The 144,179-nt window shown below is 43.0% G+C and overlaps 2 pseudogenes across 2 annotated transcripts; both read left to right on the plus strand.

The window, feature by feature from the left end:
• The first annotated feature begins 20,274 nt into the window (after window positions 1-20,274).
• On the plus strand, window positions 20,275-73,925 carry LOC307104479 (securin-like; annotated as a pseudogene). Its single transcript has 4 exons — window positions 20,275-20,348; window positions 72,861-73,169; window positions 73,317-73,339; window positions 73,627-73,925. The product of its transcript is annotated as a securin-like (transcript).
• A 66,703-nt stretch (window positions 73,926-140,628) lies between these two features.
• On the plus strand, window positions 140,629-141,066 carry LOC307103965 (HIG1 domain family member 1A, mitochondrial-like; annotated as a pseudogene). Its single transcript has 2 exons — window positions 140,629-140,860; window positions 141,017-141,066. The product of its transcript is annotated as an HIG1 domain family member 1A, mitochondrial-like (transcript).
• The last annotated feature ends 3,113 nt before the right edge of the window (window positions 141,067-144,179 follow it).

Consider the following 144,179-nt stretch of genomic DNA (forward strand, 5'->3'; position numbering starts at 1 on the left):
TGTAAGGTTTGTATGTGTCTGGAGGGAGTGAACCTCTGCCTTGGGTCTAGTTTTGAAATTTTGTTGTCTTTCAACACACACACACACACACACACACACACACACACACACACACACACACACACACCAGTGCTGATGTACTTTAAAGTCTAAGAAAGAAGATGACGCAGCAGAAAGCGGCAGTAGCAGAGGAAAATTGAGAGTCACTCATGAGCTAGGTGACTTTGGTAAATCCGCTCAGCTCTTGGAGCCTCAGTTTCTGCATCTGTAAAACAGGGGTGCAGGTGATCAGGAGGTTAAAATGTCCAAGTTCTATAGCAGGGCTGGTCTTTGCGAATAAGGGCAGGAGCATGGTCATCGCCGCCACAGGACGGACTGGGAGCAGGTCCTTGCCCCCGCGCCCCGCTCTCACTCTGGGCACTATTGCACATGCGGAGGGAGAGCCAGGAAGCCCGCCGTCCGTCTGTCACTCAGCCACCACCTGTTCAGGCCGAGAAATTCAGGGAACCCCCTCTAGGGGGTCAGTTTCCTTAGGCATAACACGGGGGGAGTGGGGACTGGAGGCTGTTCTGGGTCCTTTGGGAGATAAACTTCTCTGAGTCTAGAAATACATTCAAGGGGCTAGGACACGGGATTCTGCTTTCTCGCCGTTGGGGATCAGAAGCCGAGATAATGACTTAGCACTTACCTCTCGGCCACTCTGCGGCCTTTCCCCTCCAGTCTTCTCCTCTCTTTATTTGACCTTTTGAGTTTGAACTGTCAGCAAGTTGATCAATGACACACTTTGTGTGGCTCCTTTAGTCAATATAAGGTCTAAAGAGCCACTTTTTCTTTTCCTGTAAACACGTACTTATGAACCCAAAGGCGATTGGTAGAAAGTATTGTGTTGTCTTTCAACACACACACACACACACACACACACGCGCACACACACAGACACACCAGCTGATGTACTTTAAAGTCTAAGAAAGAAGAAGAGTTTTAGTTTTCCTCATTTCAAACCTGCTGCTCAGGCCTTTCCCTTGGGCTACATGGGGCGCTGTGCCTTACCCTCCTTCCTGAAGAACATTAAAATTCCATCTCAAACTCTCTGCCTTTAATGGCACCCCAGCGGCCTGAGCAAGGCTTCAGCCCTGTGGCCTTTCCAGAGCTTTGTCCTGGGCGCCTGCAATGGCTGGGCTGCCTCTGCCTGGCTTTCTGGGGTGGGAAGGCAGCATTCTAAGTGCTGCTCAATTGTTTTAACAGGAGAGGGAGGGAGAGAGGAGAGAGAGAGAGAGAGAGAGAGAATGAGAGGGAGAGAGAGAGAGGAGACAGAGAGGGAGAGAGAGGGGGGGAGAGGGAGGGAGAGAGAGAGGGAGACAGAGAGGGGGAGAGAGAGAGGGGGGGGAGAGGGAGGGAGACAGAGAGGAAGAGAGGGAGGGAGAGAGAGAGAGAGAGAGAGAGAGAGAGAGAGAGAGAGAATGTGTGTGTGTTCTTCCAGTCACAGAAAGTGGAGAGGAAGTATAACTCACCTCACTTTTATCCTAAAGTGAAGATCATTTGCTCATGATTTCAGGAGCAGCAAATAGGCTTTGTTGTTGCCCCTCCCTTCTGTCCACGAGCCAGCTGTCATCTGATAGGACATTTCAGAGCGCCAGTGTGTAAATGGCTTTTGCTCTAACTCTGTCCCCTCCTCGTGGGATGCAGGAAAGCAAATTCATGTCGCTGGAGGGACAGGTGGCCCAATGCCCTTCCATCAGCCCGGGTTCCACTCAGTGACCTGAGGGCAGTCTGTCTGCTCCCAGGCCCCCAGCAGCCCAGCCGCCTGGATCTGTTCTCACCACCTGCTGCGATGCTGAAGGGGAACTGGTGCTTTTGACGTGAAGGTTTGGAAAATGCTATTTTCCCCAACACCAAAGAGTACTCCTGCGTATTCCTGCGCACTTACAGACAAATGTGCGGATGATTATTAAGGTAAATACAGTGAATCTGATCCAGCAAAAAAAATAAGGGCAGGGAAATAAAAGATGTGGAACTTTCCCACATAACAACCATTTTTAAAATCCGAAATCTGTTTGGAAAAAATATGCAAAAAGGCAAGAGTCAATTGCTTAACTTCAAGTCTCAGATTTGAGAGGAAAAGTCAATGGTAAGTTTTCCCAGCAACGGTCAATCACCCTCCTTAATAAAACTCTTAAATCCAGAATGCCCCCCCTGCTCCTGACTGCAGCATTTACAATAAGACCTTTTAGTACAATTATGAATGTGTAATACTGGAAAATAACTTACATTTGGCAAGCAAAACGGTAATACTGTACTCAAGAATTCTCTTATTAAAATGCACACGCGCTTGAGATTTATCGGTCTTTTGTCTTGTTGCGTTAAGTTCTTAAGCTGATTTTTGATATTACTCCTGTGGCATTTTAAAGCTTTTGTGCTTAAACTGCACATTCTTTTCCTCCAAGCACAGATGTTTCAAGATGAAGTAGGCAGAATTTCAAAGAGATAGGGTGGCTAAGTGATGAATGAATGTATTTACCGTGTAACAGAGAATAAAATGCGCCAACACTTTTCTCCTGAAATCAGATTTTTTTTTTCACTTCAATAATGTATTGTAATATGGCCTCCTCTTTGGGACAATGCATATATGGCAAACTGTGGCTTTCCTCTTACTTTTCTGGGTTATGGGTCAGAGTGACCATTTAGTATGAATGGGTCAGAAACCCTTGACCCTTCCTCTCTGGCCCTTTCCCATCCGTGGGCACCTGCATCACATTACTTCTCGGTCATTTCCACGGCTTCCCTGGAGCGCTTCCTCTCTCTCCTTTACGTTCAGTTCCTCCCCGTTAGCCTCCCATTCGGTAATGGCTCTGACATCTCGGTGCTATTTGTTTTCATCCCTTGGCCAGCCTGTGATAGTTCTGGAGGTAATCTGATGAACTGGTTTGAATAACTCAATTTGGAGAATAGCTAACAGGCAGGGGAAGCGATGGGTCTGAATAACGGAGGCCCCGCACTGTATAAAATATAGTGGAGGCGGAGGCAGGTGTCAGGGAATCTGGGCCCACTCCGGGCTGGGATTGTGGGGTCATAAGTGTGAGCACTCTTAGAACCTGAGGCAAGAATAGGAAATGAGAATCCATTCTGCCTGCTCTGGCAATCTTGGGGTGAGGGATGGGTCTTTGCTTATTGTTTCATTGTTATTGCCTTTGGAAAGAGGAAGGGGGTCATCTGTGCTTTGCGTGGTGCTACCAAATCAAGTTCCTACTGACCTGAGCCCCTGCTACAGGCTACAAAGGCGAGGGAGGTGCAGCTGGGGATATGGAAGAACATCAGCTACAGGCAGTTGGAAACCAGGGTGGCATTTCTAACCTAAGATGGCCTGTGAGCCATTGCCTGATGAGTGCTTTAGACCTTGAATAGATTCCCTGAGGTAGGTCGGTGTAAGCAAGGAGGGGCCCAGGGTGGGGGATCTAGGATGGGCTGATTCATATGTAAAGAGGAGAACTGAGACATTCTAGGGAAGAGGGTGGCAGCAGCAAAGTAGGAGGAGCCCCAGCCAGGAGTCTGGAGACCTGGTGTTTGGTCTCCACTTCCTGCCTGCTCTCCAGCTTCCTTGGGGGCATGGGGCAACTACACACCTTTGTGAATTTACTTTCCTCAACAGTAAGGGGAGCAGTTTGATGACTCATTCATTCAAGAAATACCTTTTGAGCACCTGCTGTGTATCGGACACCATGTAAGCACCATGTTTATAACTGTGAGCAGCAGGAAGAGGGTCATCTTCCGGGAGGAAATCAGGAAAAACCAGTCATCAAGCATTCACAATATTGGGGTTAAGTTCAATGACAGGGAAATGTAAGGACCATGGGAATACCAAGGAGCAGAAGCTTCCCAGAGGCGGGGGCATTTGAGCGGAGACCAGAAGCACAGTAGAGGTTGGCTAGTGAAGGGGAGGTGGGAGAAGGCTCTTCTGAACAGGGGGCGACACTGTTTGACTGGGACACAGTTCAAAGTGGTAGAATTACAGAGCTCAGACCCAGCTCGTTCTACCAGAACAGAAGTTCTATTCACTGGCTGCGTAACCTTGAACAACTTTCTTTGCCACACAAAACCTAGTTTTTCAATCTGTAAATGGGACAATAATGGCAGGTACCTCATTGGGATAGTGTGTAGATTAAATGAGATGATGTATGTCAAGCCCTTAGCATAGTGCCTGGAAGGTAGTAAGGGCTTGATAAATATTAATTGCTTAATTATCACTATCAATTTGTTTTCTGAGCCCCGGGGACCCTGTGAGTCATCAGACTTCAACACCACGACCAGTGCACACCCTCCCCAATCACCATGGCCTTCTCTAGGGAGCTGAAGGTCCCCATAATGCCAATTTTCTAAGAAAGTGCCTTGGGATTTGAATATAACACAAGAGGGGGTGGGGGGGAGGGGGGATGCACATCCATGTCAGAGTGACCCTTCCAACATCCAAAAGAGAAAAGCATAACTTTGCACAACATGCTAGAATATGGAACCAGCTCATAACACATAGATCTATTTGTTCTTGAACAGTAAAAGCATTGCCAATTTTTCATCAAGATGGAGAGTGAAAACAAAGACTAGCTAAGCACCACCTCCTAGAGAGACCTGCCTTAGCTTTTCTCCCCCTTTTCTGGGGGTTACTGCTTTAGGTTCATTTCCCCCCAAAACTTTCTCTCATATTACTGCACCTAGGCATTTCCTGTGTGGAATCCAGACAAAATATTGGTAGATGTAGCTCTATCCCTATGAATAATATGCCTCCCTATCTCTCTTATTTTGGCACAATGACCAATGGATAATAGGAGGAGTGGGAAGCCTTGGGAAAATAATGTACTTTCTGCTGTTTAAAATTACTTTGGTAATAAAATTTCATTTCTCCCTGGCACTAAGGACAGGGTTCTACTTCCACCCCCATCTTTTCCCCCAGTACGCATCTTACTCCCAGGAGGTTTGAAAGCTTAATCTAGATTTAAATGTGTCTCTCTACTTCTTCAGTTATAGCAGAAGTAACCTCTAAGATCCTCCTATCAGACAAAAGCAGCACTCTAAACATCTACTTCATTCTGTAGAGATGGCTTCCTATACATTTGCTGAAAATTTGGCACAGTTCTTCACCGAGTATGTTTATTTGAAGGAACTGCAAACCTGCTGTAAGTTTGGGCAGATTTGAGAATCTAATCATATTCAAAACCTAAGGACCCTCGAAGACATATCCAACTCGTTTCAGATTTCCCAGCCCTCCCTCCCTGCCGTACCCACCAGGCTCTGACCTTGAATAGTTCTCACTTTACTGCCGAGCCATGATTCAGCAGCCGCAGCTCCATGGAATGCTGCAAGAGCCAAAGGGATTTCCAATTGCTTGTGCTTTTCAACAGCGACTGGAAGCACGTTCGTTCAGAATGGTGCTCTATGCTTCATTAACGCAGATCTGAAGGGAGCGGGAATTGCAACAGGCTGATTTATCTGAGGCCATGTGCTTCAGCCCAGAACTTAGAAGTACGTGGGATTTCTTTAAACATGGAGTGCATGGTTTTAATACAGTCCCCACTTTCTCTCCCACCCACACCACTGCCTTCTAAATGACTTCGGTGAAGACAAATCTATTAATCCTTCAACAATGAGAAAAGAAAGCAATGGAAAACCTGGCAAAATGATTTGTGTATGAGTCAGTGCTTGGACCATTGCAAGGGAAAGTTATGCAGAAACGCGCGCACACACACACACACACACACACACACACACGTTCAACAATGGAGATCATTGATTGAGTTTTGCAAGGAAGTCTTTCGTCTGTATTTTCCTTTTCTGATGGATGTCAGAGTTATTGAAATAAATAAATAAGATTGAGCAAGGAATCATCACCACCGATGGTGGCATTAAAGCTCTTGTAACTGTGCGTGTAAGAATCAATTTAGAAGCTAATGGGAGGTGGTTCACTTGGAACCCATCCTAGTAGAAGCTGGGCAGGGGGAACAGGGCTGGGGGCTTCATCTGGCCTGAAACAACCGGGTGCCCCAACTCAGAACTGGAGTTCACGCCCCTTTGCTGTCTGGCTTTCCCTTGCTGTCTGGCTCTACAGCAGTGGTTCCCCACAGGTTGAGAACCGCTAGCAGGGTCGCCTAAGACCATCGGAAAACACAGATATTTACATTACGATTCATTAACAGTAGCAAAATTACAGATATGAAGTAGCAACGAAAATAATTTTATGGTTGGGGGTCACCACAACATGAGGAACTGTATTAAAGGGTCGCGGCATTAGAAAGGTTGAGAACCACTGCTCTAGGAGGTGGTGCTTAGCTAGTCTTTGTTTTCACTCTCCATCTTGATGAAAAATTGGCAATGCTTTTACTGTCCAAGAGCAAATAGATCGATGTGTTATGAGCTGGTTCCACATTCTAGCATGTCTTTTGGATATTGGAAGGGTCACTCTGACATGGATGTGTATCCCTCCTTCTCCCTCCCCCCTCTCCCCTCCCCCCGCCTTGTGTTATATTCAAATCCCAAGACACTTTGTGTCTGATTCTGTTCCAAGTGCCCCTAACAGCATCCCCTAACCATTAGCCTCATTGTGTGCCTCAGTGCTTGGGATAAACATTGAAATTACCTCTCAGGGTCTGACAGACCAGAGCTAGCGTACTCAATGGCTGTGTTATATTGTCATCGGAAGCCCCGGGCAGCTTCTCTGAAAGATGGACATGTACTTGGACACAGATCTCTTGCCCTCCAGAAGACTGTTGTTTTAAAACTTTTTATCTGGAATCCAACTTGGACTTTCTGATTCAGTGGGTCTGGGATAGAGCCCAGGAATTTGTACTTTTAACAAGTATCTCGGGTGATTCTTATCATCAGAGAAGCCTGGAAAACACAGCTTTATTGTATACTCTCTTTCCTGCCCCAATCACACAGACATGCTAAATAGCTGCCGCACAAGCATGCTGTCTTTGTAATGAAGCTGTGTGCTCCCATTCAGCAGTTTGAATATAATATGGCGATTTTGAGCCCATGTAACTTTTTTTAATTGGAGTTTTACCAGATCAATATTTCTATAGTAACAACTTTTTTTGTAAATGTATTTTTATTGATTTTAGAGAGGAAGGGAGAGGGAACATCAATGATGAGAGAGAATCATTGATTGGCTGCCTCCTGCACGCCCCACACTGGGGGTTGAGTCTGCAACCTGGGCATGTGCCCTGACTGGGAATCGAACCATGACCTCTTGGTTCATAGGTTGATGCCAAACCACTTAGCCACACCGATGGGGCTAGTGACAATTTTTATTCATCAGTTTTCCTTTAAAAACTTCTAATTGTTAAAAACTATGATTTCTACATGTTTGTTTTTTTTTAAATCTGGAATTTAGTTCAATTAAAAACCCTGACTCTTAGCTATTCAAAATGTATTTGAAGTTTTTGGGTTTTGACTTATTCTTTTCAATAAAAATATTTGGGGGAAGGGGGTAATGGAGAGCTGTTTCACGGGTATAGCGGGTCAGCGCTGTAAGATGAGAGGGATTGTGGAGATCGGCTGCACAGTGTGAGTATGCTTAACACCACTGAACCGTACACTCACAAATGGCGAAGATGGTCAATTTTGTTATGTGTATTTTGTCACAGTTAAAAAAAGTTTTGGGAAAGTGTACACAGTTTATTGTCCAATAGATGACAGAAAATAAATATGTATATCTCCTATGTGACCAGTGTTTTTTTCACTTTATTAGGTTATTTAGTCTTTAAACAGCCCTGTCCACATTACACAGATAAGGAAATAGAAGGTCATTGACCTCAAATGCCAGGGTCACTGAGTGGGAGAGCCCAGGGATCTGACCCCGCTCTGCCTACGGGATGTAAATGTGTGCCCTGCCAGACTTCCCTGGCTCTAGCCTCGGAGAAGCAGGAGTCATGCACAGAACACCCACGTCATGTACTTCTCCATCGACATGCCCACTCCGGGTCCCCCAGTCTTGTGAACTGGTAAGATTTAATGTGGGCAAATTTGGAAAATGTAATGCTTACCTTTAACAATTCTTCAGGTATTGGACTCTAGAGGACTCGCTGAGAATGACAGAAGCCCTGCTCTGGAATGAGGTGTATGCAGTTCACCAATCCTCTTAGCCGATGCTGTGTGCATAACTGACGACGACCAAAGCACGCTGGGGTCCGCTGTGGTGCAGGTGGCAGCTCCAGGCGCTGGGCGCCACTGCTGAACCCTGAGCCTGCAGTGGCTGAAGGCAATGTCTCCGTCGTGTCGCATCAGGACGTTCTCTCCACTGCCATGGCTCTGTTACTGCTACACCTCCTCCCTGGTCCCTGCTGGCTGGAGTGGGAGTGCTCTCACGCACAGCCCCGAGCTGGTCTACTCTTTGCAAGAGCTTCTCTGCATCTGAGTGCAGTGGCATCCAGTGTAGAATTTAATGTCCTGGTTTCATTGACTCTATTTCAGTTACCCTAGGGACTGCTTTCCCCGATTCACTCCTACTCAGCTCTGTGCGACCGCTAGAACTGCTCTTATGTATTTGCTGTAACATGAGTCTCTTTTTGCCTCCTTTCTCTTTGTGCTGCCGGGGTAAAAAGGGTAGTCTGCAACCTGACCCCACCCACTTCCAAACAAAGACAACAACTTTTAGGCTCAGGGCTTCCTGGAGAGTGTTCCACTGGACAGAAGATTTGACAAGTCTGTGTCTCACCATCGGACCTGACTTCCTGTTTCTATTCATTGAGGAACAATATTCTAACTAGTTTTCTTCTGTGATTTCATTGTATATAAATCACTTGACCTCTCTGGGTCCCACTTATTCATTCATTAAATGAAGGTCCCTTCTAGCCTGAGCATTCCAGGATTGCACTAATTTTCCTCCCTAGTCCCAAATTCATCAGCCCTGGGAGCGCCTCTCCTTACTTCAGAGCTCTGGGCAGCAATGACACAGACCCTCCCCTGGCCTCTTCCACCAGGGCCATGAGCCTCTGCCTTCTTAGGGCCACGATGACTGAGCCTTCTGGATGGAAGTGGGGGCTGGAGCCTTGTTTTAGGAATTGGCTCAGTGACCAAATCAGAGCTCAGGGTAGCCGGATGCACCTCAGAGTGACTGGTATCATAGGAGTGCCAATCATTCAAGCTGCTCTGATGTCCTTATTCAAGTCCTTTATCAAGGCCTTACTTGTAAAATGAGGGTATAATAACACCACAAAAACCTAAACTTGCCTGTGTATAATTTCTGTCTCTGCTGACAAACAGCACTTTTCTTAGACAACGTTTTCTTTGGTTCCAGTTGGCTTTTGAGGAGTAATCTCTTCGCCCACCCCACACACACAGTGTTAAGAAATGCTTTGTCAGCAAATCATATCTAATAAAGAGGGAATATGCAAATTGACCATCATGCTATCACAAAGATGGAGGCACCCATAGCCACAAGATGGCAGCGCCCAGTCCCCTCAGCCCCGCCGGAGTCCCCCAGTCCTTTCAGCCGTGCTGGCAGGGTGAGATGGGGGGTGGCAGGTGCGCAGTGTGACCAGACCCACCCTCAGCCCCGCAGCTGCCCAGGGCTGGCCTGAGGTGTAGGCAAGCCTCAGATGGCAGCTGCCCAGCCGATGTCTGAGGCACAGGCAAACCTTGGATGGTGGCTGCCCAGCTGCCCAGGGCCACCCAAGGCTCAGGTAACCAGGGCTGGCCGAGGCTTGCACTGCCAGCAGTGGCAGCAGCAGAGGTGTGATGGGGGTGTCATCTTCCCCTGATCGCCGGGTCACCTCCCGCCCCTGAGGGCTCCTGGATTGTGAGAGGGGGCAGGCTGGGCTGAGAGACTTCCCTCCCCCCCCCCATCCAGTGCACGAATTTTCATGCATCGGGCCTCTAGTTAAGTATAAAAAGGTATATAAAATGTTCTCTATCTCACATTAATGTTTCTCTCTCTCTTTCTTTTTCTCTCTCTCCTTCCCTCCCTCCCTTCCACTCTCTCCAAAAATTTCAATGGAAAATATATCCTTGGGTGAGGATTTACAAACAGCAAAAAAACAAAACAAAAAACTCATCTCTGAGGGCCTCTCTGTCACGTGTCAGGCTCCGGGTGAAGCTTAGCGTTAGAGCACTGTGCGGGGCGGGCCAGCCCTCTGACCTCACACAGGTTGCATTTGAGAGGGGGACAATAAACTGACTAATAAATGCAGTGAATAATTACAGATTGGGATAAATGCCAGGAAGCAAATGAATAACATGCTGTAACATTAATAGTCAAGCTAGGAACCCCTGAAATAATAATTTACTTACCCCTTTGGTTTTCTGATGCTCTACTTTGCTTCCCATTGTACCCTCCCCCAAACCAATAGTTCCCTAACTCAAGTTCCAGTAGCTAATTATCAGAAAACAACCAAGTAAATGTGTAAGAGAGCTGCTTTTGTGATTGTAGATAAACAGGCCTCCTCTCTAACCTATCCAAGTTAGTATCTTTCTTGCATTTTGGGATTCTTCCAAGTAGGTCATAATTTATTTTCTGAAAAATCACAGGGTCTTTTCATTTATATTTTTTAAATATGTGCAAGTTACAGTGCAAGACAATTAAAAGGGTGTTAACATTTGACATAGTTTCATTCAAATTTGTGATGTTAATTCTTTAACATAACAGAAGAGATGAGAAATAAAATCAACCAACATCTAAACTATGGACTATTAAGGAACTTAATGACATCACCATGGCAAAGACTATCTTGTTCAACTGCCCCCCACCCTGCTGTTCTTCATTCTGGCCTTGTTTTCCAGAGGTCCCATGATCCAGGCTTTCTTACTGATTGGTGGACACCACGCAAAGCATTTACCTTCTGTGCCTTCTTATCTCTAGTTTGCCTCATTTGTGTGAGTGCTGAGTCGTTTGGATGCGTCAAACCTTTGAAAATGCTGTTTCTATGGGTCCTGTTATTTTTCTCTGTCGTAGAATATGAGTTAGAATTGCTTGTGTATTTTAGGTCTATCTTCAATTTTTGTTGTTGCTGCAAAACAATTAAAAATAATGAGATCTGTGTGAATAAAATTCAACAATAAGGCTCCCCACAAAAGCCTGTGCCACGACCGTAAATTATAACTAAGGTTTAAAACAGCCATTCTGGTATGGAGGGGCTCTTCTCAAGTGGAAGAGAGGCAGGAGAGGTTTTCTATATTAATGAGCGGCTCTACTTTAACTCCGTTGGGAGGGACGCTGATGGCATAGGAGGCTGTTATATTGGGTTGCAACATCTGTCACTGGCTCACAGAGCTGTTAATCTTTCATTTCATATTCAGACTTATCAGTATTCATTAAAAACTTTCCATTTGTGCAAGTCCTTCTGGGAAAAAGTGCCCTATCTTGGAGTCTTAGATATTTTTTTTTCTTAAAAAAAAAAAAAAAAGGTTTAATTTTAAACACATTTTTCACCCAGCAGCAGCAGCAGCTGGCGGCGAGGGGTGGGGACTTGCCATCCATGCAGATGACCAAGCAGCCCGTCTCCAGGGGAAGTTTGGCGTTGCTAGGCGAGGGGTTCAAAATTTCAATTTCAATTCGCCAATTTCCATTTTGATTTCTCACCCACAAGAAAATGTAGAAGTGGGTGCACATGGCCTTCCATTAGCACCGCTGAGGAGGCTTGCGGATTTTTCTCGCGAAGCCCGAATGGAGTGCCTGCCTCGTGAGGGCAGCGTCTCAGCGCCTCGCCTGCTTGGGAAGCCAGGCACACGCGCAGTGTCTGAAGGTCTAAACAGAAAGATAGGATGTCCCGCCCCAGCAGAAATCGAGTGCTTTTCCCTGTGGGTAGCAGAAGACGAATACAGCAGGGATTTCTCCCACCAGCCCCACTTTGCAGCTCTGGGGTGTATTAAAAATGCAAGAAATGTGCTCTGGGAGCCAATGCTGCTCATTTCACATTTATAAAACGTGAATATTTCTAATGTTACCTGTGGAACAACTCCCATATGTTATCGTACTCGCCGAGTCAGAGAGGAATTAGTGTACCCTGAACGTTTTTTCAGGTAGGCAAGGATACTAGAAAAATCCATCAGCTTTAGTACAAATGGAGCCCCAAACAACCCATATAAAGAAAAAAAGCAAACAGTGGGTCTAAATGAAAGCTGTTTTCATTTGGATGGAATTTTACCAGGCCTGCTGCCTCCAGGGAATGAGAATATAAAGAATAAACTTCGGAAACCTCAAAATCCAAGCAGACCTGCAGTCATGCAGGACAAGGTGGACAGGGTAGCAAGGGGGTCTGGGAGGAAGAAGGTCTGCCCTTGGCTCCTGGGTGCCTTCTCTCAGCGCCTCTCCCCCAAGAGGGGAGCACTTGCCCAGGAACCAGAGTTTGTTTTAGTCTCCGATTATTTTATTATTTTTCTTTAATAAGTTTTGATTGATTTATTTGAGAGAGAGAGGAAGGGGGAGGGATAGAGGGACAGAAACATCTATGAGAGAGAAACATCATTGACCGGCTGCCTCCTGCACGTCCCCTCCTGGGGATGGAGCCTGCAACCCAGGCATGTGCTCCGACCAGATATCTAACCAGTGTCCTCTTGGTTCATGGTTGATGCTCAACCACTGAGCCACACCGGCCGGGTGTGAAGGCTGGATTCTTGGTCTCCTCTCAGAGAACAGGTTTGCCTGTCCGACCATAGACTTTAGGCCAGCGGATTTTTTCTAAGTGGGGGATGCAAGGCTGGGAGCCATATCCTGTCTCCTTCCCCCCCACCCCCCCGCACCATTCTCAGAAGTCTGGACCAGTGGCCCGAATCTAGTACCCCTAGCATGCCTTGTGTCAGCCTGTAAAGGGAAGAGCTTGGACCTCATCTAGGTTTAGTTGCAGCTTACAGCTGAATGTGGCCAGGTAACAAGAAGAAAACACAGTGAAGTAAAAAGATAAGAAGTTTGCTTGTGTCTTTGCATAGACTCCCAACTTCCTCTGCATGGCTTCACCAATACCTAAACCGCCCCATGTCACTGCCCCACGATCATGACTGTGTCTGTGTTGTGTATCGTGGCATCAGTCACCTTGTCTGGACTCTCAGCCTCTGGGAGCCCAAACACACGGTTGCAAATGCTGTAAGGTGTGAGGGTATCACAGCCCAGCAAATTCCCAAGCCCCAAATCCACATGACCAGGGCCAGAGTGCAGGAGCATGCTGTCTACGCACAGAAAAGTATCGGAGAATTTTTTCTTTTTAAACTTTCATTTTGAAATAATTGTAGTTTTTGAAAAAATACAAAAATGTACCCGAGTCACCAAATTTAGCATCTTACATAGTCACAATTATGTGAGGACATATGTACAATGATCAAAATCAGGAAATTAGCATTGATACAGTGCTATTATCTAATCTTCAGAAATTCAGATTTTTCCAGTTATCCCATTAATGTTCTTTTTTATGGCCCAGAATCCAACTAAGGATCTCACCTGGCATTTAATTTTCCTATCTCTTTAGCTTCGTTTAATCTGCAATGGTTCCTCATCTTTCTTTGTCTTTCACGAAGAGTACCTGCCACTTATTTTGTCAAATAGCCCTCAGTTTGGATTTGTCTGATGTTTACTGATGATCAGATTCAGGTTGTGCATTTTTGGTGTGTATCTCAAGACCTGGAGATTTGTTGAGATTAATCTGAGCAAAGATACTATGCCCATGTTAAAGAAATGACAGAATTGACAAATGCACCTTTCTTTTAGTATTTCTCTTTAATACGCTAAAATTTTGGGTCTGGGCCCTTTAAGATACGATATAGAGCAACATTGCTGTCACATCTGTCATCACTGTGGAGGAGTGGGGACACCCTGAAATATTGTTAGCGTAGTATCTGCTGTGCAGAAAACAGCCCACGGACCTGCACTCCGTGTCTCTACTTCATTTAAACATAGGATGCCAATAATAAATCAGAACATGGCATCAAAGGTCCATATTAAACGAGTTTCTGAATTATTCAATAATGAATATTCAACAACTTTATAGTTTTGGGATTTAGGCGAGACTATTACGTTTGTTATATATTCAAAACATTTATATCTTATCTTAAAACGACTTGATCTGTTTAATACTTAAAGAGTAATATTAAAATCTCTATTGGGATCTATTAAATTCTCATAAGCTTTCTAATAGTTTTGTTGTCTTATATTCATTTTTGCTATGCTAGTGCATGAAGTTTTATGGCTATTAAAGATTTTGTGTGATTTTATCTTTTGTTATTTTTAATATTACCTTGTCTAATGTTACATTTAGATCTTTCTATTCTTAATTTTACTTTGTGTGATAATCTTGCCATTCCATTGTATTTTTTTTAAATATAAATGTAGAGCTTAGGTGAATTTCTTGGGGCAACCAAGGGTTGTTAACTGCCTGGACTATTGTTAAACCTAGCCGATTGGCAATGTTATCAGTCTTTGATGATCCTTTCTCAACCCTAAATGGCACTGAGACCCTGGCACAAAGCAGAAATCATCTCCTTTTGCTGAAAACTGACTGTGTAGAATTACATGTGCAGCAAAAAGGGGGTTGACCAGGTTCAGCAATAGCATTTTCTCCCAAAGCTTAAGAGTGGTTCTTTATGGAGTTAGAGAGCTGATGAAGCACCTGTCCTTTGAGCCACTTCCCCTATGTGAATTGGTAACAGCTCTGAACAGCTCTGAACTGATCTACAGAGCCAGTGCCTGTTATTGGCCAGAAAGAAGCCAATAATGTATTACTCTTCATTCAGTGGGTCTTTGGGCTCCAAGACCATATTCTCTATTTTCTAGATTGTCTATTTTTGGTGATGAATGTTATCTTCACATCAACAGGGAATGAGCCAAGACCTAAACTTTGAGCAAGGAGGGTCCATCATGTGTGAAGGTTTTACGGAAATCAGACATAATGAATCAGGGGTTTCAAACACATTCCTTTAGAGTTGTTATGACTCTGCTCCTTCTCTCACTCTCCAGTGCCATCAGTAATTACATCCTGTAGAGTCCACCTTCAAAATTTAGTCAGAGTTCCACTGCTTCTTCATTACTTTTGTTCCAGCCCAAGCCACTGGTATTTCATGCCTAGATTATTGCAGGGACGTGAAACGGATCTCCCTGCTTTCACCAGTGCCTCTTCCCTTTTAAATGAAAGTGCCAGCATATTGCTTCTTTGCTCTAAATCCTCCAATGGCTTCTCCCTTTGCTCAGAGCAAAAGGCAATGCCCATACAATGGCCCCATAAGTGGAGTGAGCATACAATTTATTGTACAAACAGGGACAGTTTGAGAGTCAAAGGGAGAGTTATTACAAATTATGCAAGAATAATAGGCATAAACAGGGCTACCTCAGATGAAAGGTATGGTCACCCTACTTAGAAAGCCTTACATGATCTATGCCCCCCTGATACCTATCAGCTTTCGTCACCCACCAGAATCACCCTTACTCTCTGCTCTGCCCAAACAGGCCCCCTTGTTGTTCTTTGAACATGCTGAGTAAGCATGCTCTCATCTCAAGACTTTGGCACTTGCTCTTCCCTCGCATTAGAATGTTCTTCCCCAGATAAATGCAGGTCTTATCCTTTTCTTTCTGTTGGTCTCTGCTCAGATATCCCCACATTAGTGAGACCCTCCTTGACCATTCTGTAAATTACAGCAATTTCATTTCCATTCCCCACCTCATGTGCTCCTTATCCCCCACATCCTGCTGAATTTTTCTTCTACTTTATTTACCACTATCTGTCATGTTAGATATTTATCTTTTATAGTTTATGGTCTGTTTTCTCCCATAAGACTGTCAGCTCCATATGAGTAAGGACTTTGTTTTGCTCATGATTATATCTCCTGCCCCCAGAACAGCGCTTAGTGTGTAGGGAACACTAAATAAATATCTATTTGAAGAATAAGTTGAGTGGCTGAAGTGAAGAGACATGGGGAAATCATGCATTCCCTGTGGAATAGCATAAAATACTTATGTTTAATACCATCATACGAAGTAAGAAAAATTAGCAGCAGAATGTATGGCCATATTATCTTTGTAACATAAAATCATAAACACATATGTCAGCAAGCAGCAGCATCAACAGAAACAAAGCCCAGCAAACTACTGAATTAAGATCAACTGTTTCAAGGTTTTCATGTTCACATTTGCTTGAATCTTGTTAATTTATTGTCTTCCTTTCACTCTTGCAAGTACTAAAGATCTTACTAAAAAAATTCTTTTTATTTTTTAAGCTTGATGAATAAAATCTCCCTCCGTTGCTCTTATAGCTTCTTCTCTTCTCCTTTCTCCAAGGCTCTCACCTCTTTCCTTGCCCCTTCCACCTCTAGAGACATCTCAATTAGCTTAGATTTTCCAAAATCAAAACCAGTAAGCTTATGCTTTATCTTCTCAAAATCTTCTGGGACAAGGGAATACAATGGTTGGGCTACCATCTTCATTGGGAATGGCAGAATTCAGTATGCACGAAATACAAATTAATATCTGTGGGAGATTGTGTTATTGTTCCCAATTATTCACTTCCTCTCTCTCTATAAGAGAGTTAGACACCCACCCATTGCTATGTGACTTGCCAAGACCCCTTGTGAAAAATGTACATTCTCTGCTCCACTGATGTCAGGCTTGGCCTGAGACCTGCTTTGGCCAATGGAATCTGAGCAGACATGACATGATAACCCCATCTGAGCACAGTGTTTCCATTAGCTCCCATTACTTTTTTTTTTTTTTTTTGCCTCTGCCATGACATTAGTATGTTCCAAATAGATCCTGCTCCTTCATCCTTGATTCATGTGGAACAAACCCACAGCCAGCTTGCAGCTTGGTAGTCTGGAGCCAACCCACAGCTGGTGTGTAACATGAGTAAGAAATAGATCTTTGTTTTTGTAAACCACTGACATTTGTGGGCTAAGGTTGTTTGTAATCATAGTATAATTTAGCAAAATTTTACTAGCTAAATATCCAAATAATTATCCTTCCACATTGGAAAGGTTACTTTCCTTCTCTGAGACTCAATTTTATTACATGTAAGGTTAACTGGTTGAGCCACATGATATCTTATCTCCATTCCTAATCTTTTAGAATTCTAAATCAATATGACCAGCTTCCTTCCCCATCCTGGGTCCATAGGGTTCATCCATGACATCTGCCAACCTCCTGCTCTCTCCTCCACATTACAATCTTTATTCTAACATAAATGTCTATGACAAAATAGGGAGCCAACATAGTAGAGTAGAAAGAACTATGGTTTAGGGACACATGCAGATTCAGTTCTAATCCAATTGCCACCTCTTTGACCATTGATAAGAGGTAAATTTATCTAAACTCTTTGAGCTTTTCCCATCTTTAAAATGGGAATAATATTAGGATTGCAATGATAAAATAAGAAATGCATATAAAGTTTCTAATACGGGACTTGTCAGCTAGTAGATATTCAATAATATGTTAATTCCCTTCTTCCTTTTAAATGCCCTTAAGGGTTTCTTCACCCAAGAAAAGTTTCAACTTAATGAAAATCAATATCCTAATATAAAGAAAGAAATTCATTCCCAATATTAGCTGTAGATAGAGGAGGTGATGTTAGAAATCCCTGAATCCCATACATTAAACATATGGAGGGATATGACATCTATCTCTTCCACTTACTTTCCATGGCCAAGTTTATTGTAGCTAGGGTAGGGAGGTATAATCCTATCACAGGGATAAACACTGAATAGTTGGGACAATAATACATCTAGCACAGAGGTGTGGTCTTAAGGAAGTCTAGAGAACAAAGTAAGTTCCCTCACACTTCCCCCAGACACAACTCTGCTTCTTGAGAGGACTCTGTGCATGAGTTTACAAAGCTGAGGGTGGGGGTTGTCCTGATGAAGCAATAGCATTGTTTGGAGCTGAAAGGCTGACTTTGGGTATTTTTAGCCCCTCTATCTGTTTAGGGTTGAGGACAACCATACAGGAGTTGCTTTGCTGTTTGACAAGGTACCTGAAAAACCTGAAATTTCTCCATGTGATCTATGTCTACTTTGACATTTCAAAAGAAGTATTCTTTTTAAAAATGTAAATTCAAAAAAAATAATAAAATGTAAATCTTAATTCTTTGACATTTTTTATAGTTTAGAATATTAAGGTTGGTAAGAAGATCTTAACATTTTGGGGCTTAACTATTAAAAAAGAAAAGTGAGAATCTCTACAGCCCTGACAAACTTAGCCTCCCCTTTATAGATATCTGGAGATGAGGGAGCTCAATATCTCACTGCCCAAAGGACAAAACCAAGTTTTCAACTAATAGAATTCTAAGTTTGAGGAAGTCCTTTCTGATGTTTCATTAAAACTTGTTTCTGTATAGCTTCCATAAAGCAATCTACAAGGGGGACAATATAAATGTGCATCTTAGTCAGGGTTCTTGAATCAGAAACACTTCCTTGGAATCCAGTTAGTAATGACCTTCAATTACAACTCAAACATGGCCTCTAAGCTTATCAGAAAGTATCAAGTTCAAGTAAGAGTTTTGGTAAATGATATTTTCTCTATTTTCTTACACATCCTATGATATTGATCATCTTATAGTTTGGAGCTCTCAACCCCTGCATGGCTGATGCACTCCTTAATCCAGTTTGAGATTTGACCAATTATTTCCTGTGTTCTGGGTTACTATAGTGAATGTGTCCATTTAAAAAATCTTATAGTAATTGCTTTTAGAAACAGAATTTTAGACATTAATTGCCAAGCCAGTTTCCCTCATTCTACATTTATATGTTTGACTTTTATGAGCCTCAATATAGAATTTTACATTTAGCCTAGTTGACATTCATTTTGTAAGATTCAATAAACCAATTTAATTTGTCAAAAATATTTTGAATTTTTATTCAATTATGTCAGTATAGGATATTTTAAGCATTTGAATTGTCTCATTGGCAAAGACTTGGAAGTGGAAATTTGATCATTATATTAGGGAAATTTCTTTCTTTAAATTCCAGAGCTGTGCTATCTAAACAGCAGTAGTCACTAGCTTTGTATGGCTTTTGAACATTTAAAATGTAGCTAGTTCAAATTGAAATGCATTATAAGCATAAAATGCACACCAGATTTCAAAGTCTGAATATCAAAAAAATGTAAAATATCTCATTAACAATTTTTAAAAATATCCATTACAGGATCAAATGATGATATTTTTTGGGTAATGAAATATATTATTATTTTTTATTATTTCTCTTTACTTGCTAAAATGTGGCTAGTAGAAAATTTGAGGTTACATATGGCTCACATAATATTGATATTAGACAGTATTGCTCTAGAAGTTGAAGTGACCTCTAGCTTTCCTCTATTGTAATTGTATATTTAGAGCAAACTTGGGTTGAGCAGAAGGCAGTGGAAATTTTGTGACAGGGCCCGGTGTATTGGTATGTGAATGGAGGTGTGAGTGCGAGGTAGTATTGGGCAGCTAGAGAGCAGCATATGGATGTAGTATGGGTGTAGGAAGTTTGAAAAGGGGAAGAAGATAAGAGACAGTGTTTCGCAAGGCAAGGAGAGGACACCCAAATTGAACAGAAAATTTTTACAACTCCTGTGCAATATATTATCCCTGCTGATGTCTGCATTGAAAGAGTTTATTCTTATGTCTCACCTACTGCTTTCCTCCAAATTTGCCCAATCAGAAAGGTCTAGGTTTCTTCAGCCTAGCCTGGTACCTCCTTAACTAAGCTCAGAGGGAGAAAAGAGGATGTGGAGATTCGTGCCCTCTTGTATCTCCTCCTCTCCATCTAGGCAGGGCAGTCACTCACCATTTGTGTGCTCATTGTGTGGTGAGCACGCTGTCTCTCATACACACATGAAATGCAAAATAAAGCTAGATCAAATGTAGCTAACTACGAGCATCCACACCTCTGTGTTGAATTTTCAAAGTATGATGGCAACCAGGTAAGCATTCACACTAAATGTTCCACGTTTCCATTAACTGTTAATTCCCATGCAAAGAGGAGGTATTAGTCCCCTTCAAGATGGGAGCCATGAGTGTGGCAGAGGTTTCACACTGGCAGCCAGGAGGCTGAGCATGACCCTCTGACATATTTTGTTTGGCTTTCACAATGTTTTAAAAAATTGAGCCAACCTTGGAAAATCAGAACATCTCACATTAAACTCCAGAGTTTGAGTTTCTCTTGAAAACTGCTAAGATAACCCTGGGGCCATATTCCCACAGGGTAGTAATGGCCTGCAGTAGAGTAATAGCAGCCCCATCACCCCAGGCTTGTGATCACCCTGTCCAGGACCCCTGGGCATATGCACAGACATCACCAAATCCACATGTGGGAGTTGCCTAGCTGGCTCATGTAATCATGGGTATTCACTATGCCCAGATCTTCCTGATTGGAAAGCCAGGGGGAATATGCCATCAAGAAAGTGGCATGATGTAAGTTTTTTCATGATGGATTTATTGCCAGGGAGGTATAAAACTTAGGGGGAAGTGAGGTTCTAGAAGGGAGAAATTAGGGTTCTGGATGCTGCTCCTAACTGGATGTGATCCAAGAGGTGGAGCAAGAAGAGGAGGAAGACAAAGAGGAGAGATAGTTCTCACTCATTTTCTAAGTTTATCTATAATTCATATCTGCTGGCCACCCAGTAGAGCTAGGAACAAGAAAATGTAGTTAGCCATTAGCCAAAATCCGTGCAATTGTTGCAGCTTCCTTACAACAGTGGCCTTAACATTTAGAAGGATCTATTTTCCTTATTAATGAAAGAAAAAGACAGTGTAGCAATAGCCTGGGGTCTCTGTGGGTGAGAGCAGGTTGCACAATGGCTTGTGGCCTAGCCAGCTGAATGAAGGGACGCCCTGCTCTCTGGTGACAAAGGGCAGGCAGATCATGGCCGCCATGTGCCACTCATTCCAAGGTCCAAAGAGCAGGTCAGCACCATCCCCTGTGTTGGAAGAAGCTTGGCACACAGGACTGAGAAAAAGTCTTCCATTGTTTAAAACAGTTATCTCTGATGGATTTCTATAGACTTAGCTTTTATTTTAAAGTAACCGAATTTTTAAAATAGCAGAAAAGGGATGGCAACCCAAACACAACAGCAGCTTTTTTTTTTTTTAAAAGCAAATTGGATAAAAAGATACTGCTTAAGAAAGACCTGACTCTCCTTCACATTCCTGAGGTAGAATCTAGATAGCTCTTATAAACTTGAGTCTACTCTGCTTGCTGACTTTGGCTTAGTGTCCTTTTAGAGAAAGAAAAGACTTTTGAAAGTCCCTCAGCCCATGTTGTGTTTTCTCTGCTTTGCAATGTCTAATTCAGGAGGCCAATTTTAGCCACACTGGGCAGGTTCCCGAAGGAGGGTCAGGTCTCACATGTTCTGTAATGACCAGTTTATATTGAGGACCAAACTGGACCCTTTTAAATGACCGTGCCCCTCGCCGGGATCTAGTTTCCCACTGACAGTAGTCATAGTGTGAGCTGGTCATTAAGTCATATGTTTGTTTGAATACCCATTTGGAGTGGGGACAGGGCTGAAAGAAAGACCTGTTAGAAATGGAGAGATTGACGGAAACTTGACTTGTGTTTTATTATAAATGTGTTCAGTGACTTTCTCCTGAATCCCAAATCTGATAAATGCAATCTGAAACAAACCAGTGAAAAACAAACAAACAAAAACGGCAAGTTCATTTTATCGTTGCCTTTCCATTCTAGAAGTTTCTCTCCTCCATCTTCCTGGAGCTGAGTCCAGCCTACCAGGATGGCTCTCAATTCACATCTCTTACTGCAACCTTCAGTTCTGAAAGGATTCAATTTTTCTTTTAGGACACAACATGGGCATTTATATACCATCATCCTATGAGAGCCTTTGCATTGCTCTGTAAGTTTTACAGAGTTGTTTATCTTTGAACTTGTGTATGTATTGTCCGCTCAACTAAACTTTAAGCTCATTGAGATCAGTGGGTACATCTTGTACCTTTTTGTCTTAGTTAGCCATGGCTCTCTGAACTGTGCTGTCTGTGCACACATTAGATTATCAGAAACAATTTGCTGAAGGAATGGCACAGGGATTGATTTAAAGCATAGAGTTTGTACAAAATAGTGCCTATCTTTGCTCTTGTTTGGTAAAGTCAAGGGACTGGGAGGTTTATTCAAATAGCAACTCAGAATCAGAATCTTACGTGTCTAGAGCAAGTCTTCTAAACCCACAACCCAGTAGATGGTGTCCTCCATGACAGTACCATGGCCTATGTTTTTATTTTCCTGGTTCTATGTCCCCTTATCTATAAAACACACATACACCACACACACACACACACACACACACACACACACACACACACACACACCATATACCTCTCTGCTTTGATTGTATATTCTTCTTCATCTTCCTGAAAATATTAAACTTCATAAAAGGTAAACTCAGTGCCTAAGGTCAAACCTATTGATTGAGTGGTATGTCTCAGGAACTACAAATTTAGGGAGTAAATTATTAATGTCAAGATTCAGTTTTTAGTATTTTAATTAAACAGATACCTAGAATTCAAGAGCACTAAGCCTTCCTGCATTGTACACACTGCTTTACCTTTAATACTAACATAACATTTATAAGCATTGGGAAAGCCAAGAAAGGGCAGACCTCTTAGGAAGGGGAGTGGATTACACCATGCTCTCACAGCACCCCGGGCTGTCTGGGGCAGTCCGAACAATGGAGGCGATTGAAGAATCAAATGAGTAGGTGATCTTTTACATCTTTACAAGGCATCTCCTGGAATACCCCACCACTGGGATTTCAGTGGTCCTGAGACTTCCTTCCTCTGGCACAATCTTCCCATCATGATGGGCCATGATTCAAGATATTTATATTACACATGCCCAAGCAACTTTTTTTTTTCTAGTAAACTTGTTTTGAAAAGGACTAGGGCTCACCCCAATGACCAAAAAAAATATTTTTTCACTATTATGTCAAAGTGCCTGTTTGAGCTGAATTGTGTCCCCCACCAAAGTTTCTATGTTGAGGTCCTAACCCCCAGTACCCCAGAAGGTGACTCTATTTGGAGATAGGGTCTTCAAAGGAGCAATAAAGGTAAAATGAGGTCATGTGGGTGAGCCCTAGTCCAATATGACTGATGTCTTTATGAGAAGAGGAGATTAGGACACAGAGATGTCCAGAGGGAAGGAGATCACATGAAAATCTACTTTGATTGTATATCATCACTAGCCGGTTTGGCTCAGTGGATAGAGTGTCGGCCTGTGGACCAAAAGGTCCTAGGTTTAATTCTGGTCAAGGGCATGTACCTTGGTTACAGAATCCTCCCCAGCCTGCGCCCTGATCAGGGTTCGTGCAGGAGGCAACCAATCCATGTGTTTCTCATACATTGATATTTCTCTCTGTCTTTCCCTCGCTCTCCCACTCTAAAAATCAATGGAAAAATATCCTTGGGTGAGATTAAAAAACAAACAAATAAACAACAAAAAAGAAATGGGAAGAATACAGCCATCTACAACCCAACGAGAGGCTTCAGAATAAATAACCCTACTGATAACTTGATCTTGGACTTCTAGCCTCCAGACTGTGAGAAGACAAATTTCTGTTATAAGCCACTCAGTCTGTAGTACTTTGTCACGACAGCCCAAGCAAACTAATATAGTGCACTCTTATTTTTTCAACACATCTGAAAGAAATAGTAATAGTACAAAGTACCCATGAAAGGTTATTTCCAAAGCCATGAGGATAAATAGGAATTGCAACTCTGGTTTTCCAAAGTCTTCACACTTTCTTTTCTATCAATTCTACATTAAAAAAAAACAAACACCTGTTATTTTAAACAAAAAACTTGATTCCTGTGGAACAGCAGTTCCCAATCCCAGCCTCACATTACAATCAACTAGAGAGAGTGGAGGGAAATTACTGATGACCAGTCCGCCTCAAGAGTTTCTGAACGATTGGTCTGCGTTGGGCGCCACCACCCCAACTCAGGGGATTCGCCTGTGTAGCTAGGATGAGAAAGAGTGCTCTAAAAATCAGGTGACTAGAAAAGCCCTGAGAATAGAATGCTTACAAAAAGCATCATTCTATTTCTATCTTTTAAAGGCTCAGAGTTCATACATTGTTTTAAATTGCTCCATCAATACAAAATCTATTTCTTATTCCAAATATCTCTCCATTCTTCCAGTGCCCAAATCATCAGGGAGTTGTTATTGCACCATTCAGTGAGAACAGAGACTGTTTAGTAATTTCCTCACCATGGATCAATGCAAGTTACAAAATGGCAGCGAGAGTTTTCGGGAGCATTTAAAAGTCTTCAAGTCTCAGGAAGCGTCTATGCCTAGAAGAAAGTCCATTTGGACAGGGGTACTCTGCGTCACCCTAATTAGCAACAGAGCAACATGAGCCCCGTGGAGAACTGGCCCAATTTGGTGGGGCTAGATTGAAAGCCAGTTCTCTGGAACTTGGCAGCAAGTGGAAGCACTGTGGGTGCCAATTAGCTGGAGTTGCCTTCAACCCCTCGCTGCTTAGTGGCAGCTTTTTAATGTTTGTTGGTTTTTCATTAAAGATTGATCCAGCTCTGTGGATTTTTAATGTCCTTTTATTTGGTAAGTCAATCCCAGCCTGGCAGGGTCACATACACAAAATACGTAAAAAAAAAAAAAAAAAAAAAAGAAGGAAAAAAAGTCTTACCAGAAAGTGACTTCTAAAATTCAGCTCTGTCCTTCCAGAAGAGAAAGAAAAACAAACAAAAAAAGATGGTGGCAAAGCCCTGCTTCAAGGCTGTGAAGTATCTGGGGGGCCTGGAGTGGGGAGGGGCTGAGAGGAGTGAGAGGTAATCTTACGCAGTTTTTCCGAAAGGACAAAATTCTGAATGCTTTCTTTTCCTCACAATAGCTCTGAGGTTATTACTTTGGGTCTTTAAGAAAAGTAAGCAAGAAAGTAGCTATGCCCGCTGGAGACGGAAAAGAGGTTACAATAGTACATTGGAGCTTCATTTTGGTCTTCATTGCCAGAAGCCACTGCATTGGCCAAGTTCAACACATTTACAACTGGCCTCTTGAATATTCTGATTGGCTAGGCCAAGTAACTTGCCTAACCAATCAGATCGAGCCTCTCTGGGGCAACTCCAGATTAGCTGGAAACCTAACCTCACGACTGGCAAGATTCCCACAGGCAGTTCATCTTCTATCTAAAGAGGCATCCTGACTCTATTTTCTGGCAGGAGCTAGTAATACCACTGCTTGCTAACAGCTTCATTGATAACTTGCCCCAAGTGGGATTGTTCTTCCATCTGTGAGGGCCAAGTTGTTTCTGCTGTGGTGAACTGGGCTAACTGGAGCTGGTAATCTAAGGAATTATACTATATCTATCTATCTCTATCTATCTATCTATCTATCTATCTATCTATCTATCTATCTATCTATAAAAGCCTAAGTGACTATTTGACCGTTTGACCATTCACCGGTAGCTATGACTTGCAATGACCACCGGGAGGTAGATGCTCCGACCCATAGGTTAGGTTGCTTCTGGGGCCCTGTCAGCCCTAAATCTGGTTCACCTGCACCCTGGACCCAGCAAAGGGAGGAGGGAATATGTCTGAAGACCAACTATTGACATAACGTACCATTTGAGTGATGATTCTATCGATTCAATGGATGATGCCAAAAAGGAAAATTTTCCCATTGAATTTCTTAATAGTATTACCCCTTTGAGAATGCCATGTCATAAATTAAAATTGAAAGCAGGTGCAATCATCATGCTACTGAGAAATCTTAATAGTAAATGGGGTCTTTGTAATGGTACTAGATTATTATCAAAAGATTGCGACCTAACATAATCAAAGCTGAAGTGTTAACAGGATCTGCAGAAGGAGAGGTTGTTCTGATTTCAGTAATTGATTTGTCCCTGTCTGACACTGGCCACCCATTTAAATTAATTCAAAGACAGTTTCCCATAATGCCAGCATTTGGGATGACTATTAATAAATCACAAGGACAAACTCTAGATATAGTAGAAATATTCCTACCTGAACCCATTTTCAGACATGGTCAGTTATATGTTGCTTTCTCTCGAGTTCAAAGAGCGTGTGACATTAAAGTTGTAAATACTTCATCACAAGGGAAATTAGTCAAGCACTCTGAAAGTATTTTTACTCTTAATGTGGTATACAGGAAGATATTAGAATAGGTTTAATCAATTTATCAGTCATTGTTTGTATCAATGTTTTTATATCATGTTTTTGTTGTTATATCATGTCTTTGTTGTTGTTATATCATGTTGTTATTGTTTATTTATTAATAAATTTATATATTATTTTCATATACATTTTACTAATTTTCTTTCATCTCTGACACTTCTATTATAGAGAAAGGGCATATAGTGATATTAAAATATTTCTTCTAATTAATTCCCTTTCATTGTACACGAACCCATGCACCAGGGCCACTAGTCTATATATATAAAAGCCTAAGCAACCATTTGACCATTCTACTGGTAGCTATGATGCACACTGACCACCAGGGGGCAGACACTCAACGCATAGGCATGGAAACATGGGACAGACTGATAAATCTCAGAGGGAAGGGGGAAGGCAGAAAGAGATTAACCAAATATCTTACATGTATACTGGAGGCCCAGTGCATGAATTCGTGCACCAGTGGGGTCCCTCGGCCTGGCCTGCAGGGATCGGGCCAAAACCGGCTCTCTGAAATCCCCTGAGGGGTCCCAGATTACGAGAGGATGCAGGCCCGGCTGAGGGACCCCACTGGTGCATGAATCTGTGCACTGGGCCTCTAATATATATCTTATATAATAAAAGGGTAATATGCAAATAGACAGAATGGCAGAACAACCAAACAACCAATCAAAGTGTAATATGCTAATGATATGCTAAGCCTGCTCAACTGCTTGCTTTGATGTGCACTGACCACCAGGGGGCAGGCAGTCAACTGGTTGACCAGTTGCTATGATGTGCACTGACCACCGGGGGGCAGATGTTCCGACCAGTAGGTTACCTTGCTGCTGGGGTCCGGCTGACCAGGACTGAGCGAGATGGGCCGGACATGCCCTGGAGCCCTCACACGGTTGCTCCCCGGCTTGATCATGCACCGGTGGGGTCCCTCTGCCTGGCCTGAGCTCTCTCGCAATCCTGGACCCCTTGGGGGATGTCGGAGAGCTGGTTTCAGCCCGATCCCACAGGCCACTCCTCTTGGGAGGGTGCCAGATACAGGTCTCATGGCTGGTGAGTGCTGCCGTGGTAGCATGAGCCTCTCCCTGTTGGGACTGATTGGGTGAGAGCCCGTGGTAGGCACAGCGGGGCCAGGATGAGTGGGAGTGGCAGTGGAGCTGCAGGTGGCGTTGGACTGCGGGTTTTGGCCCAATCCCTGCAGGCCACCCAGAGGGACCTCACCTGTGCATGAATTCGTGCACCGGGCCTCTAGTGTACATACACACACACACACACACACACACACACACACACACTAGAGGCCCGGTGCACGGAATTCATGCATGGGGGGAGGGACAGCCCAGCCTGCACCCTATCCAATCCGGGACCCCTCGAGGGATGTATGACTGCCGGTTTAGGCCCCATCCCGCAATCCAGGACTGCTGGCTCCTAACTGCTCACCTGCCTGCCTGCCTGATCACCCCTAACCACTCTACCTGACAGCCTGATTGCCCCTAATTGCCTCTGCTTGCAGGCCTGATCACCCCCTAACTGCCCCCATGCCGGCCTTGTCACCCCCTAACTGTCCAGAAGGAAGTCAGACATCCAGAAGATGTCCAGTCTACCCGGTCTAATTAGCATATTACCCTTTTATTAGTATAGATATGTATCCTGTAAGTCATGACTCCCTGTATCTTGTACTATCCTGTCTGTCTCTCCAGTCTTTTGCCCTCTGTCCTCCCATCTCCTACGAATCCAGTAAGAGTTGCTGATTTTTCAGTCTGTTCAGCTTTTTAGTTGCTGTTAGGCTGGTGTGGCAGTTTCCAAGTGCCTTATACTTGGAACTGGAAACCAGAGTCTGCCCTCCATTTTTAAGACAGAAAATACACTTTTAAAAGTTTAATTTGAATGAATTAGAATCCCTGGGAGAATATGCCAACATTTCTTGAGATAGTTGGTGTTGCAAATCTAGGTTTGGAGATTTCAGGTTTGGAGACTTGGATGAGAAAAAAAGTGACCTTGAAAAGGGAAGAAATTCTAGAGTGTGGGAGAAGAAATATTGAGAAGTGAGGAGGGGGGGACAGAAAAAGTACACAAACTCCTCACAAAATAGGATCTCTACAGGAATATGAGTTTTTATTAAAATACAACTTTATTGAGCTATAATTGATATATAATATTGCATTAGTTTTAGGTGTACAACATAATGATTTGATATATGTATATATTGCAAAATGATCACCAACATAAGTCTAATTAATATCCATCACCACACATAGTTAAAAATTTTTTATGCTATGAGAACTTTTAAGATCTACTCTCCTAGCAACTTTCAAATATACAATACAGTGTTGTTAACTGCAGTCACCATGCTGCACATTGCATTGCCAGGAGCTATTTATCTTGTAATTGGAAGTTTGTGCCTTTTGACCCCTTTCACCCATTTCTCTGGTCCTCCACCCCACACTTCTGGCAACCACCAATCTCTTCTATTGGTGCATTTCCAAAAAGATTCCACTTACAAGTGATATCATATGGTATGTCTTTCTCTGCCTGACCTATTTCACTCAGCATGATGCCATCGAGTTCTACCCATGCTGTCACAAAAGGCAGATTTTCTTCTTCTTATGGCTGAATAATCCATTATACATATGCATATCACATCATGTTTGCCTATGTCTTCACTATTGTTAGCACTTCCCTTCACCCATAGCTGAACGCACGTTAATATTGCGACAGATAATCTAGAAGGGTAAGATGATAGTGGGAGATTCCTTTAATACAAACCCAATCTCCCGTGGATTTAGAATCTCAAATTAGACTTAAGATTAAGTAGGAAAAGTAGACTTCAAAAAATCAGTTTATGAAAAATGTTTAAATTTCTAGATGATAGAGGCATTCTTATTCTTTTCTTTTTTCTAAGCTCTGACCCCATGGTAGGAAAGTTATACTGTTTGTAAGAGTCCTACAGCCCCAAAGAGTCTCTCTTTCTTCTTTGCTGGGCATCTAGAAATCTTAAATTAATCCATGTTGTGCAATCTACAATCAAACAGGGAGATTTTTCAATGGAAATGATACAAATCTATCATTATTGGTTTATTACACTTGCTTTTCTTTTTAAAATATATGTTTATTGATTTCAGAGAGGAAGGGAGAGGTAGAGAGAGATAGAAACATCAATGATGAGAGAGAATCATTGATTGGCTGCCTCCTGCACGCCCCATTGAGCCTGCAACTTGGGTATATGCCCTGACTGGGAATTGAACCGTGACCTCCTGGTTCATAAGTCGACACAACCACTGAGCTACGTTGGCTGGGCACTTTTTTTCTTTTTAAATACAATACAATTCAATAGCTTCATTCATTCCTCTCCTAACCCACAGTCTCTCAAATAGACAGTTCCAAATCAGCCATTTAGCAAGTGTTTTCTCCTATTCTGTGATTTGCTTCTGTTACCTTTAAAATAGACTGCCCACTTGCTTGGAAGGCATGACTAAAGCTCAAACTCAGCTTGTCTGGCCTGTTCACAGGGGAAGTTTTGCCATAAAAGATGAATTGCAAAGAAATAGCTAAGTAGAACAAAAATAGTCAATGCAATTTTCCTTTGGTGCATTTTTGGGCTAATGATATTTAAATCAATAAGACTGAAAAATAAAAATAAATGTCAAACCAAATACCAAAGAATGAATAGCCTACTGCAAGATTGCTAGAATCATTAGCAGTTCCCTGGGCTCTGAGATTGCTCTGAGAACCATGTCAATACACTAGTCTCATGGTAAATCAAAACATCTAAAAAGCCAATACTTATTTTGTCAAAAGCACAAATGTAAATCTAACTCAGACTATGAACAAATTAACACATGTGCTCAAGCTGGGGTAGTTACCAATTATTGTTAAAATAATATTTCTATCAAGAACTTTTCTTCTAAAACTCAAAATCCTAGAGAATCCTAAAAGTTATGAAGGACTTAAGTTATTATCTAATGTATTTCTTTTATAGATTTGAAAGCTGTGGCTCACAAAAGTTAAGTGACTTGTTCATAGTCACATTGCTGGCCTGTGCCTCTTGACTAGCCCAATGACCTTTAAATGTTCATATCTTGACACCCTTATCTTAAGTATCATCCAATGATCTCTCCCCCATTCTGCTGCAAAAGACCATCTTCTGCTGATAGATCTTGGCCCTCAGGCACCACACCAAAGATTCCTTTGTCATTGGTCATTGGAAGTAGATCCAAATGGACACTTTAGGGCTAAACTTTTCCTGTGTGTAACTTCCAAATGGGGACTTGTATGTTGCAAAGACTGGTAACTGCATCTCTGGGGTGTTTAACCTGCCCTACTGAACTACACCAGACTAGAGCTGAGAAGTGGAAAATTTACTTTCTTTTCTTTTTTTTTTTAATATATTTTTATTGATTTCAGAGAGGAAGGAAGAGAGAGAGGTAGAAACATCAATAATGAGAGAGAATCATTAATTGGCTGCCTTCTGCACCTGCACGTCCCCTACTGGGGGGGATTGAGCTCGCAACCTGGGCATGTGCCCTTGGCCGGAATTGAACCTGGGACCTTTAAGTCCACAAGCCGACGCTCTATCCACTGAGCCAAACTGGCTAGGGCGAAAATTTACTTTCTTAAAGATCATGAAGGTAGGCTGGAATGTGTTTTGCTAAAACCAAACTCAGCTGTGTTCCCTCAAAATATTTTCACTGTACAGGAAAATCTTTATGGGATACTTTAGACGTTTTAAGATCTAGGAGAATAGTGACAGAAGAAGTAGAGAGAACTCACATAAAAGGAGTGTGAACCATGGAAGACACCTTTCTAGGGAAGCACCCCAGCCTATGAAGGGAAAGCATAGATGGCCCTGCCCCTGTGACCGTGTTTACACGTCATAGAATAGGGACACAGATTCTAACTTTCCCCTGATAAATCTGTAATCTGATCCACATTTTATCTAAGCACACACAACTGATCCTTTTCTGGCAAACTTGGGCCTGGCTGAGCTAATAATGAACACAATTAGTTGAAAGGTAGTAGGATTGGGGAAGATGGTGAAACCCAAGCCAGTTATGCGCTATGTGTACACCAAGATTTGTGTGGTGATTCTTAAAAAGAAAGTCTAGTTCGCATTTCTCTCAAGCTACGGGGTTATGTTTCCCAGACCCTTCCCGCCTTGTCTACCTAAAGAAGCATACGCTCTTAGTCCTGTCCAGTTGAAGCCCTGGCTGAAAGGAGAAGTCACTGGTCATTCTGGGAGACCCTTTGACCCATCCCTGATGTGACTGTGAAGGAAACTGTGAATGTGCCAAGTCTGTCCAGACGATGACACTACTGTTTATTAAGGGCTTACTGTGTGCCAGGTAGGCACCTTGCTAAACACAGTAACTCATGAAATTCTTAGAACCATCCTGCTTTCCAGTGGAGGAAGTGGAAACTCAGAGAACTGAAGTTTTCTGCAAGGCCCCTCAGTTGAGTGATAGCCAAAGCCTGGGCTCCTCCTCATGGTGGCTCTCAGCTCATCTCCACCACAAAGACCAGCTGCCCTCGTTCTAGTAGTCTTGCCCTCCAGGCTCCTCACTGCAGTGCTTCCTAGGCTTGCTCTACCCTGGTTTGGGTTCCCAACCTCTAAGAAGTTTCTGTGGCATGAGAGAAAGAGCCCAGACAGGTATGGGTTTAAAACCCAACTCACCACACATAGCTATGAAATCTTGGGCAAATTGCTTAGTCTGTAGGTCTCAATTTCCTCACCTATCCTATATAATAAAAGCCTAGCATCCGAACAGCAGAAACAACCAGAACAACCGTTCGACCAGTCACTATGATGCACATTGACCACCAGGGGGCAGACACTCAACACAGGAGCTGCCCCCTGGTGTCAGTGCACTCCCACAGTGGGAGCAGCCGTTCAGAGGGCGGGTCAACAGCCGCTCACTTGACTGGGATGAGCGGCATTACCACAGAGGGCTGATCCCCGTAGGCCACGCCCCCCACCAGTGCATGAATCCTGTGCACCAGGCCTCTAGTTAAATATATAGTTCTTTTGCATTGTGGACTCATTTTTTCCAAGGGTCAGATTCTGAAATGAGCAAGTAAACAAAAAACAAAGACAATTAGGTGTGTCCTTGACATTTCCTTAGGGAGGTGACACTTAGAGCCCCCTGTATGTGATAGGCACTTTTCTCCACTGGGGATGCAGAGGTGGTCAAGACAGGTGAGGTCCTGCTCTTTTGGGATTTAGTCATTTGGTTGAGGGTGAGAGTCATCACCTACCAGTGAGTAGTAATGCTGTTCAAAGTCTTAGACAGGGCTAGGGAATGATGAGGAGAGGCTCCTCCAAGGAGATGGCATTTCAGTGGGGATCTGAGCGACATTCTTTGGCCTCTAGGAGAAGATAAATGGAAAGAGCACCCAGGTAGAGAGAACAGCTAGGATAAAGCTCCTAAGGAGAAAATGAGCCAGAGCAAAGCAGGCTAAGGGGAGCGTGGTCTGGAAGTTCAGGACTATATATGTGGTTTCCTTCCAAGGATCTTTATAACACTGATATTCCTACTATCATCACACAGATGGAGTTTAGTCCCACTCACTATTTCTAATTTGTGAAATGGTAAGAAGCATGGACACTGGAGTGAGAGAGCCTGGGTTTAAATTCTGACCCTGCCATCTACTAGCTATGCATTTGGACATGTTACTTAAATCCGCTGTGTCTCAACTACCTCATCTTTAAAATGGGGACAATGATAGCCTCTATCCAGTAGGGTTGTTGTGAGGATAAAAGGATTTAATATATGTTAAGCCCTTGAACTAGTTCCTGGCACATATTAAGCCCATTAAATATCATTTCCTATAGGAAAAAGAAGAGAGAGAAACATGGGGTAACACATTGTAGTTTTGTAGCCCCTCAACTCCTTATGAGATCAAAGTGAACATAGGTGACTTTCATCGCATCATCTTGGCAGTCATTCTGGTAAAAGTACTCTCTGCAAAGCTGGGGACCCACTGGGTCATCTCTCTCCTAAATTAGAGGAAGAGGGAGGTGATACCTCAGTCATTTACACAGCATGTGGAAAATGTAAAAACAGCAGCACAATGTCCAAATCTGCCTCCTAAAAGCATTGCTAAGTAATTCACCATCCCTGAGACATAGGCAGATGGTGAGATCCCTTGAAATATCTGGAGGCTTTATAGAGTAATAACGCTAGAACAATGCTATTAGAAAAAATCCTGTGTTAGAAACATCTAATGCCTGATGACCTTTACTGCTATCCCCTTCAGCTTCTGCCGTTTCTATCTTAAAACTTTTGAAAATTATTTTTAAATGTAATAGGAAGAATTATCAATCCATTAAGGAAAACAAACCTATCCAATTAATGAGTGTTCATGGGAAGAGAGCTTGCTGCTGCAGGGCTAGATAAATGCCAACCCAAAGCTACGAAATCACCCCAGCAACATGGTCCAGTTCAATTATTTTGTCCTCACTCAGCCAAGTAATTGATATCTGATTATTTTGACTGGTGGATGTTGATGGAGAGGGAGTGATTTCTCCCTGGGCTGGACCAGCATCACAAGCAGCTTCTGGACTGTGGCTCAAGGAACAAAAGAATGTACAGCACAGGGAACATGGTCAATCATACTGTAATAACTATGGATGGTGCCAGGTGGGTACTGGAAATATCAGGGGGAACACTGTAAAGTATATCATTGTCTAAGCACTATGCTGCACATCTGGAACTAATATAAAATAATATTGAATGTAAACTGTAATTGAAAATTAAATTTAAAAAAAAGAAGAATGTACAGGGCAGGCTCAGCTAGTGACTGTGTCCCCAGACCAAGCCACCTGAGAAAACAGAGACAGGGTAGCCATCCATGAGTTCAGAGTAGAGACAGTCCCCAGCCACCTGTCAGTCTTCTTTCTGGGAGTTCGTACCCCAAATCAGCCCCTTGAACTTAGTAAAACTCTCCAGTTTAGATCCAGAATCTGCTTAAGCAACTTTCTGCTTGACAAAAATAAATTAGGTGGTGATTCCCTCCCATCCACCTTTAGCAGAAGTAGCTGTGACAGTGACAATGAACATTGCTTAAAAAGCCTATTTTTAAATGATTGATTGAGTGCTTCACTTCATGCTGTTTCATGACCTTGGTAGCTAAGTGGTTATTTAATGAGGGATTTGTAAGTGCTGTTACTTCACATTCAAGAAGCACAGGGGAAAGTACCCTTCAGATGCCCATCTCCAGAGTGAAGTGGAGATAAATGCTGAACAGTCATTTGGATAATTAGGGAGTCTAATTACTATCCAGGGACATGGGATTTCAGCACTAACCAGAACAAAGAAGCAGATTATGCAGCTAATTATCATCGCACACACAAATAAGTTCTGGTTGTTCATATCGGCTTCTGTTCAAGATTGTTATTAACTTAGACAATGCCATAGGACTTGTTGATAAAAGACATCCCATCTGCAAGAAAGCCTTCGTGGAAACAAAGCTCCAAGAGTCAAGCCAATATTGAGACTGAGAAAGATCAAAGAGACACCTCACCGTGTTCACTGTTTCCATGGAGCTTGGTTAGACAACTATTGGGCTCTGTCATGTTTGTTGACAATTCAGCAGACAGAGCTCTTAGACTCCTGCCAGGTCAGCAAACTATTTATCCCCAGGAAAATATAACATGATATATTGGTCAATAGAACATATACTGTTAGGATGAAAAACACACTCATGTTTTTTGTTTGTTTGTTTGTTTTGTTTTGTTTTTTAGAGTTGAAAGGTGATGACCTCTGGCCCAACCCAGAGAGGTTAAGAACCAGTGTGGCCCAGCTAACACAGAGAGGGGCAGGCTCAGAATATGAAAGCAAGTTTTCTGGACCTTGATTCAGTGCTTTTTATACTTCACTGATCTCCTTTTTAGGGAAGCCATTAGAGTTTGTGGAGTTAAAAAAATCAACAGAAATATCCATCTGGCTTTACACTTCAGATAGGATCTCTCAAGTGCAAAGGAGAAGGGCCTCCATTGCTAAGAGCCCATCTCTCCTAGGTTCTGGACAGAATTGCTACTTCAGAATGGGGATAAGAAACAGAGTGACAAGGAGGAGACACTGCATTCTTCTTGGTAGGGGATGAGATAGCAGGGATAAGTTCTCTTCATGAGGGAAACCCACAGAAAAGTGAACTCTGTGGGTGGGTTTGTTTAACTACAAAACATGTATTTACTACAGATACATAGAGTATTTAGTATGTGGAATGCATTGCATCTTTTTATGAAAAGGATTATAAAGGGGATGTGGGTGGATAGGGATGAAGATTAGAGATTAGAGGGTGTACTTAGTATAATAGTCACTTACCTTACAGTTCTATGTCAGATGCAACAGTGGGCTCAATGGGAATAGAGAGGGTATATGGCACCTGGTTTCAGGTATAAATAGGAGATAGGGTCACTTTCTTTATGTTTTCAATTGTATTACAAGTTATTGAAGAGGAGGAGGGGAATGTTATCTGCTGCTTAGAATTCTAAGCAATGTCTAGAAAAGTATTCTGTACAGAATGGGCACACAGCAAATATCTGATGAAAAATGAACTGAGGAATTGGTAAAAGAATTATTAGTAATATCTCACTTATTTGGATTCTTTAGGGAATTATGTTGGGTTGGATGAATTTTTCAATTAACTAAGGCTTCCTCTCATACATATGAGGTCCTCTTGTTTTAATCATTCTATATAAACATACTTTTGGTACATCATCATGTCCTTTTTTTTCTTACATATATTCTACTGAACATAATTTTACCATTTCTAGGAAGTAGCATTGGTTATTTTACTGTGTCCAACTGTGACTTTGGGGCTTTTGAAGGGTGAGCTGTTTGCTCCCCCCTACCATGGTGATTTTTTTACTCCGTGCTTCCTCTGTCTCCTTCCTTACCTTACCTGTCACCATGAGTGCAAGTCTACTGTGAGCCAGACGTGCTCTAGGGACCTGGAAACAACAGTGAACAAAACAGATGTGGTTCCTTCCCTTATGGGGCTTCCAGCCTAATCTGGAATTCAAACAAAACAAGCAAATCATTATACTCTGAGGTGAGTTCTAAGAAGATAACTGCTCTATTTTGTAGAGGACAGTATTCGAGGAGAGGTGGGGATTCCTGTAGAAGGCAGCACTATGAAGCCTTCGCTGCGGGGTGACAAGGAAGCCCCATCCTGAAAAAGGAGGAAAGCCAACTGTGGGGGGAACACCTTGCTCCTGTCATGGACCCCTCCCACCCCACTTCCCCTCACTCTCATTGCCAAAGTCTGCCAGCAAATATCAGAAACCCATATTTGTTAAATCATTAATCTCATGTTCAGAGAAAACAGAGATATTTCCCTTAAGGGGATTTCAGTCCTTTCTTAGGTTAACACATACCAGTTTTATGGCAGCTATTTTATTCACTCTTCATCTCACTTTGGAAAAACATACAAAGCACCGAGCACCAGGGGAATAAAAAATAAATAATATGTGTTCCCTCTCTTTTTTTTTTGTATTAGTCAAGGTTTCAGAAAACAGGCAGTGAGCAAATGGCTTAATCTGGATTAAACAGGGGATCAGAAAGAAAGCCAGGAAGAGTCCATCCAAGACAATGGCTTCCTCCTCGAAGGCTAGCTGGAGTGTGAAGCCCAGAACACCAAGCTCTATTTTTTTCCCCCATAGACTTTGGCCACTTTTCTCAGCATCTCAAAGCCTCTGCTTTTCTTCTCTATAAAAGGTACCTCATAAGTTGTTGTGAGAATACAAAATAATGCATTGTAAGTCATCTAGCATAATGACCTACATGAGATGGGCATTTAGTAAATGCAGGTTTTATTTTAGTTAGAGCAATGATTTACAGACTTTCTCTCATCTATTTGATGGCAGCAAAGAACCTCTGGGCCATTAACACTCCTATTATCACTTGACACTGCAAATACAGAGGACAAAAGGGAAGGATAGTGTCCTATGGATGAGACTCAGTTCACAGCCATGATCAGTTAAGTAGCTACTTCATACCTGGCACCCATATCCACCCATCTCCAATATGGGAAGCTCACATGGAGCAGAAAAGATTGGGGACCATATCTGAGACCCCATTTCTATATCTCTCTCTGGCTTTATTGAGATATAACTCACATATAACACTGTGTGAGTTTAAGTTGTATACAGTGTTGATCTGATACACATATATTGCAAAATGATTGCAACCATAGCATTAGCTAGCATCTCTATGACATAATTAGTTTCTTTTATATAGTGAGAACATTTAAGACCTATTCTCTTAGCAACTTTCAAGTATTTAAGACATAATTATTAATTATAATCACTATACTGTACATTAAACTTATTCATCTTATAACTGGAAGTTTGTATCCTTTGACCAACATCTTCCCACCCACCCCAGACCCCTCAGCTCCTGGTAACTACAATTATAATCTCTGTTTCTGTGAGTATGGCTTTTTTTTGCTCCCACATACACAGTATTTGTCTTTCCCTGTCTGACTTACTTTACTTAGCATAATGTTCTTTAGGTGCATCAATTAGTTGTCACAAATGGCAGGATTCCCTTCTTTCTTATGGCTGAATTATACATATATATATATATATATATATATATATATATATATATACACACACCACATCTTCCTTATGCACTCATCTGTTCACTAACACTTAGGTTGCTTCCATATCTTGGCTCTTGTGAATGAATATGGGAGTACAATGATCTCTTTGGGATCCTATTTTCATTCCTTTGGATATACACCCAGAAGTGGGATTGCTGGATCATATGGTAGTTTTATTTTTAATTTTAAAGGAATTTCCATACTGTTTTCCATAGTGGCTGCACCAATTTACATTCCCACCAACAGTGCATGAAGGCTCTGATAACCCATTTTCTTTTTAAAAAATATATTTTTATTGATTTCAGAGAGGAAGGGAGAGGGAGAGATAGAAACATCAATGATGAGAAAGAATCATTGATCGGCTGCCTCTTGCACCCCTCCTGCTGGGGATCAAGCCTGACACCCAGGCATGTGCCCTGACCGAGAATCGAACCATAACCTCCTGGTTCATAGGTCAATGTTCAACTACTGAGCCACACCAGCTGGGCTCATTTTCTTACGCTGTATTTCGACCTACAAACTTAGAGGAAAACTGGGCTTGTAAGAGTCATTTCAGCTGAGTGCTCTGCTGCTACCTACTCCCCATCAGTTTTTTCATAACTACTTGTTAGCCTCCAATCTGGGAGAAGGAGAGTAAAAAGCCTGCGATGTTCTTGCTTAGAATGATAATTGCTCATTAGAACCCTTTTCGTGATAATTAGACAATTCATTATGCTGAGCACTTCATTAGAAGCATGTAAAAATTCTGACAACTTAAATATGTTGCACCGAATATCAAAATGAAGCTGATTTAGAGCTTTACTGTTTCTTGAGGGCATTTTCTAATTAATACAAGTCTGAGAAGCCAGAAAAAGGGAGAATCTCCATATTTTCTTTTGGGGGGTCATTATTGAAGATGTGTTTGAAAAAAAGAAACCAAAACCTCATTTTGAAATAGGAAGCTTTCTTTAGAACACAAAGAAAAATAGCTCATAAACTTGAAATAGTCACAGTTAGGCCACATCCGTCCTTACACATACAAATAGCTCACAATTGTGTACAATTAAGACTAAACCAGATATTTTTATAGTGCTGGTAGGGACTTTTGGGTAAAGATAACAGATTGCACATTTTCATTTATCTCCCTTTTCTCTTGAAAGCCTACTAAAATGATAGGAATGGGAACTTAAAAGGAGTATAAACCCACAAGGATAATGAAAATGAAGGAGACAAGTGACACGATCCTGGAAGCTGGAAGGACAAGGCAACTGTCTCTGCAGACCCACGAAAGAAGAATCCCAAGCCGACAGAGCAAGAAGTCAGAAGTAAACTTATTGTTCCTCCATACCCCCAAACACTCAGGAATTGGTGGGTCCAGTAATTGGGGGTAAAGGTGGGACTCTAAAAGGATCAGCTAAGTCTCTGCCCAGGACACTGGCCAGTGGAAGGACTGTCCCTCATCCCCACTGATAACAAGTGTGGAGGTTTTTACCTCTGGAGAGGGTGAAGTAGAGGGTCTCTGGACTGAAAGACTCTAGAAATAGTTGATGGCAAGTATATGGTAATACAACAAGGGGATCAAATAAACATTTTTATAGCTAATGATGAGGCCCACCCTTTCTCCAAGTCTTCCGAGGCTAACAAAATCCTGGCAGCCAGGCCTAGGCCCAGAGCATGAGATTGGGAAATCCTCCTTTGAGGAATATGACAAGCACCTAAGGATAAATGACCTCAGGGAGTCCCCAGTAAAACAGCCAGTTAGGGTAGTGGTTCTCAACATCTGGTCTCCAACCTTCAGTATCCATATCACCTAGGAACTTGCTAAAAACACACATTCTTGCACTTGCTCCAGACAGACCTATAGCATCAGAATCACTGGGAGTGGGGCCCTGAGACCTGCGTGCCCCTCCCTCCAGTACACACTAGAATTGAGGACCTTTGATATTCAGCAAAACTCACCGTGGACACACATTTTCCCTTCCTTATAAATATGAGTAGACATCAAGGATGAGCAGATATCAGAAGAAAGAAAATAAAGTGAAAGAAAACTATCTTGGAGGGAAAAGAGACTATGCAGGGAAAAAAAATTAACTTGGAAAATAGCTAATATTAATACTCTGGGCAAGGTAAGAAAAATATTTCTTCCGTGAAACAAGAAGATGTTGCTCTTTTTTTTAAAAAAAGAAGGGGTTCTTCAGAAAACAATAAAAGTGAACTTCCGAAAATTAAAAAATAGCATAGAAGAAACGAAGAATTCAATTAAATCTAAAACAAAAAGATAAAAACATAGAAAATAGGGGAAGAGAGAGAGAGAGAGAGAGAGAGAGAGAGAGAGAGAGAGAGAGAGAGAGAGAGAGAAATCTGAGAATTAGTCTAGGACAGAGATTTTCAAGTGGTGTACCACAAGAGACAAACTGGTTTACCTTAAGAATTTTTAAAACATGCAATACCTATTTAGTTAGGGGCACTGACTTCTTTTCCCTTAGATTGTCAAGTAAAAAATTGACAACAGCCAACACAACAATAGCTAGCTGGTGTGACTAAATCAATATTACGTCTATGTTTTTTGTCAGATCGCAAAAAATAAATATATGTTTTGGTGTGCCACAGAATTTCAGGAATTTGTTTATGTGTGCCATGAGATGAGAAAGGTTGAAAGTCACTGGTCTAGAAGAGTGATTGAGGACTGCACATTCAGGAGAATGAACATCCAAGTAATCAGAGATCCAGACAAAGGCAGCAGAGAGGAGGAAATACTCAATGGCAGCTGAGCAATGTTTCCCAGTGCTGAAGACACACATTCCCAGACTCAAAGGGCCTGCCTGGCGCCCAGCCAATGGATGGGAATAGATTCATCTCAAGACAGGTCATTGTCAGATTTCAGAATGCAGAAATAAAGAGAGGACCCTGCAAATTTCTGGAAAGAAAAGCCAGGCACATACCAAGGATTGAAAACCAGAGTGGCTTCAGACTTCTGAGGAGCAACCATGGAACAGGCTTCAAGTGCCTTAAGGAAGATGATTTCCAAAGTAGAATTCTATACCCTGGTAGACAATCAACCAAATGTGGAGACACACAGCATAATCAAATGTCAGGGCAGCATAGAAGCATTTAAAAACAAGCAAGTTTTCAAGGTCTTGGGTTGAGAAGTTAAAACTTGTAATAAGAATTAGATAGTGGCCACTGTAGAAGCATCAACTTCTGGTTCAAAGTCACTCATCAGAGAAGTACATAAACCAAGGACTTTGCCATGATTTCTGCTTTGTTCCTCTGCACCTATTCTCGTCTCTCTTCCATCCACACTCCACCTGTGACCAGAGTTCTCTCTCCTGCAGACTTGTCTCCTTAGCCTGCTCCCTTGTCTTCAAGATTCTAAGCAAACCTTTGTTCTCAATGAGGTGTCATCTTGCCTGAGCTCTAGAATTTCTATCAGGAGAAGCTTGAGGGAGAAATCTGGTTGTGGGGAGGAAGGAGGCCAGCCCTGAGGTCTTGTCTTAAAGCTGCAATTGAAAATAAGCAATTTCTTAAGATCTTAGATTTCATATCACTTTAAATAATGAATTTCAAGATGATTTTACATATATATATATATATATATATATATATATATATATATATATATATGTGTGTGTGTGTGTGTGAGTGTGTGTGTGTGTGTGTATTTAAAAACTATTACCTGATCCTCTCAAATGTCTTTCATCATTTTCATTTGGGGCAGATCCAAGTACTGATGGAGATTGGGGCTGTGGGCCCAAGGCTCTCCCTTGGCCACCCTTGGCCCTGAGTCCTGGGATGATGGCCCTGCGTCCTGGACTGAAGGACTCTAGAGATAGTTGATGGCAAGTATATCGTAATACAACAAGGGGATCAAATAAACATTTTTATAGCTAATGATGACAGGAACATTCTTCCCAGTAGGTAACTTGGTGGCTGTTTGGATGTGCCTTCTTGATCCTAGGAATGTATCACCTCAGGTCTGACCAACCCCATGTCTCTCTCTGTGAGCCTCCCTCCCCCTTGGAAGCTGCTCCCATACGCTGCCCAGTGAGCTCCTTAGAGCCATCTTGCTGCAACATTGTTTTCCCAGAGAACTGCTCTTAAAGAGACTTATGCAAAGATCCCTGGATTTTCCAGGGCTGGTGTTCTGGGTAATAGCACAATGACACACTGCTTTCTTTCTCAGCTTCACTGGGCTGAGCATTAAAGCAGGACCCAGACCCACTGACTTTTTGGTGAACTTTCAGTACAGCATGGTGATTAAGAGCCTGGGCCTTGGGGTAAGACAACAATGGGTTTGAATCCTGGCTCTGCAAGCTACCTGGAGAATGGGATAATTAACCTATGTCAACTAGTGGTTCTAAGAATTAAATGAGAGAATGGATGGAGGAAATAAGAACATTAAATCCTCAGGCAATGATAGATCAATAATAAAATGAACCAGAACTCTCTAAGAGTTTCATTCTAGGAAAAGCACTGCTGGTATTGTCCCTCTCAACTAAGGTATTTAGGAAACAGGCAAAAATCCCTAAACTCCTTTATTATATTCTCCCCATGTCCTTTTCCTTCTCCCCATATTGGCCTGGGGACACATCTACTAATGAAGTTCAATTACAGCTCCAGCTCTAAATACCACATAGCCTGGAATATAAGAAAACTGCCACACTACATGGTTACAGAAAGTCTAAAAGACAAAATGAAGCACAATATAAAATTTCCTCTTCTTTTTCTAGAAGTGCGTCCCTAATTTGTCTCAAACTTTCACTAGTGGGTAGAGTGATAACAATGATAATAGGCTTTATTAGTCAAGCACTTGCTATGTGCCAGGTCTCTTCCAAGAGTTTTACTAAGATTATCTCATTTAACCCTCATAGGAATCCTTGTTATTCCCCTTTTGAAGATAAGAAAACAGGCTGAGGGATAACTAATTTGAAGACAGACAGCAGCTCAATGGATAGAAGAATATCCCAACAGTCTGGGTTCTTGAAAACATACTGGTTAGCCTTGTACAGTAGGGACTTGTATTGACTCCACCCTACTTGGCCTCCATAGCTTCTAGGAAAAGTGTGGGAAATGGTTAGTTTTCTTCCTAGTCTGATGTAGCTAGTAGGAAACTTTCTACATGCCCAGGGATGTTTCTCTATCCTCTGCCTGAACATATAAAGCTACTTAGCAGGAGTTTGGGAACTCTGAGGGGAGAGACTGTCAGGGCTCAGTAGAACTCTCTGCCTTATCCTTCTCATCTCCCTATGCTCCACACCCTTCAGAGGCAAGGACAGGGTCTCAGGTTCTTTTTTCCCCCAAAGGGGTTGCATAGCAAAAACAGTGATTCCAGCCCTGCCAACCTCATTTACTCACTTTCTTCTTTTCCATAAACCTTCAGTTCCCTCTTTGTAAGATCATTCTCAACAGGAAGAAGACTGGACTAGATGCAAAGTCTCAAACAACTCTGAAATTCTGTGGTTCTGTTGTTGTATGCCATATTGTTATATGAAAGATAAAAGTGTGCATCATCATAGGTTTTAAGGGAATCCAGAAATGGCATTTAATATTAGTGCTTTCCTGCAACCCCTTTTAGGCATTCACAGTTGGGGGCATATTTCCACTAGTCTGAGGAGAAATTGAAGGAGAAATGATCTTGAGCTGACCTTGTCCAGGCCCTTCTGTGATTGGCTGAGAGCTCCCCTTTGACCGCTGTCATCTAGCCCATCCCCCAAAGGTCTATGAAGAGCAGACAGAGGGGACATCCCGGTAGAGCCTGAACTTGGACATTAAAGCTGCCATGATCAACTTCCAACTCTGCTCCTGACTGCCAATGTCATCTAATCTCTCAGTTTTCTCATCTGCAAAGTGGAGGTAATGCCATCCACTTCATAGGGCTGTATTGGGAATTGAATGATCCACAAATGAGCCAGCACCACCCAAGGATGGATTGGTCACTTCTGTGGTGTGAGGACTCACCACCATAGTAGGGGAGCCTTAAGGGTGGGTCTGAGGACCACCTGGCTAGAACATAGCAGGGGACATTGAAGGACCATAATGGTCTGCGTGGGTGACTTCAAGTTTTCTGAGGCTCCAAATGTATAGCACAGGTCTCTAAGCAATCCTGTCAATTTCCCATTCTTGCTTCATGTTTTTCTGGTCTTACAGACTACCAATCAAGTAATTGAAAATCTATAAGTAAACATTAGAAGCAAGCCCAGAATCGATCAACTTGCAGGTTTCCCTCGGTGAGTTTTCAGTGTGTAATTTTATTCATGCTTCCCCCTGAGGAATGGCCTCTCCCCGGATCTCTAAGGAGGATAGCATTTGCAGAGCGAACATGCCAAACCTACAAAATTCATAAAATTTCCATGCAAGTAAGAAGGGGGAGGACAAATGGCTGCCAGGCCTGTGCATTTACTGAATCCATGCCAACCCCAGGCCACAGAGCCCTGTACACTTAGATGCTTCGGTTGGATTGCATGAGTATTGACATAGTCTTGGAAACTGAGACCCTTCAAAGGAGTGGAAAGAAAACATAAGTTTAGAGGAACATTCACATACAGGTTTCCCTTGGGTGCAGCTGCCTAACTGAATTAGCATCAAACCGTTGCCCTGGAATAGGGTCGTGAGAGTTGGTTTTCCTGCCTCACACAATGAGCACAGTCAATAAGGATGTTGCCTGGTTTTCATTTGGAAGAAATTTACATTTGATCCCACCCTCACCCCCAAAACTTCTACCCTTCTATCTGCTTGACTCTATCGTTCTGAGGCCCTATTTGCAAAAAAATACCTCCACTGGTCTTTCCCTTGGTGACTTGATTATAAAACTATTCTCTCACAACCTTTCTTCTATCCCTGGTAAAAAAAAAACAACACACCCACTCTTGAGTTCAGAGCGGTATCATTAGGAGTTTGGAAGGAAGAAGCTGAGTGAACTAATTCACATTAAAAAACAACAGCTGATAAGTCTCAACAGTTTTTTACAAATTCAAGTATCGCAGTTGTATATACAATTTCAGGGTTTTAACGTTAACCTCTTGAATAGCAGCATTTCATCCACTAAGGCCAAGAGCAAAAAAGTTTCATAGTGTGAGAGTTACCTCTCTTCCCTGTGCTCTTTAACCTGATAGTAAGGGAAATGTTCCATCTGGGAATAGCAGATGATACTGTTAATCCCGAAATATTCAGAGATCGACATTCAGAATAGATGATAATCACGAAAGCCTCTGTGGACACACAAGAGTGGACTGTAACCCACACAGCGTTCTTGAATTCCAAGTCCCTATCCTGGGGCTTCCTGCACTAGGGACTCTTAGGGATGAGGCTCCCACCCCTACTCATTCTGCATTCTCCTTTCCCCTGCTCTCAGTGCCAAGCAAGGAACTTCTTTTGTCCTTTGGGAGTTTGGGGGGAAGGAGCACCCCTTGATGTTGGAGTTTTGACATTTGAATAATAAATGTTAAAACTTATCAAAGGCCTACTATGTGTTGCCACTGTTCTAAATGCTTTTAATTCATTCATTCAACAAGAATTTATTGAGTGCTTCCTATGTGCCAACCACTACTAAGTCTAGTCATTCATTCATCCCATGCTTGACCTCTTCTGTGTCTAGTATTATTGTAAAAGCTTTTCATTCATGCATTTTATTCACGCATTCATGAACAACTATGTACTGTGAGCCTCCAGCATGCCAGGCACTAATCTAGGCTCTGTAGAGGTGAGCCAAACAGAGCCTCTGCCTTTATGGAGATGCACTCTATTGGGGACTTCCAGGCAATGCACAAATAAATAAACAAGAAAACATATAGTTTATCAGATAGTATCAAGTCCTGTGGAGAGAAGGAAAGCACAGTGCAAGCAGTAGGTATTGCTAGATTTAGGTGTCACTGATGGCATGGCATTTGAGCAGAAACCTGAAGAAAGTGAGTAAGCTAGCTGTGACAAAATCAATCAGAGGAAACAACAGCTCATAGAACCTGAGCTGTGAGCATGCTTGGCATACCTGAGAAAAAGCAATGGAGGGGAGAGAGGTGTGAACAAGAGAGAGGGTGATGGGAGAGGGTCAGAGGTAGCTGGGAGAGAAACCACGTAGGGTCTCCCAGGGCTCCGAGTTGGAGGAACACACTAGAGAGCTTTGACCATAGGAATGATATATTAAAAGCTTCCTCCAGCTGTAGAGTTAAAAATAGACTATAGGCCATCAAGTGAAAGTCTGAGGACCAATTAAATGTCTAGTGCAAAGATCCAGGCCAGAGGGGATGGTGGCTCTGGTCTGTGGTAATAACAGCAAAGGTGGTGAGAAGAGGTCAGTAGCTGGTTAGATTTTAATGGTAGAGCCACTGAATTTGCTGATGGATTGGATGTGGTATGTGAGAAGAAGAGAAAAGTTATAAATTATTCCAAGGATTTTGTCTTGAGCAACTAGAAGGATAGAGTGAACATTTATGGAGATGGGGAAATTGCCAGAGGAGCTATTTGGGGGAAGAGGTAGAATGGAGAGTTCTGTTTGAGATACACATTTCCCCCACTATCAGAAAATGCTCACTATAGAGCATTTCTGTGAAACCTTTGGAAGCCAAAATGCCCCAGCATATAGTAGGCACTTGAGTTTTTGTTGATTGAATGCCAATGTTGTGTGCTAAACCAATATACTGATGATACATTTAAATTTTAAAAAAGACTTTTTCTGCTGTATTAAGCTAGAATTAATAAGTTAAAATGTAACAGGAATAAATGTATAGCCATTTATTCAGTTTCCAAATAATGAACAAGGACAAGAGGGAAGATACTTGTTTTAACCGCAGTTCAAATGAGAAAAACTTGGGAGCTTTAGCTTACAATTCGATAAGAGCCAAAGGAAGCACATACTAAAGAGTTGGTACAAAATTAGACTGTTTTAATTTCAGTAGCTTTTAGATCGAGGCTGGGCATCATTATACTCTACTCTTAGGTGATTAAACCTCACCTGGAGTATTGGAGTTGATAATTAGGTGTCACATTTTAAGAGGGACATTAATATCCTAGACCGTGCTCAGAGGATAGAGGACATGAAGGGCTAGAAGTCTAAATGCCATGGTATATTATGACTTTAAAGAACTCAGAATGTTTAGCTAAAAGAATCAGTCAGAAGTGATACCAAGATTGATTAGATGATGCTTTGACATCATCAAAATTTTATGCATATGAAGCAATGTCATAATGTACTACCAAAGGATGTGAATATAGTCAAAGGTGGTATCCCAGGCATGGAAGTCCCTAACCCCATCACCAGAAAGGATTTAGGGTGTAAATTAGAATGCTCTGCATACCGTTGCTCTTCATAAACAAGGGGTTTAAGTGTATCCTTACCCAAAAATGAAGACCATGCATATGCTATTTTCCCAAATAATCATGGTCTGGTCAAATGTTAGTTAATTCCACCCATAGATCCATAGATTTATTTTTTTATTTTTTTGCTATTGCTCCAAATCATTAACAAAAATTTTGACTACAATAAAAGCAATAAATAGATAAGTAATTTCTTCTCGCTTGACAATGCTTTACAAATATCCACTCACAGAGCAACTTATTCTCTTTGGGTACAGCGTCTTTAATCATGTATGAATTTACCAAACCATATTTCACTCGATTACCATATTTTTCCATGTATAAGACACCCCCATGTATAAGATGCCCCCTCCCCCACTTTTCCAACCCAAAATTAAGAAATCAATATTTTAAACATAAAACAGAACACATTTTTATTTAGTAATTACCGCAGGTAATGTTTACATACCAGTACTATGATATTATGAGCATATCACTTTATTCAGCCTCTATTGCATCACTGCTCTCTTATTCATCACTATTAATTCCAGACATATCCATTTCTTCAACTTCTATTGTATCACTGCTGTCTTCTGAGTCACTGTCTATATATGTGAGATCATCCTCATAAACTGGTGGCATTTTCTGAGCTAACTTTGTTCGTGTTCTCATGGCCAACCCTTCTCTCCTCATGAAATTGAAGCACCATTTTGCCTTTCCTGTAAAATCAACAATGTTCTTTTCGCTTGCAAACATTCTTGCCTGACATTGAATAAGCTTGGTTGACACACATAAGCCACTCTGGCGCTGCTCTATAATCCAAGTCTTAAGCCTCTGCTCCAAGTTTGCCCATTTTGCTGGTTTTCCTGTTAAGGCCTTCTTCATTTTTGGCACCTTAAGGAGTCGTTTTTCCTGTTTTCTCCACTGTCTGATCATACACTCAGTGGGAGGAGGTCCAAATTGTCTCTCTGTAGCTCAATTTCCACGCTCTTTTGCATAGCTGACTACATTCAGTTTGAATTTTGCAGAGTAAGACAATTGCTTACCAGTATTTATCTTTTTATTTTTTGACATCTTTATGGGCTCAGAATGCTCAGGTCCCTGTTGCATCTGTGCACTCTCCACCTCCACCTCCACCTCCAATTAAGGCATCAGCTGAGGTCAGTAACAATAAGGCTCCTGATTGGAGGAAGCCTGTTTGACAAGGTATGGACAGCTCCCTCCTCAGCTGAATTCCTTGTATAAGATGCCCCTTGATTTTCATTCTAAAGATTTTAGGAAAAAATAGCGTCTTATACAAGGAAAAATACGGTAATGTATTTCTACATCTTTTAAAGGAACTTTATCAAATGCTTTACCCTACTTAGGAATTTCCCTTACACACTGGGTTACTAACACTATGAAAAAATAATGAGGTTATTAATATTGTACGACTTGCTTTTGTGAACCCTCAGATCCTTATTTTCTAAAAAACCTTACTGTTTAATATTCAATATTATAATTTTACCAGGAAACAACAATCCTCCAGTTTCCACATTTGGAGTGCACTTTTTGGTATTTGGGAGATCCTGTTCCCCATAATCTCAAAGAGTGTGACCAGGTTCTGGGACCCACCTCTAAGTTCTTTCCCGGCTTTGTGATGTCACATCTGGAATGCAGAGGGGAAAACCAATGCAGAAGAGGCAGCTTCGTGGGGGCAGACAGGTCCAGCTGGTGGTGGTTGCTAGGGGTAGAATTCTTGAACCTTGTCCAGGCTCAGCGAGAAGTTGTGCCACCATGCAGTGGCGATGTCTATCCTTGGCCAACGAGAAGAGTGGCTGTGTGGGAACTCAGAATTTCTGAACTAGAGCTAGGTGTTTTCTTACTCTTTCTTTACCATCCCGAGCTACATATGCCTTCTCTATTTTATCCCTTGCATTTTGAAGACTTTTTGCATTGTGATAAAATTGAAGGGAAATTAGATATGATTACTTCTATTGGTTATTAGTTGTGTCACTTTGGACAAATCGTTTAACCCTATTTTATAGAGTTCAATGTCCTCAGGTGTAAAATTTTTGCTTAGACTAAATTTACATAATTGTGACTATTTATACCATTTTAGTCCCCTTAATAGTTCTCTTCCTGTCTATGGATTTAAACAAAGGCACTTATTACTCTTTTTTTTTTTAAATTGTATTGCCATAGCTTGTTTTCCCCCAGTTTTTTTGAGATATAATTGACATATAACATTGTATTAATCAATATGTAACATAGTGATTTGACATATGTATATGTTGTGATATGATTGCTACAATAGGCTTAGTTAACATCAGTCACCTCACATAGACAACAAGAGTGGCGATGCGGAGAAAAGGGAACCCTTGTGCACTGATGGTGGGAATGTAAATTGGTGCTGCCACTATAGAAACCAGTATGGGGGATCCTCAAAAAAATAAAAATAGAAACACCACATGATCCAGCAACCCCACTTCTGGGTATATATTTAAACAAACAAAAGCACTCTCTGGCAGTATATGGGCACCCTCATGTTTACTGCAGCTTTGCTCACAATAGCCAAGACATAGACAACTAAGTGTCCATCCACAGATGAATGGCTACTCTTTTTTTTTTTTTTAATGTAAAGTCCCTTCCTTTAAAAATCCCTCCAGACTCACACTCACAATGCTGTACAGCCAACACTTGACTTCAGATCAGACTCTGGCCCCGCCTTGGCCCCTGGACTTGAAACCTGAGGTTGTCCTCTGGCTCCCGGACATCTTTGGCCCGGAACGTGGTGGGAGTTCCCTGCGCTTTCTGCCCACAGTCTGAAGCCAATCCCTGTTCACCCTGTCCTGTCACCCCACCCAGGCCGGACAACGAAACTTCCTAGAGCAGGAAGGTCACAGAGTGACATTCAACTGGCAATCACATGAGAGAAAGCTCTTTAAAAACCTGGAAACAGCTCTGTCATTGCAAAATATTCTCAATCCTAAAATGCAATCTATTTTAAGGCAGCATAAATTCAAAAAGAACGTTTTCAGGGGAAAAATATAATAAATATGCACTTGGATTTACAAGGTATTGGATTTCAGAAACATTAAAATGTTCTGGGTTTCTTTAGCATGTGTTAGATTTGGGGAAAAGCAGTGTTAGATGTGCGTGTTTCGCTGCCACCCGCCACTTAGTAACTGGTTAGTGAACAGGCTGGATCGGGTGGGGTGAAATCAAGAAATAGCTTTGTGTTTCTCCCACCACAGCCACCCACACATGCTGGGTGTCATCTTGGGCAGATCTGACAGCACTCTGGTCATTTTCAAGTGTTAGAAAGTCCAGCATAATCCAAATAAAAACTTCACTCTCTCATCCTACAGAAGGGTCTCCCTTCTCTCTCCCTCCCCCTCTCAACCCCCCCCCCCCCCGCCCCCGCCTCAGCCCAGGTCAGATGTGCTCCTTCTTCTACCCCTTCCCCCCTCCCCCACTCTCTCTGCTGTTCTGGTTTACCCAGGGCCAAGGCCAGGGCCAAGGGCAGGGAATGGGGCCTGGGTTCTGTGCTTTTCTCTGAGCTTTGTAATGCACACCCATTGCCGACATACACACATTGGAAAATTCTTATGGGATCCTTTGTAGGCTTATTATGTACACCTCCCACCACCATCGCTCCCCCAGTAATCCAACACACTCTCCCAGATGCATGTGAACTCTACACTATTCCCAAACAAGGGCCATGCACTCTTAGGTGGCCCTTCCTCTCGAGGTTTGCTAGGGGCTCCTTTCACCCAGGCAGGCAGCCCTCTAGGCTGTGGTCCTCTCCAAACTGGGGTTTGCAGGCCATTCCTACTCCTGCCATCTCCCCTCTCCCTGCCATCAGGGGGGGCTTCGGCCAGCCTCCTGCCTTCAGGCTACCTCAGGGGGCAGTCAAGCCCCCATCTCATGACCAGGAAACCCCAGGCCACCTTTCAAGCTCTCCTTCCTGTGCCCGTCCAGCCACAGCGATAGGAAGGCAGGCAGGCGAGAGAGTTTGGTAGATGAGCCAGGACCTGGCCAGCAGGTGAGGTGTCAGCTTCCCTTTCTAAAAATAACGCTAACCTCCCCCCTGCGGTTCTCGAGGGCCCTTCTCCACTTATCCGGCATGGCTGTGGAGAGGTGGGGAGGGGGGCGGGGGAGCCACGATGCTCTCTAGTCCTACACATTCTCTTCAAGGGAATCTTTGTTCCGTCCTAGGAGCCACACGCCTCTGCATATGCACAGGGGTTGCTGGGCACGCTTGGCTTCCTCTAAGTTCAAGGTGGATGTGGCCAGCCCCTTTATTCAAAATGTGAACGGTTCTTATCATCCATTATCCTTGGTTTGGAGGCGTTGGCAAAAATAGAACAGAGAAAGAGTCTCGTTCTACTTGTCACACTTGTTCCATTCAACAAGCTGGGAGTGTGTGCTATGTGCCAGTCACGGAGCTAAATGCTGGGATTACACAGGTGAGCAAAACCTAATCCACGGCCTCAGAGGGGCACAGCTCCTGGCAGAGCTCAACCTGGATGAACTAAAGGTCGGAGGAGACGGGTATGTGGAGGGCACAGGCTCAGAAGCCTGGATGCCTGGTTTGAATTCCCATTTAGCCACTTATTAGCTGTCTGACTTCGGACAAGTTGTCTTAACTCTCTGCACCTCCATTTCCCCACCTGTAGAATGGGATGACAGCAATAATATCTAGTTGTTGTGCTGATCAAACAAGTTCAAACACAAGTGCACAGAGCAGAGCCCAGCCTGGAGAGGCGTCTGTTTGCACTAAACACACGACCTGGTGCTGTCCTTGCTGTTTGACACACTTCAGCTCGGCCTGGCCTTTGCCTTTCCTTCGGGTCCAGGCTCCTGCTCTGCACGTGCCTCTGGACAAGGTCCTCTCCTTCCAGCGTATGATCATGTCATCCTACCGCTCACGCAACCAAGTCCGCCCTGCGATCACATTGCTTCCCTGAGAGACCTCCTTGTCTCTTCCACCAGAGCATTTGCATCATTCTGATGTGCAGAGTGCCTCACATCCATCTTCCCTTTCAGCGTCTCACGTGGGTACATGTGAAATGCACACACACCCCCATTTGAAGTCTCCTTTCTAAAAATATAAGGGACATGTCTAATTATATCCAGCGTTCCCTTCACAACACTTACAACAGGTTCAGGGCTGTAGACCTTGTGTTGCTTCACCCCCCTCCTAAGAAACAAATTCAGGAGTAAAATCAAATCAAAATTTAGCACAATTAGATTTCTAGAAGTTCTCCTATTAAAAATGACTTTTCAGTACTCTGCTACCTTTATGACAATTTCCTAAGTAGTAACTGTAATGGGATATTAGCATGACATGCCTCCTGTATTGAAATTTGGGTGAGGCCCTGGAGCTGAGAGCTACCCTAAAGGGGGTGCTAGATCATCTGTGTAGGGGTGGCCCAAAGCTTGTCCTGTCATCCACCCCAACAGTTGGAAAGAGGAGACAAGGAATTTCTTAGGAGGTTGAAGCAGCCAGCGGTAAGGATGCGGTTGAAGAGAGTTGGCAGTGGCTGGGCTTTCCCACCACTCCCGCCCTCACTCCAGCCCACCTGGCCTGGGAGGAGGGGAGTGGTGTCTCCCTAAGGCAAAGCGAGAGAGACTGCAGACCCACTCAGAGAGCTTCACCTGTGTGGCCAGAATTGCGTGGGTGCAGGCTGGCATCCACCTCCCATCTGAGAGAAAAGACTGTGGCTGGAGTGGCCCTGCCAGGGAGCAGAGGGAAGCCACGGGGCTTGAGAGGGGATGGGACCATGCCGTGGGTGTACCAGGGGCTGTGGGTAGGAGGGTGAGGCCAGCTGGAATGACTTTGACTTGTTTCAAAGAACTGGGGGTTGGAGGGCCCGTGATGTTAAGCGAGGTGCCAAGGGAAGACCCACAAAAGTGCGGCACAGGAGAAAGGATCCGCCTTCACCCACATTGCAGGGGTGACCCCTGACCCTTGAGGGAGCCCCCTGACTCCTTCCCTGCCTTCTACCTCCGTCCCACTCTGGGGGAGTCTGAACTGGGGGGAAGGAGTGAAAACAGTGATGAGCAGCCACGACTGCCGGCCTCACGACGGGCTCCTCGCCGTGTATCAGGCCCCATCTGGCGGGAAGAAAGGCGTTTAAATTGCATGACAAAGCTGAACTCTGGATTGAACTGGACATTTTTATTGCCTGAAAAATGAGGCTATTTGTTAATTCCATAAGAGCTGACAGATTTCTTACGCAAGAAGCATTTGACTTAACACAGAAAAAATGATGTGATAGCTTTCTGCCTCCCTCATCTGAGTCCAGATCGTGTAATGAAACAGTGACTCGCTAATAGGAAAGTGCATCCAATGTCCGCCGTGGAGCTGGCCTGCAGACACACGCAATGATCTGGTTGCAGTGTGGGGAGCACGCTTCTTGCACTTAGAGGTTCCTGTACAGGAGGAAGCCACCCCTGGAGTGAGGGCCTTTGAATCCTGTCTCCTCCTAGATCCACCGCATGCTTGGTCATTCACCATCAGGAGTAACAGAGCTGCAGGCCCGAGGTGAATTCCTCAGCCAATGGCTGAGCACGTGGAGACAACAGACCTGGCAAATATTTGGCAGAGACTGGACCCAGGAAGTGAGAGGGAAGCTTAGCTGTTTCAGGGGGAGTGGATCTCTACAGTGGGGGCCACGGAGGCAAGTAGGTGAGCAGGCGCTCAGGGGGCGGGGCTCCTGGGGTGGAGGTGGAGTCTGTGCAAGAAGGAGATCTGAAAACGGAGAGGGGCTCTGGTGTAGGGTTGAATGAAAATACAAGACACCCAGTTCTTTGTTGTGTCTGGTCACCCTCCTCTAGAAGGGCTGCTGGACCAGGGAATGCGGAACAGTATCTTGAGCCGTGTTGCTGGTAGTGTCATTCAACATTAAAGAGAATGAAGCCGCGTGGAAATAGATTGTTCTCTACGTGAATATGAGAGAAAGGAAACCTTACAAATACTAAGATGTATCAGTGATTATCCCCAGAAAACAAAGTTATGTGGAAGAAATACTGCGTGCTTTGGTGATGGAAAGGAACTAGAGGTGGCAAATTTACATTACCTGCTGTAAAGACTTATGGCTTAGATATAAATGACTCTGAGGGAAGTCATATAACAATGTAAAGCCTATTAAAAAGTAAGTGCATTCGGTCTTTAATTTAATTCTGAGTCAAATAACCAGGTTAAATTTATTCCTCGTGCGACACGTAATTTTAACATTTTATTATACACAGCTGACAATTCCATTTACATGGTAAGAGTCTGCTTGGCACAATTAATTTAATGATATTTATTATTTGTTATGTACTCCTACAAGGTGGAACATCTTGAAAAATGTGTTCAAGTTATTTCAAACCACTTTCAGAGCCTTGTTAGAGGCAAGAGCCAAGCTCGCATCAATGGGGCCTTTTGGAAAAGGGACAGACACAGAGCTGATCTGCATCAGGAGCATGGTTTTCATGTCAACAAGTTCATGAGCAAGAGAGGGGTCTTGCTGTCCTCTACAGGGCCCCCATCAAGGGCCCCTCCCAGCGTTAGCCACGCAAATGATGGCCAGACATGTTCTTAGAGCAAAAGAAAGCCGCCTCCACCTCCCCAATATTTAATGGTCTAAGAGCTGGGGATTGAGCACGAAGTGCCTCCGTTGCTCCCACCCTCCCCCACTCCACCCCCAGTCAGATGAGCTGCCAGCATCTTGAGAAATGATGCTGAACATCTTCAGTATAACAGGTAATGGGCATCGATGAATCAATCAAGAAACATTTCCGAATGCAAACACACATGCTGCTGGAGTTCAGGAGAGAGCTGACATGAATCTTGCAGACCTAAAGAACACAGATCCCAGGTGGGTAAAGGGGTTTACTCAAGACCAACGAGACAGAGAGATGTTCCTGGAACCTGGATTGGAAAAACTGGAAACAGTGCAAAAGGAATACAATAAACATTGTCTTCCATCCTTGTCCCCCCACAAAAGTTCCCTTCTAAGGGCCAACCACTGATACCAGTTTCTAGAGTATATCTTTCCAGAGATATTGCATGTGGAGACCAGCAAAAGTAGCTACATGTGTACTCCACAGATGCAGCATACGAGGCACTTACTGCACCTTGCTATTTCAAGGCATACTCCTTCTAAAACACCATCCTGCAAAAAAACACACAAAAAAACAACTTTAATAGATTCCAGTGTCTGCAGAACAAGGCCCAGCCTCTTCCAGGTGTAGAACACCCTAACTTCACAAATGAGCATCCTGCTTGGCAGTGCTCCCCTCCCCTACTCCCGCCTCCTGCTCACCCCACCCAGGCCTCCACCTCAGCAGGTCTCCAGACCCATGAGTCTCACTCCTGCTGATTTCTTGGTCTGAAGGCACTTGCTTCCCTCTTCTGCTTGTCAAAATCATCCTCATCTTCAAAGACTCGATTCCGCATGTCACTTCTTCTGTGAAGCCTTCTCCAAATTTCTCTGTCACGTTGACTGTTTGTCCTCTCTAAGGACCCTCCTTGGCAAGTTCAATATCCCTCTGTGGGTGGTTCATTTATTTTATGAGCACCCTTGAAATAGCACATGGGGTGTGGTAAGGACCAGTGAGACCACAAGAAACAACAGTCTCCGCCCTCAAAGAACTTTGGGTCCAGTAGGGGAAAGTAATGCATTCAACAGTCGTGGGTGATGAGTGCAAGGTGCTGTGACACCCAGAAAAGGGCCCTTTGTGCAGAGTGGGCGGGACCCACAGGGGAGGTTCCTAGAGGAGGCAGAACCTAAGCCACTGCCAGAAGGTCTAGAAGGATGAGCCATACCAGGAGTTATGGAGAATGGAGATGTCCCCAAGGAGCCAAGAGAAACGCATGTGCAAAGTTCAGAAGCACCAGAGCTCCATCAATAAGGCAGGAAGCGAGAGCTGTGAGGGCAGTCAGGTAACGAACATGAGACAAAGTCTTCTGTAAAGTGCCCGTCAAACAATAGGTGTAGGAGGGGAAAACCAATGAACGTGTACTTGTAAGTTTTGTAAATTTAAAATAACAGATAATCCTCATTCACTTATAAAAGTGTCACTATAAATTTTTTTAATTGAGTGTTTTACACTGAACTTTCAAGTTCTTATTAAAAGTGGCAAGGCAAGTTGTAAATTAGAAAAAGAAAACAACAGGTGTGGGAGTGAGTGATTCAACAAAGCTGGCAACCGGAGAGTCATAATCTTTGACTCCCAAGGTGCAGCGGCCTCTGAAGATTTACAGATAATGTGGGGGAGGCCAAGGAGTGGCACTCAACATGCTTGCCCTTGGTTGTGGATATTTACAAGAGGCTGCCAGGAAATTTTTGAAGGTTAGCACTTTAGCGAAGCCCTCTGTAAATCCAGGTTCTAATCAAGAATACTCAGAAGATAGGGATTAGCCTGTATTGAGGTCTTACTCTGCTTCCAATTTATCGTAAGTGCTTTACATGTTAGAATCTATTGATTCCCAACCACTTAAGGGGTGGGTATACTATTACTATGCCCATTTTATAGGGGAGGAAACTGAGGCACTGAGAGGGTAAGAGGCTTTCCTAGCACCACAGCACCTGCTCATTGTAAAGCCAGAGTTAGAATGTCAGCATCTCGTCAGAGCCCATATTCCTCACCCCTGGGACCACTGCCTCTTCCAGCTGCAGTGGGCAGGCATTTGGCAAACAGGCTCCCAGACCTGGGAACCCAAGGCTCACATTCCAGAGACAGAGTCCTGGAAATCGAGGACAGATGGACCGTAGGCGGAGTACAGGTGGCCTGGCCTTGGCACCCACCCCGAGGCAGCCACTGTCCGGAAAGAACCATTTGGGGAGTTTAATTAACAGCTCACTTGCAGGAGTGCCAGGAAAAGAGGAAGCCCATGAGTGAATGACTTGGGGGTGAAAACCAGAATTGAGGTGCCTTCGGTGCCATCTTTCAAGCTGCTGTGAATAGCAACAGGCAGAGCTGAACTTGCCGGTTCTTGACAGGAGAGCAGCCAAGATTAATTACACAGATGGATCACTTTGCTCAGAAAAAGTCGGTGGATGGTTTGATGCAGTGGCTTCTGCAACCATAAAATCTGGAGATGTATGGCTCTCTCTGCTGAAAGGGGCCCTGACGAGACTGACCTCACATATCAAGTGAAAATGATATCCGTGCATTTCACCAGGTGGGGGCAACTCCTCGTGATACTTGCAAATAGTGATTTGGTGCCCACGATGCTGGATTCAAAAGTCAAACTGGAAATGTTTTATTGAAAAAAAAAAGCCCAGGGAACTGAATGTTGGAGAAGCACTGGATTCTGACATGAAGAAGATTAGAATTCGGTGTTTGTGTCTTGAAAAGATCCCTGAATACATGAGCTTTAAGGAGGTGGGAGCTTGGGGTTCCAGTTATTGTATAGTCAAGATATGTCTTCAGAGTAAATGCATGTCCAGGCTGTCACCCCAGCTGAAAACTTGGTGACCTCTTCTTCCCAGGGAGGGGGAGAGCGAGGCCTGTTGGGGTTTGCGGGTCAAGCTGTTGTCCTCTGGCCAGCACCCCGACTGCCTCGTCAGGCCTCCTCACTGGTCCTATGTGTGGGCTGATTTTCTGCAAGGCTCACGGTGACTGTTTTAGGGAGGTTGCTGCAGGAGCTGGAAAAGCACCACTTTGAGTGTGAAGAAAGGTGTGGAAGTCACAGCTCTGCTACTGGCCAATGATATGATGTTGGGTGAGTCAACGTTTCTGTGCCTCAGTTTATTCATTGGTGAAATGGGATATTATCCCCCACAGAGATGTAGTGAGGATTGAGATGGTGATTTATGAGAGTGTATATACATTGTAGGAATGCTGGCTTCTCTAGTTAGCAGTGTCTGTGGCATAATTTACCTGATATCCTTTTACCCCTGGTCCTTCATGTACCCTTTTTGTTTTGTTTTACTATTTTTATTGCACCAAAATATACAAACATAACATTACCATTTTTAAGTGTATAATTCAGGGACATTAAATATATTCACAATGTGTACAACCATCACCACTACCTATTTCCAGAACTTTTCATCATCCCAAACTGAGATTCTGTGCCCATCCTGATATATAAAAACCCAGGGTCTGTAATATCCAAAATGACCAAAGGCTTGACCGAATGCCAGGCTGCATGTGCAGCAGGCTCTGGTGGGTGGGGACAGGCGAGAGGGCTGAATTGCTAACCTCTCGGGGTTAGAGAGAGATGGGTCTGATCAGCAGCTACTGTGGCTGCTAGTGAGGCCCGGTTCTCTCTCTCTCCGGGCCCGAGGCTGCGGATCAAACCCTGCATCTCTCTCTCTCTCAGGGCCTCACCAGCAGCTGTGCCTCTCTGTCTCTGAGAGAACAGCAGTTCAGCAGGCTCACCAGCAGCCTGGGGTGGCTATTGATCAGCCCCGTCTCTCTGATCAGGCCCGGAGATAGGCCCAGAGATGCTGACTGGCATAGAAACCGACCAATCAGAACCAAATTTGGGTGAAGTGCAAGGAGCCAATGGCTGCCTAGGAGGCGGAGGTTCTGATGCTGACTGGCATAGAAACCAACCAATCAGAACCTAATCTGAGTGAACTGCGAAGGCAGTTCTAAGGTGGGGGCTGAGGAGGGGTTTTAAGAGCAACAGCTGTTTGGTGTAAGGTATAAGAAAGCAGTTCAATTTTTTAATGACCAGTTTGGCAGTATAGTGCATATGGCTGGCTATCAGTCCAGATATAGGGATTATGTATTTTTGTCTGCCAAGAGCATCTCCTCCTGCTGAAAAAGGGTTTTCCCCCATTTAAGCAATCCTATCCTGTATAATCTATCTATACTAATAAAAGGGTAATATGCTAATTAGACTGGGTCAACCAGCCATCTTCCAGACGTCCGACTTCTTTCTGGACAAAGCCATGGTTGTAGGGGCCGAGGCAGAGGCTATTAGGAGTGATTAGGCCAGCAGAGGAGGGCAATTGGGGGTAAAATCAGGCCAGCAGGGGTGAGCAGTTGGGGGCAAGATCATGCTGTCAGGGGAGGGCAGTTAGGGATGATCAGTGAACTCAGGGGTGAGATCAGGCCAGCAGAGGAGGGCAGTTGGGGGAGAGATCGGACTGGGAGGGGAGGGCAATTGGGGGCAACCAGGCTGGCAGGGGAGGGCAGTTAGGGGCGATCAGGCAGGCAGGCAGAGAGGTTAGAGGTGATCAGGCAGGCAGGCAGAGGGTTTAGGGGCATTCAGGCAGGCAGGCAGGCAGGCAGGCAGGTGAGCGGTTAGGAGCCAGTGGTCCCAAATTGTGAGAAGGATATCCGATTGGAGAGGGTGCAGGCTGGGCTGAGGGAACCCCCTCCCCCATGAACCAATTTTGTGCACCAGGCCACTAGTGTATATATAAAAAAGCCTAAGTGACTGCTACAACCGAAAGACCAGAACGACTGGTTGACCAGTCGCTATGATGCACACTGACCACCAGGGGGCAGCCGCTCAATGCAGGAGCTTCCCCCTGGTGGTCAGTGTGCTCCCACAGCCAACCTCCTGCAGCCCCTCCCCCTGGGCCCTGATCAGGGGGTGGGGGATTGGCAGGCCAACCTCCCGAGGTTCCTCCCCCCTGCCAGCTGGTCCCCCGATAGGCCTTGATTGCAGGCCAGGCCGAGGGACCCCACCCATGCACGAATTCATGCACTGGGCCTCTAGTTATATAATAACTTCCCATAATCCCCTCCTCTCCACTCCTCTATTCTACTTTCTGTCTCTATGAATTTGCCTGTTCTAGATATTTCATGTAAGTGGAATCATATAACATTTGTTGTTTTATGTTTGGCTTATTTCACTTAGCGTAATATTTTTAAGGCTATGTTGTAGCATGTGTCAGAATTTCCTTCCGTTTAAGGCTGAATGATATTCCATTGTATGTGTATACCACATTTTGTTTATGTATTTATTCATTTGTTGGTTGTTGTTTCCGCCTTTGGACAATTGTGAACAATGCTGCTATGAACATGTGTGTACAAGTATCTGTTTGAGTTCCTGCTTCAATCCTTTTGGGTGTATACCTCACAGTGGAATTGCTGGGTCATATGGGAATTAACTTTTTGGAGGAACCACCAAACTGCTTTCCAGCTATGCCATTTCATATTCCCATCAGCAATGTATAATGGGTTCTAATTTCTCCACATCCTCGCCAACACTTATTTCCCATTTTTATACAATAACCATCCTATTAGGTGGAAGTGGTATTTTTTTCAATGGGTATCAGTTACATCTCCATGTGATGAGAAATCCCAGGGTAGGTAAGGTTGCCTGCCTTCCAGTGGAGGGACGTGGGCATATCAGGGAACATATCTGGTGCCCAGAATCCATTTTTGTTGTTGTTGTTGTTTGCAAGAGATTTTATCCAAAGCAAAATGGTTTTCCAGGGAGGAACTGGGAGAAGGACTTGGGATCACAGTCACTTGACAATTGTGCCCATTTGTTCATTTATTCATCCATTCATTCTTTCATTCATTTATGCTAGAAATATTTACTGAACGCCCATTTTGTAGAGAGCATGGAAGAACTGTGCTTAATGCCATGGCCATTAGATTTTAGAATCCACAAAAAAACAAAAATTGGAAGGGTTCTTAAGAATCATCAAACACCAACCCCATTCAGGAATGTTTCCTAAAACTAGACTGATAGCAATAGGGTACAGGTTTCCAAGTTGGTGATCCGCCAGGGACAATGCAGCCCAAACCATGAGGCAGCACTCTTCCAACTTGCAGGAGAATGGGTTTGAAACAAGGGCAGGCGTTTGTAAGAAGCTGTCTTTGTTCAGGTCACTGAACAGCATAGTCACTTGATCAGCCCGTGAGATTTGAAGGCAACAAAACAAGTGTCAAGAAAACCTGATTAGAGAAGCCCCGAGTACTCACACGGTCCTTACACTGTGATAACCTCCCATGGAAATGTCACATGCAGGCTGTGTGTGACGGCAGATACTGCTGACTTGAAATTTGAGATCCAGGCAGGAGTGTGAGCATTTGATTTCAATCTGAGAAAATTCCAGACGACTGAATTCAGAGGATTTGCGAACACCGTCGTATCCATACAATTGGATGTCATCAACAAACTCAGACTTATTTTCTAGCCCAAACTGGGTCATTCCAACTATATTAAAGGGCAGAGAGAAATAGATGGAAATGGTGGTTAGAATGCAATTCCGAGATAGTTTCCACGTACGTGTTTATTTTACCCTGGTTAATGCTCAAGCCTCAGGAGTCCAAAATCAAACTGGACTCGTGAACAGTATCGCTTCCTAAAGCCACATTCTCTTCCATATCCTGTATACCCTCCAAAGCCACACAAAGGAGCAAGACCCACCTCATGTACTTCCACCAGGGACAGAGCATGTTTTCTAAGATTGGGGTGAAGAGTTGCAGCAGGAGCTCCCCAATCTTCATGAACATCACCACAGTGTCTGACATGATGGCTAGAAAATAAGTTCAAATACTATTAAACTTTCTATAACTTGGGGCCCAATGAAACTTGTTTCCATTCTGTCTATATTCTTTTTTTAAAAACAGTTTTTTAAAACATATTTTATTGATTTTTCATAGAGAGGAAGGGTGAGGGATAGAGAGTTAGAAACATCGATGAGAGAGAAACATTGATCAGCCTCCTGCACACCTCCCACTGGGGATGTGCCTGCAACCAAGGTACATGCCCTTGACCAGAATCGAACCTGGGACTCTTCAGTCCACAGGCCGACGCTCTATCCACTGAGCCAAACCGGTTAGGGCTCTGTCTATATTCCTGGTGCTCTACTACATTTAATATTTAACTATTATTGTTATGTACATGGAAGTACTTCACAGAATTATTTAATGTCTTAAATATATGTAAAGTCTGTCCATGTAGGGACTGTTAGGTTCAGAAAGATCCTATTGGGACCTGCAAGCACCTTAGTTATGTCCAGGTTCCTGTGCAAATACAGCAAGATGCCAGGATCTTACAAGGAAGCAGAAGGCTGAAGACTAATGGTCACCCTGCAACCCAGGTAAGGAAAGAGGATTCATTTGGTGCTTGAGCCATTGACTCTGGGTCTTCATGGGAAACTGTTCCCAACTCTGACATCTTCTCTCCTTGCCCAGGGCTCAGCAACCTGGAGCTGCAATTCCACATTCTCACCCTGGGTCCTGCTGTTACCTCACCAACAAGTGAATATTTAACCCCATCCCATCAGCCTAGTCCTGTCTCAGATGAATCCCCCCTCAGTGGCTCAGCAAGGAGAACCTAACTCCTTCAGCATCTTTCAGAGCGATCTGTAATATCACAGGCACTTAAAGGAAGGAGCAAGGCATCAGTGAAGCTTAAAACGAAATTAAACACAATCCTGCCACAAAGCACCCAGCTCGCTGAGATCGCAGTCCAAAAACTAATACGGGACCCAGTGCAGTTGCTAAAGGAGGTGCTGGGAAGCAGAAGCTATGCAAACAACTACCCAAAAGGGATTGTGGAGGGAATTTTTTAAAAATTGTCACAGTTTTATTGTTATATAATTGACATAGAACATTGTATTTGCCTTAGGTGTACTAAACTGATTTATGTATATATTACAACAAAATGATCACCACCGTAAGTTTAGTTAACATCCATCACTTCATACAGTTACAGTTTCTTCTCTTGTGATGAGAACTTTTAAGAGCTACTCTCTTGGCAACTTTCAGGTAAACAGTACATACAGTATTGCTAACTATGACCACATCCCAGGACTTATTACTTATTTATCATATATATATATATATATATAAATTATATATATAGTTGATATATATAATTGAGATATATATATATGTGTGTGTGTGTGTATATATATATATATATATATATATATATATATATATATATAATTGATTTTTTACAGAGAAGAAGGGAGAGGGATAGAGTTAGAAACATTGATGAGAGAGAAACATAGATCAGCTGCCTCCTGCACACCTCCCACTGGGGATGTGGCTGCAACCAAGGTACATGCCCTTGACCAGAATCGAACCTGGGACCCTTCAGTCCCCAGGCCAATGCTCTATCCACTGAGCCAAACCTGTTAGGGCAAGGACTTATTTATCTTATAACTAGAAGTTTGCACCTTTGACCCCTTCATTCAATTTTTCTCCTCCCCACCCGCTGCCTTTTTGAGGGAACTTTTCAGGGGGTAGGAGATTGGACAAGGTGACCTTCCCACTGTGGGATTTAATAATCACAGAGCGGGTCCAGCCTGGTGCCCAGTGCCTGCCGAGGGCCAGGCCCTGTGGGGAGGGCCTGCCGAGCTCTGTCCATGCGGGTATTTCAGAGGCGAAGGGTCAGCACAGCCCTGAGGCTGCAGATCCACAACCACGCTCACTAGGCAGCTTATTTGTTAGAGAGATCTCCAACTGTTGACTGTCTGCATCTTTCTCTCTACAAATTCTGAATTCAGGTGGAGAAACTGGGTGTTATATATGAGCCCCGCAATTCCCAAGCTTTAGCATTTAGAGGAAATCCTTTACCCTCCTTTATTCTAACCACTCCCAATCCAACACAAGTACACACACACACACACACACACACACACACACATACACACACACACACACACATTCCCCCTCGTGTTTTAAAGTGTCCAACCTCTGCTTGCTTCCTCTCGAGGTCCCAGGCACCTTTTAACACATCAAGCTGGATTATCTGGCCTGAAAGGGCTCCTGGCTGCCTTCCACTGAGGGGAGACGTATCATTGATGAGGTGCCAGGGATCCTGTCCTGGCTCAGATAATGTGGGGGTGTCTCTCCTGCCATGTGGACAGATAGACGTCACGGAGCCCATCCTCTGTGGAAGACCCCAGGGCTCTCAGAAGCCACCTGCTCTTTGTCAGGTCTGTCCTCACTTCCATTCAGGATTCCTCAACCTTGACACCAGGAGCCTGGCTCTGCCCAGTGGGATTGGCTGGTCATTTATAACACAGAACCATTTTCTAGCACAAAACTGCCACTGAGGAAACAAGACTGTCTCCAAAGCCAGGTCAATGTCAGGTCAGATAAGCACAGCCTGGAATTTCCAAGTATGTGCAGTGGCTGGTCCCGCAATCTCATCTCTTTCGTGTGCAAGGCTGGGCGCACTGATGATTCCCTGACAGGTGCCAGAAGCCGGGCCCTGCTGCAGATAGGAGGGAATGCTGAGTATGTCCACGTGATGGTGGAGGAGGAGAATTCACTCCCGTGAACACGTGGTTCCTGATCCCAGTGACTGCTCTCATTCAGCTGCCAGAGCCCAGGGGGGGGCCAGAAAGGGGCCCCAACTTAGCTCTTCAAGTTCTCCAACACCGAGAATTGCTGAAGGTCTTCCCAATATACTTATTGGCGTTTACATGGAAACTCAGTTAAGGGGTCACCCAGGGTTACCAGGTGCACTTGTGCAGGGTGTGGATGATAACACCCCAGGGCTGTGCAGTGCCCAACCATTGACACGCGTGGCTGACTGCATGTCCCCACAGAGTGGCCTTATGGGGCTCTTTTGCCACAGGCTGGGTTTGGTCACCAGTTTCAGAGGTTTGGCCATCTCATTTGTGAAGAGACTAGAGACCTGTCAGGAAAATCAGTGTGAGCCAAAGTGGTTGAGGAAGGTTTTTGGAGGAAGGGGATTTGAGATGCATAGAAAACATGGTGATCTGCAGAGAATCAAAGAAGTATTTAATATGCACCTTTTTATCCAGTGCCTCCAAATGTTCTCAATGTGCTGGATTTAATGGTGGAGGCTGGAGAAATATGAAATACATTCTCTAGTCTTAAATGGCTTAGAGTCTGGTTGGTGAAGTAGAACATACAGGAAGAGAAAGTGATCAATACTAGCCAATATCCAATTAGGGGCTAAATTATGTCCCATTATCTTTCAGTACCATAGACTCTCAGAGGACGGGAGATCAGTAATGGGTAGAATGGTCAGGAAAGGCTTCCTGCAGGAGGTGGGACTTGAGGTGTCCCTTGGAGGATGCAGGGGTCAGATGGAGGTTATACCATCAGTAAATGTGTAAACGGGGAGAGGACATGGTGTGTTCAGGGGTTGGGAAAAGTGGAGCACACACAGATGCTGGCCAGCCTCAGTAGCATCTTCATATTTGGGAGTTGGTATAAGCTAGGTCCCTCGAAGCTACCCAAAGACTTTGGAATTAAGGTTGCTACTCTGTGAGTTAAACTGTAAAACTTATTCACAAGATCTGCAAACTCATCTAAGAGAGGCGGCCTCCAGCCGTGCAGGACTCAGTAATACCAGGGGCTTGGAAATGTTGTTTCTTCACCTAAAGATACTGCCTTTGGGGAAGGGATAGTCGGCCACAGAGCTAGGAGCACCATGGGGGGAGTGTCTCCTATGCCTATCTCAGCATTGTCCTGGGAGAATGTGCCCCAACCCAGGTTGCCCACTCTGAGGGGCTGGTGTAGGTCTCATTTGAATCACAGAATCCTATGTGAGCATGGCTAAGGTGGGTTGTTCTCCTGCCTTCTTGACCACCCATTATTGTCTGAGCCATGCATTTTGTCACTCAGTTCTGTCCCATCTGAATGTACACTGTCTGAAACTCTGAGAGTTCTGTCTGCACACCTGCAGCCAGGGTCTGGGTGATGCTAGATCCAGGCTGGGGTGGCACCTGGCAAGACAAGGTCTCAGCCATTGTTTGTGGTTGCATTGAAGGTCACCTTTCCCACCAATGGAAAGTCACCCTCCCAACCTTGCCATTGTTGTCTATCGAGAGGCAGGCTTTCGCATAAGGTAGACCTGGGCATGTATTCTGGAGCTGTCACTTATGAGGTGTCCCTGTAGGCAACACCTCCCCTAAGCTTTCTAGGCCTCCATTTCCTCATCTATAAATTAGGGGGTGTTAGACCTTCCACCATACAGAGCTATTGTGAGTCTTAAGTGCCATCATCCATTGAAAATGCAAAGCACATAGAATAGGAGTTATAAGCAGGGTTTTGGAATCAGACCATGTGACCTTGACCAGTTTAATTCTCTAAACTGCAGTTTGCTTTTCTGAATAATAGAGATAATCATGTGAACCTCATGAGATCCTTGTGGGGATTATGCCAGATGATATTAGGTGCTTATATGTTATTATTAACATTAGTAGTGTGTTAATAGTAGTAATTTTAAAATATTGTTATCACAGTAACTAGTGCATGGAGAGTACTCAGTGACTGTCACCTTCCACAAGGCCATGGCTTAAGGCCCTCTTCTTTCTCTCCTAGGTATCAGGCTAGGTCCTCTGTACCTTTGTCCACATCTACCATCTACAAAACTCAAAGCAGGGTTTGCAGCCTCGTCAAATCAACCAACTGAAGATGGAAAATATTTGGGGGGAAATGTTACATTGTTGCTGACGTGTACTATATAGTTAGGCCCAGGATGGCTGCATTTGTACTGAACTTGTACAGACTTTTTTGGTCATTATTTCCTAAACAATACAGTATAACAGCTCCTTACATAGCATTTACATTCTATTAAATATTATAAGTAATCTGGAGATGATTTAAAGTATAGGGAAAGATGTACATGGTGATATGCAAATACTACAGCAGTTTGTATAAGGGACTTGAGCATCTGTGGATTTCGGTATCCACTGGAGGTTCGGAACCCACCCGCCAGATACCGAGGGAGGACTGTCCTATCTACCAAGGCAGCCAGAGGCCTCAGCATCTCCAGTTGCATCCCTTTCTCTCAGCCCCACCACAAGGGTCATCCTGACCTCTAATTCCCTAATCCTGCCGAAGACCTGTGGTACATTCTTACTCTCGGGTGGCATTTAACAACTTGCAACACACAAGAAAATCTGCAAGACTCTCCCATTAGCAGATATTTTGACAACAGTTCTTTTCCCAAAGGACAGCGCAGAGGACACCTACGTTAGCGGAAGTAGCTCTCCAGGAGAAAAATCACTCTACACCGCACAACCTATCAGACGATCAGCGTTTCCAGGAACTTGACTTAGCCTGTTCAATCCTGCGGCCACCGACTGTTTCACGTGCAGGCTGTCAGCCCCCTCGTTTGTGCGGATGGTCCAGGTAACTCCTCAGAGGACGGCGATCTCCCACCCACCCTTTGTGAACTGATGCTCGAATGCTCTCCGACCTCTCAGGCCTTTATCATGTGCAGCCATCACTGGAATCTGCAAAGTAAGGCTCTGTGCTCGGAGCCCCCGCCAAGCTGAGATCTGTAGTACATTTAACTTCTGAAATTCTCCCTTAGGTTCCCGCCACCTACGGTATATCATTCAGTTACTCTCTTTCCCTTTTAGGTAGTGATTTTAATGCAACTAAACAGGTGCCATAATTTACTCCTCCCAGGGGGCTGCCTTTCTGTGATGATGAGAGCCACTGTATTCCCACTTCATCATGTTAGCTGGGATGTGGGGCAGCCCCCAGGTGAAAGGAGAAGGTAGACATATGCAGCGTTGCTCTTGTTCCTTTTGCCTGTAGCTCATTCTTGCCCGTTTAGATTTCAGGAAATCAAGACTGTTTAATGGCGTCAAGGGCACAGCGGGAAAACTGGAGAGAGGCTATACTGACTTAGGGGGCAAAAACAAGTCCAGATGGAACAAGGGATGATTTTAGAAGCTTCCCCTTCGTTAGACAAAATGTGCTACAGACCCAGGAGAAAGACCAATGGCGAAAAATAGCACAAAGATAGCAAAGCCACGATCTGCTGATAAAGGAAAGGAGGGATAAAGAGAATATTAAAACCCTGATAAGTCTAAAATGAATTTGCATTTGTCTATGAAATAGTCATGCCCAGAAGCACATCCCTCGGTCCCCAGAGTCACAGAGTAACATTTGTTGCTTCAAGAGCCTCCCTGCCGACTGGGAGCACGTCACTGACCGAGGATCAGGCTTGGTAGAGCTGTGGAGGAGACGGATGCAAGAGGTCTGCATTTTAACAGACACCCCAGGAGGTTCCGAGGCAGGTGGTTTGTAGACCACACTTGGAGAAACTCTGAAGTAGATGACTCCGGGATTTTTCAGCTGTGAATAATATACACACTATCCCCAAACCTTCAATTCTTTGTATATCTTAGACTTCATAGCCTCCGTGGACACATGCAGGGAGAGACTGCACCATCTGTTTCTCCCCTACATATATGGATTCCACATGTGCCTCATTTACAATAGAACAACTGAATATATACGTTTTCAGTAAAATCAAATAAATACAGAGTATGGATCTGAGTATTTTCTTTCCTTCCTTGGCCCAGAAGAAGAACGTAATTTATCAAGGATGACCTGAATCACAAACACAGCTCCACATCTTGAGAACTAAACACAGAAGTGTCCGTGTGTTTGATTTCAGGTTCCATTTCAAACAAACTTGGGGATCTTGTCCTTGCTGTTCTGAAGGCTTCTCTGTTCTCTCAGCCTCAAACCTGAGTTTGACCTCCAAAGTCTGATGTCTTGGGGAGGCCTCTGAAACCCGGCCATCATTATTGCTGAGCTCTGCCCTGCCCTGCCTACGTGGAAATTAACTTTTTTCTTCTGTTAATCTTTCCCCTTCAGGGATGGCAAGTAAATTTCAACTCATGAGCCGATGGTGAGCATTTGGCAGAGGCTGACTGAAGGAGTGGGTAGAGCAGGATTCTGAGGCTCTGTAGGGACTCCAAATAAAGAAGGGTGATCTGGGTCCTTATGGGGAGGATGGCACCACTTTTGTACCATGTATTTGCCAGTCTAGCCTGGGCTTTCTCTTTCAAAGAACTACTCTTTTGTATACATAATGTAGAACTGGAAGAGAACTTGTTCTTTTTTTCTCTTGTTCTTTTTTAGATCCCACATGTAAGGTAATACCATGCAATGTTTTATTTTGCTGTCCAGCTAATTTCACTTAGCATAATGCCCTCCAGCATCATTCATGCTATTGCAACTGGTGGGATTTTCTTTAAAATTTTAATATATATATATATATATATATATATATATATATATATATATATCACATTTTCTTTATCCACTCATGTATAGATGGATACTTAGGTATCCATTTTGGTGAATGATGTATAAATGGCATTCTCAAGGTTTTGGTAGCTTATCAGAGATGTCCTACTTTACCTGGATTCTTTCACCTTTTAATCAATGTATAGATTTGTCAAGTTTGCTGATATGAATAGTGCTTCAATGTACATGGGAGTGCAGATATCTCTTCAAGATAGTGATTTCATTTCCTTTGGATATATACCTAGAAGTTGGGTTGCTAGGTCATATGATAGTTCTATTTTTAATTTTTTGAGGAGCCTCTATACTGTTTTCCATAGTGGCTGTAGCAGTTTACATGCATATCAAGAGTGTATAAGGATTTCTTTCCTTCACATTTATCATCTCTTCTTTTTTTTTTTTATAGTAGCTATCCTAACAGGTATGAGGTGATATCTTATTGAGGTTTTGATTTACATTTCTTTGATAATTAGTGCTGTTGAGCACCTACCTTTTCATGCATATGTTGGACATTTGTATATCTTCTTTAGAAAAATGTATATTCAGGTCCTTTGCCCATTTTTAAATCAGATTATTATTATTATTATTACTAGAGGCCCAGTGCACAAAATTAGTGCACTGGTAGGGTCCCTAGGCCTGGCAGGCAATCAGGGCCTATCGGGGGCCTTCCAGCTGCTGGCTAGGGCCTCCCTTCCACGGCTGCCGGCTGCCTGCTGGGGCCTTCATTTGTTCCACGCTGCCACCTGGTGGTCATCCCACATAATAGCAAGCAACCGGTCTCCCGGTTGAACTCCCATGGGGAAAATTTGCATATTAGACATATATATATATATATATATATATATATATATATATATATATAGCTATTGAGTTATATGAGTTCCTTATATAGTTTAGATAATAGTCCCTTATCAAATATATGGTTGGCAATATATTTTCATTTTGTTACTTGTTTTCTTTGCTGTGCAGAAACTTTTTGGTTTGATATAGTCCCACTTGTTTATTTCTGCTTTTGTTGCCTATACTTTTGGTATCATATTAAAAAAATCATTGCCATGACCAATGTCAAAGAGCTTTTTCTTTATGTTTTCTCTAAGAGTTTTATTAGGAGTATTTTTCCAGGTCTTACATTTAAGTCTTTAATCCATTTCAAGTTAATTTTTGTGAATGATGTAAATGGTATTCTCCAGGCTTTGATAGCTTATCAGAGATGCCCTACTCTGTCTGGATTCTTTCACCTTCTAATCAATAGATTTGTCAGGTTTGCTGATTCTAAAGTTATATATACTTATAAATCAACATACAAAAAACACCTTTACCCCCATGTAGTGTATGCCTCGTCCTTCAATTGGGAGGGAACCCAATGGAAACTGTTTTTCCAAAGCTTGCTGTGCACTATTATAATTCATTGGCTTTATTTGGGGGTGGGTGGGGAGAAGAGAGAGCTTGAGTAAAATGAAAATAAATATTATGCACATCCAGCATTCAACTTCTTTGATTTCAGGCAGGCTGATTTAGTGGTCAGAATTCAGGTAATAGGAGTGGAGGGTGGCAAGAAAGACAGAAAGGAAGGGAAGATAGTTATAAGTGGGTGAAGCTGAGAGAAGCGATGAGTTATTGGATAGTAATACTGTTCTCATAACATTTCTGTTGCATTGTTTTATTGTAAAGAAGAATCAATAAAAAGATGATGCTCAAGGTTTTTAACTTAGTGAATTTCATCTAGGACCAAATACATCAGACAGCAGCCTGCCTTTTAAAAATGCGAACACTATGCTCAGATTTATTAATTTTCATGTTATGAATATTTAAATAAGGCTATCCCTCTGGAATCATTTTACATTGAGCTAATGCACTTACATTTTTAATGAAATGAGTAGTCAACCATTAAAAATAAAATATTGATGTGAATTGTTAGACTAATTGATTGGGGAAGAAAATTATTGTGTAAGCAATCAGAGATTTAAGAAAAATGAATAGAAATCGAACCACTCAATTATTGTTAGCCCTTGGCATTAAGGAAGACTCTGTCCAATCTATCTCTTTGCTTTATGAACAATCGTGTTGTTGTTTTTAAGTCTAAAGAAAATTATCATTGTAAATGAAGCCTCAGGTAGGAAATGTGAGTCAACAAGTAATGTGATCTTCAGCAGCAGTACTTAACTGTTTAGTTCTGTTAGTGTAGGTAGCTAGACATTAATAAAGGAAGGAAGCAAAGGGGACCAGACATTATTACCCATAATCAACTAGGGAACATAAGCCTGCTTACTTCCCTAGGAAGTTACAGCCTCACACTCCCCAGGGAACTGCCCATCAGTTCCCCTGCAGATCGCTGTGGGCAGGGATAGAATGATAAAGAGGGGGTAAGCACATGCGCAGTAAGAGCCATGATGGGGAGGGACCACAGAGGCCTATCAGTCTAGCCTGGGGGAAGAATGGATTCGTTAAGGAGGGACTCTTCAGAAGCCCAAGAAAGCTTGGGAAGTTGATTGGTTAGTATAAAAAAGTGCCTAGTCCTTACTAAGCCCCAGATAGTATAATCCCAGCTAACAAAGCCCTTTATCTCTCCCCCTCCCCATAACATGTGTTCTCCAGGTTCTTCCCATGTTCTCTTCATAGCAGCTATGTGGGGCTAGCAGCACCTGAAGTCCTGGCAGCCACAGGGACTCCAAATGTAGGGCCCCAGCCGAGGCACAGCTGGGAAAATAACCTAAGCTAGCTGGACAGTGAGAAAGGCTGGACTGGACTAACCTTGGAATGCCACAATGTCTGTACACTGGCCCTATTCCTGGGCCTGGTGAAGGCAAGATTGGACTTTTCCATGGTAGGACAGACAGAGATGGGATACTGGAAACCCAGGGGAACTCCTTTGATTTTGCATCTGGTGCCACAAATACATTTTATCACCAGACCTCATCCTCCCTTGTGGGTCTCCTGGAATGCTTTCCTTGCGACCCCACAAGAAACCCACTTCTACAGGCAACACTTCCTGCTACAAAATATGGGGGTGGGGAAGAGAGGTAATTTGCTTTGTAATTCAGGCTCCAGACCTGTCCCCCACCCCCTCCCTGGATTCAACATAAAATACAGTAACTCAAACTGAAGATGTCTCCCCTGAATTTCAAGATGCCTGAGCTCTTATCAAGATGTGAATAAATGTAATTTTAAGTCACTTTAAGATTAGTAGTTTAAAGACCTTTTGAAGTATTTTTTTAAATGGAAGAATTATTATATAAAGCAAACATTGGCATTCCTTCTAAGTATAATTTTCTGTGTTTGATTGTTTTAAAGTGAGGCATACCTTTCTTTGAGTTAAAGGTTTAGGCTTAACTACTGAAGACTGTTCAGTTTTCACATTCTTTTTAGCAGCTGAATCTATAAATGAAGAGCACAGATTCACTGCCACCCCACATTCAGTTAGGAGAGAGTTGATAAACAGAAAAGGCAAAAAGAGTTATAACTCATTCAAGAGAAGATTGAGTTCAGATTTCTTGCTGAAGACTTCTCACTTAGCTCTTTTATGAGGAAGGCACATATGGGCTCAACAAAACATGAGGCCCAGCATGGTAGGTGCCAGGGCCTCAAAAAACAACAACAAAAAATGGAGAAAGTGAATTGTTGGTATTCTGTAGACAAAAATGGAGATTAGAGGAGTGAGAGCATTAAGGGTATTGGAAAGAGGGTTAAAATGATGCACTAGGGAAGGGAAGCACAGGGAGTGGGGGATGTGGGAAGAGCCAGGTATAGGAGAAGCAAAAACAGTGGACCAAGTGAGGAAGCAAAGACCCAGAATTTGGCAATTAGTGTCATTTAGTGCAGTGCTTTTCACGCATATAAATCCCCTGGAGAGCTTGTTAAAATGCAGATTTTGAGTCAGTTCTGCATTTCTACCCAGCTCCCAGAAGATGCCCAGGCCTATCTTGGATGAGTTTGGCTGTTGATCCTAACCTGATCCAGATTGGCTACTCTGTTCTTTGTGGTAAGGAAAATGGAGAATCAGCCACCTGTGTGGCTCCTAAGGATGGGCTAACGCTGGGGTCCGGGCCCTCAGACAAAGCTTTAGATGGGAGATCACAGGTTTCCACACCACATGTTGGCAATGTTTGCTGCCCCAACTGCCTTACCTGAAGCTGCCAGAAAGGCTATGGAAGTTTCAACAGAGCCACAGGAAAGTCACTAAGCAAAGGCTAATGGACCTCTCAAACAAAAACAAACTTCTCTGTCAAAAGGATGACCAAGACGACCATCATCATACCTAATAAAATGGTAATATGCTAATTACCATCACTCCGCTATGCCCAACGATTGGGCCAGCGGGAGGCTGGGGGGGCGGGACTCCGAGTGGCCGATTGGCTGGTGGTAGGAGTGGGGGGCGGGGACTCGCGAGTCCCCGACCCCCGCTCCTCCTGCCAGCTTAAACGGCCGGTGCTGCTTAGGCCAGCGCTGCGGAAGACACTGGTGGCCGAACTCGGGGTGGCCGATTGCGTGGCTGCTGGCACCAGTTTTCCGCCAGCAGCAGTTTTCCTCTGTCCACCCGCCCGATCGGAGCGCCTCCCGATCGGAGTTCCTCTCGGGGTGGCCGATCGTGCTGGCGGGAGGCGCTCTGATGGGCGGGTGGCCAGAGGAAAACTGCTGCTGACGGATAACTGGTGCCGGCAGCCAGGTGAAGGAAAAGTCTATTGCACGAAACTTCGTGCAACGGGCTCCTAGTTAAAGCATAAAGCTCTGTCCCTGCTTTGGATAACACCTATCCAGAAATAGGAAAATTCTTTCCCTTCAATCCTCTAGATTTTGAGAGTGTTGGCCAACTGAAGAGCAGCAGGCTCCTCTCCTTGAATGGAGTGCCTCTCATGCTTCTCCGTAAGAAGAGGGAACTTGAAACACTATTACACCTGGCCCCTCTTCACCTCTAAAGACGCGCCCTCTTCACCGTGGGAGTCTAGTCAGTTGCCAGCTCCTTCAAGCATCCTGTCCATTTTGGTTGTTAAATTGCCACCAATTTGCTGTGACTTAGATATTTAAATTTCTTAACACTTTGTAGTTTGTGTGTGTGTATTAGTAGTTTGTATTAAGCAATTCTTTATTTAAAAAAAAAAAGCCAACGCTGCTGATCTAGGTTGCAGATTGAGTAGCAAGATTAGAAGATCCCATTGCATCTGTTGGAATGTGAAGAATGTCTGTGGTGAAGAATGAATTATTTATTAAGTGCCTGTTGTGTACCTAGCAATCTGCTAAGTACTCTGAAGAGTTTAAAAGAAGATGAGAACTGCCTTGTACAGGAGCTTAGAGTCTTATGGAGGAGATAAGACATGCAAACACAAACCCACTAGAGTAAAACAGAAGAGACTGTGTTTTAGAGTGCCTACCTGCCGGAAGGCTACAGGAAGACAGAGAGGTCTGTCTAGGCATGGTGGAGCTTAGGCAGGCAGAAAGGAGGGGGTAGGACATTAAATTGAAATGATAACAGAGGGGAAGAATGTGGAATGAAGGTGCAAGAACCTACAGAGACCTCTGTGGGGCCATAATATTCTATTGCAACCCCATACTGGGACAATCTTTGGGGTTGAAAAGGCTAAGTGTTGTGGCTGGATCTGAGTTCAAATGAAAAGGCAGGTGTGTCTCCTAGGCATGCAGCATATGACTGGCACAGTATTGGTCATGCAGTACTAGTAAGTGACTAACTCAATGAACCACAGAGCAGCTACTGTGCATATACTAACATGCCTTGCTGTAGGCATTCAGGTTCTAAAAATGAGGAAAAAAATGGATTCCCATTTTTAACAGTGGGAGAAAAGCATAAATAATGTTTGTGACTTGATAATCCACTTAAAATCTTCATGTCTTATTTGCTGCTGAATGAAACAAAAAAAAAAATTAAGGATAACATTTTCCTTCTCACTCTCCTTTTTGAGAACAACCATGTATCTTCAAACTCAGACTCTGTGGGTGTTCAAGGCCTTGAGAAGAAAACCTTGCCTAGCTTTGGGAAGATTTGACCCACTTCAGGTTATGCTGGTGTTGCCAGAAGAGGAGGATGTCCTGTACCCACAGGTCCTGAAGCTAAATCACATGGCAACACTGTGCAAAGTGGTGATTAACAGTGGTGTCTCAATAACTCACCCAGGGCCATGAGCAATCAGTGTGTCTGGAAAGAGGAGAAGGCTTCGCCCAGGAAGGATTGACATTTGGATGGACCTTGAAGGACGAGGAGAAGCTGCCAGGTGGCACAGGAGTAAGGACCTCTAGAAGGAGTTGCGGCTCCAACAGAGCCATGGTTAAATCCCCGTGTTAGGAAAATGATGTGCCATGGATTTTAGTTGAAACCTGGGGCACATGAGGGGCTGTGACAGGAGGGAAACATGGGAAGGTAAACTGAGGCCAAACTAAGAGAAATCTTGAACCTTAGGCAGAAGTTTTTAGATCCCATCCTTATTAGACAGAGGTATCCAATCATGACTTTCCCATCTTGCTTGGATAACATCTGATTGCAAACATATAACATTGGCAATTGGCTTTGGACTATGGTTAGACAAACATGACTACTCAACCTAAATTTTCATTAGAAATCCTTGTCCTCAATCAGCTGTTCCCTGAATTGTGTGGTGATGAAGGAGTACACGGAGGCAAGTAAACCACAGGTGATTTGTGATTTCATTACTAATATGCTGTGTAGTTTTTGGCAAGGGGAAACTTGCCTGAACCTCAGTTTCCCCTGCTGCACTAAGAGTAATGCTTATTTTGGCATCATAATCTTAGAGGTTCTTGCAATGATGGTCCCTGAGTGGTTCCTATGTGCCACTCACATGCATCATCTACCTGATCTTCCAACCACCTAATGAGGTGGGCTCTGTTATCAGCCCTTTTTAAAAAATGTATATATTTTATTGATTTTTTACAGAGAGGAAGGGAGAGGGATAGAGAGCTAGAAACATTGATGAGAGAGAAACATCGACCAGCTGCCTCCTACACACCCCCCACCAGGGATGTGCCCGCAACCAATGTACATGCCCCTGACCGGAATCGAACCTGGGACCTTTCAGTCCGCAGACTGACGCTCTATCCACTGAGCCAAACCGGTTTCGGCTATCAGCCCTTTTACAGTTGAAGAAATGAAGGCTCAAAGTATTTAGGTCATTGGCATAAGGATACACGTGGCTAATAATTAGGGAAGCTTAATCCCAAGTCTGTCTGATCCTAAACTCTTAATCTACACCCAATTCTGCAATATCTCACACCTCCAAGATGGTCATTTTTAACATCACCATTTTAAAGAAAACCTCAAACTCAAAATTGTTTCAAAGTACTTTTAGGACATTTTGCCTCTTAATCCGCACGCTGCTGGGAAGGAACACAGAATCACCTGATGCTGACTCTTAAGACTTTAGCATACACTTGGTTCACTCTTCCTCTTTACACAAGAAAAGAGGTAAGCAGCCAGGCTTTGGACCCCGAGTCACAGTAATAGCTGGTCCTAGTAATAGCTGGTCCTGTTACATTTCAATGTGTTTCAAGTGCAGTGTATTGGAGATCTGAGTTTTTGCACTCACTCATTTCTATTTCTTTACAGTCAAGAGCTATTTTCTGGTTTCCTTTATAATCGCACATTTCAGAGTGACATTTGAAAATACATATCCTGGGGGCTTGGAGAGGCAGGGTCAGGCAGATATCTTGAAGCTGATTGACAGTTGCCAACTACGATCTGGATTCTGATGTTTCCTGGGAGGAGGTTTGGGCATGTGTTGCTTCACAGAAAGTGCTAGAAAACAGTTTTCTCATTATTAAAATGAATATAATATTCTTTAAGAGAAAAAAATGTGATATTAAGTCATAAAATGCTCTTGAAAACTTAAGACCAAGATACTATCAAGAGTCTTAAAACTATATTCATACTCTTTAATTTAGTAACTCATTTCTACAAATGTATTTTAAGGGAAAAATCTGAAATTCACCAAGATATGTAGATGTGAATGTTCATCTCATCAATACTCATTCATTTTCTTTAAAAAAGAATAAAACAACCTAACTGGTCAACCTCAGAGCAATACCCACAACACAGAATATTATGAAGCCATTAAGTATTATTCATAAATGAATTCAATGACACGACTAAATGCTTATTATACAACCTTAAGTGGGAAAAAAGGATGGAGAAAACAATATGAATAGCATGACCTCAAAATGTAAAAAAAAAAGCATAGAAAGTGGAGAATGCACTAAAATGCTAATGGAGTTTCCCAATGGGAGGGGTAAAATTATAGGATTAAGAATGATTTTGTTTTTCTGTAAACTTATCATAGTTTTCCAAATTTTATACAAGAGAATGAGTTTCTTTTATAATTAAGGAAAAAAGAGGCACATAAAATCTTGTATAAATAGCAAAGATGATCTCTTTAAACACCTGCTTTATTTTCCATTTAGAGCTGTCATCCTACATTGACATAAAGCTGCATATTGACTCAGAATAGACAAGAGTAGTTTCAGCAACACTGAGAACTGGTGAAGAAGGCCCTTTCCAGGGTTGTGGCTCAGAAAAGGAGACCTGTCTTCTGAGAGACTGGATGGAAGAGAGGCAGGCCACAAGCGGGTATCTTGCCTAAAGATTGAAGTGATTTTCTCTGGAGAGATAAAAGATCTTCAGACAACTAGTCAACTCCCTCATCCCCCTGCCTCCCAGTTTTATTGAGACATACTTGATATAATCTGCGTTAAGTTTAAGGTGCACTGCATGTTGATTTGATACATTTACATATTATAAAAAGATTACCACCATTGCCTTGGCTAACATCCCATCAACCCCCTCTTGTTACCGATAAGAAAACTGAGCCCAAGGATACAGTGAATCACCAAGACTCCAGCTCTTGGTTGAGTTTGGTTCCACTGTCCCAGCTGCCTCCCTAGCTTTGAAATAAATGTCTGGGTGCTTTAAATAAGGCATCTGCGGTTTATTATTATAATGGAAACTGTGAGCTTTCACTGTTCCTCTGCGTAGCCCCAGCAACAATAATAGGATACCAAACACTGCCAGTCCCCATAGAAAGCACACCCCTGCTACTCTCGGCTGTCTTATTTCTGAAATGTTTAGATCCTGGTCCAGAAGTTGGCAGGCTGCCAGGATCTGTGGAGGTAATCTGCATTTCTGGAATTCTTGAAGGTGAAAGGGAGAACAGTATCCAATGGACATACCATTTTCAGAAACTTGGATCAGCTCCCTGGTATAGTGGGAATATTCTTAGCCCACTTTGCAGAAATTATGCAACTCTTTCTTGGCCATGGCAATAGACCAGTAGGAGGTGGCTGCACTTGAAAATGTAAGGAAAATTTGGAATGTCTAATGATAGCAAGGAGCAGAACAAACCTCTAGACACAATGCAGAGAATCTCATTAGGATGGAAATGTTGGGTGTGGCAATCAGTGGGAAAATGGGCTGGGGATGGAATCTAACTCGGGCAAAGGGAAACCTCCTCTGATTGGTACATCTAAGTACCCACTCTACTCTTTCTAGGGAAGTGGGTGCCTTAAGCTTTCAAAACTGGGCACACATCTGGGACTGGTGGGCTCACTATCTCAGATGCTTGCACTTTCAGCACCGAACCCTGCCCCGCCATGTCTTATTGCTTGATGTGCCTACTTCATTCTATTTCCTTTGGTACCTGAGATCCCAAAGAAACAGTGGCAATGCTGGAAGCAACATCATGTTGGTGCAGACAGAGCACAGGTGTGTCAACAGCAACCAAAAAGATGAACAATCAGGGACGGAGGAGGAGTCTTTTCCAAGGTTCGAATACAGAGCAACCTATTGGTGACAATGAGGTCACCAGTGTTTTCAGCTACCACAAGGAGAATTTGTAAGTTTTCTTTATGTTCTGTCTGAGGAACAGAAAAGAACAAGACAATGAGGACTGCAATAATTATACTGGAAAATACTTGCAATATAACTAACTGGGATTTGCAAGAATTCATTAAAGTAAGAAAAATTCATCCAGTATGTATTACATGGTACACGTAATATGGACTACATGCTAGAGGGTTCAACATTGTATAAAAAAAGATAAGGTGTCTGCCCGCAGGGGCTTTCACTCCAAGGAAAAACAGAGTATAAACAATCCTATATAATAAAAGGCTAATATGCAAATTGTCCCCTCAACCAGGAGTTTGACCAGGGGGCGGGGCCAGCCAGCCAACCACCTGCAAAGCCTCCCCCCAGCCAGCCCAGCCTGATCAGCCCCGATTGGGACGGGCCAGCTTGACCTCACCCTGGCACAAATTTGTGCACCGGGCCTCTAGTCTATATATATAAAAGCCTAAGCAACCATCCAACTGTGCAGCCGTCTGACCGATAGCTATGATGCACAATAACAACCAGGGGCAAACGCTCAATGCAGGAGCTGCCAAGCTGCGGTGACTTGGAAGCTGTGGTTCTCAGGTGACACACCTGGAACCAGAGAGGAGGGAACTCAATTTGGGGGTGCATCACCTGAGAACCACCCTCTCACAATCCAGGACCCCTCAGGGGATGTCAGAGAGCCGGTTTTGGCCCAATCCCTGCAGGCCAGGCCTAGGGACCCTACCGGTGCAAGAATCCGTGCACCAGGCCTCTAGTTATGTATAAGCCTTCTAGGTACCGCAGTGGGGAAGTACAAGATACTGTGAGATCATATAACAATATACACAAACTTAGGGTGCAGATCCAGATTAAATGAGATGGTCTGCATAAAGTGCTTAGTATGGTTCCTGGCACTTAGTAAGTGCTCAGTAAATTGTAGCTTTTATTTTTGTTACTATTCATGGCCTGAAAAACATGCTTCAAGGGGGCAACACCTTCTTCAGACATGTGAACTTGGAAAGGAAGTCTATGACCCACATGCCATTCATTCATTCATTCAGTTATATGTTCATTAATATACTTCTTTATAGCTTATATGTATAAGGTACTGTACTCACTGATAGAGATACACAAAGATAGATAAGAATCCCTACCCTGAAGGGGCTAGAATTTTAATAAGGAAGAATAATATAAACAAATAATTGCAAAATAGTACAATAAGATATACATTATTAGTCCAAAGACCAGCAAGTTCAATTCTGCCTTGCAGGGTCCAATAAGCCTACACTGAATAAGGGGGGGGGGGGGTGTGTGCAGGTGTTTTGAGTCTAGAAGGACAAGTGGCTATTCTCCAGAGGTCCTTTTTTTTTTTTTTTTCTGTTTATTCCTGGGATGTGGAGGGCTTGACAAGATGACTTATTTTTATGCTCCTATTTCCATATTTGATCTCTCAGTTCAATCACCTGAGGCATTGCCAAAAACACACACATAAACACACAAAAAAGTTGGAAAGAGTTCATTGCCCGGCTCTAGCTACAGAATTTTTTGGCTATGAGAACAAACTCCAAACAGGCTTATCTCTTAACCATAAAATGGTCCCTCTCCACAAGGACCGTGACTCAAAAGATAAAATGTGATGTGATCAAAATTTCAAAGAACACTCCAATTATCTGTGTATCCAAGGAGGTGAGAGATTTCTGGCTCCTGGTCCCTGGGATAGTCATGAAATGCTTGTGAGAGAATGAGGCCTGGTTTCCAGAGTGCCATTTTCCAAGCTGCCACCCTCGGGCAGAATCCTGCCCTCTCTGTCCCCTGACTGCTGGGCACAGAGCCTCAGCATCCTGGCAGCAGAATTTGTCTAAAATTTCTCACGTGGGGGTGAAGGAGAAAAGAATAAAAAGTTGAGGGACGTTCCAAAGGCCTCCTCAGAGAGGGGCTGCGATGGTTTTGTTCCTTTAAGCCTGTCTGTGACTGAGAGACTGAGGCTGTCTCCACTCTGTGGCCTTTTCTCTGCCAGGAACTTGGGCCAAGAAGCGAAGCCCAGACTCAGGGAGTTGACTGATGGCCCAGAGAAGTGTGGAGCCATCTGATGCCTTCACGTGGGTGCCTGCATGGCCTCCTCGTGTGCAGAATAGAGTACTTGGGTCTGCCAGGCCCACACCCTGGAGACTCCTCTCGTCTCTGACCCTGTGGGTCACCCACACAGCAGAAGGCAAAGTCAGTTCCTGCTGACGCTGGCTGGTGCAGCCATCAATTGGAGAAGAATCAAACTTGTCCCTTTTCTAATTCGTGTCCAAAGCAAGCAAGCAAACAAACACAGCTCTAGCAAAATAGGAAAAAAAAGAGTTTGTTCCTAAAAGGAAGAAGGGTGTGGAGGATAGCTACCCCTGGGTACGCCTCTCTAAGCTTCATTAATCTTGACAACCTGCCCATGCCTTCTCCATTCTACCCCAGAACCTGTACATTCAGAGAGAAGGCCTATTCACCAGGAAAAGGAGACTAATGGGCAATGTGGGGGTTTTAAATCACAAGAATATTTATGAGTGTAATGTGAATTTCATCAACCAATACATCTGATTTTTTCATTTGCCACACTCTAACCAGAGAAAGAAGAATCCAGAAGAGTCTGTTTCAAAAAGTTCCTCTCTGCAAAGGGACTCAGATGCTTAGGGACTGCAATGTCTCTACCGTAAGTTGGAAAGTCTCTACCGTAAGTTGGAAGCAGGAAAGGTAGAGAAGGAGGAACACTTCAGGGTTTAAAAAATCGAGGCTGCTTCTCAGAACGTGATGAGTATTCCCCTTTAGCTTCATGGCTCCTCCAAGGAGTGAAGACTCAGAGAGAAAAGTACAGGCAAAGTCCCCCTGGAAATTCCACACAGAGTGGAAAGGCTGGTGGATTCAGGAAGGATTTCCATCAAGATGTTAACAGTGGTTGTCTCCACGTAGCAGGAGTTTATGGAGTTTTCCTGTCCTTTTTATATTTTTCTTGACTGTTTGAACTTTTCTTCATAATAAATCTGAGCAATTTTATAACCAGGAAAGAAATAAAATACTCATATGACCCTGGTTTTCTCCTTCCAGAGACCTCAGTAAAATTAAAAAGGGAATAAAATCATAACAGTCAAGATAATTGAAGGAGACAGTGAAGGTGAGATTCCAACACGCTTTCTGAAGATGTAAAGAAAATCAAATCAGGGAAGCCATATTCCAGAGTGATGGGGAGGGGCAAAAGGGGAGGGGGGCACTGCAGAGGAGAAAATTCAAATCCTACATTCTCCTCACCCATCTCTGAGTTTGGAGCTTTGGCAGCCAAACCCTGGGCAAAAATATGAGCTCCCTTCTCTACAGAGGTTGACATTCTTTCTGAGAATTAGGGCTTCTAGACCCCTGGGTAGCCACCCCCACCTTTTGACATTTGACAGCTTCCTAGCCAGACTCCTCTTTCTGCTCACACAAAAGTGAAGCCTGCCCTTCAATGAGTCCCACCAAAGGGTGCCATGGTATTGGAACACCGTCAAAGTGTAATGAATGGAATCCATTTAACCTGCGGGCACAGCCCATGCTTCATGATATTGAACCCATAGTATAATTCTAGCTCAGAGCCTGCCTCCATATTTATAGAAAGAATTCATTAATTTATTAATACTTTTAGTTTACATTAACATAAAGTTCATTAGTTTCCAACCTGCGAACCAGCCTAATGGAACACAGAAGACTTAAATATGGCTGTAGAAAAAATGTAATATGATCAACCTTGACAGTCTAAAAACAAATTCCATATGTCAGGAAATGAGAAGGATATGGGGAGAAGGGTGGAGTACTCATATCTTAATCGAATTTAGTTGGGAATCAAGAAGCACTTTCTATGTAAATTGGTACAGCCATTATGGAAAATAGTATGGAAGTTCCTCAAAAATTAAAAATAGAACTACCATATGATCCAGTAATCCCAGAAGGAAGAAAGGGAGGAAGGAGGAAAGGAAGGAAGGAAGGAGGGAAGGAAGGAAGGAAGGAAGGAAGGAAGGAAGGAAGGAAGGAAGGAAGGAAGGAAGGAAGGAAGGAAGGATGGGAAGAGGGAGTGAGGGAGGGAGGGAATGCCAAATGCCATCAGGAGGTTACCTCTGCTATATCTAACCACTGATGTTCTGTCAATATCAACCAGCACAAGGTTTCAGATGGTATAAAATCAGTCTGATTGCTTGGGTGGATTTTCTATCTCTTTCTGAAAACCATTTGACTCTCTGACAGTCATTGCTTTTGAGTTTGAGGCATGAAATACAGTAGCCCCTAAGTACATTAAGGTCTTATGCCCTAGACTGGCTCACTGCCTCTCCTAGTCATTGACTGTCAGCTGCTTCTTGACTCTGCCTCCTACAGATTCACCCAGCGTGGACCCAGGATTCTGCCTGGACCTTCAGTTTCTGGCCTTGTTTATCTCCACACCAGTCTCTTCATCATGGCCTTGTTTTTCCTCCTTCAGGCCTCCAACCCAGTCAATCCAAGGTTGATCTATGGCTGCCAGGTCCATTGAGCATAAGAGACAGAATATCCTTGCTTAGCTTGGACTGCTCAGGAGATAGGTGACCTAAGAAAATTCACTAGCAAGGAAGGCTCTGCACTAGAACCAAGAATCATGCAGTGTGTAGAGGATACAACATGGGCTTTGGGGCCAAACCAAGCTGCTCACACCCTAGATCTATTGCTAATTTTGTCACCTTGGTTAGAATAATTAACTTCTCTGAGCTTCTTTTATCTGTAAAGTGAGGATAATGACATCTCCCAGAAACATGGTTTTATTAGAAAGATTAAATGAGGCCTCCCATACTTCTGACTTGCAGAAGGTACATAAGGTTAGATCCCCTCTCACCTCCAGTTTTCCTATCCTTCGTCTTCCCTTTACCTTATGTGAAGTGAAAAACAATGAAATGTTTTGCAGATGATCACATGTAAGGTTAAGTAATGCTAGGACTGATAATCTTGCTGCTTTGCTATGAGTCTTTATTATAATGTCGGGTACACATTCACTCTTTTGGAGGAAAAGTCCTTCTTCAAGGCAGCTTGCCTTGAAGGTAGGGAAGGCATCTGGGGACCACAAGGGTACATTGGGATTTAGGGTCATAACTTTTAAAAAATATTTTTTTAATTGATTTCAGAGAGGAAGGGAGAGGGAGAGAGAGATAGAAGCATCAATTAGGACAGAGAATCATTGATCAGCTGCCTCCTGCATGCCCCACACTGGGGATCAAGCCTGCAACCTGGGCATGTGCCCTGACTGGTTCATAGGCCAATGCTCAACCACTGAGCCATGCTGGCCACGTCATTTTTAAATATTAAAATTAGAAGGAACTTAGAGGTATCCAGCTGTCGTTTATGAAGGAGGAATTTGACACCCATGGAAGTTAAGTTCCCTGACTCAATGTCACATACCAGATCTATGCACTTCCTTAAATAAATAAAAAATTTTAAAAATCGCAGGCATTTAAAAAAAATTTTTTTTAAATGTGAAAAAATTGAATGACACTGTAGTTAAATGCCACTACATGTTAAGAGAAAATTATGCCTAGGCGTCACAACTACTTGTAGCCCTGGCTGGTGTGGGTCAGCTAGCTGAGCATAGTCTGGTGCACTGAAAGGTCACAGGCTCAATTCTTGGTCAATACTAATACCCGGGGTGTGGGTTCAATCCCTGGTCACGGTGCATACAGGGGTGTAGCCAATGAATGTTTCTCTCTCACATTGATGTTTCTCTCTCTCACCCTCTTCCTTCTTCTCTCTCTAAAATCAATAAAAACACATTTTTTTTTTAAAAAGCTACTTGTAGGTGGTGAGTTTATAAAAGAGTATCTATTAAATGTAGGAGACATGATATATTCCAAACAGAAACAACCACAAATCCTGTTGCTTAGTATTTTGTAAAGATGACTAGAAATACACAGCACAAGTTATATAAGAAATTTAAATAAGTTCTAATGTTTTCTTATATCTGACGAGTTAGTATATTAAATAAACTATATAGTATATATATTTTTTGTGGAGTTTATTAGGATTGATGAAATAGAAGAATATTAGGATACGATACTATATGACAAACATAATATCAGGAAGTGATTTATTTTTGGATGCCAGAGAGTCTTGATAGTTTGAACATTGACTGGTCAGTATTAGTCAGCATGGTCACAGGCTATGATTTGTGATCTAGTTTGTGTTAATGTCAAACTTTTTAGGAAACTTAGTGAGGTGACATTTATAAGGGCATAAATTTATGCCTGTTTGTTTCATTATTTGCCAGCAATTGGTTAGGAGTAAAAGGTTAGGATTGTGAAATGTCAGAGATGTAGTAGATAACACTGGCACCAGATATGCTTATGTAGCTTGAACTCCTGATAGTGATACTCTAAAGCAGGGGTACCATTTTCTGCTGTATTTCGTGGGCTTTGGATGAATCAGCTTAGGTGCTTTAGAGTTGGGAATGGTTTTTGAATTGTTGGAAGAAATTGACTTGTTTATATGATCCAAGGAAAAATCTCCATGACAACTCACAAAAAACTAGACTTGGAATCTTTCCTTTCAAGAGTGTCCATGAGTTAGGTAAGTATCTACACGCTGTAGTTAAAAAAATGTAAGAGTCAATTCACTCATTTCTAAAAAAATTACATCAAAGATACTCATTTTCTGGGCATGATCTGGCTCACCTAACTATACTGGAATGAGTTTTCCAGAAAGGAAAGTTAAAGCCTCAGCTTCATTCTCAAAATTCTAGATTTGAAGACAGGATTCCAAAAAGTGTATTTTAAATTTAATGCAAATGAAGTAAACATTGTTCAGTTTGCTTAATCTTAAGGAATAAAGGAAGCACTATAAATTGATATTATTAAATTCTAGGGCAAAATAGTACTGGAAACTAAATGAGGCAATATTGAAGTACCAGAATTCTAACTGTGCCAATATTCTGTTCATGTTCAGAACACAAAATGGAAGACTAGACATTGACATTTAGTATAGAAGGAAAGGTGTCAGGTTTCCAGATTCATATGAGAGGAGAAATGAATTATAAAAAGGAACATTTGATTTATTATTAAACATTTTTGCTCTCAATTTGCATTTTCATAAATATCAAATGTAACTGATATTACACATATTTATATGTAAGCTGCATACATTAAAGTTCAATAACAATACAGCCTGTGTGCTGATTTTTCTTGATTCCAGTCCACTTCACTCATTTCTGTTACCTGCCTGCTGTGCAGGTATGCATCTTTCAACCGGGACCTGAGGGTCCCTGAAGCTGAGGGAATGCTGGTTTCTGCACAGCATGTGGCTGATGCTGGAGATGAGGTCTCTGAGTTCAAAAGCAGAGCATTAGTTGGCCGGGGCAGCGATTCAGGGCCTTGTCACTGCACAGGCCAGCATCTGTGGCCTGTGCCACATGAAGCCTTGTCTGTAATACTGTGTGGCATGGACATTCGGAGACTTCAGTTGACCACTAAGAGCTGTCAGTTCCCTCTGTGCTTGGCCGTGGAGCCAGGACTGAGCATCAGCACTAAGGACTGAGCTAGCCTGAGATATAGGGATATTTTTGAATGAGGAATGGAGGCCGTCAAGAAGGAGATACTTGATTTCCTATTAATAGGACCAGTTGGGGCCTAAGTGACTGATTGACACAATGAAGGATAGATTAATTTACATTTTTGTTTTCGGTGTATCTTGGATACATAGAATGAAATTAACCATAATTCTTGATTTGCAACACTCTCATCATTGGCCCATGCATGGTCTTCTTTTAGTGTCTGAGTGAGCACAGTGTTAATTTAATTATTCAGAGCTAGGAATGCATTCATACTCCAAGTTCCATAGTGAAGAACACTGAGCCTCACAATGGACCCTACTCATATGAAATCTCAGAGAAGGGAGTGCAGACAGGACAGCCAACATTTACTGGGCATCTTCTCCTTGCCAGGCACTATGCTGAACCCTTTGCAAACATTACCTATTTAATTCCCCCAAAGGTGTCCCTGGCAAGCAGAGCAAGCCAATGGCTCCTCATCCTTCCTGCCCGCGGTTCTTTCCCACTACTGTAAACTGGCTGGTCAGAAATAGAATCCCTGTGAGCGACAAGAACATTGCAGTGCAATATCCGCAGGTGGTTGGGTGATTTGATGTTGGGTGACTTTCAATTTTCACAGCTGAACTCTAAAATCTCATTAAAACAGCTTTTTTTTTGTTGCTATTTGCTGAGTTTAAACCGGCAGTGATTCAACAAACAAGCAGACACAGCAGGTTGCCTCTCTTGGCAGGTATAATGAGGGCCCTGCAAAGTCTACAGCTGAGACCGAAAAAAGGTGGCTTCAGAGCTAGAGCATTGTGAGCCCCTTTGTAAGGAGTGTCTTCTGCAAATCGTAACTGATCTTTCTATGTGAATGACTTTGAAAGAAAAAGGAGATTCTTTCTTCTCCCCCACGGTTGGCACTGTTTGCACTGGCAGAAATATTGGATGGGTGGATTACTAAGAGGTTTGGAAATGTCTGTTAGTGTCTGATGCAACCTGATGTCCTGAATAACATTAATTTTTTTAAAAAAAGTTCTGGACCAGGAAGGCTCTCTCTTAGATTTAGAGCTGCTCTAAACCCCCTAGCTGGCCCTTACCTAAGGTTTTAAAAGTTTTTCTTAGCATCTGGCTGGAAGAATCATGAGAAAGACTGCAGTGGCTCCATATTTAGTGCACGTCTACTATGGGCAACGGACTGTACTTGGTCTGCTGAGTCACACAGGGCCCCTCCCTGAAGTGGCTCTCGGTCCAATGATGGAAGTAGAAAAGGGCTCTGGAAATTGTAATTCAAGGTCAAGAGAAAGAAGGGCCATATGTAGCACAAGGCAGGGACAAGTCCTGCAAAAGGGGCTAAAGATCATTGTGCTCCTTCCAGTGAGACTTGTAGATCTGGAACTAGATGTGCAAAAGGATCTCTATGACAATGAAGGAGGGAAGATGGGGTAGCCGCTGGGGTGGAGATGGTGACTTGCATGAGGATGCATGGAGAAGACTTCCTTAGGTTGGAGCCACTATGCAAAGAGGAAATATGGGGGGAGGCAGGTCAAAGCCAGGTATAAGGAGATCAAGACCTTACCCATGCTGGCCCCTCAGCACTATGGCCTCACCCTGACCTTGTCCTTCTTCCCCATCCTCCGTGCTCTCAGGTCTAACTTAGCAGGAACTCAACTCCTGCCTGTCTTCTTCCTTGCCCCCTCTCTGTTCTCCTTAGTAGCCAGATCACTGGCTAAATGACCAAATGACCAAAATGACGACATTAGTAATGACTGAACTGATTTGCCCCCGAGAGGCCAATTCCTAGGAGTGACACCGTCACTCCACAGCAGGCCGGTAGGAAGGTATTCGAGGACTTGGAATTGTAAGTTCTTAGAAGCACTCCTACCGTTGGTATCAAGACTTCCTAACCATCCCTGACATCAGGGAAGACAGGCCTGCAGCTCAGCAGCCCCACTCCCTGCTGCCTGTAGGTGACTCAGAGACCAATCACATGCATGACTTTATTTCAGGTCCCTACGTTGGTAGCATTCAAGAGGATTAAGGTCCGAATTAAAGGTACAAAGCCCCTCTTCAGCCCTAAAGTAGCTGGGGGGTCCCAGTGTCCGGTATGACCTTGCCAGGGTGCGGCCAGGAGAACAAGCCGCTACTCAGCTTGGCCAGCTGTTTACGTGGGGACCCAGGCGCTCCGCACCAGCTGCTGCCCGGGGTCTGTGGCTGCTGACAGGCTGTGGTGGATAAAGTGGGCATTCATTTCCTCCAGCGGCTCCTCGCAGGGCACGCTCACCAGGGCAGCGCCAGTGAATGAGACCAGAGTGCAGAAAGCAGGAGGGAGAGGCAGCCATGTGGGGCAGCCCAGTGCAACTGCAAGGCCACAGTCAGCGCAGGGTTGAGACATTGGCTGCAGGGAATGTGAACTCTTGTTGCTTGACCCGCCCGAGTCTGAGGCTAGTTAAACATTTCTAGCACAACGTCCCCCCAATGAGCTGCCTGCTAAGAAAAGGTGGACAGACCCAACACTCTCAAATCAGTTTGGCCGCAGTTCAGTCTTTTTGCTCCTCTGTGAAGATGAGCTGGGTCAGTTCTCTCTGTGATCTGCTGATAAGAGTCCTGGATGCGGAATTAGACCTTGGGTCTATTCCCAGCCTGACCACCATGTCCGTGACCTCGGAGTTATGTAACTGTTCCCGGCTTCTGTGTCCCCCCCTTTAAAATGGACATAATACCACTGTCCTACCTACTCACAGGGTGGCCAAGAGGATCAAATGAGAAAACAACCATAAGTCATGTTATGCATGAGTGGGAAGTAGGTCCTCCAGACTGGTGTGGGCAAGCCTTTCTGCAAAGGGCCACGTAATAAATACTTTAGGCTTTGTGTATCACATAAGGTCTCTGTTGCATGTTCTTCTTTGTGGGTGTTTTGTTTTGTTTTTTGTTTTTGCAACCCCTTAAAAATGTAAAAATCCTTTTTAGCTCTTGGGTCACACTAAAACAGGCCCTGGGCTGTATTTTGCCAACTTCTGCTCGAGACAAACCACGGGAAAGGGCTGCAGGTAGGCTCAGGTGTTGTGATAAATCTAAATAAACATATTAGTAAGTAAATAAAGTATGGGTAGTGTATGAATGTACAAATCCATGGCATTTTCTGACTGGTGGACCCACTAGTGACATGAACCCCCGCTCACGGGCCATCTTGTTCAAGATCTCCTAGAATAGCCCAGCCGGCATGGCTCAGAGGCTGATTGTTGACCTATGAACCAGAAGGTCACGGTTCGATTCCTGGTCAGGGCACATGCCCGGATTGTGGGTTCAGTCCTCAGTGTGGGGTGTGCAGGAGGCAGATGATCAATGATCCTCTCTTATCATTGATGTTTCTATCTCTCTCTTCTTCTCCCTTCATCTCTGAAATCAATAAAAATATATTAAAAATCTAGAATACTTTGCCATTCACTGAACACCTCACTGTCTGGACTACAGCATCCACGCTGACCGGCTTAGGAGTCTCAGACTGGAGCCCAATCTCAGCCTCTGTTCTGCTTAAGAAGTTCATTGAACCCCATGTTAATGAAACCCTAAGCGGACCATCCTGCCTCCCTAGCCAGTGTAGCCTGGGCATAGCTCCTGCAGGGAGAATGGAGTGAAGGCTTTTATTTGGAGGTCACTACTGTTCATGTAAGAGTAACAATTAATATTACTTGTGACAGGGCACAGACAGTACTTTGTTGACAACGTGTTTTTAAGCTTTGTCATTATTTCTCCTGGAACACCCGAATGAGATAAGCTGGTTTTGGCACAGTCATTTGCAAAGAGGAAAATTGTGTTGATGAATATTTACATAGTACTCAAGACACTAAAGTCAACTTTCATGATTGGGGCAATGCTTTCTGGTTCCTTCCGTCTCTGATGAGGAGTTGGGTCCCTGCTTTCCCTTGCATGTCAGTTTCTTCTTTCCTTATCCTCACTCCTTGGTTGAAGATATTAGAAGACATGCAAAATGAAGCATGGATGAGAATAGCAGAGGGCAAAGAAGGTTTGCTCTATTCCCTTCCCTTCCAAAGTATTTTCATAGAGAGATGGTAGATCAGTAACATTTAGACTAGAATAAGGAAGCAGCCAGATTTCAGCTATCCCCATGTGAGAGATTGTGCCAACGAGTAAATCTTGCTTTTGTTGGTGCTATGTGAAAATACAATTAAATAAATGCAACATTTACAACCAGTTCTTAGTGTCAAAACCACCTCGTACCTTCTTTTCACAGAGGGTACTATGGAGGGCCAGAAAGGGTGTAAGCTTTTCAAGAAGATGACTGGTGTTCAGAGCCGAAACCAGCATGGCAGTTTCTGACTCTGGTCCAGTCCACTGTCTGCTGCACCTGCTGGCTCCCAGGTGTCAGCTGTCCTGATGGTCACATCCCCACATAGCTACACTTCATGCTTGTCATTTTATTTTTATGACCTCAAGAAGTCTTTCCCCACTCCAGATGAAGTTCTCTAACATTTCTAATTCAATACAATGTTCTCTGCATGATTTCACGTTGTTAGCACTTTGAAAGGTCAACTCTACTCTTACAGCACCACACAGAGTTAAAGTTCCATTCTGCAGAGGAAACTTCTAGTCTTTCAGACACAGACCACCTCAAACATGGACCCAGCATCTTATAAATGCCTGACCCTGGTCACAAGAGGAAAAGTGTAAGAGGCTCAGGGTAAGTCTAGCATCTTCCCAGGTAAAATAATCCTAAGTACCCATCATAGAGATGATGGTCATCTGAGCCATTTTCACGTATGAAGGAAAGTACTTTAGAAATAAATACCTAGCCAAGGACAATGCCTGGCAACCACTAGGCACGTGAAAGAGGTTAATTAAATGAATGAAAACTCCTCTTAAAATATTTTGAAGGTAAAGCTTCTTAGGAGAACTGGTCATCCTAATGAACTTAAAAGTTGACTGGCTTATTTGAGAACCCTGTACACAAACATCAACTTCTTAATAAAGCATAATAAAGAGAGAAGATAGATGGCAGTGTCTTCCACACAGAAAACTATGGAGATAAAAAAATAAATAATTCTTACTCTCCAATTTTGGTTTCAGTACACTACATGCATCTGTCACTGTGTTATATTTCAAAACTGTGAATTTTTACTAAAATTTGGGTTGATTGATCCCAAATAGTAATCTCTCAGTACCTGAGAGATTATGTCCTCATCTAAGCACAAAATTTCCCAATGACCATTAATCCCAGATGTGGAATGTGAGTCCTTGTTAGCTTTAGTCCTAACACTGGAATTCTTGAACATGTCTCTAGATTTTAGGGAAGGGGCATCCTGCTGTCTGGAGGCTGAGACCCTTGATATAGGGCCTCCTGAGTAACACTGGCCATCTGCTTCATCAGAGCCCTGAGAAGGGAGAGATGTCTATGAGTAACATATTCAGGGAAGGGAAGGTATGCCAGACCCACCCTGAGGAACTGCTGATTTTATTCTTCCCACTTCTTATTCCACTATTCCTATGGGGAAGACAGGTAAAAACACACTTGGGAGAGAATGTCATTTTTCAAAACATCCCATGACTCCCACTAACTTCAGGATAAAACAAACTTATTGGTATGGTAGACAAGAACTTCCATGATTTGACTTCAACCTTCCTTTCTAATCCTCATCTTCTGTCACTCCCCTCATACTCCATCAGCCTCTGTGAACTCCTGTCCCTTCTCAAATGTACCATATTCTTTTTTACCTTGTGCCTTTGCCTATGCTAATCCCTGGGCCTGAAAGGTCCTTTTTCCTTTCTGTGCTTACACATCCTTCAATACCTAGTTCAAACAGTCCTCATGAAGCCTTTCCTGATTATCACAGGCAAAGGTATTTCTTTTCTCTGTTCACCCTTAAGGTCTTAGGCAATTTTCTAGGATGATGATACATATGGCTCTTCAAGAATTCTTTACTTATATGTCTATCTCCTCCACTAGTCGGTGAGCTTCTGATCTATAGGGACCGTGATTACTTATTATTACTCCCAGAGCCTAAAACAGTACCTGGCCATAGTAGTCTCTAAGAAATGTTGAGTGAATGAGTGACTGATCTGGAAATAGATCTTAGAAGGCTTTGATGGCCCAGCAAATTGATTCAGTCTCAGCTCTCCTCAGTAGTGTTACTCTGTGGGCTATTAAAAATGATCCAGCAGGGTACAGGGAGGAAATATTGTAACTCCTGCTTATATTTGTTTGTCAAAAATTAACAATCAATGTCATATGAATTGATATCACATGTATTTAATTTATAAATAAAAATACATACATTAAAATATTATAGGCTATGTTATAAGCAATGGGAAGTCACTGGAAATTCAAAACACAGAAAAACATGAAAAAAGCAAGTGTGTAGGAAAATTGATCTTGTAGACTGGATGGAGGTATGTCAATCAATATGGGAAGCACTACAGTGGTCCATGCACAAGAGGTGAAAGACTTGACAAGTATAGGTGCCATAGGAATGGTGGAAAAGGAAGAACTACTGAAGAATTACTATCATTATTTTCATTATTATCATTACATCAGTGGGACCAGGTGACATTTTGGCTAGTAGTAAGCAGAAAAAGTGAGATCCACATTGAGACCCTCAAATGCAGTCATAACCTAGGAGGCCAGGTAGAACTCAAAGGTGAAAGTAGAATACTTTGCTCCAGGCTTAGATTCTATAAACAAGACTTAAGCAAAACTTCCCACTTATTTGAGGAGTCAGCAAATAAGAGTCACATATCAGGCCTTCCAATCCTAGATGAGGTTTCTTAATAAAGACTATTCATAGCCTCAGGTAATTGCAGCAATACTATGCAATAATCACTATGTGGGGACATAGGATGGGGATCTGGTCACTATTGGGTGAGTGACCGTCTTCTGGCTGCTTCCTGTTGGCTTAGGAAAGAACAGAAGGTGGATTTGTTTATCAGTTGAGCAACCTGGCATTGCCCTACCTTTGCCTGGCTTTTTCCCTTTAAATATTAACCATTTCTTAAAACATTTTGGATTTGTGCCCAAGGCCAAGAGAGAGGAGGAAAGTATAGGAGAAGAGAAGGGAGGGCAAGAGAGGAGGATTCTCTACATCAACAGTTTTATTCATTCCACAAACATTTATGAAGTATCTGTGGTGACCCATGCATGGCCAAGACCCAGGGTTTGAATGTTCAATAGAACAAGATACCCATCATTAGAGGTTCACAGTATAACAGAGGAGACAGACCAGTAAGCCCAAAACCAATGGGAAAGATAAGCTCTACCCTGTCACTGTGCCTTCTCCTGGCATTCCCAGTCACCAAAGAAGGTTGGATGGAAGAGATGGAGGAAGAAATCAAAGACTTAAAAGTTTCCAGGGTCTCTGTCCTAAGGGCAGTGATTTTCAAACTTCAATGGGCAAAAAGTTGACCAGCAACAGTTGTTTAAAAACAGCTTCTAGTTCAGTAAGTCTGTTTCCGTGGGTCTGGAGTGAAGCCCCGGGCTCTGCAGTAGTCCAGCTCTCTGACTGAATTCAGATTTAGATGGTCTGTGACAACAAGGAGGTTTCCCCCTTCTAGGCAAAAGCCTGGGCCTGGAGCTACTGGCCATGAAGCTAGTCCACTACAGGCTGATGCAAGATATTGGAAGAATGGAAGAGGGAGACTTACTAGTAGAGACGATTAAGGACAGAAAAAAATGGAAAAAGAGAAAATCCAGGGTGTGTAAGAGAAAAGGAATGGCTCTCTAAGGATCAGTGAGCAAATATAACTAGAATCCCTGGAGCCACTCAGCTGACTGGTGTCCATGTGTTAACCATGTTTTTTGTTGTTGTTGTTGTTTGTTTTTTGGTCTTTATGATATAAACTTGATGACTTACCTAAGCAAGCACATAGCAATAAACAGAAAGTAAACTGCTAGAACCTTGGACTTACATAGCACCCATGGAACCCAGCCTTCTCTTTGTCATACCTCTTGTCTTTCTCCCAGGTCCCCTGACTGTAACACATTGCTTATCTTCAAGTACTGTAGCTAAAATAGCCATGGGCTGTGGAAAGGGAAGCCGAGAGAGAGAGAGAGAGAGAGAGAGAGAGAGAGAGAGAGAGAGGATGCACTACCTTCACACTATCTTCAGTAGTTTCCCTGGTTCTTGGCAGCTCTGTCTAGCTGCACCCTCACCCTCCACAACCCCTCCCCCTCCCCAGGCTGGTCTAATCCAGAGCAGCAGCCAGGTCACTTCCTGAGAAGGCGGTGGTGAACCAACTTACATGAAGATTGAACTCTGATGACCACAGGCAATTTCTACCCATGATCTACAGCTCTTACTCTTCCTCCTAAGAGTCGAGATTGTTCTCTTTCTTAATCTGGTTTTAGGCCCCAATTTGAGCCCCTGGGGTATGATGGTCTGACCCTAGGACCCTTTGGTTTTTCTTCAGCAGATAGGATGCTCCTGTCTATCCTGGCCTGGGCCTAAAGTTCACTTCCCACCCCCCACCCCCCATCTCTCCAAATGGACATCCCTCCATCATTCTTTAAGATTCTGTTCTGGTGTGACCTTCCCTGGGACTCTTCCTCAACCATCCCTTTTCCCATTTGGCATCCTTATCACATGGACTCTTTGTTCAGGTATGCAGCTCCCATTTGACTATAAATTTTAGGGGTCTAGTCTCATGGGAGTCTCTAAGCATAATAGTTAGGAATTCAGATTGACCTGAGTCAGAAGCTCAGCATTGCCACCTACCAGCTCTGTGATCTCAGGCAAGTAACTTCACTGTTCCAAGTATCAGTTTCCTCACCTATACAATGGGCTAACAATCATACTTACTATTAAGGTTAAATGAGCTCATACTTGACCCAGTACCTGAAACATTGTAACCCTCAATAAATGTTCGATTTTCTCATTAATCATATTTATATCTGTAATTTACTCTTTCCCTGTGGATTTAGTACAGAGTAGATGGTCAGTGATATTTATCAAATTAGCAATAACATATGTAACCTTATCACTGGCTCAGCTCGTTAGTACATTTTAAGGAGTGGACAACTCAGTATTCCCCTTTAACTCACCAATATTTTATGGTGTTTCCTGTGTACAAGGTTTTGTTTCAAGTGGAATTATCTACACAGACTCAGGCAGGCTCTTCTTAGTCACTCTTCTTCTGTGTCCATTGCTTTAGTGTACTTTTCTTCTGTTTCTATCCTCACATTTGCTGTCTTGCATCTGAAGGCATCGATCAGAAAATGGTGGCTATTTAAAAGTACCTTGAACTGCGTCAGAGTTCTCTGGAGGAAAATAGCTACAGAATTCTATTAAGTCTTCTATAAACGTTTGAATTCCGCTTCCCCCACTGCTGACTTCCACCTGGTGAAATGAGATGGGAGGACTAAATGAGCTCTGAAGGCCCTTTTAATTGCAATGCTCTGTGATGTCCTTGCTGCACAGCTGGATGCTTAGGCTTAAACACGTAAAGCAATTTTTGCAAACAAACATAATTTAATGACTAGTTCGGACTCCCTGAAAGGAATTATCTCAGAAAGAAAATAGGTGCCTCCTGTCCTGCCTATTTACACTGTCTTCACCTCTTGGCTGGAATTACTAGAGCCTGTTTGCATGGTTTAGGTTCCTTGGAGTTCAGGAATTCTGAGGAAAGATAAGAAGGGTGGACTGAGCTCAGAATAAACCAGCTTTCCTTAAAAATCTTAATCAAATAATCAGAGGTTAAATATGAAGAGGAAACACTGTAAAAGTAGATGAAAAACCAGAAACAAATAACTCATTTGTTTTCTTTCCCCTCTGGGAAAGCTGACTTTGAGCCCCGTGTATCCCCAGCCCTGTGGTCCTTGAGCCAAGGAGCACCCTCACCCCCGCAGGTGGGCCTGGATGCAGTACTTGGCTCTATCTCTTCCTCCCTCTCTCATCCACTGCCGCTCACTTTGAATGCATTCTTCCTCTGGGCCATTGTTTCTCATCCTTTTTCAATCCATTCTCCTTTGGAAAAGCATTTTTAAAAGTCTCCTACCCCAGGCTGGGGAGAGGGGGTGTCAAGTGAGGAAAAAGGAGACATATGTAAAACTTTAGATAATAAATAAATAAATAAATAAATAAATAAATAAATATCTCCTACCCAGAGGTTGTGATAGGCGCCCACTGGACCCAGGCCTGTCCCACCCACACTGGGTGTGGCCACTGCCAGCTCTGGCTCCTCCCTCTCCCTGCTCTTCACTGATTGTTGGTGATTGCTCGTTGGGATGCTTTCTTGTCTTAAATCCAGAGATTCTGCAGTAAAGACAGTGCCTAAGTGAGTCATCCATTCAGTGAATGTCTCTTGAGCATCACCCACATGCCATTGGGCACTGTGAGAGGCCTTGGGGTGCAGTGATGATGAAACAAAGGCCCCCGCTTTCAGGAAGCTTCAGGAAGACACATGAGCAATTCCACAATGATCAGTGCTATCTAAAACTAGGTACAGAGGATTGTGGGACCCAGAGGAAGAAGTGACTAGCTCTGCCTTGGGATGCCTGGGAAGGTTTTGCAGGCGGGGAAAGGAAAGGACAATCAGGAACAGACACAGATGTAGAAGGGCAGGGGCTAGAGGAAGTGCAGCTTATCCGGCTTATCCGGGGTGGCCACAGGGAGCTGGAGCACAGTGTGGAGGGCTGGAGAGTGACCAGAGTTGATGTTGGAAAGCAGGGTCACTGTCAGATGTGAGGGAAAGCAAAGGCATTTGGACTCAATCCTGTTGAAAATTGTATAATCAGCAGATAACTTAGCAAAAAAACACTAAAATTAATATGACTTTTAGGTCTTCCAATGTGAAATTACCTGTTCAGCCAGCATCCTAGGGTAGTCAAGTAGTTAGAGGTCAAACTTGAGAAAAGGTCAGAGGGACAACACCTCCAAAGCAGGCACTGGGTGTACTGTTGACCAGTGGAAGCTGCTAAAGAAAGTAGAAATATCATTATCCTAATTCTTTAACTTACTGATGGAAAGCCTCCACGAACCAAACTTGTTTGGCTTCACTCCTAGAATGGAATCAATCAGTTCAGCTTCCTACATGACATCACTATGTTACAGTGAGAGATAAGTAATCCAATTTCTGTAAAAGTGCTTTGTAACACACAGGGTGTTCAACAAATACACTGATAATTAGGTTTGCAGGTTTCCATGGGCATGCTCAGAAGTTCCAGCCAGGATAATAACTACTCAGATAGCCTCCTCGGATATAGCTGTTTCCTTCCATTTAACAGGCAACTCTAAGGCAGAAACGTATGGCAGTGAGAGAAGATGGGCATAGCCAATCCGACCAGCCAGAGCAAATTTCATGATCATTAATTTTGTTCTTATTATTTAGAATAACCCTAAGGCAGCAAAGATAAAGCACATTTTGTGGATCTCTCTTGTTCCTTGGGGTTAATTAAACTGGTTTCTTTAACAGCAGTTCTTAGAACCTTATGTATGCTAATGAGCATTGTGAATTCAAAAGAAGTTTGAATTCAGAATCTCTCAAGTTGACTTGACTACCAACTCCCTGCCTATTTCTTGATCCACACTACCTGGAGAACCTACAAGACCCTCAAGAAATATAGTAATGCCCCCTTCTCTACAAGGGATATACTCCAAGACCCTCAGTGGATGCCTGAAACTGTGGATAGTACCAAACTTCTATATACAATACAAACATACATACTTATGATAAAGTTTAATTTATAAATTAGGCACACTAAGAAATTAACAACAATAACTAATAGACTAAAACAAATATAATAATATCCTATATAATAAAAGCCTAATATGCTAAGTGTCTGGTTGGCCAATCAAAGTGTAATATGCTAATGACATGTTAAGGCTGCTCAACCACTCGCTATGATGTGCACTAACCACCAGGGGGCAGCTACTCTGACTGGGAGGTTAGCTTCCTGCTGGGGTCCGGCCAATCAGGACTGAGCGAGATGGGCCAAACATGCCCCAGAGCCCTCCTACAGTCCTTCCCCAGCTGGCCAATCTACCTCGTCCCTCCCTGGCCCTGATTGTGCACTGGTGGGGTCCCTCAGCCTGGCCTGTGCCCTCTCGCAATTCAGGACCCCTCGGGGGATGTCAGAGAGCCAGTTTTGGCCCGATTCTGCAGGCCAGGCCGAGGGACCCCACTGGGACCTCACTGGTGCACAAATTCGTGCACTGGGCCTCTAGTACTGTAATAAAAGCTATGTGAATGTGATCTCTCTCTCTTATTGTGCTGTATTCACCTTTCTTCTTGCGATTATGTGAGATGATACAGTGCCTCTGTGATGAGATGAAGGGAGGTGAATGAGACATTAAATAAAATGAGGGTGATATGAACCCAAGCTCTGCAATACCTCGACAGCCGATCTGATAATCCACACAGCTACTAAGTTACTTCAGGCAGGGAGCATCTAGAGATGCTGGACAAAGGGATGAGACACAAAGGTGGGACACACTTCTGTAGGCAGTTAGACAGACATGAGCAGAGCCGAGACCATGGGCCAGATACGAAAGGTCATGGGGTGGAAAGCCCCAGGCGCCTAGCAATGGACAATCAATTATAGGATGAGATCTTGCTCCCTGGGTGACTTTTTCTCCCCTAGCACATCACTGGTTATGCGGTTTGGACCCCTGACATTTCCTCCCTAGAGATAACATCTAGACTTCAGTTGTATTTCAGCTCCAGGCACAGATAACCAATAAAACTAGCCATGGCTGACCTTGAATAAAGACCCCCTGCCCTGGTGCTAGCCAATCAGTCAGTGGAGACCACAACCCGAATGAACACACTTGGAAAACTTCTGAATATTCTACTGAGATCTTTCCCTGGGACCTCCCCTAAAATCTCCACCCTTAAAACCCTTAGGACAGAGGACCAAGTGTGCTTTCCCTCCAGGGAGCACGCCCACCTCCCTTTCCCTTCCCTCTCCATTTCCCTTTTCCTTCCCTCTCCCCCTCCCCAGGCACGGTACCATTAGCTTCCTCACTCCCAAGCTCAAAGAGCCCTTCCTTTACCTCTAAAACTTGTTTTGCTAAGCCCATTTCTTCTAGGAATTACTTTTTCCACCTCTGTAATTTACCCAATAAATGTTCTCTTACAGTTTAGGTCTGGACTTCGAATTCTTTTCTAGCCAGAACCCATGTACCAAGGTTGCTGAACCCAGGTTTGGTCTGACCCCACAGGTCAGACAACTGGTATCATTCCTGCCACTTACAACAGAACAACACATGATTTAAAATCTAGGAATTGTTACTTATGGAATTCTTTATTTAATATTTTTGGACCGTAGTTGACCACAGGTAAACTGAAACTGCGATAGCAAAACCATGAATAAAAGGCAAATACTGTCATGTAGTTTGGACCCCTGCAGTTTACAGTCCTCTCTCTGTCCACTCTATGTTTCAAGAGGAAAATACCCGTTTTCGGGGGAAGCTGCAAATAACCTGTGAGGCAGGAATTGGTGGAAGAGCAGCAGGAGGGGCTCCAGCCACCTAAGGCCTTCAGTTCTTTGCTGCTGAACCTTACCCTGTAGCCTCTGGGTCTGACCTGAGGAGATTCCCTTCCTGTTCTCCACTGAGACCTGCCCTGCTTCCCATCTGCCTCACCCCGCATGACCATCTGCTTGCTACCAGCCCTGGCTGGTAGCCTCATCCCTGACTTCGAATTGCTTCCATTCCTTGATATTTTTAGCACTGGTCCAGAGCTTATTAAAATGTGGACGAAAGGGGCCACATGCTGACCTGACTAGCTCAGGGAAGGCCTGCATGGCAGTCTTACAAACTCTGAGACCTAGAGTAACCACAAAGGGTGGTCTAAAATTAATCTTTAACTAAAAGCGGTTATGGTGGGCAGTTACATTCTAGGCTGGTATCTTCACTGACAAGGTCAACCTTTACCTTAACTGAGCTTATTATCTTTTTGCATCTATGATAACATATCCTTGAAATGTCCAGGTAACTTGTAACTTCCCTTTTTCCGGACCCCTTGGGAAACCTAATATGTCTGGGCACCAGGACAGATACCACAAATTCCTTCATTGTTATTGTTATCATGTTAATTGTTGACCGTTAATTATCCTGCACTCACCTAAGTATATGTCTATCATTTTACTTTTTATCCAATCCCAGAGGTTTCCCTGTTTTGCTTTCTTCTGCCTCTCTAATCTGTCACCAATGGATTCATGTAACCCACCTACATCCCCTCCTTTGATTGCAATGTATAAAAATAGATGAAAGCCGCCATTCTCTGGAGCATTACCCCAATCCATTGAGATACTACTTCCTGGCAAATGTCGACAGTATGGCTCAAATAAACTCACAACAATTCTTTACGGGTTTAAATGTTTTGATGTTGACAAAAAGAACTCAGCAAGAAAGGCCCAAGACTGTGCCATGAATATTCTCTCATTGTTATAATACTGGCTTATGAAATATTACTCTCATTTCCTCACATTTTTAAGTTGCTATATTTTTGGGGGGAGCTGTCTTTTAAGACTCTTTTTGTTCTGTCTTCTATCTCACATAGTTAGTAAATTTTTTGTTAGTTTTGTGTATGCTCTCAAAGGTTTGATCTGTTTTTAAAAATATATTTTTATTGATTTTTAGAAAGAGAGGAAGGGAGAAGGAGAGAGAGAGGAACATTGATCTGATCCCACCAGGGATCAAGCCCACAACTCCAGCATGTGCCCTGACTGGGAAATGAACCAGCAACTCTTCAGTGCATGGGATGAAGCCCAACCAACTTAGTCACACTGGCCAGGGCGGATCTGTTTTTTGATCTTTGTGTGTGTTGTTTTATTTTCTTCTCTGACGCTTTGGTTTCCTTGAAGGCAAGACGAGACTTTCATTTGCTTTAGTTTTCATGTTAAGTATTAATAATATATTCTTATTTTGGTTAGTATAATTTTTTCAGAATAACATGTACAAAGTGCTCTTCACTAGTGGTTCTGGTGAGGACAGTTGCATTGAATGGGAGCACTTTTCCTTTTTTATTGGGAAAAACTGTTTTCTCCTTATTTGGCCTTTTGAGTTTTAGTCTCTGGGTCTTTTGCCCCTCTAAGGATACTCAGATTCTCTTTGTAAAACAAAAAGATGGCTGATGTCTGAAACCACATGATCAATTTTAAAACTTAAATCCCAGACTCTCCATTTGAATAAGAAACTATCCTCCAGCTTCAAGTTTTCTCTCAATCACTGTTGGTTTTATTCTAGTTAAAAATGTCCTCTTGGTTCCCTCCCTTTCCACTAAAATTCATAGTTACTTTTAAGAGCCCCATTTTACTAAAATAATACAATTTCCCTTCTTCTCTTGTACCCTGGGCTTATTTCCATTTGTTTATGGAAAATCTCTCTCTATGGAGGGCCTGTGAGCTTGTCAAATTCAGCCTGTCCAGAGGGAAAGCACGTCACCCTTCTCCAACCTGTCCCCTCCTTGCTGTCCTTAGTCAAGACATACAACAGCCTCCACATAGCTGAACAAGCTCAGATCTCCCATGCTGAGAACCAATTCCAGCATATAATAATTACAAGAGTTCCTTCAAAAGGTTGATGGGACTTGGGGGGCTCAACAAGGGTGAGCCACATATGTAGTTTACCTGTTGGAAATGGCTAAATGGCACTTCCCCCAAATCTGAATAGGATTGTTAGCTGCCAGACAGCTCAGGGCATTTTATTGCCTCCTGTTGGCCAAACACCTGAACAGCTGTAGGCTATGCCCCAAACTGATAATGCTTCTATACTCTACCCTTTGATACCGTACCCTTTGAAGTGTATATTTCCACCTTGCCTTAGGATAAATCGTGTTGAATAAAAGCACAGGTACTTGGTCAAGGAAGAGATCCTTTTAGCTGAAGCTCCTCTGACCCCCAATGCCTTTCAAAAATATCTTTCGTCCTTGGACTCCTCCTTAATCATGTACACGCAGCCCCTTTCTCCAGAATGCTGAACCTTTTGTAAGGCTGGGAAAAGAACCCCAGCATTATGAAGCCCTAATGAGGGACACCAACACTCCCAGTCCTCATGGTGTCTCCCTTCTTCCCCATTCCATCATCTTATCTGACCTACTTGAATTTTCTCAAATTTGAAGCAGTCATTTCTCTTGCATGAATCTCTTTCTCCTCTTCTCTTCTGCCGTTGCCAGCCTCTCTTTTCTGCACAGCTGAGTAATCTCCTTGGTGGTCTTATGAGAATTTCCCCTCCTCTAAATCCACCTTCAACTCAGGAAGAAGAAAGGTTTAATCAGCAATAAGTACTCCCTACCCCACCGAGAACCCACCTCCAGTATCTGGCAGCAGGTCCTCAGCAGTACATCAACGTACACCTGCAACAGCACATACGTTTCAGAGAAGGACTGTAGGTTATTGTGTACCTGAACCAAATGACTAACTGCTCCTTCACCTACTCACCCCAAATTAGAAGGGCCTCTACAAAGGGCCCACGGCCATGTTCCCATGGCTCTGGGAATTTCTCCAGGCTCTCAGTCTGGCCTGGTTTCTCCACTTTATAATCTGTGCTTTATACTAAGATATTCCTATGCTGTCTGTCCTCCAATAAGTAGTGGCCCAGTTGGACTCTCTGATGAATTTTGGAGGTGCTTCTTGGATCATCCTTGGTATCATGGTCTACGAGCCACAGGCAAGCTCCACACAGTCTAGGTGACAGGGATTCTGCAAACCAGCCCAGGTCCAGCACTGTGGCCTTCCACTGATTGAGCAGGGGGTCCAGATAGGACTCCCAATGACAATTCTAAAGACTATGAGGTTTGAAAGATGAAGTTCACTGGAAACCTCTTGGAGTTCATAACAAATATTTCTAGTTTGTTCATTCATTGATTAATTTAATAAACCACCAAGTGCCAGATGCATTATATAGCATTGAGGATAAAGCATAGAGGATGTCAGACGAGGTCCCTGCTTGTGGGATCTCTATTCTAATGTTAGAGAGACAGATATAAAATGCATGTCAGCTCATACATAGCATCAATAACTGTCAATGGTTTTAAAAGTCTGAAGACAATTAAGCTGTATAATATGCAAGCAACTCAGTGGGGAGGGCTATTCTACAAGATGCTGAAGGAATTAACTTCTGAGAAATGACACTTAAGCAAAGATCTGAATGATAAGAAGAAGTGAACATGCCAATTTTGGTGAGCAGAGTGTTCTAGGAAGAGGACCAGCAAAAGTACAAAGCCCTAAAATGGGAATAATCTTGGATGAGTCTGAGGAACAGAAAGGAGAACAGTGTGGCCAGGCTTGATGATCAAAGAGGTGAATGAGAGGACATGAGGTCAAACAGGAAGACAGACCAGACAGTGAAAGGCCTTGGTAAGTTTGCATTTCCCTCGGAGAGCAAAGGGAAGCAGACCCAGGAAAAAGAGCAATACTGGACATCATGGGGATGGAGTCTCCATCTAGGTTCCTGCTGATCACACAGGGAGTAGAGTCAGCTCCCAGGGAGTGAGTGACTAATGAGTTTCTTAGATGTCCACAGCCCACACCTGACTTCTGTGGTGTGGAGTTCAAAGAAGGAGACCAAGTGAATCCACGAGGGAATAAGCAGAGACCTGATATTCTTTCAGTAGGTCTTATAGAAAGAAAGAGGTTGAGGAAGTCGATAGAATATAGGGTCCAGGACTCCAGGAGGCTAGAGCTGTGAGCTCTGAGACAACGCTATTGCAGCCTCAAGACAGATGCAGGGTTACGGGTTGCAATAGTAGAGCCATGTTAGAGAAGCAAACATACACTAAACCCTAGCTAGCCCTGGACATACTATACTGTTCATTTTCAGCTCTGCTCTCCCTCTTCTGTACAGTGGATGCCCTGAAACAACACACGCAGGTCTAAAAATACATGTGAAAATGGCACCCTGATATTTATGTAGGGTGGGCCCCAGAAATGCCCAATATGCTAATAGTATAAATCCCAACTCCAGGCAAAATGGCCTCCTTGACCTTTGTAATGGCCTAATAAGCAGATATCCTTTGAGAAGGGCCTCCTCCTTTTATGATTGTTCTTTTCCTTGCATGGCAGATTTGCCTTTGCTAATATGCAATGGTAAAGAAAAAAAAGAAAAAAACAACCCTACCAAATAAAAGGTACTTTGAAAGTGCTAAGACTGCCCCGTTCTCTGACAAATCCTGCTGCCTTGGCCAACAGTGAGGCTTTGGAATAAAATTAGGACTGTATGAAGGATGAATGGGCCCAGTCTCTCTCCTGCAGAGCTCTGCAGTGCGGATGGGGCCAGAGTCCTCACTTGGTTTATAAGCTTTAATAGAGCGTCTTTCATTCAAAGATCCCAGGACACTTCACAGCTGCTAAAATGATCCTAAGCAAATATTTGTAGCCACACAGTACAGGTGGGAATACGGAGGCACCGAGAAGAAAAAGGACTGACCAAAGCCCCCAAGAGTCAACTCGGAGGTAGAACCAGAATCCAGGACCGGAGCCAGTTCCTCTATCTGCAGGATCAGGCCTGGGAAAGCACAGGCAGGACCCTGTGACTGAGACCGTCATGATCAAACAAATTCGGGGGTTCACGAAAGCAGCCAGTGTGGGCCTGTTGCATCCTAATCTGATGCCGCTCAGGCACATGTGCGTGGTGACTTGGCCATCTGCAGCTCTAAGTGGTTGGGCACTTTAATAATTAAAGCCCTCTGATTAGATGGACGGTGTGTCAGAGTGAGCATATGCAGTCGAGTGTTTTCTGTGTTCCCGACAAATTCACTTAATAGCTTCAATTAAACCCATTTCCTGTGTGCTGGGGCCAAAGAGGCCAATGTACAGAACAACCATACTGCCGAGATAAGGGTGGACACAATACTATCCATCTGAGCAGGCTGGGCTCTGAGCCAGAGGGCCAGCTCGAAGACTAAAGAGTGCCATGGTCTGAATGTTTGTGTCCCCCCAAATTCATATGTTCAAATCCTACCCCCCAAAGCTGCTGGTATTAGGAGGTGGGGCCTCTGGGAGGTGATTAGGTCATGAGGGTGGAGCCTTCATGAGTGGGGTTAGGGTTCTTATAAAAGAGTTCCCACAGAGCTTCCTATCGCTTTCTGACGTGTGAGGTTACAGTGGAAAGCCTTTGATCTGGAAGAGGGCCCTCACCTAGGATGCTGGCACCCTGGTCTCAAACTTCCTGTCTCCAGAACGGTGAGAAATACTTATCTGTTGTTAATAAGCCAACCAGTCTGTGTTATTTTGTTACAGCAGCCCGAACGGAGTAAGACCAAGATTTTATTTTAACATGGTCCTTCAGGATGGACACTGCCGACCTTAAAATAATCCAAACTCCTACACAACGTAGAGTTATGACTTAAGATCCTCAGGCCTCCTGTCAATTGGCTGCCCTGGAATTGATTAGTTGAATGACAGACAAGGCCAGAAGGATTTGGGAGAGAGGACAGGAAAGAGAAAATAAGGAGGCTTAAACCCTCAGGATGGGCTGCCACCAATGGTACTTCCTACCCCATTTGATCTTCAGAGGCTGCTTTGTTCTGGGGCTTTCTCCAAGGGTCAGACCTCGGTTGAGGCCTGTCTAGATGCCAGGAACTTGGTGGAGCTTCAGGGCCCCTCGCAAATCTCCAGCTTGGCCATGAATGGTCAGGAGCCATTTTGACACTATGGAGCAGTAGTTACAAAGTCAAATTTAGGACGTCTCCGTTTACTACTTGTAGGATCTTGTGCAAGTCACATCATCTCTTTGTGCCTCGTTTCTATGGGCACAAATAGAATGTACTTGGCAGAGTTGTAATGTAAGAAGTCAATATAGTGAAGCACTTAGAACAGAGCTTGGTCTGGAGTAAGAACTCACTAAACGCCAGCCATTATTGTTAGTTTTATGTCGCAAACCCAGGGTGCCCCAGATCTTACTAGATTTCTCGTTCCTCTTCCATGCAAATAAAATTTACTCTTGGGTCCTGTATAGCTAGGGAGTTACGTGTAAGACTTGATTTCCAAATTAAACGACTTTGGTCAAAAGACCACTTTTGTTGGCAGGTGAGGAAGGAAATCAGGCCATGCTGAGTAGCCCCTCATCACTGCCATTTGCTTCCATGGAGCTGCTCCCCTCCACCGTGCCACAACCCCAGGCCCACCCAGGATCTATGACCCTGGAAACCCCAATGCAGGGCATCAGGGGCAGCCTGCCACCATCAATCAGTCGGCAGACTTGCAGTGAATTGGGGAACAAGGGCCAGTTGAGGCGAGTATAGCCATGGCTTGGGGCTGGTGGGGAGCAGCCAGGGAGAGAACCAGAAAGAAGTGGGTGGAACTCAATGCTAGGATTCATCTGAGCAGGTCTTGGGCAGTGGAAAAGTATGTTGTATGCTATAAAGGGCCACCCAAATGTTTAGGGGTGTTATTATATAATTGTTGCTACTTTTCATTAAAAACCCAGTTATTTAGTATCCACCTAGCAGGCAGCAGAGCAAAGAGAGCCGAAGAGATCTGGGTGTGTATGATCTCGGTGGCTGAGACGTGTGACCTCAGGCAAGTCCCACCACCACCTTTCAGAGCTCAAGTTTCCCCTCTGATGGCCCAAGAGAACAGGATCTGAACTGAAAGTGATAATGCAGAGTGCCCATAGCAGACAAAGGCAACAACCAAGGTTGCTTTTTCTTTCTCTCTGGTGAGAACACTGGGTACCTTTTTTTTAACATAGAAATATAACTTTATAAAACTAGAAAACAAGACAGCAGCCCCAGGGAAGGCTTCAGTAGTGAAATATTTTCAAAGCATTCTGTCTCTGTTCAAAGACCAGGCAAAGAGGGAATATCTATTTCAGTGTGCTTCAGACTTCAGCAGCAGCGGCTCACAAAACGTGGGGTTGGGGAATGTTTTCAGTATGCAGAGCTCTTTTGCTGACCTGGGTCCTATCTACAGACTCCACCCAGCAGGAGCCTCCAGGTGTGTGCTGAACAAGCAGAAGGCAGAGGCAGCTTGCCAACGAAGCGCAGGGCTCCGGGGCCTCAGCGCCAGGCTTTGTGTGCTGGTTGGAATGCTTCCCGCAGCGATCCCTGACCACAGAAGACAATTCCCACAGGCCGTGGAAGTGGAGAGGTGTCAGGGACCGTGGGAGCATGCTACTCAAGTCCACCTGACAGCCACGGTCCTCATGGCTCCCCACATGCCCCCTTGCCTGGGCTGCTTCCCAACCTCCAATCAGGCTGGTCTAGGAGCTGGGAAGCTCTGCAAAATCCCCTACATCCTGGAGGCCACGGCTGTGCATTTGTCAAACGTGGGGATGGGAGTCTGTGGAGGTCACAGGGATTTATTATTCCACCATCAACTTGATTGGCACCTTTCTATGCCCTGACCATGTTACCCTGTGCTTCAGTTGTACTTACATCACCACCTCATGGACAGACCTGCTCACTACAGATAGATGGCGTTGATTTTTGTTGTCCTTAAATCAGTACTTTCCTCCTGGAAATGAACTCTTCTTGTCACATCCACTTCAACCTTCTGGGCCTGTGGGGAGGCCAAAAAGGAAGTACAGACCAAAAAAATATTCATAAGGAGTGTGAGCAGATTAGACCCATAGTCCCAGATTATTTGTATATATATATATATATCTCCAGGCTGTTTAAATATATGCATACAAATGAGATGTGAGATATATGTATATACTGATATTTATGAGTTTTTGTGTTGTGTGTATGAGCTCCAACTAATCGACATCCAACACATCTATTTTTATTTACCTAAACTATATAAGTAAATCTTTATTTCAATGTGTAATATAAATGTTACATATTTATTCCTGAGCCATCTTTAGGTCAACCTTGACATGCTCCTTTCTGCCTCTCACATACCTCTCAGGCTTCATACCAGATGATTTCTTCTCTATCCAGATATGTACTTTTACATGATTTCTCTGGGATAAAAATTACTCAGCCTCTAGTTCAAATTAGTTAATAGTAATGATAATCCTACTAGAGTTGTTAGAACAATGACACAAATCCAAAACAGCAGAGTATATTTATGTTCGATTCAGAAATTCAGATTGACTATCATACGTGTGATTCCAATATCGGGTGTTTTGCAGAGAACTAAGTGAGTCCGAGGGCACTAATGATGAATGTTGATAGTAGTTTGCATTTTATGATCACTAGTGGTGGTCAGCCAAGAGAGGACAGATTCTGCACCTCAGAGAATAGAAGGAGTCAGCACTGGTTTGACAATTAGCACCGCCCCAACCCTGAGAGACAGCACTTCCCACATTGAGTGTGTATTCCACTCTCTGGGCATCTTAAGGTACAAATTCTGGTGGTTCAGTAGGTCTGAGGTGGAGCCAAAGATTCTGCATTTCTAACATGCTCCCACAGGAAATCATGTGTGTGTGTGTGTGTGTGTGTGTGTGTGCGTGTGCACGCGCGCGCGTGCCTGTCTGTGTAGAAAACTAGATGCCATACGAGATCTTCTGCTGGTTGCTGAGTGAGGGATCCAGATTTTAAATCACTTGTGGTTCAGAAGATGTGGGCAGCCCCAAATATTAAAAAAGGAGACATAGCTTTCTTAGAAGAAGAGATGAACCAGCCTGAGGATAGAGTGTTGCTGTGGATAAATGCTTGTGGATAACTGAGAACTAACTGGAAAGGAGGGAGAGAAAAGAAGGGGTTTTACAGGCGTCTGGAACTGAGTGTTATGCTGACTGCAGTGCTATTAAGATGCAGTGATGGTTCTGAAACACAGAGACCCTCATCTCACGCATGGCTCTGGCCCTTCTGTCCTTTGAATTGAGGTTTGCCTTTGACTTAATGGAACAATTTTCTTCTGGTGCCACAACAGCCATTTCATTCCAAGATGGATTGCACTGTGAACCGATCTTTTTCCATTTCATGTCCCAAACCGCAGCACAATTAGTTTCTAAATAAATGTCAATGGCTTCTGGGGGAGGCTCTGAATGCAGGGCTGGAATAATAGTGGCCAGCCACAAGAGCATCCACATTGACTGTTCCCCTAAAAGGGCTCAGAGGTTCTGATTGCACCCACTGTACTTAGACCCTGTATTTCCTGACTGGCACCAATGCTGACGAGCCCTTGTTGGACATTTTGATGCAAAGTGATTTAAAAGAAGATGGAGTTTGTTTTGAAGGTCGACACATGTTTTAAGGTAAACACAGATCAGTTCTGCCACTAAACAACTCTGTGTGCTCTTGTAAACTCATGATTTTTGTCTTGACAGACTCCAGTCACATGTAGAGATAATGCCCCTCTTCACCCCACCTTCGGATCTAAGTGAGGACAGATGTCATGGTTGAATTGTGTCCCCCCCAAATCCATACGTTGAAGTTCTAACCGCAGTACTCAGAATGTGGCCTTGTTTGGAAATAGGGTCATTGGAGATGTAATTAGTTAAGATGAGGTCATACTGGATAGGGTAGACCCTAATTTTATATGACTGATGTCCTTAAACAAAGGGCAAATTTGGACATAGACACACACATAGAGAGAATGCCATGTGAAGGTGAAGGCAGATGTTAGGATGATACACCATCAACCAGCCAAAGGACTCCAAAGATTGACATCAAAACACCAGAAGCTAGAGAAGAGGCAAAGAACAGATTTCCCCCTCACGGCCCTAGAAGGAATCAACCCTGGCAACACCTTGATCGCAGGATTTTAGTCTCTAGAACTGTGGGACAATACATTTCTGTTGTTTGAGCCACTTGGTTTGAGGTGCTTTGTCATGGCAGCCCTAGAACACTAATACAACAAATGGATAATAAGATTAGGTATCAATAAAATTAAAATTAGGCCTTGGAAAAAAATCTTTTCCTCTGAGAAATGAGGAAATTGGAGCAAATGGTTAATGAGATCCCTTGCATTCCAGGGAGGTAAAGCATTCTGTGATTCTCCAAGATTCTGATATATTGATCAATCTAATGCCATTTTGTGGATAACACCTGGCAAGTGAGAGCTGAGCAACAACAGCTGCATCCAGAGGGAGCTGAGTACAAGTGGAAGAGACACAACTCAACCAACCAAGTAACCAGGCAGAACCTTAGTGCTATAGGAACTTCAGATGCTAAACAGAGAGGACCTTGCCTGCCTGAGGGGGGCCCTGGTAGCAGAGGGCAATCTTTGGAGGAAGCTAGTGTGACCTCCGAAAGGCTCACTGTGGCCTCAGGCTCCTCCTCCTGCAGGCAGGGCAGTCTAGAAGCAGCAGTTAGTATTCAGACTAAGAACGCTACCTGACTTTCTGACTCCAGAGTTGGCAGTCAGCAAAGAGCTAGGAGGACCAGTTCACAAACCACAGTGGGCAACCTCATGGCTGTTCAGGAATATTTGTTGAAGGAAACACTTGGTAAGTTAGCGGATAGGAATCCAGAGTCATCAAAATTTGTGTGTTCAGAGGAAATGTGACCTCATGTTGTAGTTACTGGCAGGTGGCATGTGCGCATTTGGGTTACATGTGAACAAGTCAGGGCAGGGACCATTCTATGCTGTTCATTACTGATTTTTCTAGTCACTGCCTTGCACATTGTAAACCTTCAATTTCTTGCATGAAAGAAGGACAATGAAGTAGAAATTTGTTCCAGGAAGAGGGAAAATAATTGACCAATTTAGTAATTAGGGCCATGCTACCTTCTAGACGCAAACTTTAATTAGCTATTTATTTGAATTAATTTTGCTGTCATTACATTGATTATATTATTTAGTGCCTCTTGGTAAAGAATAATATGTGTGACCACAAAGGTTAGTTTAGCAATTGAAGGATTTGAATTGGTGAGGCAGAGTTCAGCTTTCCCATGTTATCAGTCAATAAATATTAACTGGCTTTTTGATATGTGCAAAGCACAGTGCTAGATAATTGTAATCAAGGTTCATGATCACATATAAAGTGTTCAAAGATTATTCTTTAAAATAGTACAGTAAGCAGAATCCCATGTTCCCTGAACAAATCCTATTTTCTCTCTCGGTTTTAATACCCAGGTTCTCTCCCCTCCTCCACCCTCCCCCTGCCCAGCAAATATCTCTCATCTTCAAAGCCTACCTCTCAAATTGCTTTATCTACCTGGTTCCTGTAGATCTGCTAAATTAGAATAATCCTTCCTCTATATACCCATTAACTCACTGCAAGTCTCTCATGGCACTTACGTTCTACCTTGTATTCTAGCTAATAATTATTTGTCTTCTCCATCTTACTAAATTATATGTTCCCTGATGTGATCGGTTGACGGGTACACCCCCCCCCCCCCCGCCCAAATCCATGTCCACCTGGAACCTCAGAATGTGACCTTATTTAGAAATAGGATCAATTAGTTAAGAATCTTGAGATGAGATCATCCTGGATTTAGGGATGGCCCCAAGTCTAATGATTGATGTCTTCTAAGAGAAAGGAGAGGGAGATTTGGAGAGAGAGACACACAGAGAGAAGAAGTCCATGTGAAGATGGAGGTAGGGATTAGAGTTACGCTGCCATGAACCAAGGAATGTCAGGAGCCACCAAAAGCTCAAGTAACCAGAGTTAAGAAAGGAGTCCCCCCTACGGCATTTGAGGAAGCATGGTCCTGCTGACACCATGATTTCAGACTTCTGGCCTCCAGAACTATGAAAGAGTGAATTTCTATCGTTTTAAGCCATCCAGTTTATGGTAATTTGCTGTGGCAGCCCCCAGGAACTAATATACCTGAGCATAATTTATGATTTACCTTTGTATCTTCTCAAACTTGCTCATAAGGATTTGTGAAAGTACTACATTTGCAAGTCATTAATCTCAGCTTTTCTTAAAGTCACTGTGACTAAAAAAGCACTTATAAAATAAAAATAAGCATCAAGGACCAAACAGAGTCAAATTACATTAATTAGTTATATTTTCCCTGATGTGTGTCCTGGGAGGTACACATGCCTTTTGTGTGCAAAGGAACTAAGCAAGACAGCTTGGATGTGGCTATGAGGAGTGACCGGCTGAGTGCAAATATCTGACTGAGGCTTCTGACTGCTGGAAGGAGCCCCATGCTCACAGTGAGAGGAGCTTCCAGGAGAGTCTAGAGCCACTCTCTGTGGCTCTGAGTGGCACAGAGAAACTCTAGCTTCTAGATTCATGTGTGTGTGTGTGTGTGTGTGTGTGTGTGTGTGTGTGTAGAAAACTAGATGCCATACAAGTTTTGATTGAAGAGCCAAGGGCTGCTTTCTAAATGGTGGGTGGCATTTCCAGCCTACCCTGGAAACAACCACCTTGGGCATTTAGACAAGCCACACGAAGCACTGACCTTATGTCCAGGTGGATAAGGCTTTGTCATCATTTGAGGGTGCCTACGAGTTCTCCTCGGTGGACACAGGAGTTGGGAAGTCAGGACTGGGTCATCATTTCTTTGGGTTAAGCATTGGCTCTCCAATGCTCCTTTGGGAGACCTGCTCAGAAACCCATTAATTGTCTAGTGGCTCTTGATTTATCAAATAAAACTTTTTGTCATAGCTAACATATATTGAGTGCCCACCCCATGCCAGGAACTGTATTGCAAACATTTACACATTTTTTTTATCATTAAATTCTCATGGCAACCCTACAAAGAAGGTATTTAAATCCCTATTTCACAGATAAGGAAAGTTGAACCTTCAGAAGTGAAATAACTTGCTCAAGGTCACACACCAGTCAGTTGTGCTGGACCTGAAGCCCTATTGATCATTCTGCCTCCAAATCCCAGGCTGGTAGCCCAAGCTACTATTGCTTTTTAAAGGGCCTCTCTGCCTCAGTGAAGACATGAGAGGCTTAATCACAGGAAGAGAAAGAGAAGACAAAGAGAGGGCAGCTGCCAAAGACCAGCTTCACAATTTCTTCCACAGGAACACACCCCTGAACACCATGCACGAAGGCTGTTTAAAGCAGAGTTCTTTAGAAATTCAGCGGTAGCTGATCACATTAGCTAAATGAGCCCCCGAGGCACCTATTAACCCTGTTTCCTGCACTGAGAGCACATTATGCATCTCCTTAGATTTATGCACTGGAAGGAGAATGTGGCTTTTACCTTACTTCACTCTGATAAGCCTTTTCCTGGTGTTTTGGTCAACCATGATGATGATGATATTTTTGTACTTTGGAAGTTATACTCTCAGATGGAGGACAGATGAGGCTCCATTTTGGTGATAACATGGGGAAGCATTCTTCCAGAGCCTTCTGTCATTTTGTTCATTCTGATTTAAATGTTTTGCCCTTGTCTGGCTCTTTCCAACTCATAACTGTTTGTGAAGTGGGTACAATGTTATCACTCTATTACTAGTCCCAAACCATGGGAAAATCATTCTTGCAATTGATATTGCTTATAAATTATTACATCAACTGCTCTACAATTCCAAAGTAATGCCTTTCCCTAAGTCCCTCAAGAATAAAAAAAGAAAAAAGAAAGAAAAAAAAAAAGCCCAGCACAATTTCAGTTCAGAACCCTCCAGCACAGCGCTGTTCCTCTGACTTCTTGCCTCAATGGCATTTCCTGGGGTTGAAAGTTATTTAATGTTCATATGGTGATAGTTGATCTTTCTTTCTATTGTCCCCAGTGGCCACTGGAGCTCTCTCATTCAAACACAAGCTCATGGGAAGCCAAAGAGAAGGCAGTTACGCTGCAGGGCACCACACAGCTGTGCTTTTTAGTATCCGCCTAAATGGCTTCCTAGGGTAACATTGATCACCAAAGTGCTCTGTTTTGAGTAAGCAAACTCCATTTTAACCACAAATTGCTGTAAGTGTTGTGGCCCTATATGTTATTCTAGAACAGTATCAAGGCACGCCTTTCTCAGCTTGGGCATCCAAGTCTGGGAGAGTGCACGCAGCAGCATGGATTACTGGTGGTTTTGTTGGCAAACCTAAGGCAGTTGTTTCCAGGGTAGGCTGAAAATGCCGCCCACCATTTAGAAAGCAGCCCTTGGCTCTTCAATCAAACAGTAACATGCATTGCTTTCTGGCAAACTGGGTCCTACTGGTGAACTTGGTCGCTTGCCTACTGCCAGCCTGTCCTTGGTCTGGAGGGTAGCACTTTGCTCCATCATGAGCATTACCAAGGCTTTGGCAGCACTTGTTGAAAACTCCTGTGTTTTGGGAGTTTTGGTTCTGTGGCAACATATCCATATGGATCTGTAGAGTGTGCCCAGCTCCATCTCTACCTCATACCTGCTCTTGACTTCTTACACCAGAGCAATTCAGGAGAAACAAGAAAACTGAGGAAGAAACCAGCCTTCCTATACCAAGTTCCTGGTACCTCTTGAGTGTCTACTTCCTGAAAGGGAAGAACTGATAAGGGCCATAAAGGTCAAATGGGGATGAAGGTAAGAGAAAGCCAACCCCAAGTGAGTACGTCAATGATTCTACATCCCAACCTTGTCTGTGTTCTCTTGGGTGGGGGGATTGGCACTAGGTTGTAGTAGCAGATGGAAATCCAAGAGGACTGCACTAAGGTTGGCTATCATTGGTGTCTGAGAGCACCAGGCTAGATGAGTCACCCACCCAGTGGCTCCTACTCCTCCAGGGACTATATCATGAGCTGCATGTCTCAGTGGGTGGTAAGATTTATGCCAGCTGATGATATCATGACCCAAAAGTTGTTAAAAGACCATGATGTTGAGCTGTTAATGGCCACATTCCCATTGTCCAATCCAAGTAAAAGTTCTATTCTCACACATGAAACTCAAGAGTGTCCATAGAAGCAGTTATATGACTCAGACAAACAGTGGCCTGTAAGGATTTTCCAGGTGACCACAGACTGGTTTATCATATGATCCTTAGACCTGCTCATCATTCTGCATCATCGAAATCTGTTTTACTCCAGTATCATCCCCATTGACATATACACCTAACTTGACATAACACATCTTAAAACAAACTTTCCCTTGACTTGATATTCTCATTCAAACACTGCCCATTTTTCTGCTTCTCCTTATAGTAAAACCCCTAGAAAGTTATGGATTATCACTGTCTATTTTCCCACTTCCCATTTCTCCCAACAAGCGTCCTCATTCCCTGGCTTATTTCTGTCTCAGAGTCTTTGCACATGCTGTTTCTTGTGCCTGGAATGCTCTCCCCCTGACCTCGGCATAATTAACTCTGCACCAGTCAAGTCTCAGCTTCAGCTTCACCTCCTGAAGAAGACTTTCCCTGACTGCATGGTTTAAAGCTGCTCCTAAACCTAGTCATTCTTCATCTCATTACTCTGTTTGTTTTCCTATGTATCAATGAACACTCTCTACTTGAAATTATCTTTGTACTTATTTATGGTTTATTTTTGTCTCTCCACACTAAACCATAAGACAGCAATCTTGTCTGTTCACTGCTTTTTCCCTAATTTATACTATTGCTTCGCTCATACCATATGCTCAATAAATATTTGTTGTGTGAGTAAATGCTCCCATTATGAAAAGTTCCACACTGTGGTTCTGTTTCTAGTATGAAGCAACAAGGTCTCTAACCCTGACAGTACAAGAAAATTACCTAGGCATCCTATATAATAAAGCAGTAATATGCAAATTGACCATCACTCCAACACACAAGATGGCCACCACCATGTGGTCAAAGATGGCCGCTCCCATGTGGACACAAGATGGCCGCCACAAGATGGCCAGCAGGGGAAGGCAGTTTTGAGCAATCAGGCCAGCAGGGGAGGGCAGTTTTGGGGAACCAGGCCTGCAGGGGAGGGCAGTTGGGGGCAACCAGGCAGCAGGGGAGGGAAGTTAGGGACAATTGGGCTGGCAGGGGAGCAGTTAGGCATCGATCAGACTGGCAGGGGAGTGGTTAGGGGGTGATCAGGCAGGCAGGCAGGTGAGCGGTTGGGAGCCAGCAGTCCTGGATTGTGAGAAAGATCCCAGATTGGAGAGGGTACAGGCTGGGCTGAGGGATATACCCCCTGTGCACGAATTTCATGCACCAGGCCTCTAGTCCTATATATTAAAAGGCTAATATGCAAATTGACTGAAGGGTGGAATAACTGGTCGCTATGATGTGCACTGACCACCAGGGGGCAGATGCTCAATGCAGGAGCTGCCCCTGGTGATCAGTACACTCCCACGGGGGGAGCGCCACTCAGCCAGAAGCCGGGCTCATGGCTGGTGAGCACAGCTGGCAGTGGTGGGAGCCTTTCCTGCCTCCGTGGCAGCACTAGGGATCCCTCGGGGGATGTCCACCTGCCGGCTTAAGCCCACTAGCGGGCCTAAGTCGGCAGGTGGACAACCAGGCCTAAGCCAGCAGGTAGACATCCCCCAAGGGGTCCTGGACTGTGAGAGGGCCCAGGCCGGGCTAAGGGACCCCTCTGCCCCCAGTGCATGAATGTTGTGCACTGGGCTCTAATATTTTTAATAATTCAGGTTCTTGGACCTCATATCAGGCTTTATTGAGGTGCCTTTGAAAGTGTCCTGACTTTTCCATTTACTCTGATGAAAAGTCTTGAAGTGGCAAAGGTCAGGAACAGAGGATGAACATTCAGGCTAACAGAGTTTGGGTTAGGTGACCTTGTGAATCCTTGTTCCACCAGAGTAAAAATTGTTGGAGACCACTAGATTGCAGCTGGGGGTGGGGGTGAAGGTAGAAGGAAATGAGAAGCTGAACTCTGTGACATGGGCCCATCTGGCTGTTGAAAGCTATGGTCATTTTACCCACTTTGGTAGCAAAGTGGTTCTGTGAATTATCAGGGCACCTATGAGTCAGAAAGAACTCTACCTCACTATATCCTTTAGCTTCAAGATCTAGAACTCTGCTGTCCAATACAGTAGCCACAATTTAAATATGAATTAATTAAAATTAAGGTATTTGAATTAAATTTATTAAAATTAAAATGAAATAACATGAAGAATTTCATTCTTCAGTCCCACCAGTCACATTTTAAGTATTCACTAACCACCTGAGCTAATGGCTATAGTATTAGATAGTACATTTCCATCTCTGTAGAAAGTTCTGTTAGATGAGATGGTTTAGAAAATGGGCTCCTGGGACAGTTCGGGCATCTACCTGCTGTTGTTATTGCTTTAAACGCCAGCTTTGTCAGTGCTACATGGAACTAAGCTTTACTCTGGTTAAGCAACGAGTCTCATGAGGCCTGGGAATTTCAGTTGAGCAGGTGAGAAGCTGATGAAAACAGCTTGTAAAAACATGTGTCAGCAGACTTGCCCACACACAGAGGAGATACACATTTTCTCAGAGACATGTCATTGTTGCCTCAGAGGACCTGGGGGAGAGCACACCTCTGAGCCAAGGAAGGCACTTCTCTTAACTTGCTCTCCTTGAAACCTGAGGTCAAGGTCATTGATAGGAATATCACTGGGATTTCTTAGTTCACTTTAAGGCAGGTCACATGACTTATGATCTTATATTATCTCCTCCTTTGCATTTTACTAGCTAGATGATAAACACTAGCACTTAGTCTAACTTGCTTTATAATTAGGTCCCTACGTGTCCAGGGTTATATCTTATTCCCTTCTCTGCAGCACCTGGTAATATGCATGGTGCATAATTATTTCTATACAAATATTCCTTAGATTGGATAAGTGGATGGATAGATGGATTCAGACCTACACTGCCCATGTTTCAGTGATATCACCATTTCTGGTGGTACATATTTTCTCATCTCAGAGCTTCAGAGGAATTCAGTATATTTCTCTCTTCTGAAGATGAGGAGATATATCTTCCAAGTCAACAGTGCATTGATGAATGAAGGAAAGTTTCTCTAATGTCATCAGAGCATTCCCATGGGACTTAATCAGAAAAAGCCATTTCCATTTTCTTTTCTCTGGTAGAAAACCAGCTACAGAAAGAAGAAGTCCAACTGTAAAGGAAAACATGGCAATAGGTAAATTTCATAAGAAATTGTGCATGTGTCATGTGAAACATTCAGGTTCCCAGAGCATTTTTTCTTATTCTTTTAAAAACCCAATCTTGAATGCTTATTATAGACTCTCGAATCTTCTATTCTCACATCTTGTCTCTGGGGGAGAGGAGAAGGAGACTGCGTATTCCACAGCGGGGAGCACATGTCCCCTGGTAAAGGAGCCTAGTTGTCGGGGTGTATTCGCTATCTCCCAGTGGTGTGCTCGTGTCCATGAGGATGGGACACTACAGGGAAATCCAATAATGCTTATTCAAAACAAAGTGAACAAACTGTTTCTCCTCTCTAGCATACTTTTTCTTGTTAAATTATCAATTATGTAAATATTGGTTACTTAGCAATAGTGGTTTTTAGTAATTATTTTCTGATTATAAAAATAATCCAGTCGCCCTGGCTGGTTTGGTTCAGTAGATAGAGCGTCTGCCTGTGGACTGAAGGGTCCCAGGTTCAATTCAGGGGCACATGCCGGGGATGTGGGCTCAATCCCCAGTAGGGGGTGTGCAGGGGGCAGCTGATCAATGATTCTCTCTCATCATTGATATTTCCATCTCTCTCTCTCCCTCTCTGAAATCAATAAAAAATATTTTAAAAAATAATCCACAGTCATTACAGAAGTATAGAAAAGTATAAAGTAATTGTGAAAAGCTATTAAGAAAAGTAAAAATATTTATAACCTTACTACCCTGAATTACTACTGTATATACTGTAGTGCATGTTCTTTCCTTTTTCTATGCTATGTACATTTGTATCTTATGAATAATTAGGGTCATGTTGTTCATACTTAATTTTATTTGTATATTTAACAACGCATTATTAGGAGTATATCCCCATAGCATTAAATAATTTTCAGAGCAAGATGATATATAGTTTTTAACTCCCCCCCCCCCCCAAATGTGTAGGCTATAAATGCAGTATTATTTAGAGGGAAATTTATGGTTTTAAGTTCTTGTATTAAGAAAGAAGGAAGCCAGCACTCTCCCTCTCTGGAGCATGCTGCACCTGTCATCTTTCTCCCCTTCTTCCCCCCCCCCCCCCCCCCCCCGCCCCAGGCTCTCTCTGGAGGTGCCTGTGCCTTTCCCTTGCCCCTCTTCTTCCCCCGGGGCATTACCTTTGCCTTTCTCTCACCTGAGCTCCAGGGCCCTTCTTTTTGCCTCTGTAACTTGATTTCTGAGCGCCTGTATCTCAGCTGGCTTGCTTCTTCCTACCTGTGTAACTTTCTAGATAAACTTCTGCTTACAATTTGAAAAAAAAAAGAAAGAAGGAAGAAAATCATTGCACATCTAATTTAAGGTGTTGAAAGAGGAATAGCAGAATTAACAAAGTTCCAAAGAGGAAATTAAACTAAATTCATGAACACAGAAATGTGTTAGATTTGTCTACTGTATCTTTTTCCATTCTGTACTTTGAACCCTGTGATCTTTATGTTTTAGATGTGTCTCCCCTCCCACATCTTTGAGGATCTTTAACTGAGGCATTTGGTCCATTTTCATTTAAATGTCATCACTGAAATATCTCTGTCTCTTATTTTTTGTTTTCTATCCTACTTTCTCTCTCTCTCTCTCTCTCTCTCTCTCTCTCTCTCTCTCTCTCTCTCTTCCCCCTTCTTCTGAACTGATTTCTTTCCACCTTTTTTCTACTACTTTTAAAGTTATATACCTAATTCTCTCTCCTGGAGCTCCTCCTAGAATCTTAACAAGCATATTATTGTATTCTAAATGGAATGAATACATTTCCTTCCTTCCTTCTCTACTTTACAATAACCTTAGAACACTTTAATCCTTTTACCCTTTCTAATTTATATGCTATTGTTGCTGTGTAACTCATTTCTATTGTCACGGTTTTACACAGTCAGCTTTTTGGATTTACTCATATACTTGCCACTTTCTTGACCCATTATGCCATCTTTCATCTCAATATGCATACATAATACAAATATGTACAGTTCTATCTTTTTGCCTGCTGTTATCTCTATCTGCCATTTTCCTGACCAGCTAGATGAATCTTGCCTCTTAAGAGAGCGAGGTCAGAAGGGATGCATATCCTGGAAGCCAGTTCTAGAGCTTCCAGCAATTTATGTGAAGTCCTTATTCATGCATTGACTGTCCTGGGCTTGAGCCCTCACCCCTCAGTCACAGTACTTCAGAGATCGTGTATTCCCACCACCATCTCTCTAACCACCCTTTCTCCATTTCCTATACCCTCCTTGAAAAAAAAATAGAAGAGCCATCTGCCTTGGAAGCTATCCTGGTTGTACTCTCCTCTTTCAGAAAGCGTTAGAAATAGAGGCTAAATTCAAAGACACTACATCACCCAAACTGTACCAGGACTCTTGCATCAGCCACATCCCTAAAGGAGAGCCTGCCAATTCTTATTGCAGAATGGATTTTCATTTCAAAAGCCTGAGCCAGCTTTGAAGTGGATCTCTGGCCTGGAGGCATTTCGAAGCATCATGACATAAGGCAGGTGGCTGAAAAGTGTGTCTAAACTCACTTGGCATTGCCTTTGGCTTCCCTGAATGAAGAGCTGGCCCCAATCTCCAAGCTCTCTCTGGGAGCCCATGGCATCCAGCACAGGATGAGAGAGGCCATCAACACTGATGAGTGAGTAGCCCCCAAGTAAAGGTCTGACTGAGAGGCATTCTATGCTATCTAATTATTCTCTGTTTTATGTAAAATCTCCAGTATGGTTTAGTTTTGTTTCTCTTTGGACTGAAGATCCTCTTACTTGGGTTCACAGTTGATCAAAGCAATTGGGCAGGTTAAAAAAAAGTCCAGATGATGGGTTTACTGACACACCTACTGACAGTCCTCACTAGCTGCTGTTGCAAGGCAATAAAAAGGGAAGCTAAGAACATTTGCAAATTCAAAGTCAGGCCTGGGCACTCTCCTTGGACATGGGCTTCCACCCTGCCAGTGCTCTTCTCAAATCTCTTGGAGCTGGTTGCCTCTTCCATTATCAAGCTAATATGCTAATTTCAGAACCCTCAACCTCTATATTAGCAAATTCTCAACTTCAGTGGCTAAAATGTATTGAAATCAACTTTCTTTTTTTTTTCAATATTGATATTGCACAAACCCCATGCAACCCCCAAACTTTTCTTTCTGTGGGAGCTGGATACTACAGATCACTGTGTGGTGACTTCCTTTGCAACCTATGCCCCCATGCTGATGCCAACACTTTCATGGGGAGAAATAGTCCTTAGAAGAGTTTCAACTGTTACTCAAATGCTCTTTTCTCTCTGGTAATTTTCCTGTTTCTGAATATCAAAAGCTCCACCGCTTTTGAATTCAAAGAGGCTACCTGTACTGAGATAGGTAACACAGGGAGTTTTCAGCCTAGAAAGTCTGTTTTATTCTTTTATTCCCTCTTCTTGAGATTGTGTTTCTACAAAATGTTTGGTGTCCTGGAAGGGGTCCAAGGTAACAGTGACTTGGATAGCCCCGGAAGGGAGTGGGGTATTTGACTAGAGTGACCAGGACCCATCTTTCCAACACATCCCGGAAGAGACAGCCGGCTCTCTTTGAGGGTTGCTCTAAGCAGCCGGCTTGACATAATGAGAATGTGCCTTATTCTTTTTGATAGCAGTCCTATGCTCAACCTCCTACTGTGATTTGGAGCAGGTGGTTTCCTTGTGTTTGGCTCTGGTTGCTCACCTCTTAGTAAAATAAGAAATGGGCCACACAAAACTGTCACTTGACAGATACTGTCAGGAGCCCTTTGAATGCAAGCCAAAGCCAACTGTCAAGCAGAAAGCAAGTGCAGGTGCTCAAGTGGAATTCTACCTGACTGAGGCAGGTCTTAGCAGATGTTAGAAAGGCCCTTCTGAGATCGTCTGCTTTGTGTGATGTGCTTCCCACATCCTGAGATACATTGTGTTGTTGGCTCCCCTGGGAGATGAAGGATTGAGAGATGAATATGTTCACAGGCATGAATGAGGTTGTTCAGATGTACCTGTACTTTCCAGGGGGTGTGTTCTATTCGGATTTCCTGAGCATACACCTGAGGGAAGGGTAAAGAGTTCTATTGTTACCTGCACTCCATGAAAAATCCGCTGGCTGGTATCGGTGTTTGCTTAGCCCCTGAGACACTTCTACTGTTCTGAATCAGAGGATCATCAGGGATGACATTCCCCAGCTCTCCACTAGGGGGAGATTACAACCAGCACAGGCCCCAGGAGGAGCTGTTATTGAAGAGACTGAAAGGCAAAGAAATTGGATTTTTGTGTGTGTGTCTTTTAACTGGAAACACAATTCTTCCATATATTGGCTCCACTATGATTTTGTGGTTAGATTTAATTTTGGTGCTGTCAGAGTGGATGTTTTATCTCCCTTTTTCCTAATCTAAAAAGCTCAAAGAATTTCTCTGCAGCACAGGGCATTTTTGTTTTTCTATTATCAAATAATACATATACTCTTCCCTTCTTCCTGGCCCTGAGCCTGGTGCCACACACAGTCATGTGAGTGAGTAGGCTCAGTGCCACACACAGTCATATGAGTGGGTGGGCTCAGTGCCACACATAGTCAAATGAGCTGGGAAGTTCAGTGTCAATGTCACAAGAGCCCAATGTCTGCCAGGGCTCTCTGAAAACTGTGACCTTCTCATTCAGTCTGGCCAGCAGCCTACAGCTAAGCCTACTCAACACCAAATCTATTTTGTGTATTTATCACCTTCCCTCTATTAGGTATATAGCTAAAAAGAAATGGGGGTCATTCTTGCTTTATGGATATATATATATATATATATATATATATATATATATATATATATTCATGCACTGGAGGGAGTCCCTTAGCCCGGCCTGCCCCTTCTCACAGTCTGGGAGCCTTCAGGGGCAGGAGGCAACTCAGCGATCAGGGGAAGGCGATGCCCCCATCACACCTCTGCTGCTGCCACTGCCGACAGCGGAAGCCTCGGCCGGCCCTGGTTACCTGAGCCTTGGGCAGCCCTGGGAGGCTGGGCAGCCACCATTTGAGGCTTGCTTGTGCCTTGGACCAGCCCTGGGCAGCTGGGCAGCTGACATCCAAGGCTTGCCTGCACCTTGGGCATTATATATTCTAGAGGCTCGATGCATGGAATTCGTGCAAGAGTAGGCCTTCCTTCCCCCAACTGCCAGCACTGGCTTCCCTCTGATACCTGGGACCGGGGCTTCCCTCCGGCCACTGGCAGGCACCTGAGACCCGGGCTTCCTTTGCAGCCCCAGATTCGTCCGGAAGGACATCCGGTCTAATTATCATATTACACTTTTATTATTATAGATTACTGGTTGAAAACCAGTGAGTAAAATGTAATTGTTTCTAGGGCAGTGACACAGAAATGCTCTATTCAAATGCTGAGGTAGTGGAAAGAGCATCATGCTGGAGGAAGAAGTTGTGTTTGAATTCCTGCAATGCTCCTCACTTATTGGTCCAGGTTTCTCAGTCTAACGTAATCTCTTATGCTTCCATTCTCATCAGTTAAATAGGGATAATAATGCCAGAATCCTAGAAACATGGGTAAAATTATGCAGGTGAAAAAGCATAGCATAGTGATTGGCACATAGTAGGTACTTAATCTGTTACTTCTCCCCTTGGGTCAAGAAGCTTCTTTGCCATCTGGTTAGTTTTAGAGACTCTCTCTCTAATGCCGGTTTTCCTCATATTACTTAAAGGCCTGTTCTTTTGATCAATGTGAGATAGAGACGCTCTTTAGTGAATGGGGAGTGGGTAAATTGAAAAGAGAGCCATCTGTGAGGAATAGAGAACATGATGTAGTTGTAATAGAAGTGAATTGAAATTGCTTCCCAAACCAGCCAACAGGACACTGCCTCTGCCAGCCCCAACTGCCTTGATGCCCATTTCTGGCTCATCTGGGCATGCTCCAGAACCAGGTGCCACCCCAGCAGGGGTGCCTTCATCCTCTCTTGATTTAAGGTCTTCAACCTCATCCCAGGATGATAGATGTTGCAGTACGTTGGCAGGTGGTATTAAATTGAGGCTCTACTTCCATAGAAGTAACTTATAACTTTACACCTTTTTTTGGAAGCTCGCTGGATTTGATAAATGACTCCATGAACATCAACATCCAAGCTTTCTTCACCCTCAGAGGCTTGGTTTACTGGTACCTGGACACAACATCCCAACAACTAGAAAGATTTAAGTTCAAGATTTATTTCACTCTGTCTTCTTGGCTTCCCATTTGGTACAAGACATGTGTTCCAATGGAAACACACTGCTGTGTGGCTAGGCTGCGATAGCTTTATTACCTCAGTTCAGCTGCATTTAGGATAAGTAGGCTTTTGTGGGCTGGCCTGAGAACTTTGCCATTATGTGCAATTTTTAGCTATGAAATATGAGGCCCAAATTCTAAATGACTGTCTTACCAACTTACTTTTAGAATTACTTTCTTATAAATTGGGACTAGCTGGTTCTTTTGTAAATGGCCAGAACCAGAACTATGCTTCAGATAAGTAAGGGCATTTTTAAATGACAGGAAGTCCGTTTGCAAGAGGGGCTGATGTGCCTTAGGAAGTCAAGTGGGGCACACTTTACTTCTTACATCATGAGTCAAGGTAAGAGAGAAAGGTGACTGAATAGTGGACACTATATTTCAGGCCAGCCCCAGGGACCAATGCCCATGTCTTAGAGAAAAAGAGAGGCATGAAACAGAGATAAATTACCAAAAGTTATATGCATTGGGGGCAGTGTACCTGGGACACAAGTACCCTCGGTGTAGGAAGAGTGAGAGCCAGCAACGTCAGCAGCACCCTTGACACCAGCATCCATGTGAGGTGCTACCACTGTGAGCTGGAATAGGAAGAATACAAGTGGTATTCTTACTCACTGGGAAAGACCATGTCTGCCAGGGCTCTCTGAAAACTGTGACCTTCTCATTCAGTCTGGCCAGCAGCCTGCAGCTAAGCCTACTCAACACCAAATCTACTTTGTGTATTTATCACCTTCCCTCTATTAGGTATATAGCGAAAAAGAAATGGGGGTCATTCTTGCTTTATGGGTATATATATATATATATATATATATATATATATATATATATATGCGCTAGAGGCCCGGTGCATGAAAATTCATGCACTGGAGGGGGCGTCCCTCAGCCTGGCCTGCCTCCTCTCACAGTCTGGGAGCCCTCAGGGGCAGGAGGCGACTCGGCGATCAGGGGAAGGCGACACCCCCATCACACCTCTGCTGCTGCCACTGCCGGCAGCACAAGCCTTGGCCGGCCCTGGTTACCTCAGCCTCAGGTGGCCCTAGGCGGCTGGGCAGCACCATCTGAGGCTTGCCTATGCCTCGGGCTGGCCCTGGGCAGCTGGGCAGCCACCATCAGAGGCTTGCCTATGCCTCGGGCTGGCCCTGGGCAGCTGGGCAGCTGACATCTGAGGCTTGCCTGCACCTCGGGCGTTGGCTGGGCAGCCGCCATCTGAGGCGCATTGGGCAGTACATGGGGGCTTCATTAATGACGGGGGAGGGTGTGAGGCATCTGGGAATGCTAGATAAAGGTGTTGTAAGGGCTGCTGAGCCCAAACTGGTATGGACTAGAAAACCTTTTTGATTTAAATTTTTAAGTGTATGTAAGTATGTAAGTATTACGTGTGCGTGTGTTAAGTGTACTATATGTATGTGTGTTGTGTGTCATACATATTTGTATGTATGTGTACAAATACATATATCATAGCTGATTATAACCAGACCTAAATGTGGAGAAGGGGGCAGGGTGCAGACAGCCACAGTGCACCAGAACGTGTCTTGTTCCTGGCATTCTCTCCCCAGCTCCTGAGCCCTTTCTCCTTTTTCTACCCTTTTGGCTTTTGACTCCAGGCTTCCCACAGATGCTGGCTTTTGCTTGGTTTTGATTTCACATCTGTTCTGGTTTTGCATCTCTCATTGCTTACACTGGTATTTGACTCAGTCTCTGAGTCTCCCTGCTATTTAAAGCAGAATTTTCCAAAGGATTTCCACAAAATCCAGTTCAGAGAGTGTTGTGGAAATTAGGTGCGTTCACATTATTCATAAAGAACAGAGATTCTACCCATATCCCAATTCCCAACCCCATGTCTGTATACAGATCATGCCCAATAAATATTTGCTGCATGAATAGATGGCCAAATTTAGGGAACTCAAGTTAAAATAAAATAAAAATAGATATCTTTGATTATAGAACTTTAGCCCTCACTCTGTTAAAAAACATTAAGATTGAACATCGTCTTAAATTTCATGCCTTAAATAAAAGTTAACTCAAAATAGATCATGGACTTAAATGCAAAGCTAGAACTTTATATTACATTTAAATATATTTCTATGTAAAAGTAAAACTTCCAGAAGAAAACATAGGAGAAAATGTTCAGAACGAAGGGCCAGGTAAAAGGTTATTAGACATGACACCAGAGGCACAATCCATAAAAGAAAAAGTAAATTGGATGTCATCAAAATTTAAAAGCTTTTGTGCTGTGAAAGATCCAATTAAGAGAATGAAAAGGTATCCTACAGCCTGGGAGTAAATATTTGCAAACCACATATCTAACAAAGGACTTGAACCAAGAATATAGAAAAAACTCTTAAACTCAATGGGAATAAAACAGAAAATTTTTCAATTATAAAATGAGCAAAGGACATAGACAGACATTTCACCAAAGAGGAGATACAGATGAATAATAAACACATGAAGAAAGATATTCAATACCATTAGCCATTAGGGAACTGCAAATTAAAATTGCAATGAAATACCACTGCATACCTGTTAGAACAGCTAAAAAAAAAAAAAAAAACACAAATGATAATGTTGGGGAAGATATAGATAAACTGGATCCTGGTGGGAATATAAAATGGTACATTGGTAGTTTCTTATATAACTAAACATGCAGCTACTATACCAAGCAAATATATTCTTGGGCATTTATCTTGAAGAACTGAAAATTTATGTTGATATAAAGACCCACAAATGTTCATAGCATCTTTAATCATAGTCAGAAACTAGAAACAACCTAAATATCCTCCATTGGATGAACAGTTAAGCAAACTGTGGTGCATCCATACCAAGAAATATTAATTATTCAGCAATATAGGAGAATAAGCTATTGATACATCCAACAACCTGGACCAAACTTAGGGGTATTATGCCAAGTGAAAAGAATTGATCTTAGCCCTAGCTGGTTTGGGTCAGTGGATAGAGCATTGGCCTGTGGACTAAAGAGTCCTGGGTTTGATTCCTGTCAAGGGCACATGCCTGGGTTGTGGGCTCGATCCTCAGGAGTGGGTGTGCAGGAGGCAGCCGATCAATGATTCTCTCGATTCTCTCTCATTATTGATGTTTCTATCTCTCTCTCCCTCTCTGAAATCAATAAAAATATATTTTAAAAAAGAATTGATCTTAAAAAGTTACATGTGATATGATTTCATTTATATAACATTCTTAACATGACAAAATTACAAACATGAAGAGCCTATTAGTGGTTGCCAGAAGACAGGAGGGGTGTGAACACAAAGGAGGAGCAAAGGAAACCCCTTTGTGGTGATGGAATAGTTCTGTATCTTGGTCATGGTTACATGATTCTATTCATAGGGTAAAATTGCATAGAACTATATGCACACACCAATGAATACATGTAAAAAGTGGGGAAAACTAAATAAGCCTGTAATTCAGTGTATAATAATGTGTCAGTGTCAATTTCCTGGTTGATACTGTACTACAGCTACATAACTGTCCTCCTGGGGGTAGTTGGGCGAAGGATACATGGGACAATTTTGTACTATTTTGCAACTTCCTGTGAGCCAATATTTACTTCAAAATAGAAAGGATTTTTTTTTTTACAAAATGAATAAATAAAAGGATTTAGAATATCCAAGAAAGCGTTTTAACCATGAGACCCTTTGTTCCTGGAGTATCCGGTAGAATTGGTGCTCTACAGAACACAAGTTGGGAAATCCATGTCAAAGAAACAGGGTTCTGGATCAACTCTCATTGTTCCCATTTTTCTGACATCCCAGCCCCAGACCTGCCAGGCTTTATCTCCATCAGTGGCCACCCTGGCCCCAAAGTTCTGTTTCCCCGAGTTGGTTTTGTTTGAGAAGCGTGTCTAGAAAAGTTGTATCTTAGTTCATTTTTATCCTTTTGCTTTGACTCAGCCTGTCCTATCAAGCTTCTGCCCCAATGTGTGTCAGTCCATGACCAGTGCCATGGCTCGTCCACAGAACCTAATGGGATGTGACACAGCCACCCTGTCAGGAGAGTGACAGCCAAGAGTCTGGAAGAAACAGCTTCATTGTTGCAGTAACTGCAGACCCTCAGAAGGTATTATGTCACGAACAGAAGCTGTGAATGGATCTGGAAGGAAGAAGCCCTTGTTTCTGGGGCAGCAGATCTGCAGTGTGTGCATACTTGGGTTGATATCTTTATCTGCACTGACGCACAGCCGAGATCAATGGTTCTTACATTTCAGGGGCCATAAGAATCAGTTGAGGAAGCCCTGGAGCTACTCTGTTACATCAGAATCTTGGGGGAGGGCCTCACCAGGTGAAACTGAAGCAGGAGCATCTTGGACCACATTTTCTTCTATGGTATCTCTTTTCAAAAAATTATTAGTTAGAATCTTGTTACTTGCAAGTCACATTACATGAAGTATTTAAAACTGATTACCTCTACCCATTGGTACATATACTTAATGATTTTTTTCCCCTTACACACCACTTAGAAACAAACCAATATAGGTGTGTGTGTGTGTGTGTGTGTGTGTGTGTGTGTGTGTGTGTGTGAAAAATAAAGGGTAAAAATCATTTCGAACTTACAGGAACCTCAACAGCATTTGTGATATTCCCAAGGCTCTGGGAAATAGCAAGATTTTTATTTTGTTTTGCTTAATCGTGGTTAAGAAATCATCAGAGACAGTTTGAACATTACCTTATGAGCCCTGGAAAAAACCTTTATGAGTGCTTTTGAAAGCTATTTTTTAATTGACCAGAAAGAAATCCTAACAAATGAGTCTGATGGACTTGGTAAGTTGTTTGCCATTGGATATTCTGGCTCAGCTTTAAGAGCCCCGCTGGAGCCATAACACAAGGACAGCACAGCTTTATGAAAATGGAAGGTAATATAGCAGAGATGGTCCCAGTAGTGAACATCCTGGATGTGACCTGAATGTCTCACTGTGAATGTCCTTGGCTGAACAATGGTGATCCATGTCACCCCGTGTTTCCCAAAGCTATGTAAGCAATAGGGAAGAATCTAATAAAAAGTATTATAGGATTTCATAGCCCTTCCTACTACCCTCCCCTAAACAAGGAGTTTTCTGGGTTTCTCTGGGTCCTGTGATCTTCTTGTTTCAGATCAGTGATCTCCAAAATGGGGCGCTCAGCATTGATCTGCTGGGGTACAGAAGAAAATGTTAGAACTTTTATTTATATTACTTTTATCTAAAAATAAAGATATTTAACTTAACTAATACTATTATATATGTTAGAATTAGCATCCTCATTTAGTCTACTGTATATGTGCCCAATGCTGGGACTCCTATAGTGTCCCCAGCTTCTTAAGAAAGGAGTGGAGACGCTTTGATCAAGGAGGTTGATGACAGCCCTCATTTAGCCATGAGCCATCACGTTCCTGGTTAAGTGGAATTAACCTGTAAAAATATTTAACAGATTAATTTAGTTAAATCTGTTATCTAGATTTAACTAAATTATTCTTTATAAAATGAATGAGTGGCTTAAAACACTTTCTTCAAGGAATTTTCCATGTCTTTACCACAGAAAACTCTCACCTTGAAAATGCCCAAACAGTCCAAATAGTCCATTGAAGGTGGTAACAATGCAAACACAAGAGAATGTCAAGAAAATGGAAGAGCTGGCATTTTTCTTACTCCCTGAGTAATCAAATCTGCCCATATCATGGAGTATTTTAAAAGTCAGAGATCATCTATTGGGTTTGAAAAGAAGTTAGCCAATCTGGGAAAATGCTTTTTATGCAAAAAAAAAGGAGGAGATGCATGTTATGCAAAGAACAATTTGAAAGTGGATATTTAGAAACATGTCCAAGTTTATGCGATTTTGTTTTTACCTGAAAAAAAAAATCTGTGTGTCACCTATAAAATTTTTCATATTCATACACTTAAGGAAACTATCAAAGATCTGTTGAAAAGTCTTCTGAAAAGCTTTAGTGTGCTCTGAACCTATTGTTAAAAGTACAAAAATGAAACACCTTGTGATTAGTTAGGAAGAGCCAATGATTGACATCAGAGAAGATGAAATTTAGCAGCAGAATTTAAACAAAAACCTTTGCATAATCAGTGGTGTAGAATGAAAATGAGCATCTAAAGGGGCACTTCTTCCATCTGGTTCTATGCATCTTTGAAGGGAACTTTTTCAGCTTCAATAAGCAATAAAGCCAAGTATCAAGGAAAGAAAAAAAGAGAGGGAGGGAGAGAGGGAACTGAACCCATGATCTGAATTAGAATCGCTGTATCACAAGTATTAAACCAATGAATTCTAAAATAATCAAGTATATTTAATCATACCATTCTCCCTAAAAATGTAATTAATAAGTTCTATAGTGAGGGCAAAGTTTTGTTAAGTTATTCATAAATTACCTTGGAATATGTATACATATTTTGAGGAATAAATATGATTTTTATCTCAAAAGTTTTAAAATGCTGGAGGTGTGCAAGGAGCTCTTCAAGGTAGGTCCAGGGTGGTCAGATACGGATGCCCGAGGTAGGGGATGCCATAAAAAGTGTCTGGGATGTGATGTTTTAAGGTGATAGAACTGAGATGTCAAGATTCTGAAGTTTTTGGAGTCATTTTCAAGGACTGGGCATAAGAATCCCAAACATCAGGAATCAGGAATAGAGAAAGATTCTATGAATTGTATAAAAGTCTGCATGTGTACGTGAGGAGTGTATATAAGCAATATGCTAGAAATCAAGATGTTAAGAAACATTTCTAATCATAAACGCTTTGAAAATAAACATGCACTGTTAGATATTACAGCCTCTATGACTCTTTGCAAAACAATGTACAGCACTGGATGATGTCACCTTGACTGCTGTATTATTAGTCAGCTTGGGCTGCCACAACTTAGGACCACAAACCAGGCAGCTTCAACAACAGAAATTTATTTTCTTGCAGTTCTAATAACTAGAAGTTTGAGATCAAGGTGTTAATAGGGTTGGTTCTTTCTGAGAGCTGTGTGGTGTTAAAAAAACAATTCAACTGAGTAAATTGTACAGATCTTATTAGCTTTATTCAGTGATTCATGAATCAGACAGCATCCCATTAGCAGACAGAAAGCAGCTTTACAAATAGACTTTTGTAAGCAGAGGGAGCAGGAACGGGGAAGTTATACTAGGCCCCCCAAAAAGCAGGTTGATTATTGCAAGGTTACTTTCCTCAGAGGGATGGTAAGGGTCTATCAGGAAGATTACCTAATAGTGCTGATCAGGTGATTCTCAATGGATTGGTTTGAGATTTCATTTCTGGGACAGCCAAAACTCTTATTAAGTTGTCTCCGTTTGGTGACATGGGGCTTAGTATAAGCAACTCCATTTGGGGCCTGTTGGCTTGTTTTGAACAGAGAGAAGGATCTATTCCATGTTTCTCTCCTAGCTTCTGATGATTTGCTGGCAATCTTTGGTGTTCCTTGGAGATGGCTGTCTTCTACCTGTGTCTGCACATCGTTTTTCCTCTCCTCATGTCTTTCTGTGCCCAAATTTCCCTTTTTTAAAAGGACACCAGTCATATTGGATTAGGGGCCAATTCCATTCCAATATGAACTCATCTTAACTAATCACATTTGCAATGATCCCATTTCCAAAAAAAATGATCACATTCTGAGATACTGGGGATTAGGACTTCAATATGTGAAATGAGGGAAGAGGGGTGGAGTTCAATCCATGTCAACCATGACTATCTCTATTATAAAAACCCCGGGGCCATCACGCCATCACAACCAAAGACCGGTCACCAGGAGGCTGCATGCACAGTGAGGCGTGCATGGGGTGGGGGGAAGGGGGGGAGAGTCATTCCCACGGCGCTGGCGGGAGGGGGCGGGGCCATGCGATTTCGCGCACTGGGCGTCTAGTGTAAAATAAAATTCCACCTCCTTCATTTCTTTTATAAGTGTGGCTTTGGTCAAGGGCTGGGACTTGCAAAGCCCATAGTTGTGCATTACTATCAAGGAATCACATCTGTTCTTATTGTCCCACATGCAATCTCTATCCTGTACCTAAGTATCATACTCCATGGGTAGAAATCAACCAGAGATATTTTGAGCTAAGAACCAGTTCTATAATTTACATTCGTAGCCATGCCTTCCCACAGCTAGTTTCTCGTTTCCATATGTCATACCCTTTGTTCTTCTAAAGCTATAGATAAAAGATCTCAGACCAGGCAGCATTTCAGAGTGTCTGTGCTTATCTGTGAAATATCTTCCTGAAAGGACAGTGAAAGGAAACACTTTAAAGGTCTTATTTCAATAAGATTGCCTTTCTGAGCATACTAAAAGTGGGATTTTAAAAGATTCTTGCCCTTTATTTGCTATCATTTTCAATGTGAATAAAGAAGTTGTCCTTAACTCAGGACAAGAGGCTGCTCTCCTTCAGAACACAGTGGCTAGAAATATAACACTTAGGCAGTTGTAAATCCTCATTGTAGGTGATAAACAGAATGTATCCTGATATATTTCATGACCTATGAAGATAAAAATCTTCCACAACCATCAAGTGTTGCTTTTGGTATTCATGTGAATGAGCAGTGGTTTGAATAATGAGTGAGATCTTGGAAACAGCCAGCAGGCTCTGGGAGCACAGGAGGTGACTCAGCTTCCATATGCAATTGCCAGCTAGAAAATACAAGTCAAAAAGGTGAATTGAACTGAAATTTTTTGAACCTAAAATAACTCCCTGAAATGTTAAAATAACTCAGTCTAAACCCAATACAGAGATAGTAGAACTATAAGTCTCTGGATATGTGCAAGATGCTTTAAAAATTCATTTATGTCTGAAATTTTGAGGGATTCTCTGAGGAGATAGGGTGAGTAATGGTCACAGGGACAACCTTTCTCAAGCATAGGAGCCGCACTGGATGTATCTGACCACAGACTTGACCATGTAACAGGCATCACATGGGTGGTAAACAAGACCTGTTAGGACTCCTCCAACCTTGAGATTCTATGTCTCTGAACTCTGGGTGGTGAAGACATTATAGGCCCAAGTATGGCAGACAAAAGTGAGTCTGGGCCAGATATCCAAAACCTTTTCCTCTTCTAGCTCTGCACTGAAGGATTCAGTTCTGGAAGTGAAAGAAAAAAAGGGAAGTTGACATTCAAAAATACTTATTGAATACCCACACCAATTGGGATGAATGATTTAACATTTCCATAGGAAAGGTAGAGTGGTCTACCCCAGAGACTAACTCTTAGGTCCACCTTTTGAAAGATAAAAGGCACTCAAGTCTTTCCAAAACATACTGAATTATTAGGAGTTAAAGAGACTCCAAGTGCCCCAGAATTAGATTGAGCATAAGCACCTGTATGGTTCCTACAAGAGGCAGCTTTAGTCACTACCCCCAAGTTGAGTCAACCCTACAGAAGGGACAGTCACTTGTTCAGTGTGACACTTGCAATTAAGAGGGAATAGGTGGCAAGTGTGGGGGGGGATTTCTCCCCACTTTTCCCTCTTAGTTCTGGCTGGTCTGACAATCAAATTCATTAACAAGAGAAAATAACCAAATTCAATTATGTGTGTACATACAAGAGTTCCATAAGAATATGGGCCAGCTAGGATATATTAGGCAGTTAATACTTATATGCCATCTGAGTTAAGAAGAAAGGGGGTATTTGGGGTTTCAAAGGAAAGAAAGGCAATTCACGCAGAGATGGTAAAGCAAATGTTTGGTAAACAAGTGTTTGCTGGGCCATCTTCAACAATAGGACACAGAGAGGATTTTGATCAAATAGGCCTTTCTTGGTTTCTCCCTGTCACTCACAATAGTTCATATTAAGCCATAGTTATCTATGCTAATAGCTGCCATCCTGGAGCAGGTCCTCTTTCTAAAACTTTTTAGGCAGCTAGGGAGAAAGTTGAAGTTTCTTCCTGAGTCTTTTGTTTCTTGAAAATAGCTTGCTTAAATAATCAATACCCCCAAAAAGCCATATTTGAGAGTGCAAACTCTGCTCCCCCTCACAAATGTGTGTAATTCCCTCCCTCCCTATGATTGGATTAGTCTGTGGAAGCGTACTTTACACTTAAAAAAATTGTGGTAAAATGTACATAACATAAAATTTACCCCCTAAATTGTATCCATTTTTAAATGCACAATTTAGTGACATTAAGTATTCAACAATATTGTGCAGCTAGCCACCACCAAACTTTTCCATCATTTCCAAAACTTTGCCATCATCCTAAACAGAAACTCTTCAATTACTCTAATCCAAAAGAAATAAAAGTACCTATTGTCTTACTCTCTCTACTCCAACTCCAAGCACTGCTTCAGCCTTGCGGTAACATCTACTGAGGATCAATGGTGCTGAGAACAGGTGTGCTCACCATAAGCACACGGCGGCCCTGACTACGATCCAGTGACCTTGTGGGACCCAGGCCACCCTCACAGGGAGAACACACTCAGACCCTGTGCCAGTATTTTTCCAGGAACACTGCCTCAGCCACATGGCCAGCTCATTATATGCTAAGATGAGCACTCAATTAATTTTAACGATGTCATAAACTAGATAATCGGAAAATGAAATGGACTAGTCTGCTTTCAGTCTTAGGGGTTAATGACAACAGACACATGATAAACAAATAGTGTTAAGGCTGAAAAATGACTTCCTCTTGGTCGTCTGTCCTAACTGGGCTTTTCAAGCTCCAACGGCTTTGTTTGTTTAGAAGGCAACAGTAAATCTCTGAAATTAGAATGGGCAGAGCCAGAGGGCCAGGGCATCTTGCTCCCTGCCTTGGCTTCCCTCCACCATTTTGGCTCTTCCACCCCGAGCCCTGGGAATGACTCACACTACTCCCGCCTCTGGGATGAGGAAAGGGTTATGGGCAACAAGACTCTTAATCATTCATGTGTCCTTCTAGAATACAGGGTCAGCTCTGACTGGATACCAGTCCTATCTGTGCCACTGACATCTGAGATCTTCTCACCCTCAGGTACTCAGGCCACCTGCAAACACTTGTGCATTCTTGGTGGCTCCTCTGCTGTGATAACATCGTAGGTCCGTTCCATTCATCCCTGGGGAATAAATTGAGTGGCTGGACTTGTGAGTTACAACCTTCATTACTGATGGGGAAACTGAGGCTTGGTGCATTGGGTGACTAACTCTAAAATAACCAGTTGTTAAAACCCCAAGCCTTACCCGTTGGCCAGTTTATAGGTGCTCCCTTTCCCAGAGGTGGAGCATCGAAGACCACAACTTGGGACTGACTGTGGTGAGAACCAGCAGAGGTGGTAAGCTGGCAGCTTGAGACCACAGAACCAGAAACTGGACACAATATTTTGAATAATAGAATTCAAGAACTGGAAACAACCTTAAGGGGTGTGTGTGTGTGTGTGTGTGTGTGTGTGTGTTGACCAATGAGCCTCAAACAATTTATGCTGGTTAAAATATAGATCCCTAGGCTCTTCCCTAACCTTTTTACTCAGAATTTCTTGGAGGTAGAATCTAGAAATCTGTATTTTTGCAGCACTCCTGGTTATTCTGGCATTTCACTGGGTCTAGGAAACAGTGACCACATTGATCAAACCTCCCGCAGAAGGTGCATCTGAAAGAGCCATGAGACCATCCCCTCCTGTGCTGGACTTGCACTCCTGTAAATGCAGCCTGGATGGCACTAGCATTTTCAATGATGGAATCATAGAGAGGAATCACTATTGAGTCTGGAATCAACTTCTTTTCTCATGAATCACCACCATGTTTATCCCTGTGAATCTCTAACGGCACAACACAGGCATAATATCTGAAAAACTGGAAGCATAATTTAAGCTAGTGTGTTTACTCTGCCCTTAGTTTACTTGCCCCCCCTTTCCCATGACTGTCTTTCATTGTTAAAATCAATGGTGTTTCCATCTCATCATGGGCCTCAAATTATAATACAATTAGGAAGTGGGTCTTATTCTCTAGCATGGATCAATTCAACAAATATTTAATGAGCAACTAATTCAGCAAGTCATTTAAGTGCTAGGCCTTTAATATGTAAACATATAATTCCTATATAAGGTAGAAATGATATTTGCCCCAAAAGAGATGCAAAATTGTATGCATGTTCAAAGAAGGCAAAGATCACATCTTGTTGAGGGTGAGTTGAGGACAGAGACGGGCCTTTTTGGGAGAGATCCCATTTGAGTTGGAGCTTTAAAGTACCATCATCACAGATGGGCTAAGGAAGGCATTTCATATATAGAAAACTTTGTGAGCCAAATAATGAACATAGAAAGTGTTGGGCGGGGGGGCGGGGGAGGGAGGTCACAGAAAAGTCTATTTTAAGGCTCACAGGTGGGTTAGGGTTAGTGTTTGGAGGGCCTCTGAACTAAAGAATTTGGATTTTATTTTTCAGAATTGGGGAGTCTTTAAAAATCCCTGGAACGAAGTGACCATGTGGGACAGACTGAAGCCAGGGGAGATTGGAGTCCTGGGTTCCTGTCAAGAGGTAGGAGGTCGTGAAATATTTACAAGTCCAAAAAGTTAGAAACAACCTGTATTAGTTTCCTATGGCTGCTGTAACAAATGACCACAAACTTGGTGACTTAAAACAGCAGACATTTATTGTCTTACAGTTGTGGAGGTCAGAAGTCCAAAATCTGTGACACTGGGCCAAAATCCAGGTGGCTCTACAGGAAAATTTGTTTCCTTGTCTTCTTCAGTATCTAGAGCTGCATTTTTTGGCTCTTGGCACCTTCTGAAAGAAGCATATGTTATTTTTGTAGTTAAAATAGAGAGGGGAGAAGTCAATGAGGGGCAGAAATAGGGCTGTGAAGATGAAAAGGGAGGGACTGATGTGAGATGAAATGCAGAGATAAGGTATCTAAGATTTTCCAGCCCATGGGACATCAGGAACAATGGAGAATGCCTGACCACTCCCAGGCTTGCAAGGCATGGCTCGGCTGCTAGCAGACATCTGGGCCAGAGAATTGGAGAAGATGAGGTTTCTTTCAGGTGTGTTTATCCTTTTAGGCAAGTCCACTAGTGCTTGCCTTTTATGCTGCGCAACATGAAACGTCTAGAAAATCCGTCTAATTAGTCACTGGGAGGAAATATCCTTTTATAGAACCAACACCTTCAGCAGTTCTGGATTTCCACTTGAAAGCCCCTCTGTGTCTGCATTCACAGAGCCCTGATTTTGGAGTCTGGCTCTAATGAGATGTGGCAATGCCTTCACTCTGGCTTTTTGTCAGCCTTGGCAGCACTGAAATCAATCCCCTGGGAAGCTTGAAGGTGGAAGTTATCTCACTGGAACCAGGTCAGGAACCTTCCTTACTGTCAGAGGCCCAGCTTCTACTCTGACCAGGCTGGAACCTACTACCCCACCTCCTATGGCCCCGCCTCCAGCAACAATAGTTGAGGAAGCGAGTTGGTCAGGATAGGCCTTTGGAGAGAGGCCAGAAAGGGGAGTGGGAGCAGAGTGCAGGGGGCCTGCGTGTGCAGAGTGCCCATTCCTGATCATAGTGAAGAACCTGTGTGCAAAAAGAGCTCTAGACCAAAAAGCAAGAGGCTAGATCCTTTCGTGGCTGCTAGCTCACTCAAGTAATCTGTGAGAGGCCCCTCCCTCTCTGGGCCTCCTTTGGACTGGGTTTTCCCAGCTCTCTCTTGAGTCCAGTGTTCTGGCCACTGAGTGGGGCTCGTCTGGAGATTGAAAGATAAACATTTGTGGCCACTTCTCAAAGTGTACTTTGGTTTGCTGAGTAATGGCCCCCAACTATCCCAGAAGCCTATTAATGTTCTCTTTTTTGGAAAAAGTGATCCTTACAGATGTAATGAGGGATCTTGGGGTAGAGGAGATATCCTGGATTACCCAGGTGGGCCCTAAATGCCATCATAAATGTCTTCATGAGGGAAAGACAGAGGAAAATTTTACACACACAAGCACGTGCATGCTCACACACAGGTGAAGGTGGTGTGAAGATTGAGCAGGGAGTGATTTAAAGATGTTGGCCCTGCAGACTGAAGTGACGTGGCCACAAGCCAAGGAACGCCAGAGGCCATGCAAAACTAGAAGAGGCAAAGCACAGATTCTCCCCTAGATCCTCTGGAGGAAGTACAGCCTGCTGAGACCTTGATTTTGGCCAGTGATACTAATTTTAAACTTCTGGTCTCCAGAACTGTGAGCAGACAAATTTCTGTTGTTTTAAAACTCCAAGTTTGTGGTAATCAGAAGTCATAGGAAACTAATACAGAGTGCAAGGTCACCTTGGGCCTATGCATTTTAGGAGTACTTACTATGTCCTTGACAGGTCCTCCTGACACATCCTGCATTTTGTCAGCCTCGCCCTGGGACTCTTCTATTGAAAAAACTCCTACTCCGGGCACCTGTTGTAGAAAAGGCAATGAGAAAGTCCAAAGACCCACATAGCTTTGAGCAAATCAGTCCATTTATCTGAACAATGGTCTCCCAATATGATAAGAGCGGGGACTAAATTTCATTCCTCTTTGTTCCTTAGTGACTGGAATGGTGTGAGGCACATCCATGGCACACACTCAATATTTGTTGACTAAATAATATGGAAATTATTATTACCCTTCCCTGCCTACCTCACTGAGTTGTTTATTGTGGGGCCTAGATTAGAAATTTTAGAATGTATTTTAAAAGTTGCAATGCAATGAACCCAAGTTAGGTATGATTAACTGAGAGATGTATGTCTCTCTAAATTTGATTACTTGAAATGATCAAGTTACAGCAAGAGTCTGGCTGGCTGGAACCCATATCTCCTATGCACAGGTAAGGTTAATATGGAGACAGAGACATGAACCACATTTCTAAATGTTTAATTTGCTTCAAAATAAATTAGCTAACCAGGAATAGATACTGTTGTTTAAGCAAGTGGTGGCCATTTAATTAACTTAATTACTCAAACCCATGATTGGATTATATTTAGAAGGTAGATAAAGAGAAAAAATGGGAATAGGAAGAAAAGAGAATTGAGTTTTTATTAAACACTTAATTTGTGGACATTCATGCTAGACTATTGCTGGATATAAGACATAACAGGTCATCTCAGGAACCAACCCTCCATCTTCACCCCAAGATTCCCTGGAGTGCTGATGTCTTGATGCTATTTGAATGCAGCTCTATTGTCTGCAAGAATGAGTGAAATTTTGAAGAGATTAACAAGACCAGAATGAGTCTGCAAAATGGAAAACCCAGGAGGAAGGAAATGATCTCTTAAGAGGAAGGAAATTATCTCAAAAGCAGGAATAAGTGTAAAGTTTAGAATATTCTACCCAAAGTTCTCTCTGTTCTTATTGTTTGTTAAGGAGCCTGGGAGGGACTATGGGAGAAAGTCAGTGTTTTTTGCTGAGTAGCCTCATAGATGGGTTACAACTAAAAAAGAGGCAAAACTAGGCTTAAAGTGGCCTTCCCAGGGTCCCAAATGGTATTGCTGCGGCAGTTCCTGGCACCAAACCAGAGAGCTCCATAGGCCTGTAGAAGATGAAGGCCTGGAGGAACGAACATCCAGCGACTGGCAGACCGGGTCTGGGTTGTTTGTCACCCTGCCTGAGACATTCACCAATCATGGAGGCCGTGGATACAAAGCAACAGATGTGGCTTCAGGAGAAAGTGCAAGATTTGAGGGATGCTTCTGAGTGCCTAGAGATTAGAGATAATCTCTGGGATGATTAGAGATAATGAACAGATCTAGGAGAAGATGGGAGAAATAATTCAAGAGAAGAGACAAAAAGAAATGAGTCCAAGGAGATAGAGATGCAATTCAGTGCTACACGTTTGCTGAGAGTAGGGGAATATGCCAGCAGTAAAGAAAAGATAGGAAACTCTGCCCCAGCAGACACCATGATATTAAATACCATGGAGACAAATACACTGTGCAGATGAAGTATGGGGGTTCCTCACTCCCAAAGACCCCTTTCCAAGAGCCTACAAAGGACACTGACAATGTATTTCTATGATTATATGATTGGTAAAATTTCATAGGGCGGGGGGATGTTTTATTTGAAATTAGAGTTGATGACTCTCTTTATTCCAACATCCCCTTTGCCCTACTTAACCCATTTATCAGTTGGCCCTGGAATGTCCAGGGCCCTTTTGGAGACCTGGCTAAGGAGAATTTGACTGGGGGATACATTTAGTCTGGGTTTAGTGGGGTATATAAATATGGTTTTCAGTCATTTTCATGAATAGTCATTCCACGTAAGAATGCTTTTTAAGAATATACCTACTAGTGAGTGTGCTGATTTACCCAGCATCATAAAGATGAAGATGCATGGCCAGAGATCACATCTGGATATGAAAGAGTTCTCCAGTGAGAGGGCAGGAAAGGATCGGGATAGTGGAGAATAAATAAATGTCTAAATGTTTGGAGTCAGAGAAGCCAGCTGGAGTTTGAGAGGTCTTGTTGGGTTTGGAAGATTCTTCAATCAGTATGTCAACCAACACAGATGTTTCTCTTCCTTCATATGATGAAGGTCAGGGATCTAAATTTACCCGAAAAGCTAGAGAGGCACCATTTGTCCATATTGGAATGGCGGGTTTGGCAGCAATCATTGCATATGGATTATATAAATTGAAGAACAGGGGAAATACTAAAATGTCCCTTCACCTGATCCACATGCGTGTGGCAACCTGAGGTTTTGTTGTGGGAGCAATGACTCTTGGTTATAAAGGGAGAAAGACAATCCTGTCCATCACTGAGTTTATAATTTCACTGAAGAGCCTAGACATGCATAGGGTTGGAAGTAAGACCCATTATTTGGACTAGACCTATGATTGCTGTTTTATTGAGTTGAAGATAAAAAATATTTTTTTTAAATGTATGGGCTATGCCATGTATAACGAATTCTGGGCAAAACCTACACCATAGAAGAAGAGAAGCTGTCTTGGTCTTGATGGTGGTGTTTGCTATAGTTAGATATCTCATATTGAGGTTATATGTTTATGTTGAAAATAAATCATTTGAGAGGGTCAGACTAAATAACACATTAATTTGAACATTGGCTTCCTTTTTTGCAGGCTTGATTTGCCAGGTGACTAAATTACTAGTGACTAGTTCACTAGCTAGGTCATTCATGGGAGTCAGGTTAGCACATAAGAAACATGTCACTTTTAAATGCACTTGATAGTGGTAAAATGTCCACCTTGTTAAACTCTTCTGGTGGAACTAGTTCTAAGCAAGAACAACATGCCAATCCTGAAGTACTCCCAGTTGCTGCAGAATCTCACATGCTTTTGATGTTATGTAGGAATCCTGTTTGCCCCGTTACTTTAATTTTTCCTGCCTGCCTTGTGGACTGAATGGGGACTTCAGTTTTTAGGGCTGGTTGGCTCCTGAAGAACCCTTTCAGAACAGTGCATGGCATATAATGTTACAAACCTCCCCACAACTGAACATGTGTGTGTGATTGAACCAAACCTAACATGCTGATAACAGCTGCTAGAAGGTAGTATTTATTTTAGAGTCACACTTGTAAACATAAGATAATTATGGATCTCACTTTAGCTCTTTTCTAATTGCAGAATTCTATTTTTGCTGCTGCTATATTAGAATAATTTTAAATATCATCTTGAAATAGATATATGTATTTTAAGTACCAACACAAAGGTAATGAAAAACAGTTTTTAAATATGTGCAGTATGTTCATTTTCTCTGTAAGAATCATAAATGTTAAACTAAACAAATTACCTGTAATGGAAGTGATAAATGATTCAAGAGCAAGCTCTGGAAATACATTATACAAAAACTTAGTTGTACTTTATTGCACTTGTGAAATTCTAACCTGAATTACATTCCATGGTGATAACATGGTAAATGTAGTATTGTTAAAGTAAGTGAACACACACACACGTAAAAAATAAATGTTTGGAGTCAGAGCTAGTGTAAGAAAATTCTAATCATCAGGTGAATAAACACGAAGCCGAGGATTTGATTCTTATTATTGCCTAATCAAAGTGAAAGCTTCTCTTGTCAGGAATATGCACAGTAATGTAACATACCCAACTATAAACTCTATGTTTTCTTTTTTGATGGGAATTTCATGAAATAGAGTTTATCCTAAATCTGTTTGTAGGACCCAAACTTAAAGCAGTACTATAAACAGCAAGCATGTCAGTGTGTGAATTTGGTATCTTTTATTCAATCCAACTATCAATGAAAAACTATTTCTGATGATCTGTAGTAGAGGAAAGACCAAATTATCTTGCAATTCTCTATAGAAAAAAAAATCACAGAACTGTCATATAAAGAAGTAATCAAAGAGTAGACAGCCAAAAAATGTAGGGAAAATGTATTGTAAAGTTGTTTCAGGCAGTGAAATAATAAAAAATAATGTTATTTTTATGACTTTCTGGGTGTTTATATTAGCTTTTAAAAATACATATTCATGTTTGTATCTAATTCTGAATTTACATGTCTATATTCCTTTTCTTAAAGCAGGCCCATGAAATTGAAGAGCTTCGAGCTCCACATCCCACCCTGACTAAAGGAGGAAACAGAAGAGGCATTGGCAGCAGGAAACAGTGAAGAGGCCAGCTGGTGAGGAGGAATTCTTAAGCAACCCAGGAGGAGAGTTTCCCTGCTGGTGGCTGACTCTGTGGGAGAAGGTAGAGATGGCTAATCAATGGCTATGCGCAGCGTAGGGCATAGCAATGGACAGTTGAAGCTATGAAAACATCTTATAGGTCTCTCCTGGCCTGGAATTTTCAGAAAGTGTGTGAGGTTTCCTGTTTGAAGCAGCAGGGCTGTCCCAGATTCTACAAACCAAACCAGGCTTGGCTTCCTAACAAGGGAGGTGACACTTAAGAAAACTCAAGGAATAGGAGAATAGTCAGTAAAACCTATTTCCAAACATTCAGAAAAAGTGTAGCTCTAATACCATGATGCACTGGGCCTCTCAATAGCCCTAAGGAACTTTTGTTCTCAAAGCTTTGAGATTTGTTTCTTCCAAATTTTATCACAGGCAAGCACAGAGCAACATCCATAATAGGGTACTCAACCCATTACACCTTAGCTTCCCCGAGAATTAGTGCTCGGGAATGAATACAAATTAATTATCTGGCTACATGATGGCAGGATTAACCTTTAAAGTGGATGCAAGGACCATGATTTACATAATCTATTTAATCACTTTTCAAAAGAGTTAATATTTAGAAGGCAAGTGGGGAGAAATAAATTACATCTCATAGCTTTCTGCAAACACCAAGCTCAGATCACAAAAGAACAAAATTAACATTATCCAAGGTGTAGAATATATCAGATGCCTGAAGCAATAAATTAGACTGCAGGAATAATTAACAACCCTTCCAGAGTCTTCTTGTTATATGAATTCATCCAGAAAGCAAATAAACAGTGACACCAGGAGCACATTTCATCCATCACTCTCCTCTTGGAATCCAAACAGAGTTGTTCTGATCTGATGAGATCTTTGACAGGTGTGTTTAATAAATATCAAGACCATTTGTTTACGGATCTACCAGGGATATATCTAGACTACAAAGCACAGGTTGAAAATGAGCCAAATAAAACTTAATTTTAATCTGGGTACATTTCTTATCTTACCATTTTCTTCATTTAGATTCCATTCTAGGCAGGACATGTTTTATTCTGCTTCTTACTGAAAGAAATGTCTAACAACACAGCAACCAGCATGGTCTATTCTCTAGTCCCAAGGATCCTGCTGCCTCAGAGCTGCTATTTACTAAGGAATCCAGAGGAGTTTTTGGGGAATGTGCTTAGGGAGAGATGACTTATTCAAAGTGAATTTTCTGAATCTAAAAATTCTGAAAACTTAGATTGCCTCAAGAGAATGACACTAGAAGAGGAGGAATAGAAAACAGGGAAACTAACATTTCTACAAGTAGTTTATATTAAATTTTAATTTTCAATTTAAAAAAATACTCACTGTGAATTTTGCAAACACAGGGACACAAGGAGAGTTCCAGAGGATACCAGAGCTCTGCTTCTCAGTATTAGAGGTGGAG

This window comes from Cnephaeus nilssonii (assembly GCF_951640355.1).
Source record: "Cnephaeus nilssonii genome assembly, chromosome: 8".
Taxonomy (NCBI): Eukaryota; Metazoa; Chordata; class Mammalia; order Chiroptera; family Vespertilionidae; genus Cnephaeus; species Cnephaeus nilssonii.